The 132,339-nt window shown below is 60.1% G+C and overlaps 6 protein-coding genes across 13 annotated transcripts; 3 read left to right on the forward strand and 3 right to left on the reverse strand.

Annotated features, from left to right (window-relative positions):
- Nucleotides 1-5,845: 5,845 nt before the first annotated feature.
- Nucleotides 5,846-8,691, reverse strand: ARSI (arylsulfatase family member I). Its single transcript, XM_009931734.2, has 2 exons — nt 8,372-8,691; nt 5,846-7,247 (listed from the first exon to the last, which is right to left on the reverse strand). The coding sequence occupies exons 1-2, from the start codon at nt 8,689-8,691 to the stop codon at nt 5,846-5,848; spliced, it is 1,722 nt and encodes a 573-aa protein (XP_009930036.2).
- Nucleotides 8,692-29,542: 20,851 nt separating this feature from the next.
- On the forward strand, nt 29,543-53,229 carry TCOF1 (treacle ribosome biogenesis factor 1). Of its 4 annotated transcripts, none has more exons than XM_075441691.1 (18): nt 29,543-29,680; nt 30,126-30,181; nt 34,264-34,406; nt 35,134-35,240; nt 35,519-35,867; nt 36,689-36,783; nt 37,270-37,491; nt 38,112-38,381; nt 43,142-43,316; nt 43,484-43,626; nt 45,574-45,747; nt 46,254-46,497; nt 46,727-46,809; nt 47,524-47,752; nt 48,743-49,309; nt 51,514-51,617; nt 52,161-52,197; nt 52,658-53,229. In XM_075441691.1, the coding sequence occupies exons 1-17, from the start codon at nt 29,570-29,572 to the stop codon at nt 52,191-52,193; spliced, it is 3,105 nt and encodes a 1,034-aa protein (XP_075297806.1). In that variant the 5' UTR covers nt 29,543-29,569; the 3' UTR covers nt 52,194-52,197; nt 52,658-53,229. The 4 variants fall into 4 exon arrangements, with proteins under 4 accessions (XP_075297806.1, XP_075297808.1, XP_075297805.1 ...); XM_075441693.1 differs by having other exon boundaries at nt 52,164-52,197; XM_075441690.1 differs by having other exon boundaries at nt 52,161-53,229.
- An 824-nt stretch (nt 53,230-54,053) lies between these two features.
- CD74 (CD74 molecule) lies at nt 54,054-58,688 on the reverse strand. 4 transcript variants are annotated; one of them, XM_075441741.1, is made up of 9 exons: nt 58,573-58,688; nt 57,043-57,218; nt 56,832-56,923; nt 56,673-56,726; nt 56,350-56,445; nt 56,023-56,113; nt 55,427-55,615; nt 54,976-55,059; nt 54,054-54,770 (listed from the first exon to the last, which is right to left on the reverse strand). In XM_075441741.1, the coding sequence occupies exons 1-9, from the start codon at nt 58,641-58,643 to the stop codon at nt 54,760-54,762; spliced, it is 864 nt and encodes a 287-aa protein (XP_075297856.1). In that variant the 5' UTR covers nt 58,644-58,688; the 3' UTR covers nt 54,054-54,759. The 4 variants fall into 4 exon arrangements, with proteins under 4 accessions (XP_075297856.1, XP_075297857.1, XP_075297858.1 ...); XM_075441742.1 differs by having other exon boundaries at nt 54,988-55,059; nt 58,573-58,687; XM_075441743.1 differs by lacking the exon at nt 55,427-55,615 and having other exon boundaries at nt 58,573-58,684.
- Nucleotides 58,689-65,168: 6,480 nt separating this feature from the next.
- RPS14 (ribosomal protein S14) lies at nt 65,169-69,029 on the reverse strand. The gene is made up of 5 exons (XM_075441775.1): nt 68,792-69,029; nt 67,041-67,191; nt 66,572-66,733; nt 66,007-66,083; nt 65,169-65,279 (listed from the first exon to the last, which is right to left on the reverse strand). The coding sequence occupies exons 2-5, from the start codon at nt 67,187-67,189 to the stop codon at nt 65,212-65,214; spliced, it is 456 nt and encodes a 151-aa protein (XP_075297890.1). The 5' UTR covers nt 67,190-67,191; nt 68,792-69,029; the 3' UTR covers nt 65,169-65,211.
- Nucleotides 69,030-85,651: 16,622 nt separating this feature from the next.
- Nucleotides 85,652-96,054, forward strand: NDST1 (N-deacetylase and N-sulfotransferase 1). Of its 2 annotated transcripts, none has more exons than XM_075441662.1 (14): nt 85,652-86,477; nt 87,056-87,559; nt 87,786-87,873; nt 88,083-88,237; nt 89,365-89,550; nt 89,886-90,014; nt 90,191-90,373; nt 90,607-90,703; nt 90,857-90,980; nt 91,580-91,754; nt 91,972-92,142; nt 93,454-93,563; nt 94,416-94,518; nt 94,641-96,054. In XM_075441662.1, the coding sequence occupies exons 1-14, from the start codon at nt 85,968-85,970 to the stop codon at nt 94,758-94,760; spliced, it is 2,655 nt and encodes an 884-aa protein (XP_075297777.1). In that variant the 5' UTR covers nt 85,652-85,967; the 3' UTR covers nt 94,761-96,054. The 2 variants fall into 2 exon arrangements, with proteins under 2 accessions (XP_075297777.1, XP_075297778.1); XM_075441663.1 differs by having other exon boundaries at nt 87,077-87,559.
- Nucleotides 96,055-120,857: 24,803 nt separating this feature from the next.
- Nucleotides 120,858-131,735, forward strand: SYNPO (synaptopodin). Its single transcript, XM_075441624.1, has 4 exons — nt 120,858-120,871; nt 120,966-121,234; nt 127,225-129,140; nt 130,400-131,735. The coding sequence occupies exons 1-4, from the start codon at nt 120,858-120,860 to the stop codon at nt 131,174-131,176; spliced, it is 2,976 nt and encodes a 991-aa protein (XP_075297739.1). The 3' UTR covers nt 131,177-131,735.
- The last annotated feature ends 604 nt before the right edge of the window (nt 131,736-132,339 follow it).

Raw genomic sequence — 132,339 nt, forward strand, 5'->3', positions numbered from 1 at the left:
GACCCCCCAAGCAGAGCTGTCTCCTAAGCTTTTGTCCCATTTCTGGATGATTTTGGAGCAGGAGGAGTCCCCGCTACCCCAGGAGAAGGGGGTCCCACCGCTGGCCAGGAGAGCTTTGCCTTTGGCAGATGCGATGGATTGAGTTCCCCTTCAGGCTGTCATGGAAGGGTTAAAAGGAAAAGAAAAGGCTCTAACCAGACAAAAATAGGGAGAAATCTTCGAGGGGAAAGAGAGAAGGAGGAGCGGAGATAGGGAGAGAAGAAAGGAGGTGGAAGTGGAGGAGGACAGCGAGTGGCGGAGTGAGGAAGAAGAGGGGGAGGAGGAGAAAGGTCTAATGGCTTTTCCATTAATTGCACCGTTTCCCACCTTCATCCCCACCTTTCGTCCCCGCATCCAGCCTCCCCGTCCCACGTGGCCCAGCCGGCGGGGACCCTGCAGCCTTGGTGGCAGGGCAGGGACCCGATTCCCACCCATGGCCATGGGGACAGGGCCATGGTCCCCAAGCGCAGGTGGCCTCCGGACCCACCCTGGCCATGCCACCGCACGGGCAGAGCACGCCGGGCACCCTCACGTGGGGTGAAGCAACGCGGGTGCCATCTGTGCCCTGGGGACACGACGGTCCCCAAAACACCTCCCTGCCCACGCCCATCTCCCCCCCATCCCACTCCCACACAAAAGCGGGGTTCACTCGCCGTCCCCGGGGCCATGCGGGGAGGCGAGGGGCTGCGGCGGGGGCCGGCGCAGCTGGATGCTCCGGGGAGTCCTCACCCCCTCCGGCTTTTTGCTGCCAGCCCCCCGCAGCCCCTCAGAGCCAAAGGGCGCGAGGAAGAGCCCCCCACGCCGGAGACCCATGGCTGCCCGTGGGCGGCTGCGCACCCCCGCCACGCTCCCACCTGCGCTAACGTGACCTGGCCCCCCTTCCCACGCCCACCCCCACGCCCGCACACGTGTTCAGCCCCACACGCGTGACTCTGCGTGCTCCCGTGGCCGGGAGCAGGGAGCTCCCGCTGCGCCCCTGACCTCCACACCCCAAAACCCTCCACGAAGCCCCCCGTGGGGTCCCTGGTTCCATCACGGCTCTCCAGGAAGGGGTTCTCCCTCCCTGCTCTCCTCTCTATTCCATTTTTTTCCCTTTTCCTCGGCACTTCTCCCTCTCCGAGGGTGAGGGGGTGTCGGGTTCTGGGTGCTGATCACACGCTGCTTCGCCGGTGATGTTTTCCCAAGCGGGAACTGCTGCGCGGCTCCGCTCGCCGGGGCCTGGGGACAACCCATGGGGAGCAGGAGCTCCGGGTGGGACCTTCCCCCTCCGAGCTGGGGGTCTCCCATCAGCTCCCAGGGAGGGAGGCAGGCCCAGCGCTCTCCCAGGGGCCTCAGGATCTCCTGTGGATGTCTCTCCTTGGCCGATACCTCTGTTCCCGGCCACCCCAAGCTTTGCTCCTGCAGGGCTTTGGAGAGCCAAGCTGCTCTCCTGCTGCCGTGCTGGGGTCTGGCCGCCTGATGGAGACCTTCATCCCCATCAGCTCCTCTCCATCACCGGGCTGCCTCCCCAGAAATGCCTCCTGCTCTCCCCATGCCTGCTCCAGCTCCCTCTGCAGATATTTAGTTCTTGCATCCCAGCAGGGGACTGCCCCAGGATGGGGGATGCCAAACCCCAAACGCCTCTGGACGAGCAGCTCGGGGAGGACCAGTGTGTCCCCGGGGGGCTGTGGCAGGTGCCCCCTCCTCCCAGGGGACAGGGTTTGCATGGGCCTCAGGGAGCTTGCAGCAGTGCCTTGCGTGCAGAACCAGTGGGGCTGCAGATTCCATATTGCAGAGATCCCAAAATTACTGGGACAGTTTCACACGCAAGCTGGGGTCTGGGGGATGCTCAGTTGCTGTCCTCTGGGAAGCTGAATTTGGGGTTATTTTTAGATGAAAATTATAAATACCATGGTAAGGAGAGCTGATTTACATTTAGGGTTGTGTTTGCAAACGTGCCCTGTCCCTGCGGGCCCCAGCCCTCCCTCCTGCCGCCACACGAAACTGCTTTCAGCTGGGATGGGGTGTCCCCAGGGCCACCCCCTCCCCAACACCAGGGTGCATGGTCAGGGACCCTCCTGCAGACATGGCCTCGGATACTTGGGGACCCCCAGCAGGCGCCATGCGGCTCCCTGGGGCCATCGCACGCTGGCTCTGGGTGGGGAGAAACCTCTGCAGAACCACACGTCCTCAGAGCCCTGGGAGGAGAAAGGACATGACTGCCTGGTGGGACATACAGTCCCTGGTCCAGAGCACCCTCTCCCCAGCATGAGGTGCCCAGGGTGTCCTGCCTCTCTCCCTCCATGGCAGCTTGCTGAGATGTCCATCCCCTTTCCTGCCACTGGGCTTCTCCCTTCCTTCTCCCAGGTGGAAGATGCCTGTGGAGCTGGAGAGGCTGCCAGGTACCCCCAGTCTGGCCTGGCCCATCCCATCCCCTTCCCCAGCCCCACTCTCATCTTCATTCTATCCCTGCCCCCATCTCCACTCCATCCCAACCCATCCCACCCACATCCTCATCCCCATCCCCATCCCCATCCCCACCCTCATCCTATCCTCCTCCCCATCCTCATCCCAACTCCATCATCCCCATCCCATCCCCATCCCAGCTGGCAGGGTGAAGGCAGCCGGTCCATCCCAACAGCGGAGGGGCAGACACTTCCCCTCCACCCCATCCCGCTCTCGCCTCCTCCCAGCCCAGAGCCCCAGCATCCCCCTGCCCCGGCCCCTTCTGCAGGGCCCCATCCTGCACCCAGCTCCTGCCCGGGGTCTGGAGCAGCCTCGGGCTTGCACGGCTCGCGCAGGGCGGTTGGGAAGGAGGGGAGTGCTCAGCCTGCCTGCGCAAACACATCTCCCGGGTGCAGCATCAGGGCCGGGCAGGAGCTCCACCGCCTGAGCATCTCACCGGCTGTATTACCCCCCTGGCAGCTGGAGCCCACAAGCAATCCCAAGGGGCTTGAACTGTCTGAAAACACAGGATTTGGGCACGTTGCTGTATTTTTCCCCACAGAGAGCAGCGGTGGGATGGGCAGCCTGTGCAGCGGCCACTGCCTGCCCCTTCCCAGTCCAGCATTCAGACACAGCCGAACTGGGAACACGGTGGAGGACAACTGCTGTCCTCAGGCTGGAGGCTCTGTGCTCTCCAAGCACCCAGAGATGTTCCTGCCTACTTCTCCTCTTTCTTGTGGGGGACCAAGATTTTCCTGCAACTGTTTCTTTTGTAGAAATTCCAAATGCGAATTTTTTGATCAATAAAAAGAAGAACACAGACCCAATGCTACGGCTAGGCTGACTGCACGAACCCAGCATCAGCCCAGCAGATCAGAAACTGGAAATGAAGCAAGACCAGATGCACCTTTCCATGGGGATATTAGTAAAACTGACAGGAGAAAAATCAAACATGTTTTCATGGAAATTTCCATTTTTGAAGAAAAAAAAAAATAAAAGAAGGACTAAACTTGGATGCATTTATATAAATATGGAAATGAAAGCTGTTTGCTGAGCCTTGTCACCGCCCCACGGCCAGCCCCGCTCTCCTGCTCCCTCCAGCTCCAGTTCCCCCTTTGCCATGGCTCATGCCCGAGCCCCCCGCAGCCGTCACCCCCTGCCCTCCTCCGGCTCTGGCTCAGCCTGCAGCAGCCTCCTCTTCTCCACCGAAGCATTGCTTTATATTCAGCAACCGGTTGGCTCTGCCGAACGGCAGCCGGTGCCGCAGCCCGCTGCCGACGGGCACACCGGCGGTACGCGTCCCGGGGACCAGACTGGCCAGCTGAGGTAGTTGGAAGATGCCAGCCTTGGGCTCGCCTTGGCTGGGGTGATGCTGCAGGGACTGGTCCCCACGGAGCAACGTGCTCAGGGAGCCAGGGACTGAGACGGGGCCGAGTGCTCCCCTGAAAGCTGCCTGTGATGCCACTGCTGGGGACGTGCCCGTAGGGACGGGACGGCGCGGTGACGGGTGTGCGCAGAGCAGCTGGGACCGGCACACACACTGCCACGTTCTGGCTTTGCAAACTCCTTCTCTACAAGAGGCCTCCTCTATTCTGCCTCGCTGTCAGCTGGTTCTTTTTTTCTTTGTTTCTATAGAAAATCCCAATTCCCCCAAATAATCCAGCTAAGAGTAAGAAAAAAAAAAAGAAATACAAACGTGTCATTGCATTCTCTTCCCGTCCCCGTCCCTCTCTCACACACAGGGCTTGAAAGCACACTGAAAGGTATTCAGCGTGCACGCTGCCAATTGTCGCATCTTTCAATGACAGATTTTAAATGAATGTTATTTTGCAAAGGAGAGAGAGGGGGGAAAAAAAAGAAGAAAAAAATAAAAAAGCCCACACTGCTTATCCAAGAGCTGACAAGTCCTAACTGGCCTCATTTTCCAGAGACAAAAATAACTATTTTCAAAATTCACAGCAGGGCCTTCGCCTACACGCGCTGCACCAAGAGAAACCTGTGGGGAGAAATGTAAAACACATTGTGTAAATGGAAATGCACCATGCATCCAGAATGCTTTTAAAGCTATTTACCCTCTTTCATCCCCGCCAGCTCTCCGGCGAGCACACGCACGCATGCTCGCACCCCGCCGAAGGCGCGGGGCACGGCGCTTTGCTGGCTGCCCAGCCCCGGGCGATGGCACGGGCTGGCTCCCCATGGCAGGCGGACAACGGGGAGGTGTTTTCCCCCCCAACACGTGCGCTGCTGGGAGAGCGGTGCCCGACTGCAGCGAGGGGATGCGGTGTGGCACTGGCAGGCGGGAATTGTCCCCGTCCCTCCCCACGGCTTCGAAGTCCTGCGGCTACAGAGCAGCGCATCAGCCTCTGTGGACACCTTCTTGAGATCTTCCTTCTGCCCCAGGTTCAGCAGCGGGGATGTGAGGACGGGGACAGCCCCAGCACTGGGAAAGGGCAGTTGAGGTGGCTGGCTGGTCAGATACAGGTGCTGACAGCCATGCACATGGCGGGTCTGGCCTTGCAGAACTGCAGATGAAAGGGTCTGGTGGGGGGCTGACCCATGTGAAGTCCATCAGAGCTTGGGGTAAACCTGCCTCCCCAATGCGGGGTCATGGAGAACCATCTGCCCTCTGAGTGCATCCAACCACGTCTCCATGGGCCATAGTTCCTCACCAGGGCTGCTCCTGGCCCCCCAAGCCACTGGAGAGGAGAAGCTGTGGCCCCACGTGAGGTCACCGTAGCAGCAAGGCTGAGTCCAGCCACAGTTGTGTCAGGTCTGACATCCATGGTCAGGGATCCATCCTTCCACAAAGAAGTATAATATGGAAATGTTGGAGTCTTGGGTTTGGCCTTGATTTTGGGGCAGGCCCTCAAGTTCGCAGAGCAAAAGCCAACAAGGAGCTGCCTGGCTGCACGCAGGAAGTCAGGAGCACGTATATGCAGGGAAATGACAAGGGACAACCTGCTGGCAGAGCCGCCGAGGCTGGCCAGCCCCTCTGCATTGCCACCCCAGCGTCCAGCACTTCCTCCTGCCATTGCAATGGCCAACACTCCAAGGTTGTGATTGCCTGCAGACTACTTCAGAAAAGGGTCTCTCCCTTTGGAAGGGGCTGTGCATGGGCCAGCCCAGCTCAGCGGACTCATACAACACCACCGAGCAGCACGGCTGAGCCCACATCACCCTTCATCGCCCAATGGGACCACCTCCCTGCAGCCACCAGTCCAGCCAGAGAGGAGAGGTGTTTTGGGGTGAATCCTGGAGAAAGGGAAAGCAAGAAGGTGCTGACCACCTCCCTGTCCATCCCTGTCCCTCGCTCCCACACTGTGACACTGCTATCCAGAGCTCCACCCTGGCCATGCTGGGTCGATGCTGGAGGAGTCTCCCATCAGATGCGGTTGGACATGAGCCTGGTGTTCAGCTTGCGGAAGAAGGAACGTAGCTTGCAGATCTTGCACTTCTTCTTCTTGTTCCTACTCTTCAGAGGCTCCCTGCTGCCTTCCCACTCCTCCACATCATCCTCACTGGCCCAAGGTCCCCAGGCGCCACCGTTGAAGTCTGGGTGAGCCCGGGGGTTCTCCGCGGGGTACCGCACTGGTATGGCTGTCTGGTTGTAGTGCACCAACCTCATCAGGAGGGTCCTGACCACATCTGGGCGCTGGTCCGAGAGGTCGTAGCGCTCATAGGGGTCAGCAGTGATGTTGAAGAGCCACACGGACTTCCTCAGGCCATCAGTGAGACGCTCCAGGTTCCACCAGCTCCCCGGGAAGTTGGTCAGGGTCTGTGGGGGGATCCAGTCGCTGTACCCTGGGTCACCAGTGAGGAGCTTCCACTCCCCAACCCGGATGGAGGCTTGCACAGCCGTGTTCCAGATGCCGAAGCCATCCTCCAAGGAGCCGTGCTTGGCGTGGTTGTACAGGGGGTCAATGTTGTGCAGGATTTCAGTTCGTGGCGACTCCTTGCCCTCACTGATGGCAGGCCAGACATTGTAGCCATCCAAGCCTGGGACGTTGCTCAGGTTGCCCCTGGCCAGGCTGACCAGAGTCGGGTACCAGTCTGTGATGTGAACCAATGCCCAGCTGGTCCGGCGCTTGCGCTTGATCAGGGGACTGTGGACAAAACCAATGCCACGGACACCCCCTTCCCAGTACGTCCCTTTGCGGCCCCGTAGTGGCCAGTTGCTTCCCCCGGAGAAGGTCTGCCCGCCGTTGTCAGTGGAGAACACGATCACGCTGTTGTCGTAATAGCCGTACTTCTTGAGGGCCCAGGTGATGTTCTTCACCGCCTCATCCATGCACGTCACCATGGCAGCATACTTGCGGCGAGCGACGTTGCCCATGGAGCGGTAGCGGTAGATGTACTCCTTGGGCGACTGCAGAGGCGTGTGGACCGCCTGGAAGGCCACGTAGATGAATATGGGCTCCTTGGGGCTGTGGGATGCCAGGATTTTGCTGACTCGCTGGGCATAGAGGAAGGTGGAGTACTTCCCGCTCTGGTCCCAAGCCACGTCCTCCCCTTCGTGCAGGTCATAGCCACAGACGCCTGGCCCGTCACAGTTGTCGTAGGTGTAGTAATCCACGTTGCCCGTCAGGGAGCCCAGGAAGGTGTCAAAGCCCCGACGGGTGGGCAGACACTCCTTCTTGTAGAAGCCAAGGTGCCACTTGCCCACCATGTGTGTAGAATAGCCGGCTTCCTGCAGCTTCTGGGGCAGGGTGACCTGGTCAAGGGGCAGGCAGTTGGGCTGCCGAGGGCGGATGATGGAGTGCTGCAGCCCCGTATGGATCTGATACCTGTCAGGGAAAAGCCATGAGGAATCAGTGGCAATGGGAGCAGCCCTGGGTGGCATTTTATGTACCAGAGACCCCAAATGCATGCAGCTGTCCGAGCCACCCAGCCCAATCCCATGAAGCAAGCTCCATGCCAGAGACAGGGAGCTCCTCATCCATCCAAAAGTACCAAAAGCAGACGCAAAAAAAGAGAGAGGGGGCTCAGCAGACATCTCATCAGCACGCTGGGCTGCTCTCCCAGGATGCCACCAGCAGTTGTCCCCACTGCTGCCAGCCCAGGGGAAATGGCTGGACTCTGCCAGGGCTGGGCAGCACAAGCAAGAGTTGCGTAGCCGTCCCTGCAGGTTTGCAGTGCCCACACACCCCTGTCCTCCCCTGCTTTTCACATCCCGGAGATGCCTGGGATCCCTCTAGAGCCATCAGGAGAGAAGAGAGGTCTTTTCCTGGACCCCGGTAGGCTCAACCACCCCAGGAAGTAGGTGACCACATCCATAGGCACCTCTTTGGGGCCCACTCCTCAGTAGGAGACGATCTGATGAAATCTGCCTCCTACAGTGAGTGCTGACCTCCCAGCCCTGCTCCAGGGAAAGCTCCATCTGTCCCAGGTGGCAGAAGGGCCCAGCATCAGGGGGGATCTGGCTGTGCCACCATGGAAGAGGGTGATGGACCAGCATCCAGCCTGCCCTGGCCAATGCAGCACTGAATGCGCAAGAAAGAAAAGCACGTAGATGCAGGGCAGAACGATCCTTCGACCCCACAGCCCAGCAGCAAATCCCCAAGGGCCGGTGTGAGAGCAGCACAGGACTGCGTGGGGACACAGCTCCTTGCCCAGCACCAAAGGACCTCATGGCCAGAGACCACCCTCTCCCAAAGTGACGTCTGTTACCCAATGGCATCTGCATTTTTGGCCTTGCCACGTGCTGCTACTTACTGCTTGCGAAAAATCTACCATTTACCCAGGAAGCCTTATAGAGAAAGCCAGCAAGTTGCATTTCTCTTGGAGGTTCTCCATCCTCTGCCAATACCCTGGGGCATCTGTCCAGCAGTGGGTGGGGGTTGAGCGCCACAGAGCTAAGGAAGGGACAGAAGTGGGGACAGGAGTGCGGTGGGAGGAGGCGCTGGCTTACCTGCCGGTTATCAGCTGGCTCCGGGACGGGGTGCAGATGGGTTGGATGTAGTAGTTCTCCAGTTTAACGCCCTCAGCTGCCAGCCTGTCCAGAGTTGGCGTCTGGATATCCGAGCCGTGATACCCGATGTCATGGTAGCCCTGGTCGTCAGTCAGAATGAAGATGATGTGAGGTGGCCTGGCGAAGGCGGGAGGCAGCGATTTCTCTATGGGGTCCATGGCCACATCGGCCACCAAGCTGGGCTTCATCCAGTCCCAGGATAAATAGCCAAAGCTGAGCAGGCTGACGAGCGAGAAGCCCGTGAGGGCATAGACAGCCATCCCGAAACACGCCGTGCTGCCTGTGAAGGGAGCTACTGTCCCGGCATCATCTCAGGGACACGCAGGCAGGAGGTCTCCCCCTCCTCTGGGACAGTCCCCCAACCTAAGGGATGGTCTCTGAAACCCCTGTGGCCGGTGTTGCAGCAGCAGCTCTCATGAAGGCACGTTCAGGAGCACACAAAGGGCTTAATCCGCCGGGGCTGGGTTGCCTTCAGTCAAAAGAAAATAACCCTCGCGCCGCTCCAATCAAACACATCTGCACGGCAGGACGGGCTCCTCGCAGTGATTAACGGCAGCCCCAGCGCCGCTCACCAAGCGTCCCGAGCGCCAGAAACACTCCCGGGCTTCTTGGTGTTTTCTTGCCGGTGTTATTTCTTTCTAAAGAACCCCGTAAAAAACTTGCTGGAGAAAGTATCTGGCTTCTCCTCCTCCCCAGCCCCGCGCCTGCCCAGCTATCCAGAGGCTCACACGGGATACGACGATCCTTTCCTTTAAACTCCTGCGGAAGAGGGTGCTAAACTTCCAAGCTCAGGGGTGCCGAGCTCTCCTCTTCACTCTCCGGGGAAGAGCCGCCCTCTCCTTTTCCCACCCTCCGCTCCGAAGCAGAGTCCCAACATCTGCCCGGGACGTGGGCTAAGCCGCCAGGTTTATGGGGAGCCGCAGGCTCGGCCCCTCCCAGCTCAGCAGCTCCAGGAAAAAGCTGGGAAGCCCCGGAACGTGCAGGGTCCTAAGCGTGGCGTTCCCAGAGCCGCCGACACTTCCCTCCCTGCTTGCCCCGAGACGTGCGACGCGTGGGCCAGGGCCCTGGTGGGATGCTCAGCTGGAGCCCCCACAGCATCCAGCCGGGGAGGGCACTGGGGAGGGCTGGGTTCCCGGGAGGGATCGCTAGGGCCAGCTGCCCGCATTGCCAGGATCACCATCCGAATAAATCCTGGGCAAGGGGAAGCTGCAAAATCTTGTTGGGACCCTCCCAGTGTTGAGTAAAACCACCCCTGGGCACGCAGAGCTCTGCGGAGTGGGGTGGGTGCTGCTGTGCCCATTTTTCAGGTGGGGAAGCTGAGGCAGGGAGGGGCCATTCGTACTGGCCATGGCCACAGCCAGGCAGGGGCAAGGTTTGGTGTGCACGAGAGACCTCTGCCAGTGCGGGGGTACTGGTCTCTGCTGGGGATACTGGGACAAGGGGGGAGGTCGGTGCCTTGATGTTTCAGGGGAGCTTTCGGGCGAGGCGAGCGATGCTGCTGTGTAACTCCTTTCGCAGAGGCAGCACGAATCAGGCATCAGGAAGCCATCACGCCTGGCACGCCTTTCACCCCCTCTGCTTTCCCCAGGGCAGGACTTGGCCCAGGAGGGGGGATTTCGGTAGCACAAACCCACCCATGTTCACCCTCCCCTGGCAGAGCCAGGAGCTGAGCCCTGTGGCTCTTTGCACTGTACCGATGGGAACCTGAGGGGTCCCAGCACACAGGGCACCCCGACACAGCCCCCCACCCGCCTTTAGGACTGCAGGGCTGCAGTGGTGGGGGCTCACTGGGGGCTTTGGGAGGGCTCTGCTGGTGCTTAGGCAAGGGCTGGCTCAGAGGAGCAGCTGAGCCAGATGGCTCCCGGTCCCCTGCCATGGGGTCCCCCCGGTCCCCAACCCCAGGCTTCCGTCTGCCAGGTCCCCTCCGTGTCCCCTCTTCTGGATCCCCTCCTCTGATCCCCTCCCTGGGCTCCCCCCACACTCTTTGCCCCATGCACTGCCCTTCCCCTGGTGCCTGCAGACCCCACGCCCCACATCTCCCCACTGCCCCACGCCAACCAGCCCCATGGGACCCCAGGCACCACCGAGCAGTGGGCAGGAGGGAGCACAAGGCTTCCTGCCCCCAGGGACAAGGGTGACTCCCAGGAAAGGCAAAGGGAGGGTGGGCTTCTCCCTCCTGGCTTTCGACACAAGCAGAAGGGACAGGGTTGGGGACAGGGACAGGCACAGGCTGAGAGCTCATTTCAGATGGAGCTTGGGGGGTTTGCAGGAGTTCAGGGATGGGTGCAGGGGCACAGGAGCAGGAGGCAGGGATGGATAGCTACTTTCTGTGCTTTTCCCTGCTGGCAGAAACCCCTGCTCGGTCGAAGGAGCGTGGCAGGGCTGGCTCGGTCCTTTAGCGAGATTTGATTAATCCCAAGGGGTTCATCACTCATTTCTTCTGCCCGCTCTTCTCCCTTCCCCTTGCTCCTTCCCACCGCTCGCCTGCCTCCTGCACTTCTCCCTCTTCTCTCCTTGCCCTTCTCCCTCTTCTCTCTTAACATCTTTAGTTTTGAACAATTCCCCCCTCTTGGAAAAATCTGGACATGACTTGAAGGGGAACAGAGGTGGGGGGTGGCTCAGGGCCCCCAACTCCTGGGTCCTGTGTGCTCCTCCACTGTTCCCGATGGGCCCCTGTAGTGCCCTCTGTGCCCCCCTTGGGCTACCTCGGGCTGTGGGACCCCCTGAGCACCCGATCTACGGCCCCATACACATGGCTCCATACCCACCTCGACACATGGCTCCATACACACCTCGGATCAGAGGCAGAGTTATCGCCAGGGATAAGAATTACAGTTTTTTCCAAATAATAAATAAATAACAGTCAGTTTGGGTGAGTATTACAGATTAGAGAGGAAATTGGAGATGTTGGGGCTGAAATTTGGCAAAGAAGTGTGTTTAAGGTGGCACAGACCACTGATAAACTGTATCTTGTTTGGGGCCGGAGAGCCAAGTAGGGAGGGAGATGGGCAGCAGAAGGGATGCGCCGGCTGCAGCAGCGGGGCTGGAGCCCACCTCCGAGGAGCAAGAGTGGTGCTGAGCACTTCTCTGGTGCGTGGATTTTCTGCTGCAGCGGCTTCTGCATCCCTGTGGTGGGTCGCATCCTGCTCACACCTTCAGACGAGGAAGCACAGACTGGGAGAGTCGCCCTGAATTTCAGCTGCTGTGGACGGCTGGAGCTCAGAGGGTTGAAAGCAGGGAAGGAGGCAGCAGCAGGGACATGAGCACACGCTGGCACAGGGAGGGGACCTTCCGTGCCCGGCCAGGGCAGCCAGCTTAGGGAAATCAGCGGCGGATGCGAGCTGGCCCCTGGTCTGGGGAGGAAACAGCAGGGTTAACTCAGCTCAGTGAGCTTTTCCAGGAGCCGAAGGGTGAATAAACAGTGAATTTGTTGGCAGCAACCCTGCTCTGGAGGTTCGGGGACAGCCGGCTGGTCCCAGCAGTACACGGACACCTCCCGGGGAAGGGGGATGCGCAGCCCGGGTTCTCCTCCAAGAAATGATAAAAAGGTGGAAAGCAGCGAGGGGTACGGGGAAGCTGCTCTAGACCCCAGGAGAAATGGGGTGCAACGGGACCCTCAAACCAGCCCCACTGAAGTCATCTGACGGGGAGCCAGGAGGTGGGAGCAGCTGGGAAGGAGGAGGAGGGAGAGGAAGAAATGACAGCTCTGGAGTTTCAGGGTCAGGAAGATTTCAGCCGGCTGGGAGGCTGCTCTGGGGGTGATTAATGCATCACAAGGTCTAGGGATGGAAAAAGTACTCAGGGCCTGCAGCCACCCGCCTGACCGCTCTTAATTCAAGGCAGTCACTCGTCCAGCCTCCCTCAAAGATGTCTCAAGAGCCAGGAGCTTCCTTGGAGGGCTCCAGCACGTTGCACAACGGGGAGGTTTCCCCTGGCAGCCGGCCTGGCCATGGATGCTGCACCAGCCGGCGGACCCTGCCTGCTTCGGTCCTGCATCTGCTCAGGCGAGGACAGCCCCTCTCCTCCCCGTCGCGTCTGCTGCTGCAACAAAAGGTGCTGAATCTGCCCCCTGTGACCGGATCCAAGGTGATGGGGAGCCGCATCGGGTAAGCTGGGTGCTGGCAGTGGCTCTGTGGTACCCACCCGCACCCCAACCGAGCTTCCCCATCCCAGAGCATCACCCACCCGCACGCTCCCCAGCACTTCCACGCACCTATGGACCCTTTCCAGCTGGGAGCAAGAGCCCCACGCTGAGCAATCACTCAGCAGCCCAGGTAAAGCCATCAGCCGGAGCCCGATATTCTCCTTTTTGGTGCTTTTTAGCCCAAAGGCACAACCTGCAAGGCAGAAAAGCCTGATGGGTGCGTGGGCCAGGTCCCTCCATGTCCCTGCAGCTGGCACAGCCCGTCACATTTGCACAGCTGTTTCTCTAAACAAACATTTGAATATTACCTCTTTTTTATTGTTGTTATTAATTTTACGTGGCCTGGGGCAAGAATGAAAATAATCACAGCCTTTCCTGCTTTTTTCTCCCCACCGCCCCCCGGCTCCGGCCGCACTTGCGTTTTGGCTCCGAAAGCGCTCGCTGCAAACGGGGTTATGCAAACAGGCTCCACATATTTCTCAGCGACTGCGATCTGCCACGAGGGCCACACAGCAAAGTTTAAAACTAAACCTCCAATCTTTTTTTTTTTTTTCCCCCCCTTTCTCTTTATTTTTTAACCCTTCCTGGGGCCGGAGCCCCTTCAGCCCTCAATACTGCCTTTCTCTCCCCATCAATGGGGCATTATGGCAGGGGAATTATTGAAAGCAGAACTCCCAGGCTTTACAATGGGAGCTCTGTGCAAGGCAAATATTGCACAATCTGTTTGCACACCGCCGGCTCGGTGCCCTTCCCCCTCGGCAGCCCCGCTCCCAGCTCACGCCTCGGCCTCCGGCCCGCTGAAACAGGACCTTAAAAATAAGAAATATGAAAGGTTTTTAATAAGTCCCCTCTCTCCTTCTTCAGAGCAAGATATTTGACTTAACAAGGCATCGGGGAGCCTAGCCCGGCCTCGAAAAAACACAGCGCGTCGCTCTCGCCTCTTAGATGTTTAAGGGTTTCCGCTCTCCCCGGCCAATGTGTGATGCATTTACTTTTTTATTGGCGTGATGAAAGAGCCTAGGCAAGTCTGGAAAAGAAGGGAGCTGTCCCAGGAACGGAGAGAGCTGTTATTTTGTCTAGAAGGGGGGGAAAAAAGGCTGAGAGGAGGGGGCCTCCAGGCAATTCATGGGGAAGGAAGGAGGCTGGAGACATCACCGGTCCCGAGCCTAGCAGAGGACGGGGCTGGAGGAGAGCATCTCTCCATTGACTTTGGGAGTCTCCAAGAGGTCCTGGCTATCACACTCTTGGCCTGGGGATGGATCAGAGTCCTGACCCAGTCTTCTCCCTGCCATGAGTGCCCTTTGCTCCCCTGATGTCCTCCAGGGATATCTCCCGGGACTGCCTCCCCTCCCTGGCGCACAGCGGGCAGGCAGCACTTCTGCCGGGCAGCATCAGGACCTGCCTCGTCCCCATTAGCCCCCAAAACCACACTTCCCCACTCCAGGACCTCATTTTCCCCACCCCGAGCCCAGCACTTCCCTGCCTCCAGCCGCACAGACCCTGTGGGTAGAAGCCGATTTTCTAGCAGCAACCGCCACGGCGAAATCTTGACCAGATTATAGGGAAGCAGCTCGGTTTGGGGGAACTCGGAGGTTTTTGAACACACCATAATTTGCTCTCTGGAAGCTGGAGCCAGAGGAGCAGAAAACAGCAAATCTGCATCGGTTCCTGCTTATGCAACCCTCATCATCATTAAAGGAACGAGGAGCGTTGCAGCAGCAGCCATGACGCAGGATGCCAAAGCCACGGGGGGTAGCGCGCTATGGGGGCAGAGAGGAGAGCATCGGCCGTCCCTCCGACAAGGGCTCGGCAGCACCGGCGGACATTGCTCTTGGAGCCAAACGGCCTTACTTTTTTTCAATACCCTGCCCGTATTTCGTGCCATTTGCGCAGTTGAAAATAATCATCATGAAAACGCACTTAGAAGCTGTAGCACTATATTAGAGCTTTTTCTAATGTAAACCATAGCCTCTAACAACACATGCTGAGCTTGGCCAGGATTCATTCCCGATCAAAACACTGCTGCTCCCCTTCCTCCTCTCCCAGTCACCCAGCACTGGCAAAATATGAAATAAAAGCCCTAAATGTGAGTTGTTATGTCTCTCAGACTACGGAATTTTTCTTCTGTTTTTGGTCACTGATGATACATCTCAATGATTCTGCAAATTCTCCCATGAAACGACTTCTAAGCCTTCCTGCTCACATTTGTTTTCTTCCTTCCCCTTCATTCAGGAGACTTCAGTCCATCGGCTCCACTTCCTTGATATAATATTCCTCCCCTCGCCTTTCCCCACCTCCTGGGGAAACTGCAGCTCGCCGCCTTCTCCTCTCCTCTCTCTAACGACTGGCGTGCTTGCTTTGAAGAGCTGGAGAGGAGCCCGTGGGTTTGGCACCACTCCCTTCTTCCCATGCCTTATGGCAAGCTTTCCACATCGCCTGGGTGCTCTCCCTCCTCGTCCTGCCCCCGCTTCCCAAGCCCAAAATCCAGCCCCACCCCGAGGAGCGAGGCGCTTCCCGCTGCAGCTTCCCGGCAGAGCCCCGGGGCTCGCGTGATGGCTGGCAGTCTGGCTGGAGAGTTCCCGGTTGACGTGAACCAGGGATGTGTTGGGACATGGATCCCTGTGGGATTTGGGGAAGACGTCAAGGGAAGCAAGACACATCTGGCTTCGCAGGCGGGATGGGCTGGAGGCGAGGAACCTGCCCATGTGGAAAGCTAGAGACCACGCCGGGCAGGTGGGCTTGTGCCCAGTCCCACCAGGCTCCCATGGCCCAGGCTGCTGGGGTGGACACTGCTCTGCCCTCCAACACATACACACCTTCCAGAAGGGCTCACCTTTGCTAAAAAAGTATGTATAAAAAAAGAGTCAGTGGTTCCCTGGCCTCCAAGGGCTCGCTTTGAAGCAGAGGAGAAGGTCCCAAGGCGGCGGAAGGAAGGATTTAAGCATTTAGCATAGCTGGTTTCTGGCAGCGCTGCCGTGTGACCCTGACCTTGGCTTCCCCAGCTTATTGATTTTGGACTCCCCCACCTTCACTCCTGACACGATTTATCATGGGATGCACAGAAACTCCTCAACCCTCAAAATATGCAAGATGCTGGCATCACCTCCAGCCTCACCCAGGCTGGGGAAGAAAGAGCAATTCTTCCCAGCACTCAGCTGGCAAAGGTCCCTCCAGCCCGCAGCCACACCGGGCTGCACCCCGGCGCCTTTGGTAGAGCCTCGGGACAGGCGAGGGCTGTTCCCCCCTCGCCACGAGACAAGCCCCCTCGCTGCCCCTGGGCAGGCTGCTCTACGGCTCGGAGCAGCCACGGCAGGCAGGTACCCAGGGACCCGGCACGCTCCTGCGCCCAGGGGAGCACCCCAGCCCCTCCACCTCCCCCGAACACCCCGCCAGGGTCCCGGCTCCCCTCTCAAGCCACAGCACAGCAGGGGACCAGCCACCCGCTCCCCAGGGCTGGGCAACCTCCTGGCTCCTGCCCGCCCTTAGCTGTCACCTCCCCTTCCAGGTGCAACCGCTTCAAAGGCAGCCGGTGGGTTTCGGCTGGCAGGAGATGCGACGGCCGGTGGGCAGAGTGCCTGTCCGGAGCCAAGGCATGGAGAAGGAGGAGGAGGAGGAGGGTGAAGGCCAGCACTCCCTGACTTGGCGCGGGTGCCTGCCCCAGACAAGGAGCCCTTTCTCGCAGGGGAGCTCGCAGCAGGGCAGGGCAGGCTGGCCTGAGCGCCCTGCTTGTTCACAGCAAGGAAAACACACCTGCCCGCGCCAGCCGGGCTCGCACCTGCAACCCGGGAGCTCCCGTTTACCCGGAGCTGTGTCCTCAGCACCCCGGGGGCTGGCGCCGAGGGGATGCTGCTCCCCCAGCACCAAGGGCTGTTTCCCATCCTGGCAGGATAGGAAGGTGGAACATTCAGGACGGGTATTTCAAAGGAGTTTGGATCAAGGCTGGCCACAACGGAGCCGCTGGAGCTGGAAGAGGGCAGGGAGCGTGGCCGGCCAGACGCCTGGTGCCTGCAGATCCCCCTGCCCACGCCGTCTCTGCAGGCACAGCGAGCCCTGGGCACTGGCAGCTCACACTCCTGCCGTCTCAGAAGGCCTCTGTCCTGTCGAGCGCTGGCTGGGGAGCCGCTCAGAACAGGCAAAGAGCCCAATTAGACATTGCATTACTTGATACAAAAGGTATCAATAATCCAGCAGGAGAGATGAGAGCTCTTTCTCGCCGAGGATGCCAAAAGCACAAATTGCCTTCTTGTAAGAGAAAGGCTTAATTTCCATAGAACATGACAGATTAAAGCTTGAGTGGGTGGGTCCACTCTATTATTCATCAGCCTTCGTTACTAACAGGAGAGGGTGTGCTGCCTCCTTTGAAGTTTCTTCGAAGGCCCAGGGTGCCCATAGCCATTTTAGCAGGGGGGAAGGCAGGATATGAGGGGCTGGAGCTTCGAACGCTCAGCCCCTCTGCTCTGGGTTTGTAATGCAGCAGCCTTGTTGCTGCCGTTGCTTCCTGAGATGAGTGAAACCAGAAGGTCCGTGTTTCAGCCCAGAGACCTGTCTGGCTTCTGGACCTAAACCAGCAGAGAAGAGCTCCAGGATGACCGTGCTACTGCATCAGTCATGCCCAGAGCCTACCAGGGCTTCCTCTCCTAGCCGTGCAAGGAGCTCTGCCAGCAGAGAAATCTAGGATTAAACTCTGGAGCTTGGATTCTTCCCTCCCGAATAGGAAACCGAGCAAAATAATAAGGAAAACCAGTTTCTGTCAGCTGAATTTTCTGGGGAGCGAGTTGGAGTATTTCCCTCAAATGGAAAACTCCAGGAGCAATTCTTCATGGGCAGCACATTGCATTTGCAGCTAAACTCTGCAGGGTGATACTGACACAGGGAAATAACTTCGTTTCAAAGCAGAGCGGCCTGGAGCAGCCTCCTCCCAGAGCAACGGGTCCAGGCAAGCTGTATTTACTCCAGCTCAGGCAGCTGCCCACCGGGCACCAGTAAAACCACCAGATCGAGCCAAGAAACGCCGTTACCCAAACAGAGAGCAGCAAACCCAGCGCTGGAGGACCCCGCAAGGAGACGCGGGCACCAAGCGGGAAAAATGTGGGGAAGGGGCCGGAAGGGACTGGAAGCAAAGCCCCGGGTTGGCACTGGGAGCTGGAGCTGAGCCACGGCGTGTGCACCAGGGCTCCTGTCGCACGCGGGAATGGCAGACAAATGCGCTCCGCAGGCACCGGATCTGGAGCGCCGTCCCCGTATTTCAAGCCCACCCATTACCATCGAGGGTTTTCTGCTCTCAGTCACAGGCATAACTAACAGGGTGGTTGTTGGGAGGCTTAAAGTACCTATATCAATACTGCAGAGGGTGATTCATGATTATCCGCAGTAATCCAGAAGCTATACAAAATTGCTAATAATAGGTCTTCAAAACCGACATTTTAGTCAAGATAAAAAATGACTGGAACAAAATCCAATCATGCCTCACTAAAACTATAAATGGAAAGGTATAACCCATATTCAGCTCCCCTAAACACCAAGCTAAACAAAAGCAGGAGATGCAGATCAGCCCCAGGATCCAAGTCAAAGCGGGGCTGGGATCCCACCCCGGGAGAAGTGGATTCTCGAACAGGCTGAAAGCGGCACTGGGTACCGCAGGACCGGCTTAAATGCGGGATGACGGCGGGGATTTGGGAAGGGGGAAGAACACGGATTATGTGCCCTGGCAGCACGTGACGGGCTGTGGGCTGGCAACCGCAGAGCTGCCAGAGCCGAGCCTCCAGCTGCGGGGATGCGGATGCAAGGCCCGGCAGGGTTCACGGTCCTGCCGAACACCATTCATTTAACGCTGCCGCGCAATCCGATGCACAGTTGCTAGGTGACCGGAGCCCGGGGCTGCAAGGATAACGTGAAAATGGCTGCGCAGGTCAGCCCTGGTCCAGCTCAGCTCTTCAGCATCACGTCTCTGGGATGCATCAGGATGCGGCTCCATGTCCAGGGAGATGCACGAGGAATGGGGCAATTACGGAGCTTGTCCCAGGGATGTCCAGAACAGCTGCAGAGCCCAGCTGGGTCTGTGCGGTCCTGCCCTGCAGCCTGGGCTCTCTCCTGGCAGAGAGAGCCCAGAGCCTTCCCCAGCCCCAGGTCCCAAAAGTTTTTCTCCCTAGCAGTTCCCACACTCCTCCTGCCTCCAAATGCCTGCTTACCCTGTTGGGAAATCTCTTCTCACCCCGCCTGACTTGCACTGTTTCATCTGCCTACGGATCGGATAAGCTGATAAAATGTGCGGAACACACCAAACGGAGCCTGTTCCCTCCATCCGCTCCCTGCCGCCGGCTCATCCAAACGAGCGCCGCCGCGTCCAAGGCCTCGAAAATCTCTTTTGCCATTAACACTGCAACAGAGCACGGCGTTTGCATGGCCAAAATCAACATGAAATTTGCAGGGATTTTTGTGGTATTGAGGGCAACTTAACGACTGAAGCCCAAGGCAGATTTACTGTCACAGTTTTCCCCGAGGACTGTAAAATTCAGCATGTTGCAAGCCGGTCGTTAACATTGGCTTTAGGCTTTCACGGTCCTGGCTTGGGAAGCAGCAGCAAATGTTTCTGCGTGTTGCTGTGGGACTGTAGGTAAAGCACGGGATCAGCTGTTCCCCACTGAACCCCACAGCCCCCCTGTTTCTGGCACAACCTGCCCCCCTTCCATCTCCACCGCCCTTCCCGAGGGAGGTGATGTTTCCTCCCTCCTCCCTCAGGGAGGTCTTCAAAGAGAGCCCCAGACAGGCAAGCAAAGATGGGGTTTAACCCCACGGCAGCTCCTGGGAGCCTGAGAGAGAAGGCATCTTTCTTGGGTTTTTTCCTGCCAACTCATGAGGCATTTCACACTGACCACTTTAATGAAACCAGACTGTTCAGTCCAAGCAATTACTCATAAGCAGCATCTAATTACTTCTAGTATTTAAAGAGAAAATAGAAGAATCTCCCTGGAGTATAAACTCAGTGAAGAAGCTGCAGCTGCCAGCAGAGAGCCCGTGTTACCTGGACACGCACCCTCCTTCACATCACGCCACACAGCCGCACCCCAGCACCCCACATCCCTGGCCCACGGGCACCCCAAAGCACCCAGAGGTGTAATCACCCCTTCCCCAGCCAAGCAAAGGCACCTGCCCACCCAGGCCAGGCACACATCTGTTTGCAGAAGCACTCGGAGCACACCTCTGCACCCCCATGCCTCCACGCCGTCTCTGAACGCTCCCATCACCCACGGGCAGCGGGGGTGAAGCACGACGGCACGCGTTACAGGGACCCCTCTCACCAAGCCTGGCAGGGAGCGGGACGAGGAGCCACATTCCCAGTTCCGCTCAAGCATTTTTATCCCCTCCTCCTTCTATCAATAACAGCATAAGAAACAGATGGGAGTGAGGGGATTTGCAAATATACATCCCTCTATACCATATCGGTACATGCACTGCTGCACGCACGCGCTCCTGCAGCAGAGTGAGGGGGGAAATGAAGCCACGCGCCGGAGGAAAACAGCCCGTCCTTCCCAGGGAGGCACGGCCAGCTCCCCGCCCGACAGCCGCCCTCCCCAGCAGATAAGATCAGAGGTTGGCAGAGCCGTCCTCCTGTCTGGTGCGCTGCAGGCTCTTCCCATCCCAGCGACAGATGAAGTTGGAAGGGAGCTGGCTGGAGCTCACAGCCGGAGATGCCGTCAAGCCCACACCCGCTGCCCCGGCCTCCTGGGACAGGGGAGGATGAGACTCTGGCTTGGAAACCTCCCAGAGAACTTTAATCTTCTGTCTTGGACAGTGTCTTGGGCGGCTTGTCCCTCTGTAAGCAGAATTGCAAAGATCGTCTTGCGAGAAGCCCGGTGCTCCCTGCCCACGCTGCGCCGAGGGGGTTGCTGGAGCCTGGGAGGCAGGCGGGGGAGGAGAGTGGCAGCGGGGACCACTGCTTGTCCCCAGGGAAGGCCACAGGGGCTGGAATCTGCGACGGATTCCCCGTGGGGCCAAAAGACAACCGGCAGCCCAAGCGTGCCGGCACGGAGGGGGCTGCAGCCAGTGTGGTGTGACATGCCCGGGGTGACCATCCACCAGTACCCTGGGGACGTCCCAGGCAGCAGGAGCATGGCCGGGGAACAGCAGGAGCATCTTCCCTGCACCCCAGGTGGCATGGATGCTCCTGGAACATCCTTGGCAGTGGCACCAAGCTGCCTCCAGCCCAGTCTTGTCTGAGTTTGGGGGGGCTCCTCCACCAACCTGTGTCCCCAAGCCCCAGCATCTTTGGAGCACCAGGAGGTACGGGACAGGCTGGCCGCGCAGCTCCCCGGTGAGCACAAAGGACAGTAACAGAGCAGCTCTCTGTTTTTCCAATCTTACTCTAAAACATGGGTTTCACATTAGACCACCAACGGGGAGCAAGGGCGAGGTTTCTTTCCCTGCCTGCTACAGTGATTTTGGGGAGTTCCCCCCTCTTTTGGCAAGCGGAATGGTTTGCTGATGCCAGCAATGATGTTAACCAAAGCCAGGCAGAACAAAAAAGTCCCCAGCTCCCCAGCAGCAGGATCATTTCCATCCTGTGCTCTCTCCCATCTAGGACTTCAGCAAGGGCTTTCCAAGAGCTTCTGGTCACCCAACCGGGCTTAGTCTCCAAGGGGGACTGCTATCCTCTGCTAGCCAGGGACACCTCTGGGTTTGTCCAGGGCCACCACAGCACAGGATGGGACTTTGTCACCCTCTTGTGGCTTACAAGGGCTGGCAGGCTTGCTGTGGCTTAGAGGTGGCCACATCCAGGACCCCCGCCCTGGGGAAGGCAAGGGGGTGTCTTCAGCCTGCTCCTTGCCCCAGCATCTCCACTTTGACCTTTTTCTCCCCGGAGCTGTGGGCAGGCTGTTCCCCGCCGGAGGGTCAGCTCTCCCAGCTCTCCTACCCTACAAATCACGCACATCGAGAGCCATTTCTTGCCCATCTGGTTCAACCCCGGCCAGGGAAGAGCTTCCCTCCATTGGGAGGCCCCTGCTAGCCCCACGCTCCCAGCAAGCCATGGAAAGCATCTGCGAGTCATTCAAATTGGGTTGCTTTACGGCACTGCTTCCTTCCCAGTTTGGGTGGCTGGAAATCTCCTACCCGATTCCCAACTCACCCAAATCTCAGCTAGGAAATCAGGCCACACCAGCCTCTAAGACAGAGGGAGATTCATTCAGCTTTATCTGAAAGCCATTTCAAGTATGTCCAGATTCCTAATGAAACTTGGATAAAACCCCAAGGATTAATAACAGCGCAGGGCTTTTTTGGATACTGGGTTTTCTTCTGTTTCCAAGAGAAATATATATATGGGCTTTGGTGGAATCTCTGCGTACATTTTTTGGCAGAAAAGCCAAAATAAATCCCTTCACTGCAATAACCCTTGAGCAAGATAAGGCAAGAATCTGTTGTCAATTCCCCTGTATTGTTGTCGTACGCAAATAAATGGCCATCTCTGGCCGTGCTGTTCCCATGGCAAGGCAGCGAGGACAGGGACTAACACGGCTGCAGGAGTCCATCTCTGCTGTCTGTGTCAGTGCAGGTCCAAGCCTGCTCCTCTTCCATGTTAATCCCACACAAGCACGTGTGTACGTGTTGTTCCTGCATGAAACTTGAGCTTTTCTAGTACATTAAAGTCACATCAACCTGGAGAACGTGGCTGAAGCCAGTGTGGGGCTGTGTCCCACCCGAGCAGAGCAGGAGTGCTCCACAGCCCACCCGGGAAGCCCAGGAGGTGACAGGTTTGGGTACCAGGAGCACAACCCTTCCATCCTGCCTGGTCTCTTGTCTGGCAGGGAGCAGGCAGAGTGGTCAGGTAATGGCTCAAGGGTGCTTCACCAAGTGTCCACTCAAGGAAAGACCTCCTTCTGCTGGGAGGAGTGGGGCATCACCCACTGCTCTGATTGAGGTGGCTCCCACCCCACGCACGTGTTGTGTCACCTTACAGCAAAATCCCCCGTTATGAGAGGGAAAGCCACCTCGAAACGGGCCCGGAGGGTGAGGTCACTGCAGGCGCAGGCAGGCATCTGCGTGCGCGGATGAACTACCTGCCCCGCTGCGGCTGCCTGTCCCGGGCTCTCAGAGGATGAGGATGCTGTAAGCAGGACCATCGCCCCGGCCTCGTCTGCTCACGCCGCGAGTATCAGGAAGGGCTGGCATCACCATGGCACGAGGCGAGGCTCGTGCTGGATGTGCTCACACGAGTTTCCCCTGCTTTCAGCCCAAGCCCTGCCAAACCAGGGTAGACCCTTGAGGGGTCTCGTGTCCCTCGTGGGGTCTACTCTAAACCTGCAGCCACTTGGTCAAGGGGTGCAGGTCATGGGGAAGCCGTGCTTTTCACAACCCTCGTCCTTCCAAGGCAAAGCACCTAAGGAACGGGCCCTCCGTGACTGCCCAGAGCAGTAATGCGTCTGGCATCTGTCCACTCCCCTCCCTTAACCACTGTGGCTTTTTCCATCTTCATAAGCAGGGAAAGCAATCACCGTAACGAACGTCTCCAAAGCTCTCACCACGGCACTCAGGATGTGCTAAACGAAATAAACACACATCAAGAGCCCATTAATGGCGCTCTCCTCATGCCCAGCAGCCATGGTCAGGCACGAGGGGACCAGGAAGGGACATTAATGTACAAAGCAGAAAACTGTGGAAAGAGAGGGCTGAATTCCTACGGTTTTTTTTCCTTTTCTTCCCCTGTTTTCAGACCACTGTTATCTCCACTGCCAGCACACGGCTGTGCCCATGGCAGGATGGTGCTGGCAGGGGAGGACAGTGGGACACGCTGCTGCACAGTGATGTCCTCCTCTGGGCGACCCATTCTGCCCAGCCTTCCTGCCCTGGCAAGGCTTCCTCTCTTTCCCAGCCCCCCAGACACCACGCACAGGGTGACTGCAGAGCAAACCAGCAGGCTGCAGGTGGGGGTTATGGTCAGGGACCGTGGGGCAGAGACCGCCGGGCTGGGGGGCAAACGCTTCTGGTTTGCATGGGAGCATGAGCTGTCCTAGGGCAAAGTTATAGGATACAACCACGCCAGCAGGGCAGCTCACTGCTGAAAAACAAGGGGTTGTTCCTCCTCTGCCAGGCTCATATTGGGCCACTTAACCAGCAGCAAGAGCTTTGGTCTGGACAGAATTGAGCTGGGAAAGCTCAGGATGCTGGGAAGGTGCAAGGCACAGTCCTGTGGAGCACGACCCCGGTGCTGTGGAGCAGCCCCTGCCTTTTCCCGCTCCCTCCTTCCCCTCCTTTTCCTGCCGCACGCCTTTTGACTGAAGTTCAAGCAGCAAAGGGCACCCGACGCGGGAAAAATAATACCCTGGACCTCTGGCATCAGGAAGGCAAACACAGCCCCCTTCCCCTCTCCTCCCAGGTAGAGCTGCTGAAATCTGGACAAACACAGCGGAGCTGTTGCGGCTGTTGGTGTTGGCTGCGCTGCGCTGCGAGGCTGCCAGGCCTTTTAACGGGGATACACTTAGAAATGAGAGCAAGAGCCCGGGGGAAAGCAGGGCTGGGATGGGGCTTGATTAATAATAACAGCCCTTCTGCTCATTGCATCAACATATATTAGATCTACTACCAAAAAATGAGAAATGAAATGGCTTAATGCTACCAGCTCTTCAGTGCCAGCACTGAATAACTGCCACGCCAGTAGACACACAGGCAGTTAGACGTAGCCAGAGATACGTTTCCACTCTAGATGGTTAAAATTAAGCATATTGCAACCAAATTTTAATGTCATGTCTTCTGCTCGTTGGAGTTCTCAAATCTGTTCTTTCAGCTACTGAAATTAAAAGACTGCTTTATATGCTGCAGGCTTAGAGGTGACTTCTTCCCACAATTAATTAGTTTGAAACTAACAGGGCTGGGTCGCTATGAGCTTTTTTTCACTTCTGAGCTGCTCCTTCTCATCTGGCAGCAGGCTGCCAGTGACTGAGTCAATATTATTTCATTCCTGCCTGATAGCTTACATGAAATGATCCGATCACCCCAAGCAAAGCCCCAGCAGCAAGTGGCCACATCACAGAAAATCCCTTAGCCTTGGCTCCATGGATCCATCCTGGCCGTGGAGCCGTGGGGCCGAGGACGAGGCAGGCGTGGAGACACAGCCCGGCTCTCCAGAGGGGCCACGGGCTAAGCAGCAGGCGGCAGGGAGGGCTGTGCTGCGCCGGGTCGAGTTCTCTCGATTCTGTTCTTGCACCTTGTGCGGAAATGCTATAAACGTAACATGGGAATTGAGCGTAATTTATAACCCCCATGTCCCCGCAGGCAGTATGGACCAGATGTTTCAGAGTTAGCTGCTGGTTTCGCCACTGCTAAAGCACTGCGGGCTTGGGTTTGCCTTCACAAATGTGGCTGATTAATTAATTAATGTGACTTGAACCCCCAGGTCTTGGAGGACACCTGCCACCAGGCTGGCGTGGGCACCTAAACGGCCCTAAGCGTATTTACAAAATCGCAGCAGAAAGCTGCCCAAGCGAGAGAGCCACAGCGGGGCCGTGTACACAAAACAATGCCATGATTCATCTGAGATTGCCATAACCCATCGCGCTTCATCAGGACGCTGTGGCATTTAAAATGGCATTTCCTCCCATCTGCTGTGCATTAGCAGACAAAGAAAAAGGAGGAGGGGGGAGAGAACAGCAAAACAAAGGGGGGAGAAAAAAACGGGATTCCTGAGTCAGACTGTTCCCAAAGCAGCTCCTCGTCCTCGCCAAGCCCGAGCTCACCCCAGCGGGCAGAGGGCAGTGACCCTGGCCACGGACAGTTTTGTCCCCAGCGCTGCCCGGGGCCTGGCTGCAGCCCAGGACACGCTCCCAGCCGTGGGGTGAGAGATGCTGGTACCAGCGGTGACTCAAAGCCCCGCAGAGCAGCACCTGGCAGAGGACTGCCAAACCAGGGGCGCGAGCAAACAAATCCCCCCAGGCTAACCACTGCTGGGGCTTTACTTTTCCTTGGCCATTTCTTCTTCTTCTCCATCTCTTCTTTGATTTTCCACTGCCCCTTGCCTGTTTCATCTTCCCTGGGAAATGAGAACCCCTTCCGCCACCCCTACCTCTCCCTTCACTGCTCCCCCCTCCTCTCTCTGCCTGTATTCCCACCTCCTCTCCTCAATGTCCCTTAACACTTTACCATCCTCCTCCTTTCGTCTCCATCTACCTCTTGCACCCCCCTGCCCTGACCCATCCTCACTTCCTCCAATCTCTCCTCTGCTCAGCCCACGTGGCACCCCAGGGTACTTTCCAGGAGGGAGAGAACTTGAAGCCCTCTTGGCAAGGCACTCAGAGCAGGGAAATTCAGCTCAGCTACTGAATTGGGCCATGAAAATTATCCTCCTAAACATGGCTCACACTTCCAGCCAACGCTGTGACTCATGAGACACATCGGAGTTACCTGCTGGGGTAACAAGGGTCCTGTCCCTGGCCACCCATCCCACCCCTTGGCTGGGGGATCCTGCCCTGGAGCCAAGGCAGAAGGAGCAATGTGCCTGCAGCTCACGCTCTGGCTGGGTATCAGCAGCCATATAACGGGTCAGGCGAGGAGCTGCACCAGCTGAGAAGCAGCCAGAGCGCCTTTTCTGTTGTCCCTGCTCCACCACCATGGTGTCAATACCAGCAGCCAGAGGCAGGAGCTTCTCTGGGCAAACAGCCTGGCATCCTCCCATGTCTAGCCCCCATGGGTGCTGGGTACCACCTTCCCATCCCTACGGATCACAAAGCCCCTTCATTCTGCACCCCCGCAACAGGCATAAGCAACCCCACAGGCACCAAACAGAAAGGTCGGACCACGATGGAGGACGCGTCCCCTGCTGCTATCACACCCCATGTGCCAGAAACTTACGGGTGGACAAACACATTAAAATGCAACTTGCAGAGCAGCAGTGTCCCTGCAAGCCCAAGGGCCCAGCGGACGTGCCTAGAGGCTGTCGGCTCCCACCGGGCACAAGGGGGGAGGGACAGCGCTCTCCAGCCTGCGAGCACGCTCCCTGAACCCGGGTTTGGCTCGGACACAAGCAGTCATTCAGAACGGAATAGGTGTGGACAAGTCTGACCCCAAGCAATAACCAGAGAGCATGTGAAAGTGGCAGCGAGCAAAGCTCTCGGCGTGCAGGGCTGAGGGCAGGGCCGGGGCTGTGCGGTTATTAGCAGACTGAGCTGAGCTGGCGACTCAATTACAGCTGTTTTATCCCCTGTCTGGATTTGAAACAGCTTCCTCCAACCTCTTCGTGACTCAGTGCCTTGGCATGGAGATCGCATACCCGAGAGGTTAGCTTTTGAAATCCACCAGGGACATTTCACCTTCCTAAAATAAAGAGTGGGCAAAATATTTTCAACCTCCCTCCAAAAAATGCACGCGCAAAAAAAGATCCCTCCTCAGTGAGCGTGTGTTGTTGGGTCTCAGCTGGCTTTGGGCTGGGGTAGATTTTCCTATTTATAATCGTGCAGCTGTTTGCCGACTGAATAGCTCTATTTATTATTTGGCATGTTTACTAACCGCCTCAAATACCTTCTCTACCTGTAATTGTGGTGTAGCATACATATTATTTTTTTTCAGATTTCTTCATTCAAGTGGATTGTGTTACTCCCAGGCTCCACGCTGTGGTTTGCTCAGAGTATTCGTGGTTTGAGGGCATGAAGCTTTGGACTCAGGTGACCCTGAACTGTAGCGGACCTGCAAAGAGACACTTGGGGAGGAAAAAGGGAGTCAATTTTTCAAGCCATTTGTCCATGGGCACTCAGGGCTTTAACATTCTGCCTTTCTTGAGAGCAGTCTCTCGTGAATGAGTTTCCTCTCCATCTACGCTCATTTATCTTCTTCCCTTCCATGTTTTACTGAAGTTGGTCAAAGGCAAACCCTTTATACTTTCTACTGCATGCGAGTCCTGGGCCTTGGGACACGAGAGAAGGCCTTAACACGCAGCACAGCAGGGGCTTGTTGGACCCTTGGTACCCTGACACCAGGGGAAACTAATGCACCCAGTTTCCCCAGGCACCCCGCACGGCGAGAACGGAGAGCTCTGGAGAAGCTGACCACACACCTCCAACGCAGACCCAGCCCTGCCAGCGTGCCCTGCAGGACTCTGCTGCCCTGTCCTGCCCGTGAGGTGAGCTGACGGCTCTGCCTGCACTGGCCCACCCCCGAGAGTTGTCAGGACCGACTCTGCTGGCATCTTGATGACTTGCTAACCTGCTCACCTGCCATCCTCCCAGCCCTCCTCCTGCCAGTGCTAAATGTCCCATCCACCCTCCATTCACACCAGTCTGAACAGCGCTCTTGCAATTCCCTGCCCCACGCAGGGCCCCTTTAATGGTGCCACATTTGTTTGGAGAGCTTCATTGCCCAGGAGGGACCCTCTGCTGCTTTCTGCCCCAGGCCTGGGCAGCATCTCCTGTCATTACCAGGCTCCTGGTGGGAGTGGAGACACATACGGGCGGAGGACAGTTGTTTTGGTGTTAAGATTTCACAGAATCACAGAATGTTTGGGGTTGGAAGGGACCTCTGTGGGTCACCCAGTCCAACCCCCTTCCAAAGCAGGGTCACCCAGAGCAGACTGCACAGGACCTTGTCCAGGCCGGGCTTGAATATTTCCAGAGAAGGAGACTCCACAGCCTCCCTGGGCAGCCTGTTCCAGGGCTCTGTCACCCTCAGAGTGAAGAAGTTCTTCCTCGTGTTCAGACGGAACTTCCTCTGCTTGAGCAAACTGGAGGTATAAAACCATTCCAGACCAATTCAAAGTAAGTCCAAATCTGTTCATCAGTATTCCTGCAGCAGGCAGTGCCCTTTGTGGACCACGGGGCTGAATCTCCAGCCCACCTCACTTTCAGAGGCTCGTGAAGTCAGCCAGGCTGCCTCTGTCTGCTCAGCCCTGGTCCGCAGCCTCCCCAGGAGACACCCTCCGCTGCTCTCTGGCCCAGGATCACAGAAACACAGAATCCCAGCATGGCAGGGGTTGGAAGGGACCTCTGTGGGTCACCCAGTCCAACCCCCTGCCAAAGCAGGGTCACCCCGAGCAGGCTGCACAGGACCTTGTCCAGTCAGGTCTTGAACATCTCCAGAGAAGAGACTCCACAGCCTCCCTGGGCAGCCTGTTCCAGGGCTCCGGGATGCTTTTCCCTGGCTCTTCCTCTCCGGTTAGGAGAACGGGGTCTCCAAACCAGGCCACCAGGTGATCAGACCTCGTGCCTCGGGTCGTCTCAGAGCAGCGGCAGTTGCGCCGGGACACAGCCACCCCGTCGCAGCGTGAACATGGTGAGCATCAATGACCGTTTGTGCAGGGGGAGGTCAGTCCCGGGGAGGAGCGGCCAGGGCTGCGTTTCATTTACAGGAGCTGTAAAACCACCACCTGGCCAGCGGCTTTACGGCTTCGGACGCTGCTGGTGTCAAAGGCGCTCGGTGCGGGAGCCAGCTGGAGCCGAGCCGGTTTTATATTTAATCTTGCCTATAAATACAAATAAAGGGCCTGTATTCCGAGCGAGCGGCAGGCGCACCACGGACGTTATTAAACTTTCCGAAAATAAACTTCTGCCGAAGCGAAGGGAGCCAGGTTTTTTTTCCTGGAAAGTATCAGCGCGGCGCTGAGGAGGGGTACGGGGACAGCCCCTCTGCCGCAGGGCCCCTCTCCGAGGGCCTCAGCGCCTTCTTCCCTCTCGCCCCCCCCATAACGCCTGAGGAGCTCCTCGGAGCAGCTCAGTGCCCGCCAGCCCCGGGGACCCAGCGCTGCAGGGGCGAGGCCTCCGCCTTCGCAGCTGGAAGATGGAGCTGGAACCGCCACCGCCCCGGCGGTTCGCGGCCTCGCCGGCCCCCTCCCCGCCCCTTCTCCCACCGGGGAGCTGCGATCGGACCCCAGGGCCCGGCCATGGCGGGGGAACCGACCCAGTGCCCCGCCATGATGGCGCACACCCCCCCCCGGCCCGGCACTACGTTTCCCAGAGGGCCGCGCGGCGGAAGCGGATGTGACGTTGCGGCCGCCAGGCACGCGGCGCCCCCGGGGCTGCGCCATGGCGGCAGAGGGCCGCGGGGGGAGGGAACTGCTCGCCCTCATCCACCAGCACTTGCTCCGCGGCGGCTACGCCCGGGCGGCCCGGGAGCTGCAGGCGCAGAGCGGGCAGGTAACGGGGGGGAGGCAGAGGAGGAGGAGTGGGGAGCGGGACCGACCCCGACCCAGGCCCCGACCCCAGCCGAGGCCCCGACCCCTGCCCTGACCCTGGCCCCGGCGTTCCCGGTCCCCATTTGCTCGCTCACGGCCTAGCCCGGCCCCGAGCCTGCCGGGGAGAGGAGCTGAGGCCGGCAGCCCCCCGAGTAAAGCCGCCCGGTGCCGGGGGGGCAGCGGCTCCCTGAACACGGGGCGGAAGGGGGGGGGGGACACGCGGCCGTGGGTGCAGCGGGGCTGGGGGGAGTGGTTACTGGGAGGGTGTGTGCGAGGAGACGCGTTCCCCTTCTCCCGGGGTTCCCGCGGTTTCTCCTGCCCCGGGGCCGCGGCCCGGCGCTCGGCGGGCTGAGGGAGGGGGTGTTTTCCCAGCCGACACCTGACTTGCGCTCCCTCTGCTTCCGCAGAAACTGCTCCCTTCCTTCGCAGCCTCTCTCGAGGACATCTTTACCCACTGGGAAAAGTAAGTCGGAGGAGGAACGGGCTATCGAATAGATTCCAGACTGTGCTAACGACCGGGCTGCATGGCACGTGTGTTCTTTACTTGCTGGAATTTCCCGTTGTCGCAGTGTTTCCGATGATAACTGTGCTCAGCAGGCTTTGCTCCCAGCCTCTGGTTTCAGACCGATCCGTTTCAGATGCTGAAGATGGCTTTTGTTTAAAAATTCCCTGAGATTGGAGAGAAGTTGTTACTCTAGTTCTGAGAAGCTGATGCTGTTCTTGCCTGTTGGGGTTAATACTGGAGTATTGTGGGGGGCTCTGAGTCATGCTTTACTGGCAAAAATCTTTTCCTCTGTTGTATTTCACTTTCTTATTTAAAGCCACGTGGTTTGCGGGAGTGTTGACCCAAGAGCAGAGCATCTGAGCGGATGCTGAAGTGCCAAGGCTCTTACAGGGATTTAAACCCTGGCGCAGATCACGTGTCTTCTGACACAGAGGAAGTCTCTTGGTTTCAGCCTGTCTGTTTAAGCCCTGACATGTTCAGCCCAGTGCCTTCCCGCGCAGTTACTCCACTGAGTACCACACGTGAAGGTCTGCAGCGTGGAGCCTTCCCAGCGTGTGGGGTGCGGTGAGGTTTGCACCCACCCTGCGCACCCCTCGCTTTGGTTTGGTGCTGGGGTGCGGCGCTGCAGAGAGGCCTGCTGGCAGTCACGGTGCTGGGTTATCGGGGAATCGGTGGAGTTGGGCTTCTGTGCCCACACTGAGGAGCGCTGGAGTGAAAGTGCTCTTCAGCGTGGCTGTGCCAGCAGCCTTGGGAAGTGGGCGTTTGCTGCAAAGGTGTCTTCTGCTAGAACACCCCGTGCCTTGGCGCTGCCCCGGCGCTTGCTCTTGTGTCTCCATCATTTTCTTGCTTAAGCAGGAGAAAGACTGGATATAGGTGAGGCTGTAGCAGTGTCGGAACAGGCTTGCAGTTCCTCCCTCTAACAACTTACTGCTCTCTTGGGTATTGATGGTGACCTTTCTCTGTACTAAGTTATCCTGGGTGCTACAGCAAACCCTTCCAGACACGGTCACTTTTAAAGCTTGGGGGGCAACAGGGCACTCGCATCGTGTTTTAATTCCTTTTTCTCACCTGTATGTTGTGATTCCACCCCACAAGTACGCCTTTTATTCCCGGTCCCTGTGAGTTGTGCCTGGTTTGGAGTCACAGTCGAGGTTGTAGTGACCAGTGGTTTTATTTATCCAGAAAATGCCCTGCCTCACTGGAGTGCTCTCCCGTGGGTGAGCTGTGATTCTCATGTCTTGTCACTCCATGGCCTGAAAATGCCTGTGTTCCGACTGCGCTGTGGCTCTTTCCCATCTAACCGAGGCCATCCTTGGTGCTCTCCTTCAGAAACTCTTTCAAAGTGAACTTCGCAGTTGAGATTTCCAGTTACTTAGGAGTGGCCTCCCTCCAGGGCTGCGTTTGGTCTCGGAGGAGGCTGGGAGGGGGCTGAAGCACACCTGGGAGCGGGGGGAAGCCGGACCAGCTCAGCCCCGGGAGCAGCAGGACCCCTGCGGTCCTCGGCAGGGCCGGGGCCCACGGGCACCACTGCTTCCCCCACGCAGTGTCCCCGAGCGCCCGGTCGCTCGCGACCAATTCTCACAGCAGTCCCCGTCGTGCTGTCAGCTGCCGCTGAATCAGGAAGGCGTTGGAGTGTTGTAGCTGCCTGTGTAGCTTTATTTTATTAAAGGGACTATTACAGTAGTTCACGGCACTTTGTAATAGCAAATGTGCCCTTCAGCCTAGCCTTCTTGCGAAAAACTTGCTGTTACAGCTATGCTGCTGAAACACTCTTAATAAGCACAATCTTTACTGGCCAAATCGTTAAACTAACCTTATTTTTAAATTAGATGAACATATGAAATAAGCGAAACTGGCACAAAAGTGAGGGTTCTTCTCGCCTCTGATGACTGTGGGTGTTTCGGGGCTTTTACCAACTTAGAAGTACTGCGTGTGTGAATCACACACAGACATGTGCCCAGCCAGTGGTATCCTCATAGTAAAGCCGGTGCATTTCCTATGTTTCATCTGAAAATTAATGATAACTTTAGCCACATCTATTCTGATGATGCAGGTAGGATTCAGAGCCTGGAAATGTCTTTTTCCAGCTTAATGTTCTGATCCAGTTGAACAGCTTAAGTGCTTAATGCTCATCTGTGGCCTCTTCCTCCCCTTCTTTCAACATATCTTCTGTAGGTCCAGCCACTTCCTTTCTCAAATCTGTCTGCAACCTGACTTTTCTGCCCTTTTGGCCTGTGAGCCCAAGTTCAAATGGATTTTCAGCCTTTAGATTCACTTCTCACGGCCTCATAGAATACTGAGACCTGTTTGGGGATCACTGCCTGGGACTGCATTTGGTGACTGCCTGGCTATAGCTGCCTCCTGAAGAGGGAATTTGTTCTGTAGGATGCCTTTGCTCTGTGGTGAGCACTAGCCTGACCAAATACATAGAATCATAAAGGTTGGAAAAGACCTCTCAGATCGTCAAGTCCGACCGTCACCCCAACACCACCGTGCCCACTAAACCATGTCCTGAAGTGCCACATCTACACATTTTTTGAACACCTCCAGGGATGGGGACTCCAGCACTTCCTTGGGCAGCCTGTTCCCATGCCTGACCACTCTTTCAGTAAAGAAATTTTTCCTAATATCCAATCCGAACCTCCCCTGACACAGCTTGAGGCCATTGCCTCTCGTCCTATCACTAGTTACTTGGGAGAAGAGACCAGCACCCGCCTCACTACAACCTCCCTTCAGGTAGCTGTAGAGAGCTATAAGGTCCCCCCTCAGCTTCCTCTCCTCCAGACTAAAGAGCCCCAGCTCCCTCAGTCACTCCTCATCAGACTTGTTCTCCAGACCCCTCACCAGTCTTGCTGCCCTCCTCTGAACACGCTCCAGCCCCTCAATGTCCTTCTTGTAGTGAGGGGCCCAAAGCTGAACACAGCACTCGAGGTACGGCCTCACCAGTGCCGAGTACAGGGGCACGATCCCCTCCCTGCTCCTGCTGGCCTCACTATTCCTGATCCAAGCCAGGATGCCATTGGCCTTCTTGGCCACCTGGGCACACTGCTGACTCATGTTCAGCCGGCTGTCGACCAGCACTCCCAGGTCCTTTTCCACCAGGCAGCTTTCCAGCCACTCCTCCCCAAGCCTGTAGCGTTGCATGGGGTTGTTGTGACACAAGTGTAGGACCCAGCACTTGGCCTTGTTGAATCTCATACAGTTGGCCTCAGCCCATCGATCCAGTCTGTCCAGATCCTTCTGCAGAGCCTTCCTACCCTCAAGCAGATCGACACTTCCACCCAGCTTGGTGTCACCTGCAAACTTAGTGAGGGAGCACTCAATCTCCTCATCCAGATCATTGGTAAAGATGTTAAACAAGACTGGACCCAAAACTGAGCCCTGGGAAACACCACTCGTGCCCAGCCGCCACCTGGATTTAACTCCTTTCACCACCACTCTCTGGGCTTGGCCATCCAGCCAGTTCTTGATCCAGTGAAGAGTACACCCATCCAAACCACGAGCAGCTGGCTTCTCCAGGAGGGTGCTGTGGGGAACAGTGTCAGAGGTCTTACTAAACTCCAGGTAGATGACATTCCCAGCCCTTCCCTCATCCACTAGGCGGGTCACCTGGTCATCATAGGAGGAGATGAGGTTGGTCAAGCAGGACCTGGCTTTTATGAACCCATGCTGGCTGGGCCTGATCCCCTGGCTGTCCTGCACGTGCCCAGTGAGTGCACTCAAGATGAGCCGCTCAAATACGTTTTTACTTCTCTGCTCAAAGAAGAAAGACTCTGCCTAGAACACAGAACAAACGTCTATGTTCAGTATCTCCTCTGGCTACTGCAAGTGTGTGGTGTTCCCAGGAGTTGCCTGAGGAGGACTGGAGATGGCACTTGCAGGTTTAGAGAAGTATTTTTCCCACCCCCTTAGGAGCTATAGAGGAATGACAGTGCGTGTGCTCTAGGCTGGAGCCTGATCTGAGAGTGGATGACTAATCATATTCCAATTTGTTCAAGATATTTTTTTCCCCTATTTTGATGCAAATTCTCTTCCCTCAGAACTCCCTCGAATTCCAGGAGAAGAAGGGTGAGTGATGAGGAGACAGTCATCCCAGAAAAGATCAGAGTTCCTGATCCCGTGAGCAGCTCTGAGAGCTCAGAGAAAGAAGAGGATGAGAAAGAGAAGGCGAAAGCTGCAAGCGGTAGGAGCCTTTCATCTCCCTGGAGCTGACAGAGTGGGGCTGGAGGCTTGTGTATGAGCAGCCCGACTTTCTTGACTAGAGAAAATGCCTGTAAAGTGGTGGCTATTCCCTTGTGCTCTTGGAAAAATAGGACAACTAATTTAGCACCCCCTTCTCATGTGGCGTTTGAGGAGCACAGATGTCTGCTTAAGCTAGAAAAAACCCTGTTATGATTCACTGGGAAGGGATGGGTGTTGTTGCTTGGATAAAGCCTTGGGAACCTAATGCTGCCCACTGTGGAGCACCTTCTAGTTGGTCCCAGGTCTGTGTTGGGCCAGCAAAGGCAGCCCTGTTTCATGGATGAAGGAAGGACTTGTTAGTTGGTCTGGAAAGCCAGTGCCCTCTGTCTGAGGTGGGGAGAGATCCCTGCTGCAGCTGATGTGGGAGGCATTGGCTTGCGTAGTCTCACAAAAACCCCATGTGTCAATATGTTTTGGCTCGGTCTCATCTGCTGTAGACCAGCCTTTGGAAACACGCAGATCTTGGCAGGTTCCTTGTCTTGGTGGTGGGGAGAAGGATGGGATGGAGAAGCAAAGTACTTGCCTGTCTCAAGGACAGCGGTGGTGGTGTTGGGGCAGGTATTGAGATGGGGCCCTGCCCTGCCTGCTGGGGCCTTTCTGCAAACCAGAGGCCATCTTGATGTGAGAGGCGCGCTCACACGATTTCTCTGTGGCTCTGTCCTGTGCAGCAGCCAGCCTTTCCCTGGCCACGAACTCGGGAGCAAATGTAGAAAGCAGTGAAGATGATGACTCCTCATCAGAAGAGGAGACACCAGCTGGGAAAGGTGCAGTTGTGGTAAGGCAGTTCTTCTCTTGGCTTTGAATGCTGATGGTACTCTGCGGCCAGGACTATCGCAGACTTGTTTGCATGCGTAGAGTTGTGGGCTGGGGTGGAATTCATATTTAAATAACCATCCTGTGCTGGTGTAAGCCTGCTTGTAGATACCTGTCCCCCAGGTGCTTCCCTAAAGAGCTCTATGGCTTGCCCAGCTGCCACAGTGCTCTTTAAAGTGTGTTCTGTCCAGATTAGGCCCTCATCTGTCTATGGGCTTCTGATTTATTTTGTTTCCTTAGGTGACACCAGCTGTGGTGAGTGGCAAAGCTGCCAATTCCCTGCATTCTCCTAACAAACCCACTGCCGCAGCCGGCAAAGCGGCGGTGCTCTCTGCTGCGAACAGAACTGTCATCTCGGATAAGCAGCAGCCCAGTGCGCCAGCTGCATCTGCAGCTCCGGCCAAGGCTGGGCAGAAACTGCCCGCTCCTGGGAAGCCTGGACATGCCGCAACAGCCGCGGCCAAAGTAGGTCAAAGCAAAGCACCAGTGACGACCGAAGCGCCGGAAAGCTCCAGCAGCAGCAGCTCCTCATCAGAGAGCGAGGAGGAAAAAGAGACGCTGACTGTGAAGGCCCCAGCCACCAAAGTTGGTGAGGAGCCTGTGGGGTGTGGTAAACGCATGTGTGCTCCAGCTTTGCTGCGAGTCGGGTCTGAGCCGTGCCTTCAGTGTGTTGCTTCCAGCTCCCTTGCTGGGAACCTCAGAGCGACGCGTGTTCCTTGGGGAGGCTGCGAGAATACTGCAAAGCAGCCAGCTCCGGAGCTCTGTGGGATGAATCCAGCATGCTTGCTCCCATTTCAGGCGGCAGATTCTGTGCTAAGATGTCTGTCTGGCAGCACCCAGCGCTACAGGGCTGGAGATGACAGCGTGGCGTATCTGGAGGAGATGCAGTACTAATACTGCGGATGCTTTCAGCTTTTTGGAAAGGCACTGTAGTATCTTCTCTTTATTCCCAATTACAAAGTGATTGATTTTGAGTTTTGAAGTTTTTAGGGATATCTTTTACTGCTTTGAAGTGTGTGTGTTGGGGGTGATGGTGGTGAGGAATAGATTGTAGAAGCTCTGAAAATGGTCCCTTTCTTGGTTCTTTTCCAGAAGAGGTCCAGCCAGGCTGGGTGCCCCTGCAGGGAGCTGTGTGTGGCTGGGCAGCTCCACGTGGGGTCAGGGTGGCCGGGAAGGGTTTCCCACCTCTGCCTGCACTCGGGAGAGTGGTGTTTGTGGGCTGATGTTTCTCTAGAGAAGCTGTTCCCGGCAGGCCCCTGATGCTTTCAGCAGGGCTAGACCTTCCCTGCAAATCCCCTTAGCCCTCTCTGCGGCTTGTTTTGTTTTCCTGACTTCAAAAGCCACATTAGCATCACGCTCTGAGAGCTCAGAGCAGGCAGCAGCTGTGACATCTTCTTGCTTGTGTTTCAGAGCTGAAGCAGGCAACTGGGGCCGTTGAGAGCAGCAGTGAGGAATCGAGTGATGAGACATCCTCCGAGGAGGAGCCTGCAGCTCCAGCGGTCCAGGTGACCTCTCCAACCCAGGGTCCATGTCTCTGGGAGATCACTTGCCTTCGCTTGAAGGAGAGAGGAAATGCTGCAATGCTGTATTCTGACAACACTCCCTTCCTGGGTGTGCGGGATCCCCAAACCCAAGGCCAGAGAAACACGCTGTGTGGCTGAGAGCCCCCCTGACCTGTGCCAGCATCAACCATTCCATCCCAGTTCCTCCCAATGCCTGAATTCAAGGGAGATCCTTTGATCTGTAAGAGGTGATTGGTGTGCACCTCCATGGACACGACAAATGCAGAAGGAATGCAGGCTGATCAGGCAGTCTGTGGAGGAAGCTGTTTGCTTCAGATACTCCACAGCCCATGGGTCTGAGCAAGACTGTCCTGGTTAAAGTTAGTAAGGTGGCCTTTAAAACAGATTCCATGCAGTTACAGCTCTCGACTAGTTTCTTGTGAGATGTTACCTGATTCTCCTGTTCTCTTTTGTTTCCACTGTTCCCAGGCAAAACCAGCTGTGAAAACAGCGCAGGTTAATGCAGCACCTGTGAAAAGTGCACCTGCTGCTCCAGTGTCCCTCAAGAAGAATGCAGTGAGGCAAACGGCACCGGCACCAAACCAGACCAAACCCGCATCCACAACGGTTCCTGGGGCTGCAAAGCCCGATGACACATCAGAAAGCAGCGACTCGTCAGACAGCGATGAGGAACCTGCACCAGTAACCCAAGTGCGTCTGTTCAAGACTCTGTTTCTCCTTGCACACCTCTCCAGGGCTAGGAGTTGCAGTGAAAAGAAAATTTTGTAAATGCATGTAGTCTATAGCAAAGTGATGTCGGGGGTGGGAGAAACAAGGCATGGGGTGTTTAAAGGCACCTCAGTGTCTTTGCTCTGAGCTTTAATCAACCCATTGTGCCTCTCTTAAAAAAAATCCGTCAGTACTTTTAAATAAAAAAAACCTCAGCAATTCTCTTCCCACCTGAAGAGGCAAATTGTCATGGTTGAATTTGCCTCTCAGCTATAAATTGCAATAAATAGTGTCTAATTTGCTGAACTGTAGTGCAGCTTAGCTTCCCTGCTGTGGAGAGTGCAAAGTGCTGCAGTGTAGCTCACTGGACTGGCAGTATCAGCAGGCTGAGGAGAAAGCCAGACCAGATGTTCTTCGTCTTGGGAGACTATCCCCACGCAGCTAGATGAAAGGATGCCTTGTGTCCCACCAGTTGCTAATCTTCCCTCAGCATGTGCCTTTCCCAGGGGGCTCTGAAATCTCTTCCCTTGGTTACAGTCTGAGCAAATGAATAACGCTGCTGTGGGATTTGCCTTGTTTCACGCTGCTCTTGTCTTGTCCAGACAAAGCCACCTCCAAAATCTTACCAGGCCATCCCATCCCCAGTGAAACCTACACCAGCAGCATCACTCTCCGGCAAAGCAGCTCCAGAAAAAACACTTCCGCTGTCCCAAGGCAAGCCAGCACCAAAACCAGCAGTGCCAAAGCAGGCCAAAACCACACTGGGAAGGACTGCTGCTCTCACGAAGCCTGCTGAAAGTACGAAGACCGTGGAGAGCTCTGACTCCTCAAGCGGTGAAGAGGAGGATGTCCCTGTGCCTGTCAGCCAGAAGGTAGGTGACACCGCATTCTGCTCACTGCCGAGGGGTGGGCTATGCAAGACGATTGTTTAGCCCTTGAATGCTACTGCTCATCTCCTTGGAACACTGGTAGCATGTGGTACGTTGCATCTCAGTCCCTCAGAGAGGAAGATCTTTCTGCTTGGAAACAAGTACAGCCTAACTCTTCTCACCCAGCCATGCCCGAGGAGGGTGGGGGTAACCTATTTGATACCAGGCTGTTTCACACCGCTTCTGCCTTGCCTCTCTGCAGTGGGCCTTGTGCGTGGGGTCACAGGTAGCTTGGCCTTGACTCTCCTGTGAGGATTTGTTTAGACCTCTCTTGAGAGAAGGACAATGAACTTGGACTGGACTCATGTGGCTGAACTTGTAGGGAGGCAAATCCCTTCCTGAGAGCACCGTTAGGCGCATAGCATGGAGTCCTGCATTGCCTCTGAGCTGTGGGGCCCTTTGGAAAGTGCCCTGAAAGCAACATTTTGGAGATGGCAGCTATTATCTGCAAGGGAGGAAGGGAACCCGGGGGCAGAGCCTCACGAGTCCTTGCAGGGAGGCTCTTTGTCAACACGTCCTTTCACCGTTGACAGGCAGGAGCCGGAGAGGCTCTGCATTTTTGTCTTTATAGCCTTGGTCTGCTGAGGTGGGTGGAGGGGGACGCATCTCTAACAGTTGGCTCTGTGCTGCTCTCTTCCTGCGTGATTACGTGTGAAGATTCAGCTCTGGGTGGCAGGAGCAGCTATTCTGACAGCTGTGCCATGGGGTCCCGCTGTAAAACTCTGAAGACTTGTCTGTTCTAGCAGGGTTGTAGGTGAAGGAATTGTTGGGATAGGTTTGTTTCCCCCAGTGTGGATCTGAAGCTGGCAGCAGCAGGTAGCCATCTTGCCGATGCCTCTTTAACCTCTTCGGCATCTTCCCTGTTGCAAACTGGCGATTACCCCTCAACAGCCACAGTCAGCAAGGAAGAGCTTGTCATCGAGGCAGCTCTATTTTTGCCAAACAGGCTGTTTCTTCCCATGTTAGTAGCCTACAGGCAGAGACCACGAGTGAAGCCTGAAGATAAACCATTAGGCTTAGCTGTGTCCACAGTCCTGTCCTCCCAGTCAAACTCTTCTTAGCTCATCCACACCATCTGCTACTTGGGCATATGCTAACCACTGACTTACTGTATCCTGCAACTTCCTCTGGCTTCTGTGCAAGATCCAAACAGATACAGAGCGTTGGAAGCTGCTTCATCTTTCCCTGTGGGGGTGGATTAGCACAATTAAAATGAACATCATGCCTAAATTGAACCGCTTAATTGGTATGTTTACCCCTGAAGATTCAGGAATATTTAGTCAAAGAAGTTGACTAGGTGTTTGCGTATGTGGGGGGGGAAAGATGGTGATGGGGGACAGTATGGGTTGACCTTAAAGATGCCATGAGCAGCTTTTCTTTTGGAACTGCGAATTCTGCTTTGCTTCCTCTTTCCTCGACGTTTTGGGCCAAAGGTGGCACTTAAGCCCTGTATGGACAGGCTGCAGCTTCTGCTTGCCAGGACTGGGCAAGATGCACATGGATGCGTGTGCTGGGAATCTGTGTCTTCCTCGAGCATCCCAGGAAAACCTGGGCAGGCTGCCCTGGTAGGAGTTGTGTGTGCAAGTTTTTATCTTGGACCACAGGCCCAGTGGGGAGAGGCCAAATTTCCTGAGAGATGGAGGGTCTCTTTCCCTCCCTGAACCCTGTCCCCCCTCCCTTGCAGGTGGCAGTCCTACCTTTGCTATGTTGTGACACAACTGAGATGCTGGTCCCAGCACTGGTGTGCTGGTCCCAGTACTGGCACGCTGGTGGCGCTTCTGCCGTGCACAGGCAGCAGCGGAGCGCGATGGTTACAGCGTGCTCAGCGCACGTGGCTCCGTGTTGTTTCCCCCTCGTGTCCTGCAGCGCTGCGTGATGCAAATGGGCCCAGCAGAGTGGCAGATGGGCTGTGCGGGAGCTGAGTCACCACACTCTGAGCCGCACTGAGCCGCAGGCAGCTCCTGCGTTGGGGGCTGGAGGGGGAGGAGGAAAAATGATTTCCTCTTGAATTATTTTCCTCTTCTCTCAGTTACTTCAGTACCTCTGACTCTTTAAGTTGTCAGAATCTCTCTGCCTATGTTGCACTGCTCGCTGGCAGTCACTCGGCCACGCTGCTGGCCTGATCCCACCTGGGCCATGCCATAGGTCGTGGCGGCTGTCAGCTGTCTGGCAGTGACCGAGATGAGGTGGATGGAGGGACCTTGGACTCCTCCCGGGAGCATTGTAGGAGTCCTGAGGCTGTGTGAAGCTTGTGGTGGTTTCTCTGTGGATGCTGTTCCGTTCTGGGATGCATTAGGAGGAGCATGGCCAGCAGGTCAAGGGAGGTTCTCCTTCCCCTCTACACTGCCCTAGGGAGGCCCCATCTGGAGCACTGTGTCCAGTTCTGGGCTCCCCACTTCAAGAAAGATGAGGAGCTCCTGGAGAGAGTCCAGCGGAGGGCTACGAGGATGATGAGGGGACTGGAGCATCTCTCCTATGAGGAAAGGCTGAGGGAGCTGGGCTTGTTCAGCCTGGAGAAGAGAAGGCTGAGAGGGGACCTAATAAATACTTGCAAATATCTGCAGGGTGGGTGTCAGAAGGAAGAGGCCAGACTCTTTTCAGTGGTGCCCAGCGACAGGACAAGGGGCAATGGGCACAAACTGAAGCAGACAAAGTTCCAGCTGAACATGAGGAAGAACTTCTTCCCTCTGAGGGTGACGGAGCCCTGGCCCAGGCTGCCCAGAGGGGTTGTGGAGTCTCCTTCTCTGGAGATATTCAAGACCCGCCTGGACAAGGTCCTGTGCAGCCTGCTCTGGGTGACCCTGCTTTGGCAGGGGTGTTGGACTAGATGACCCACAGAGGCCCCTTCCAACCCCGAACATTCTGTGATTCTGTGATTCTTTCTGTGTCAGGGTGCCTCTGCATGGCAGATCTTTCCCAATCTCTTGCTAAGTTAGAAAATGAAGCAGCCCTTGTGCAGCGCATCTGAGTAGGGGAAGAAGGCAGTCCCATTGCTATGAAGGTCTTAAAAGTGAGCCAGTGGGGTCTGGTCTTGGCAGACTCTTCCCTTGCACAGCAGTGCTTGGGACGAGAGGGAGCAGAGCTAGCGCGTTCAAGTAGAGCGTGTGAATTCTTGTGTCTTCCTCAAGTAGTTCTCTCCCTTCAGCGCGGCAAATCTGGCCTCTCTTCTGGAGACAGTGACTCACTGGTATCAAAACAAAACAGGCAAGTGAGGTTTGCAGTCCCCCTGACAAGCGCTTGTGGAGGTTTGTGTTTCTCTAAGCAGAGTCAAAATGTGCTTGGCTTGTTCGGAGAGCTGTTCTGAAATGGGATAAACATGCAGATGCTGTTGTCTGTTTAGAGTTTGGCTCGGAGATGACAAACACTGCCCAAGTGGCAGCCCTCGGTGGGGCTCTGCCAGGAAGCCCGATAAGATCCGTCCTCCAAGGAGGCTGCTAGGCTGATGCTCTCGGCTGCTGGCGATGAGCATCCCTCGGGAGAGCTGGCACTGCTGCAGGCCTCCTGGTCCTCTCCTGCGGGCAAAGAGGGTATCGCTGTGTTAGCAGCATGGCAGGGCTGGGAGGAGGGGTGGCAGGGGCTGTGCAGCCGGGCAGGAGTCTCTCTCACCTCCTTGAGGGAGGCCTGGAGACGGAGCGCTGAAGCAGGCTGCCATCACGTGCGGGCTGGATGGGGTCTGCCCGCCCTGGCAAGCGTGACGTGCTCTTTGGCGGAGCAGCCCGGAGATGAGCGATGAGTGGAGTAAACTGAGTGGGCGCAGAGCGCTGCGAGCCTGGAGGATATCTGCAGGTGGTGAATTTGCCAGATCTCTGGGCAAGTGCTCCCTCTGCCGCCGCTAGCCTTCAGCAGCGTGCAGGAGGGGCGTCTGCAGCCCCTGGCCCAAGCTGGGAATGGGGCTGGGAAGAGCTCCCCTCACCTGGCCGCTGTGTATCTGGTGCTAACTGTGTAGTGCGGACACACTGGTTGCTTGGGGCCGTGGCTTGTGGCCTGTCCTGGGACATCAGAGTGTTGACAAGTGCTGTAGAAAGGCACAGCCCAAGTGAGCTGTGAGGTTTTTTTTGTTATCTGCAGATTTCTAAATTCTTAGACCTGTTGACAGATCAGTTTCCAAGGTGCTCAATCATATCTTGGGTCCCAGTCTGTCTCTGCCTGCCCTCTGTGATCCCAAATGCTTGTTTCAGCCCTGTGTCTGCGCCAAGCTCTCCAACAGCTCCAGGATGTAGCTGCTCTTGGTGCTGTCTCTGAATCTTGCAAGTGTTTGGGCACAAGGCTTCCCACCTCCTGCTGATTGCCCGAGCTGGGGGGAGGTCGTGCTTAAATGAGAGACTTCCTTGGAGTGGGGGTCTCGGGGTTGCAGTGCTGCTCCTTTCCTCAGGCTCCTGTCCAACCAGCGTAGCGGCCTCAGTAAGGAATTACTGTTTGGAGGTTATGAGCATGGTTAGTCCTGCGTGCTCGTGTGGTAAAATAACACTCAGGCTTCCTGTCAACAGCATATTGCTGAATGCAGTGGTGTGTCTCTTCAGCAGCTCAGTCCAGGCAGTAACTGAAACCCCTTCCAACCTTGACACGCCAGGGCTGGAGTGAGTGTTAGTTACAGCTGTGTAAGGGTGAAACAAAACCCAATTTGAGCTGAAACTGCACTGAAACTCCTAAACAACACCTGTACTAATACCACGCTTCTGGGCCTGTGTTTCTCTTTTGTGAAGAGACTAACAGAACAGCCTGGGCCTGTTCCCAACCTGAGCCATGCTCCTAAAGCTTGGTTGCCTGAAAAAGCAGTGGGAAGCACCTTGAAAAGCCAGGTCTCAGAAAGCGGGAGCAGTGACTCATCTGACAGTGAAGAGGAGTCCCCTGTGGCACAGACGCAGCCTCTACAACCTGGTAAGTCTCCTGGTAGTGGCCAGGATCCCTCACCTGCATCGCTGTGGGATTCCTTCTCTCCCCTGTGCATGGAACGGCCCAGCCTGTTGTGATCACTCCTGTTCTGAAGAGCCATGGAGAACAGCTCTTTTCTCATGGTGGCAATCTCTTTAACGCTTTTCCTGCAGTGAAAACCAGTGCTGTGCCCCAGCCAACAATCGTAAAGAAGGCACCCGCTCCGGCCCCAGCGCCAGCCCCTCCACCTGTGGACAGCAGCGATGATTCCAGCGAGGAGTCGGATTCAGAGGAAGAAATAGTCCCCCCTTCGCAGGTAAGGAGCTGCTGACCTGCTGGGGGTGGATGCTGTTAGTCCTGCATGCTCAGGAGGTCTCGGGACGCACGAGGTGGTGGTGGGTGATGAGCAGTGCAGAGAGCGGCCCTCCCGTTGGCTGGATCAGGTTTTCTTGGCAGCATCCCTGGGTCTCGCTGACCCCAGCTCTGGGTGCATGTCTCGGCTGCAGCAAGCTTGCAGTGTGTGAGAGCAGTGGAGGGTGTGAATGTTTTGGCAGGAACACGAGTAGACACACGAGCCCAGACCTCCTCTGGGACTCTGTCCCCTTTGCACTACTCCAGGGAGCAGGCTGGAAAAGCAACCAAATCCTTGCAGGCAGAGTCTTGCCATGAGCTGGGTTGCTCCAAGGCAACACACTCCCTGTTTCCTCCCAAACCCCTGGATGTGGGGTGCGCCTGGAGCTCTCTGGACTCCCCCTCCACCGGCCTTGGACTCCCTTTCCACCAGCCTGGGGAGGCTGGGAAGGATCTGCCCTGCAGGGTAGCATGGTGGTCCTGCTGCCTTTCAGCTGGGAGGAGCCAGCCCCCTGCCTTGGTGAAGGGAGGTGACCCCATATCTGTGCCGAGGGCACTGCTGAGTGTCGTGGAGCCCATCCCAGCTCTCTCACCGGAGTCTCTTCATGTCACGACTCTTCGTGTCTCCACGCCAGTCCCACAGGGCCATGGCTGAGCTGCCTCGCTGTGAAGCTCTCTTGGGTGTCTCTGCACCTCTGCTGCACTTTGAGCCCGAGAAAGAAACCATGTGAAGAAGCCTTGACTGAGGAACGTGGCTGCTGTTCCTGCGTGGTGGTGGCCTGGCTGGTGCTCTGAGCCCAGGGCTTAGTGACCAAGCGCGCTTTTTGTCCTGCACATACGCATCCTCAGTCTGGCCAGTGCCCTTGCTGGGAGAGGGGGATTGTGTGGACTCCAGGAAACCCTTGCCCATGCTGGTCTGACGCTGTGGCCGGTGGAACGGCTGTCTCCTCCCGGCTGGTGGGCAGGCAGCCAGCCCGAGCAGTCCTCGATTAAAGTGTGTTTATAGCACCAAGATTGTATAAAATAACGCAGTTGCTGTAACTCGAGCTTTGTGCAAGACGGCTGAGAGCTCACGTCGGACTGGCGGCTCTCTGCGTGGTGCAGCGCTGCCTTCCTTCCCGAAGGCCAGATGTTGGGCGAGGGAAATGTCAGCCCATAAAGGCCCAGCTTGTCAGAGATCTGGAGAGGGAGGGCTGCTCACGTAGCCTCCTGTGGAACACAAACCAGGAGCGTGAGTGCTCCTTCCTCGTTCCTGCTCCCTCCTCTGCTGGCATTTGTGTCTTGGACCTGATGTCAGTGTCTGATTTCCATGCCTCTGGCTCTTCTATTTTTAACCCCTCTTACGTTTAGTTTGATGGGAGGTTTTAAATGTGAGGCAACAAAATTGCTCGTTGTTAATTTGCTCCCTCATCTGTGGCTTGCTTGCGGAGCTGAAGGCGGGTTTGCTCTGTGGTTGGTGTCTTTGCTTGATCTCTGTTGCCAGTTAACTCTCGGCGTGTGATTTCTAGAGTGTAGGAGGCATCCTGGAAGTCAAAGTGCCCACTTTGCAAAGCAGGGTTTGCAACTGCAGTGTTGCTGGTGCTGCGGTGGATAGAGAACTGACAGTCTGCAAGCACATCACATCTTGCCAGCTTGCCTTCAGGATGGGTGCCTTTGGGGCACTGAGCTAATGCTTCAGGCACTGCTGGGGTGCTGGCCCTCACTTCTCTGCTCCTGGCTGTGCCAGAGGCCCTGCTCAGAGACTCACAGCAGACAGAGCTGGCCTGTAAAGAGGAAGAAAAACAGAAAGAGCCTTGGTGCTGTGCTGAAAATGATGGAAAGGCTCAGGAGTTAGTGGTAGATTGGTGTATGCTTCTGTCTCTTTTCCCTCCAAGTTGTGCTCTGTCCTGATTTTCTTTCTCATCTGTCTCAGAGTCTGTCCCAGCCGAACATCGAAGCAACCAAGGTTTTGAGCACAGTGGCTGCCAAGGCTAATGCCACGCTGCCTTCGGGGAAGGGGGTAAAAGCACCTGCTGCCCCTCCAGTGAGCAGAGCGTCTGAATGCTCGAGCAGCGATTCCTCAGAGGACGACATACCAGCAGGAGAGGTAACGACAGAGGAGACTAAAGTGGGGAGCTTCACTGGGGAGAGTGGGCAGATGGGTGTGCTGGCATCTGAGGCTGGTGCCGTGTCCCCAGCTGAGGGAGTGTGTTCGTGGATGGGGGGAAAGGGGGGCTGCTGTATTTGCAGTGCTTCTGCCGCACTGTTATTGCACCACAAAGTGAGGCCGATGAGCAGAGGGCAGCCCTGGTACCTCTGCTGTTCCTGCCTCCCAGCTGGCTGGCAGGGTTCATCCTTATGTGACAGCAGCGCGCTGTACAGGCAGGAGTTGTCTGCTTGGCCACAGCTGCCTGCTTCATCTTGGGCCAGGGGAGATGGGGGTCTTTGTGCCCTGCGTGGGAGGTTCTGGGGCTTTCCTTGATGCAAACTGGAGCAATATGGCTGAAGAAGGGCCGAGGTGGTCCAAGCGCATCTGCTCTGGGCTGGTTCTTGTGTTCATGGGCATGAGGAGTTATTCCTCCTTCCAGATGCATTTTGCCCTCCTCTCCCTAGGCTCGTCCTTGCCTAAACCAAACGGTTCCTGTGGGAAAAGCTCCTCCAGCCAGTGCTGCTGCCCTGCAGGCTGCGTCGCTCCTGAGCAGTGCCACTGCCAAGCCGAGGAAGCCAGGCCTGCAGCCAGCGCAGGACGCCCGGCCGAGCCACGCTGCGCCGCCCACCCAGGCAGAGGAGACCTCGGACAGCAGCAGTTCCTCAGACAGCGACGAGGAGGAGACAGCCAAGCAGCCCCCCAAACCTGGTCAGTCCTCCCAGGGAGATGCTTTCGGTGCTGCTGGCCACGTCAGGGAGGGCATGGGGGTTTGTTACCCTGTCAGAGGTCTGTCACCTTCACATGAGAGAGGGGTTCCTCCTCTCCAGCTTGGCAGAGCGCTCCCCTTGCTTTGGAGGCACTAACTGTACTGGGTAGGTGAGCTCAGCCCTGGGCAGCAGTGGTGGCTTTAATGGGATGAACTTTGCTCCTCCATCAGGCTCGCTGCAGAAACCAAGAGGGACCGAGCCGGCCCACAGCTCCTCCTCGGAGTCCAGCGAGGAGGAGGAGGCAGCGTCGCAGGTATGTTCCCCGAGCAGCCTGGGCTCCTCTCGGCTCTTGCACCTGGCTCATAAGTAGGACAGGGAGAGGACTGATTTCTCGGCCATAGAAAATGGGGAGCTGAGTGGGTTTGCAGGCACAGAAGTGGGGGCTCTGCAGTGCAGTGCTGCGAGCAGCGCCTTTTAGGGGGGGGCAGACGGAGGCTTTTGAACCTGGAGCGCTTCCCCAGGCAGCCAGGCCTTGGGTCCAAGGCTCATGGTGCCTTCCCCAGGGCAAGGGATGCGAGGTGGTGCCTTGCAAGGGTTAAACCAGGAGAACTGGTGCACAGGGCCAATAGCAGTAGGATTTTTTTCCCCCACTTCTATTTGTAACTTAACCTGTGTCCAAGCCATTAAATTCCCTTTGTAAGTAAGGTGCAGGGCGTGCAGCACATCTGCAGTGCATTAGCTGTGCGTGGATGCGTGCTAATGGCCGGGAGCCTCCCCCAAGCCTGCTTTACTGGGCAAGAACAAAGAGGAGACCCTCTTGCTGTCAGCTCAGCCAGCGTCCCTCAGTGCTGGCCCCTCTCCTGCCAGCCCTGGCCTCTCTGCAGGGCGGGCTGAGTGGTGCGGGATCACTCCGCGGGTGGCCAAAGGTGGGGCCTTCGCTTGGAGCAGGGGGCAGTAGCAGCAGACACAGATCTGTGTGCGGGAGGCTGCCCGGCTGTGACTCCTCAGTGTGTCTCTGCTGCTTCAGTCCCTCCTCACAGGCTATCCGGGCCTCACCAGGACCCTAGAAGCACCCCAGGCACCAAAGACGGTTCCGCCCCAGCCTGTAGGCAAAGCGGGGCAAGGGAAAGCAGCCGTGACTGCTGCAAACTCCCTCGCCAAGGCCCCTGTGAAAGCAGCGCCAGCCAACAGCTCCAGCAGCTCCAGCAGCGACTCCGACACAGACGCTGACCAGGCGGCTGCGAACCACAAAGCAGGTGGGTCTGCTCTGGCCAGGTCGGGATCTGCTTGGCCCGGGAGCAGAGCGGTGCTGGCACGGGAGGGTGACGCTGGGACGGGGCCCTGTTCCCAGCTTCTCCACCGCGGAGCCCGGTAGCGTGGAGTGCTGCTGCCGTCTGCTGGCTTCCCATGCCCACGACAGGGCCTTCTCCTGCGCCGGCTGGCTTGCGAGGCTCTGTGCCTTTGCCTCTTCCAAACTCTGCTTTACTGCAGTAATTAGTGCAATTAATGGGAGGAGGTAGGGCTCTCCTTGAAGCCTGTGCACACTGCGGTGGTGATGGCTGCCATGGAAGGTTTAAACGCTGGCTGAACAACATCTGCTCTACAGTGCTGGTGTTCATGCCTCCCGTTGGTCTTTCTGGGCTCCGTAGCATGTCTGGAGGGCAGAGGAGGGGAAGCTAGTGGGAAGACCTATGGAGAAACAAGATGTCCTGCTCTTTCCCTATCGCCCTGGTTTGCTGACAAATTGTAAAACTCGGAGCTGGAAGCTGCTTCTGCTGTGATGTGAGCCTGGCACCTTCACATGAGCTCTGGAGGCTCGGATGAGTCTGTTGGCCTCTTGGGCACATCCTGAAGTTGTGCAAAGGGCTGTTGAGGAGGTCAGAACTATAGGGAGGTTCAAGAAGGCCCAGGTGCTGGGGAATAGGCCACTGGTGATGGCTAAACATGGTGGTGTGGGTGGAGGGTAAGGGCTGCTCTATCTGCGCTTGTCTGGCACTGCACTTCCCTCCAGTCAAACAGCCAAAGCTGTTGAGACTGTGTCACCTGCTTCCCTCGCCAGATACTTGATCTCAGGCTGAGGCATCTTTCTCTGGCTCTGCTCTAGCTGGGATGGCCAGCAGGTTTTTTCCTCTGCGGGGAGAACTGGATGGTCCTCTTCAAATGCATATTTCCATCCTCCAGTAACTGTGGTCTGTGTAATGAATGCTCCTTGAGTTGAATTCTCTCTCTTGTCGCTGTTTCTGCAGAAAACAAACCCCCTCCAGGGCAGGAAGCCGCAGGAGCCTCCAACAGAGAGAAGGCGGCAGGAAAAACGGAGCCAGGTCATGCCAGCCTCAAACCTTTCCCACTCAAGAAAGCCCCGGCCATGAAAGACAACGATGTTAGGGCAAAAGGGGCACAAGTGACCCCAGCGTCACAGGCACTGTTCTCCATCCCCCAGTCAGAGGAGTCAAGCTCGGGGAGCGAAACCGAGGTCACCACTGCTGCCAAAGTTCCGGCAGTGCAAACACTGGAAGGGCTGGAAGTGAAAAAGAAGAAGAAAAAGGAGAAAAAAGAAAAGAAGGAAAAGAAGAAACCTTCCTCCACGGCAGACAAGGCTGTGAAAACATCGAAGAGCAAAGACAAAGAGAACAAGAAGCAGAAAACGGCTCAGAAGCGGAAACTGCCAGGAGAGGATGGGGCTGTTGGGCAGCCCAAGGAGAAGAAGCGGAAAGGGCACGGCAATGAAGAAGTACCCAAGAAGAAAAAGAAGAAAGCAGCTGGTGACCTGGAGAAGCTGCCAGGCAGCAAGGAAAAGAAAAAATCAGCTAAAAGTAAGCATCCCTCACTTGGGGCTGCATTTGCAGTAGGTTCTTGCAGCTGATGCACCTTCAGCCTCTGGTGCAGGGCCTTGTAAGTAGCACCCACTTTCCCGTTAGCTTCCTGCTTGGCTCCATCCCTCTTGGCCCACCTAAAGCCAATGCCAGATTTTTAACACCCCGCTCCAGTGTTTTTCTGCAGCCTCGGCACCAGGTCGTGTCGCAGACAGCAGGCTGGGCTCTCCTGCCCCTCTGTCCTGCGTCCGGCACAGTGGGAGCTCTGTTAATACTTGTGCTGATCCTTGCTGCTTGCAGAGCAAGCTGATGTCCCCATGCATCTTCTGTGGCATGACCTGTCCCTTCAGGGCTTTCTCCATTCACAGAATCCCAGCATGGCAGGGGTTGGAAGGGACGTCTGTGGGTCATCCAGTCCAACCCCCCTCTCAAAGCAGGGTCATCCAGAGCAGGCTGCACAGGACCTTGTCCAGGTGGGTCTTGGAATATCTCCAGAGAAGGAGACTCCACAACCTCCCTGGGCAGCCTGTTCCAGGGCTCCATCACCCTCAGAGGGAAGAAGTTCTTCCTCATGTTCAGCTGGAACCTCCTCTGCTTCAGTTTGTGCCCATTGCTCCTTGTCCTGTTGCTGGGCACCACTGGAAAGAGTCTGGCCCCGTCCGCCTGACACCCACCCTGCAGATATTTATAGGCATTTATAAGGTCCCCTCTCAGCCTTCTGTTCTTCAGGCTGAACAAGCCCAGCTCCCTCAGCCTTTCCTCATAGGAGAGATGCTCCAGTCCCCTCATCATCCCCGTAGCCCTTCGCTGGACTCTCTCCAGTAGCTCCTCATCCTTCTTGAAGTGGGGAGCCCAGAACTGGACACAGTGCTCCAGATGGGGCCTCCCTAGGGCAGTGTAGAGGGGGAGGAGAACCTCTCTCGACCTGCTGGCTTCCCTTTGTCCTGGCTGATGGCAGCTGTCTGTCCAAGGGTTGGCAGAGGGTTGGAGTGATTCTGCACCGAACCTTCTGAGGCCTCTTTGCCCCTCTCGCGTGGCCTGCCCACCTGCGCTGGGCTTGGGAGAGTCCTAGATGCAAGGCACGAGGCCTGCGTAGTGCCTGCTGCGCTCTGCGTGCTGCCCTGGTCTGTGTCTGCGGCGCGGAACAGCTCTGCTAACCCGGCTGGCTGCCCTGGCTCCTCCGTGGCAAACGCCACGCACCAGCGGAGAGCGAAGGCGAAGTGTGGCTGGGGGTGGCAGGCAGAAGGTCCCCGACGTGCTGTGGGCACGGCAGAGGACGCCCCGCGTTCCCGTGTGCGGGGCTTTGTGTCGGTCAGAGCTGCCTGAGCGCGGCCCCTCGCTGCTGATCAGCCTTGAAATGCGCGCTCCCGTCTGCCGCGTCCGCCGCTCCCCGCGAGGCAGCAGTGCCCCTCCCAGCCCTGCCTGCGACACGGCCAGCGGCTCAGCGGCTCGTGGCGGGGGTTCGACCCAGGGCTGTTACTGCCGCTTTCAAACCCCTGGGGAAAGAGGAGCATGGCACCAGCCTTACGCTCGCTGCTCCCAGTTAAGGGTGTTTCCTGCCCCTCTCTTCTGCACGCCTCTCTCTAATGCTCTGTTGGCTGCCCTAACACAAAGGCAATTTTTGATTTTCCTTTGAAAATCGGAGCTGGTTCTGTGCTGGATTTTACAGGTTTTTTTTTTTAAAGAATCGGCATTGGTGGGCCAGATCTGCCGGGGTTTGTGTTCCGCAGATGCAGCCCTGCATGGAGGAGACAGGCCTGTCCGTCAGCCCTCGCGTGGGCTGTTGCAGAGCGGTGAGCGGGAGCCCCTTGGAGCAGTTGTGCTGAGCTGAACCTTGTGTCCGTCCGGTGTTGGTAGCTCCCCTTGCTCCAGTTTCTGGCAGGTGCCCAGCTACTCCGGCGCTGAAGCGGCTCCTCGCAGTGGGTGGGCAGCGGGAGGTGGGAAGGGTGTCCCATGTAATTCTGCCCACGTGTGGATGGTGGGATCAAACCAGTCTGGCTCAGAGGTGCTGGGGAAGCTGCCCCGGGCACAGCTGCCCGGTGGCAGGGCTCTGCCCTCACCCACAGTTATGGCTCTGGAAGGCTTGCTCAGGTTCGGAGATGATCGAAAACTTCCTGGAGATGCTCCCACCACTCTTTGTGAACCTTCCCTCAGGCTGGCAGTGCCAGAGTCCCTCTTAGTTGACTTTTCTTTCCCTTTCCCAGAAAAAAAGACTGGAAAAGAAAAGAAGAAGAGCAAAAAGGTGTCTTCGGAAGGGGAGCCGACAGCAGATGGCTCTGCTGAGGTTCACAAGAAGAAGAAGAAGAAGGTACGTGCAAGACCCTGGGACGGGGTGCCGTGGGGAGAGCTGTTGTGAGCCGCGACGCTCGTCCCGGCAGCGTGCCAGGCTGGAGAGGAGCGGAGCCGTGTCCTGGCCTCGCTGGCAGTACGGAGGAGGCCGCAGTTAAGTGTGGCAAATAGTCTGGGATCACCCTCACCTCTGGTGGTTTGGGGTTGGGGTGGCTGGAAGAAGGGTTTGTCCTGCATCACTCCCCCGGGACAGATCCCTTTCCCTGGAAGGGTCAAACCCAGGGGCCCTTGTGGTGGCAGAGAACCTGTCCAAGGAGTAAGTGCTGCTTCAGCTGTCCGTCTGGTGGCTTTCAGCAGAAACCGGAGCTCCTGAGGGCTTGGCAGGCTGCTGCATCCCATCCCGAGGGCCGGGAGGGGGGCAGAGGGAGCTGCAGGATGCTCCTTGTAATGGAGATGTCCCTGTCGAGACGCAGCCAAGAAGCCTTCAGTGGCTTGTGGCTCTGCTGGGTCCTTGTTTGCGGTGCAGATGAAGCTGATCCATGTTTCACCCTTTTCTTTTTAGAAGAAGAAAACAGCTGAGCGTGAAGGATTGTGAGAAGGTACATGGCCTGTGGGGACTATCAGTTGGTACCTCCGAACGGCGGTAGCCTTGGCCAAATGCAGTATCCCGGGCCAGTCGCGGGAAGGCAGTGTGCCCTCCGAACGCCCGCTGGGTCAGCCTGGCCGCAGCTCGGAGGGCCAGGGAGCGGAGCCGTGCAGGAGAGTCGCGTGGCAGTCTGCTGCCTTCTCTGGACGCGTTTGACCTCAACTCTCTAGCTGCTGAGAACTGGATGCCCAGCCTGGACGTTGCTGTCCTCTGTCACCAGCAGAGATAAGCGGCCTCCGGCAGCGTCCGTCTGTCCCTGCTGACCACAGCGAGCTTGGAAAAGTAAACGTGGAGTAGATGGTGGTGGTGTAGCCAGCTGGAAGTGGACCGGATGACTCCACGCTTGCTCTGCTCAGCTGTAAGGCTGTTACCCTCCTCCCCACCCCTAACTCTTTTAACTCCTCTCCCCAAAGGTACCGCGTCCCTGTGATTAAGGATTTATGGGTGAAGAACAAACAGAAGAGAGGAAAAGGAAGCTCATCAGGAGAATTCCAGTTTTGTTTTTTTTTATAATAATTTATAACTTCTTTTAACTGTGACTTTTAGAGCAGAGCGGTGTAACTTTCTGTCTCCTGCCCTGCTGGGGCCCAGAAACGTGTTTCCTGCCCCTCCTGACAACTCGCCTGTTGCACAAGAACTGAACGGAAGGAGGCGGCTTGACCAGAGCCGAGCCAGCCTGCATGGACTGCTTTCCTCCTCGTTGTCACCCAGCCATCTCTTTCTCTTTCTCATCACAGAGCTATATTTTTAAGAGAAACTTTTACCTTTTCTTCTTTCCTTCCCCCTTCTGTGATTTTGTGGTGTCAGTCCTTTTGCTACTACGGAAGAGAGCCCTTGGGTTCACTTTTTATTCTGACACTGACGGCCGTGGTTACCGTGTCCCTGGAGTTGCACTGAGCAGCTGTGTCCAGCAGCTGTTCTCCGCCAAGGCAGCGCAATTTTTTTGTGGGGGGTTTTTTTATGGAATATAAAATAAAAAGAGAACAGTGAGATTTTGCTTCAGCTGCTGTCAAGGGAGGAAGGGAGGCGAGAAGCCCTTCGGATCGGAGAGCAAACCCCAGCCAGGGAGGCCAGGCGGGCGCTGGGGCTGAGCCGCCGCGGGAGGATGGTGCAGGTAGGAGGGGAGGGCAGAGCCCGGCTTCCACCCGGGTTTGGAGGCACCGCTTCAGCCCCTGGGGAAAAACTGCCTTCTGCCCGCTGCCTCAGGAAGAGCAGACGCTGTTGCTCCTCTGCTTTGAACCACGTGTTCTTCTGGCCTTGGTGTGTGTTTTATTCGTGACTGAAATGCTGTGTAGGGGCAGGTGCTGAGCAGGTTTGTGCATCGCCCTGTGCGGCCCCGGCCTGCGGCCTCGCTGGCCGCTGCCACCCCGCGCCGTGCGCTGGGCTTGTGCCGGCTTTCCTCGCTTCGCTGCAGCCCTGGCGCTCAGCAGGTCAGGAAGAAGGGACGGATCCCTCGAGCTCCTGCCTCGCACGCTGCGCGGCTGCTGTGCCGCGAGGGCAGAGCTCCATCGGCGCCGGTGCAGCCCGGGTGCGGGGCAGGGAGGGGTGGCTGCGGTGCGGGGGGCTGCTCTCCTCTCCCCCCACGCTGCGACTCGCTTAGAGGTGATTTCAGCCTCCCGGGACCCAGGGGTGCGGGGGAGATGGAGCAAGTGATGGGCTGGGAACGGGGCAAGGAACACCCGTGAGCCTGGGTGGGGGCACAGATGTCCGAGTGTCTTGGCAGAGATTTTTCTTTTTCCCTTTTTTCTTTAGATTCATTGATTTTTAACACAGGACAGCTGCGAACTGTTTGCAAGTTGCTTACAAGGCTTTCTTATTCAAAAGTTTATTGGAAATAATTAGCTTGTGAGGTCATTTATAAAGGAACTATCGAATATATTGAGAAAAATTAGAAGCCCCTCTGACCTCAGGGTCAGCTCCTCTGCCCGCTGTTACCCACTGCTGCGGCTGTTCTCCAGCCCGGAGGCAGAAGCTGAAGGTGAGCATCTCTCTCTACAGAACTGAGCGCTCCACGAAAAAAAACCCCTCTACTCCAGTAATCTAACAGGGCTGCAGCCTGCGGGGGTCAGTTAAGAAGCTGCTGGAGGTTGTTTTGCTGCCTTTAATGTTCGTGCGGTGTGAGGAAGCATTAGTGGCTCATTCTGCAGCAGGGGTGAGCTCTGCGCCTGCCGCTGCCCGGGTGCTGCGGGATGGGGGACAGCGTTTCTGGGCCTGGGGGACAGCGTTTCTGGGCCTGGGGGACAGCGTTTCTGGGCCTGACGTCGTTGAAATCGCTTTTCCAGCCTGCTTCACCCACCGGCCGAGGGAACGCGTCGTCTCCCGCACTGATGCTGGGGCAGCCGCAGCAGGGCAGGGTGGCAGGCGCTGCCTCGAGGGGCCGGAGCACGCAGGGGTGCCTGCTGTGAATTGTCTCAGGAAAACAGCGTAAAAGCAGAAATGAAATAGAGGGGGGGGGGGGAAAAACCACGGGAGCTGGGATGCTGAAGAAGGGACAGGCATCCGCTGGAGTCCTCTTCTACTTGGCCACTGCGGGGAAAGGAGAAGAGGGAGTCGGTAAGATGGCTCCAGCCCTCCCAAGGCCCAGGCTGCTTTTGCCGTGTCTCCATTGCCACCCCCCACCTCCCCAGCAGTGCTTGGGGGCTGCCGGGGCTCCCGGGGCTGGACCTGTGCCTCCTCCAGCCCCAAGGGCTTCCCCACCACCCCCAGCCCCACCACCGCGCTCAGCCCTCGCCTTTCTCCGCACCCAACTTCAGCATGTCCACCCCGGAGAAGATCTCCTCCGGCTCCGCGGTGGTGGCAGCGGCGGCGGCGGCATCTGCAGAGGGAGGGCAGGAGGTGGGTGCTGGAGCCCTGGGGCTGCCCCATCGCCCACAGCCCTCTGAGAGCAGCAGGGGGGGAGCCTGTGCCCACCCAATGAGCCACGGGCTTGGGGGCAAGGGGCTTGTGGAGAACCTCGCCTGCCTCCCTCCGCTGCCACTGCAGCTGGCCACGGCGGGCCGTGCTCTTTAGGGTCCCCTCCAGCCTTCACATGCTGGGTCCGAAGAGGGGGGGGGATGCTCTCTACAGCTTGGGCACCCTCCTCTCCCTGGCAGCTCTCCTCCTCCCTAATGGCGGGCAGAACGGGGCACGGCCTCCATGCACGCTGCTGGTTCCTCTCCTCCTGCCCCTCCCTGGCGACCTACCCGGGCAGTCCAGCTTTTCCCGAGTGGCAGTGCCCTCAATCCTGGTGCCATTTTTGTAGCAGCACCAGCAGTAGCCCGTGGCGGCATGGCACTGCTTGGGCAGGTAATCGCCGTTCTCATCGCACTGCGGGCGGAAGCGACCCGGCCGGACACCCCCAGAACTGGCCTCCGCCTGGCACTTAGTTTGCACTAGGGCAATAAAAACAGAGGGGAGACAGCGTGAGCCCCCGGGCCCTGCTGCCGCCCCGCAGCCCCGGCGGGAGCTCTTTATCCAGGAGCACTTCAGCTGAACTGCAAAGGCAAAGGAGCTCCACCCCGGTGACCTCTCTAAAGCTCTTGGGCTGGCCAAGGAGAGGATTTGGTGTGGTGCTCCGGCTTTGCAGGCATCTGCTCATCCCAACTGCCCTGCGCAGTGGCTCTGCGATGTCCTAAAGGTCCCCAGCCAGAGGCTCCCCAGGGAGAGAAGAGGTCCCTGACCGGTCGGGACAGAGGTCGGTTGCCTTTGGGAAGCCCCGCGCCAGCTCCTCCCAGGAGGTGGCTTCTCCCGAAGGGCCAGTCCCGACCCTCCCCAGCTCAGCAGCCCCCATCCCCAGTACCTTTCACCGCCGGGATCGCCTTGCGCTCCTTCGGCTTGGGGTTCTTGGCCATTTCAAACAGCAGCCACTTGTGCATCCAGGATTCAAAGGACTGCAACAAGAGGAACCAGCTCATTAAGCGGCGTGGGGGGTGCACCATCGCCGAGCCAAGCCGCCAGCTCCAGCTTGGGCCAAGGAAGGTCGTGAGCACCACCTCCTTCCTCGGGGTGGGAGTAACCCAAGCCGGGCTCAAGCAGGACTTTGTTCTTCCAGGTGAGGACACCCCAGTCCCTCCTCAAAGCGGGGTGCTCCTGGAGGGGGAAGAGTAGGATGGCAGAAAGCACTGACCTTCCAGTCTGCGTCACTCATGGTCTTCTTCAGGCTCTTCAGGTTGTCCATCATGTTGTCCTTCAGGTCTGGGAAGATCTTCCTGGGGTCTCCTTGCTGCAGCGCAACCACAACAGTGAGGGAGGGCAAAGAAAAAGGAGGTGGCAGAGTAAAGCTCTGCTTCTATCAGCCAGATGGACATTGCAGAAGGTCAGGAGCGCCCACCAGCTCTGAGCGCCCCAAGAGACCCAGCCAAGGGACAGTGAGCTGGAAGCGGAGGGTCCCACGGCCTCCCGCAGCGCAGGGGACAGCTACGGGGTCGGTGTGGGAGCAGGGGACCTTACCAGCAGCAGGTGCTTCACTTGGTCCTCAGTTTTGTTGCTAGCAGGGGCCATGTCCTCGAGAGAAAAGGCAAAGGGGCAGCGTGAGTGCGGGGCTGGCAGCAAGCGCCGAGGGCGGCAGGCAGCAGCCAGTGCCACGCAGCGACAGTGGGCATCTCTTACCAGGCTGCCCACGGAGGGGGCAAGAGGCAGGACCCTCATGGCCAGGGGTGTGTTCACCATGGCCATCTTCATCTTGTTCACCGGCTTGGCACCTGCCGAGGAACGAGCGGTGTGAGGGGCGCCGGGCTGGGTGGTCTCGGGGGGGGATGGGGGCCGTGTCATCTCCCCAGCCACCCACCACCACCACACTGGTGCCCGCGGGGCTACTGACTGGCGGGCAGCTTCCTCTGCAGTGCCTCCAGCTGCAGGGTCTGGGAGGTCTTGGTCAGCTTGCTGATCTGCCCGCTCTGCTGGTAGACGAAGTAGATGGTGACGGCCTGGCCGGCGATCAGCAGGGCCACCAGGATGGAGAGCGTGGAGAGGGCGGCTTTGCGGCCCAGCGCGGACCTGCGGCGCGTGGAGAGGGAGCTCAGCCACCGGCAGCGGGAGATGTCCTGCACCCTGCTGTCACCGCCCCCCCAAAAACCCCTCCTGCAGCCCACGTCACCCCCCCCACCCCCCTTCTCCTGGGGGTTTGCAGCCAGACGAATGCAAATTCCCCCGTCGCGGCGTGCAGAAGTGAAATCTCGGCGTGAAGGTCGCTCCTCTGCGCGGGGGGAACCGAAACCCACTGCGGGGGGGGGGGGGTACCCAGGAGCGTGTGGGCACACGGGGGGCTGCAGGCAGGGCACTGCCGGGGGATTTTGGGGCATGGCATCGCTCTGGGCATCGCCTTTTGTGGGACGATGAAGGCACCTGAAGCCTCGCTGGTCCCAGGTGGGGCAGAGGACGTATCTCACGGGATACCGCACTACATTTAATTTTTAAAATTTTGTGCAAAAAGCGAAGGTGTGGGTGCCCCGAGGGCGGGGGCAGCGCGCGGGCAGGCGGCTGTCGCATCGCTGCCATCGCTCTCGGGTGCCGACGGAAGGCGAAGCCAAGCACCACGCAGCCGCCCGCCGTGCTGCCGAGCCTCCCCGGGCCCATCGCGCCCGGTGGGGTGAACGGGGCGATGGCGGGGTGCGGCGGCACCCCCAGGAGCTGCCAGCGGCCTCCGCTGCCCGGCCAGGCCGGGGCACCCATGGGTGCTGCCCGGCTGCTAGCGCTGCCGCAGGCAATGTCCGCAGCCGGACTCGCTGCCCGGTTGTCTGCCTGGTGACTGATGACGTCAGAGAGCCCAGAGTTCTGATTGGCTTGGAGTGTTTGGGGTTCCCCCAAAAAGGTTGGGAGATGGGGGCTGGTTGGGACATGACGGGTGGCCCCACGAAGCTGGCTGGGCTCTGGGTCCAAGCCGTGTCCCCTCCTGCCCCATGGCCATCCTCTGCCCCATAGCCACATCACCGGCCTGCCTGCCCCATAGACGAGCTGTGTGTCTGCCCCACAGCCACGCCGTGCCCTTGTCTGCCCCACAGCCACGCCGTCTGTCCGCCCCACAGCCGCTCTGTGCCCTCGTCTGCCCCACAGCCATCCCTTGAGCCTGTCCGCCCCACAGCCACGCCGTGTGTCCACCCCACAGCCACACCATGCCCTCGTCTGCCCCACAGCCGCTCTGTGCCCTCGTCTGCCCCACAGCCACACCTGAACCCGTCTGCCCCACAGCCATGCCCCCATCCGCCCCAGAGACACGCCGTGACCCCCTCGGCCCCACAGCCCCCCACGCCCCTGCCTGCCCCACAGCCACCGGGTGACCCCCGCTCTGCCCCCTCGGCCCACGTCCCCCTGCCCCACGCCCCGCGGGTGCCCGTGTCCCCGGCGGTGGCACCTCTGGGCGTCCCCGAGGCCGAGCACCCCGCTGCCGCGGTCGGAGATGAGGTCGCGCTGCTCCTCGGCCATGGCTGCGCTGTCGGCACCCCGATGGGCAATGGGCGCCCCGAGTCCCGGCACTGGAAATACCCCCGGGCCCCCACCCTGCCCCGCCGCCCCCGGGGGGGCCCAAAAAATAAAAAACCCATTGGCTGCCGGCACCTGCATCACCTGTTGCCAGGGAGACCTCTGCTCGGCAGGTCTCCGGTCCAGAAATGATGCTGGGACCAGTTGCGAGCACCATGGCCACTTCGGGGGCATCGCATCCCACCGCGCCGCCGCGGGCAGGTCACGACAACCGGCCAGGGGACAGCCGGCGCCGCGGGCCTGGGGGCTGCGGGACCCCCGGGGGGGCCGGGAGCTGGGATGCGGGGTACGGGCTGGGGGAAGCAGGATGGGGACGGTGGGAGGCCATGGGGGAGGAAGGAGGTGGGATGCAGAGGTGGGATGCAGAGGTGGGATGCAGAGGTGGGATGCCCTGGGGAGGGGTCCCCACCCCAAAGGCTCAGCAGGACCCTCGGTGGGGGCATGCCGTGGGGGTACCCCCCCTCCTCACCCACCTTCGCTGCACTTCAGGCCAAACCCCCCCTCGAGGGTCACTTCGGACCCCCCCGGGTGGGGGTGCTTGGGCAGCACCTCTCGGGCGAGGGGTGATGACTGCAGGACCACCAAGCGTTTTCAAGCCCCCCTCCCTCTCGCGGCACCCCCTCGCCCTGCCTGCAGCGGCTTCGGGGGGGCTGAACCCCCAAACTCGAGAGAGGAGAAGCAGCCCCTCGAGGCGGGTGACCCCCAAAGCACCAGTGGGAGTGGGGCGGCGGGGGTCCCCAGCCCACCCCCCAGCCCCCCTAGTGCTCCGTGGGCGAAAGCAGCCACCCACCCCCCCAACGCTGATTTTGGGTGATGTTAGACGAGGGCACAGGGCAGCACGGGGTGACACGGCCCCGACGCCAGCACTGCGGGGCTCGGCCTCGCCGGCCACGCCGTGCCCAGCACCAGGACCCAGCGTGACCGCGGCCAAGGTTCAGCCAAAAGCGAAACTCCGAGCGTGAAATTAAAAGCAATCCACGCCGGCGTCACCGGTCACCGGGCAAACCTCCCCGCGCACGGCCGTGTCAGGCCGGGGCGAGCACGGGCGGGTTCCTTCAGCGTCTCCATCCCTCCTCCCGGGTCAGTCCCGGAGCCTTCCCAACGGCGGGGACGGCACGGCCAGCCCCCGGCAGCGCGGGGTTACGGAAGGATCTAGAAGCGTTGCCCAGGAGCGGGACTGGGGCTCCCAGCAGATGCTGTGTCTGGAGGAGGAGGCGTTGGTGGGACGACGCTCCGGCTTCCCAGGAGGGAATCGCAGCCCCTGCTCGGAGACCGGGCCCGTCCCCAGGCTCACACCCAGACAGGAAAGACCCCGGGGCACCCAGGGGTGCGGGACCCCCTGTCCGAGGGTGTCCACAGCCTCACCCAGGGCACCCAGGGGTGCAGGACCCCCTGCCCGAGGGTCTCCATCCGCTCGCCCCAGGCCACCCACGTCCCCAGCTCCTGTCCCCACCCGCCTTCCTCCCCGGGGGCTATTTTGAAGACAAATAACTTCTCTGCTGCTTTTCAGGTGATGCTGCATTTAGAAACCATCTGAGGAGTTTCGAAAAAAACAAAGGGGGGAAAAAAAAAAAGACAAAAAAAGTAAAAATGCACATAAAACCCTTCCACGGATTTTTCGGCTCTCCCCTCGCTCCCAGCCCGTGGCGGGCACTGGGGGGCCTGGGGGGACGCGGGTTTTGCTCGCGGCCCCAGCCCTTGCTCGGCTCCTCGCATTCCGTGACCGGGCTCAGCCCTGAGGGGAACCAAGGAAACTCTGAACAGGAACTCACAGAGCTGGGCCCGATGCCGCAAACCACAACGGCAGGCGATGAGCTGGGGGGTGGGGGACAGCCCCACTCCCCCTCGGGCAGGCTCTGCCCCGAGCCCCCCGAGCCCCCCACCCAGCTCTGAGCACAGACATTCCCATCAGCTTCTTCAGTGCTTTTTTCCCCCCTCCCACTGCACCTTTTTGCACAGGGCCATGGCACCCAAAGTGTTCTAAGTCTGTAAATTGGTTTTTCTGGGAAGATGCAGCCCTTCTGGCAGAGCAGCGTTCAGCCTGCCGAATCCCCCTGCCCTCCCGTGGCCTGGGGCTGGCACCCGGACCCAGCGCAGCTCATCGTCACCCCACGGCTTCCTATCTGCACAGGTTTTGTGCTGCCCATCAAAAACTTGGCAAGAGCCGTTACAGGAGGCCGGGGAACCCGCTGCCTTTTGGGGGGAAAAGCAGCCATTTGGAGCGGGGAGCAGTCTCAGGGCTCGGCTCAGACCTGGCCACTCGCCGGGGGCCTCGACCCCAGATGGCAGAGCAATTAATTCAGGCGGGGATGCAGAAATAACCCCACGGGCACTCACATGAAGCCGTTCGTTACCAGCCCTCGCAGCCCGCAGCCCCCGCGCAGGCCGACGCTTGGCGAGCGAGCCCCCCCGTCCCACTGCCCGCCAGACGGTACCCCCGGCAGCACAGGATCCACCGCGGGCAGCGGCCGAGCCGCAGGGCTGACCAGCGAATGCAGCCCCTTCTCCGGGGGCTCTGTGGGCTCGGGATGCACTGCAGCCCCCCAGCAGCCCCACGCCTCGGCGGGACGGGCGTCCCTGCCAGGGAGACACTGGGCAGGGGGCAGGAACCGGCAGGAGCCACGAAACCCGTCCACACCGCTCAGCCGGGAGAGCCTTCCGCGCCAGCCAGCCCCGGGACGCGTGCCGGGCAGCCGGCTCTGCGCAGGCAGCCGCCTGGCTCTCCGGTTTCTCTTCCTCATTCGCCATTTCTCTCCTGGGGGGTTTCACACGGGAAGTTGTTTCAAAGACGTCAGGTCAGCTAAGAAATAAAAGCAATTTTTGCCATTTATTGAGCAGCGAGCCCAGGGAACACCCTGCCCAGGGCGAGGGCAGCGAGTGGCACGGGCTGGGCTCGCAGCAGCTTGTCCCAGACGGCAGAGCTCCTGCTGCCAAAGACTGAGGGCTGATAAAGCAAACCCACCTTTCTGCAGCAGGCAGAGCTCCCGCCGCCTGTGCAAGCCCCAGAAAACCTCCCCGAGCAGGGCTGTAGGTCCGCGTTCCTCCTGCCTCGGGTCGGACACGCAGGTCCCCGCGGGTGCTTCAGCAACCGGCTCTCCAGAGCCGAGCGAGGCCAAGGCCACCGTGAAGCTCACCATCTCCGGGTGCCGGCCAGGTCCTGCCGCCCGAGCCTGGCTGAGGAACCTGCCCGCCGGACGGAAAGCCGCGTCCCTTCCCGTGCCTGAGGTGCTCTGCCATGGCGGGCAGCAGCAGGGAGATGGAACTGAGCAGAAAACCACAATAAAACCCACCCAAAGAGACGAGCGGGGGCTGTTAAGTTTCTACCACTGCAAAGCTCCCACCTTGGATTTTACGTTCCTGTAGAGCTTTCCCCAAATACGTGCCCTGTGAAGCAGCCACCTCGATGTCATCTGGGACAGAGTAACACCTACCAGAACAGCAACAGGTTTCACTCTATGTAAGAGTAGATATAAAAAACCATACTGCCCAGCCCTGTGCAGTAACACACACCTCTGCCTGCCGCTCCCCTGCACACCTCTGCCCTGTCCCCCCCCAGTTCAGCTCCATCTCGGCCAAGCCACTGCTGGTTTCGTGCTTTCAGCACCTTCTCCATGCAGAGTTCAAAGAACACTTCCAGTACAGGAAAACAGTGATTTGAAGTGCAAATAGCGCACTTTTTGGACAGTAAGGGGAGTTTATTCCTAAAGTTTTCCATGGCCATATATAAAACTACAAATAAAACACTATGGCCGAGCCAAGGGAGAAGCTGGCTTGGGAATGCCTGTCCAGGCAGAGATTTTTTCCACAGAAAGGGGAAGTCGTGTATTAAGCAACAGCTTGCAGAAAACCCAGCAGCAGTCAGCTCGCTCACAAGCCCAGCTTTCTTTCCCATAGCAGGGACACCTCCAAGAGATCGTGACTCACTTGGAAACCAGAAGCATCCAAGCCGTTTTCACTACACAGACCGAGACGCACTATGGCTGCAGAGCAGGCAGCCTCCTTCCCTCCGCTGTGAAACTCACCCCCTTTCACCGTGCAAGAGCCAGCGCTCGACAGCTGAAGACCAAGCCTGACAGGAGCAACATGACCTGGATCCCACCCAGGCTGAGCAACTTCACCAGAACAGAGACTGCTTTGAGAGCTGAGCACCTCCAACACGGCCAGCCAAAGCCTCCTCTCCCGCGAGGGGAGGGAGGTGCGGGCGGAGCGGGCAGGGGAAGGAATCCCCCGTGAAGCGTTTTCGTAGAACGGTTTGGGTTGGCAGGGACCTTGAAAGGCCATCCAGCCCAACCCCTTGCCATGAGCAGGGACACCTCCCACCAGACCAGGTTGCTCAGAGCTCCATCCAACCCAGCCTTGAATGTTTCCAGGGATGGGGCATCTCCCGCCTCTCTGGGCAACCCGTGCCAGGGCCTCACCACCCTCACAGCGAACAATTTCTTCTTTTAGATCTATCTAATCTGAATCTGCCCTTTTTCAGTTTGAAGCCACCACCCCTTGTCCTATCACCCCACACCCTTGCCAAAAGCCCCTCTCCAGCTCTCTTGCAGGCCCCTTCAGGTTACTGGAAGGCCCCCATCAGGTCTCCCCGCAGCCAGGCTGCCCAGCCCCAGCTCTCCCAGCCTTTCCTCCCAGCAGAGGGGTTCCAGCCCTCGCATCATCGCCGGGGCCTCCTCTGGCCCCACTCCAGCAGCTCCAGGTCTTTCCTGTGCTGAGGGCTGCAGAGCTGGACGCAGGACTCCTGGGGGGTCTCACCAGAGCAGAGCAGAGGGGCAGAATGCCCTCCCTCGCCCTGTGCCCACGCTGCTGGGGATGCAGCCCAGGGCACGGCTGGCCCGCGAGCACACACTGCCATGCCAGCTCACGTCCAGCTTTTCATCTACCAGTACCCCCAAGTCCTTCCCAGCAGGGCTGCTCTCCACCTCTTCATCCCCCAGCCTGTACCAGTAGTAGGGGTTGCCCCGACCCAGGTGCAGGACCTTGCACTTGGCCTTGTTGAACCTCACGAGGCTCACACAGGCCCACTTCTCAGGCTTGTCCAGGTTCCTCCAGATGACATCCCATCCCTCAGGCATGTTGACCACACCACCCAGTTGGGTGTCATCTGCAAACTTGCTGAGGGTGCACTCCATCTCGCTATGTCATTGATGGAGATATTAAACCGCACTGGTTCCAGTACGGACCGCTGAGGGACACCACTTGTCACCGGTGTCCATCTGGACATTGAGCCAGTGACCAATACCCTCTGGATGTGACCATGCACCCAACAGTCCACCCATCAAATCCGTATCCTCCAACCTAGAGAGGAGGGTGTTGTGGGGGACCGTGTCAAAGGCCCTACAGAAGCCCAGACAGATGACATCATAGCTCTTCCCTTGTCCACAGATGCAGCCACTCCATCACAGAAGACCCCGAGGTTGGTCAGGCAGGACTTGCCCTTGATGAAGCTGCGCTAGCTGGTTTTATGATGCAAAGGTAGAGGAAAGAGCCCACGTGAGAGCAGCGAAGTTCTCAAGCCTTGGGATCTGGAGACACACTTTGCCCAAGAGCCCAGGACAGCACAACACGGCCTTCCAGCTTCATTTTATAGGTCACGCACCATCATTTGTGAGAGTATTTGTATCTGCCTTACACTGCGCTAAAAACCCCAAGTTTTTCATCAGTCCTGACACATAACCACTACTTTAACCTGACCACAAGTATTCCTGGACACGTATTTTACAAGGAGCAGATGAGCGCTCACACTCATTGCCAGGAGTCCCACTGAACAGCACGTGACTGCCACAGCGGTGGCGAAGCAGGACGAGCTGTAGCTCCCTCCACAACATCAATGCCACCGACCGCCCACCGCACCGCTGATCACAGGGCAGACCCACGCCGAAACAGGAACTACGCGGAGGGCCGACGTCAAATTCGTTCCTGTGAAAGGGTGACAGTTCGGCAGCGCTCCCCGGAGCAGCAGAAACCACAGCGATTTTAACCATCACCTGGACATCACAAGCATAAAGGAACCCGCCCATCTCAACCTGTACTTCTCCAGTACGGCGAGCCAACGAACCCTCTCTTGGTCCAAAACCCTGCTGCACCCGGGGAAATGACAGAGACGGGAGCAATCTCAAAGCCCTGAGAGCCAGGAACAGAACATTGGCAAAGGTGCACGTGGGCGTTTATTCCAGGTGACGGCAGCGCACTCCGGGGAGGGCAACCATCACCGCAGGAAGCAGGGCGTGACTAAGAAGTGAGGAGTCATCTTTCTTAAATACCTCTGGAAGTATAAATATATAAACAGAGCAGGTGAGGGAGCTGCACGTCCAGTGCTTTCGGGAGCTTTCCCAGCACATGTTCCGAAGCACCTCTGCTGCAGCAGTCCTCACCACCCGAACCAGGAGCCCAGGGTTCGCAGATGTCGTTAAACTGGAGCCACTCAACTTCTGAGCACACCTCAGCAAGGAAACACACAGCCAAGAAGAGGTTTAAAAGAGAGCTTTAATATCGAAAGGTGCAGCATTGTTTACAGACGACGTCCACGGCGACCGCCCTTTCTGCGAGTGCTGTCCGAGGGGATGGGGGTGACATCCTCTGCGGGGACAAGAAAACCCCAACCACCGTGTGACCTGCCAGAGGTACTCCAGGAAACCACATGGGCCCACGCACAGGCGGAGCAGAGGTATCTGTGACCTCGCCGAGGGCACGGCACCCAGGGATTTCAGTGCTTTGGGAGGAAAAATCCCCATCTCCCATCCCACCGAAACCAAGCAGCCCCAGCCTTTCCAAAGAAGCAGAGGGTGCTTGATGTAGCTTTCCGAGCAGCCAACACCGCTGCTTCTTGTGACTCCCCCCCACAGCTTGGGACTCTCCCTCTGGCAGCTGGAGGAATCCAGTTTTTTCTGAGTCACAGCCTTCACCCGACACCAGCCCGGTATTTCCAGGTGGCTGCACGGCCCTGGCACAGCCGCTGTTCCCTCAGAGGGGCACCAGCACCCTGCTGCAGCTGATCCTCATCACGCAGACAGACGCTCGGTCTCTGCTGTCTGCTCATGCCACCTCCTGGCGAACCGTCCATTTAACAACCTGCTTAAATTAAATCACACCTCCAGCAGCATCTGACAGAGGCCAAGGAGAACGCCCCGAAGTCAAACCGTTACACCAAGCGGCATATACGCCTGCAAAGCGCCTTTTGCTAAATAATCCCTCAAAGCTGTTGTGGGGATATTTTGTCTGTCTGGGTTTTTCTGTTTTTAAGCAGCAAGGCTCTGCGCTGACACACCAGGACATGTGCCTAGCTACCGCCTTCTGCATCACTCACCAATGCGGCCGATCTTCATCCCAGATCGGGCCAGAGCTCTCAGGGCTGACTGGGCACCAGGTCCAGGAGTCTTGGTCCTGGAAGAGTGAGTCAGAACCAACAATCCCTTAAACGATTCGTAAGTTTAACAGAGTTCACAAACAACTGACGATGTTAAACTGACAGCTTCCCCAACCCAAAACGTCCAGAAATCACAGCTCACCCTCCTGCTGTCCCCAGACCATTCATCAGCCACCACCAGACACACACACTTCACTGTCACTGCAAGGTGACACATCTCCAGCGCCTCCCCTTCCACTACGGGGTAAGTCAGAGCACACCCCGACCCCACCAACGGAAGACGGCCATTCAGAACTGACTGCAGATGCTCAGCGAGAGGTGACCACGTCTGTCAGTCACCGTACAGTGCGACTGACACCCTTCGGGTCGAGTTTAAAGTCAAATTCCCAGGGTCCATCTACCTTCCCAACGAAGGCAGTGCAAAGAAGGGATGTGGTGCAGTCAGGGACGGTTCTGAGACCGGACAGGTCCTCCGGGAACACTGGGCCCAGCCCCTCCGACGTACCTATTGCCACCGGTAGCACGCAGCTTGATGTGCAGGGCAGTGATGCCCAGCTCCTTGCACCGCTGGGCGACATCCTGGGCCGCCAGCATAGCCGCATAGGGAGAGGACTCGTCTCTGTCCGCCTTCACCTTCATGCCACCAGTCACACGGCAGATGGTTTCCCTACAAAAGGGAAAGATTATGTTCTGAAGAAAAGCCCTTCCTCTTTCCTCCCCACACACCAGCTTCTGGGTACAGACAGAACCTGTTATTTTGAATGTTACTGATCAACAAGCTGCCACCCAGTACCTTGAACAGAAGACTCATCACAGCACACCAAGCCATCTGGTCTGAGCTCACGTACACACACCATCTTATCTGGCGGCTCAAGCTCAGGGACTCTGCGGGAGCCTCCAGCCCAATCCAACTTCTGTTTTCAGAACTGAAGGAGCCAGGTACTGCGGGGAGGTGACCGGCGCTCAGTACTCACTTGCCAGAGAGATCAGTCACGTGGACGAAAGTGTCATTGAAGGAAGCAAAGATATGGCAGACGCCAAACACGTTTTCTCCTTCAGCAACCTGAGGTCCCAAGCTGATGACCTGTTCTTCCTTCTTCTCCTTGCCCTTACGAGGTGCCATTTCTGAACAACAACAAGAGAGACATGTGAGCGGTGGTGGATTTCTCAGCATTCTCTTACAGGATTTTATGAAATTTCCTGCTGCCGCAACCTTTTACCGAGCAATATAAATGAGTTACCACTGGCAAAACACAGGCAGTAACTTCAGGGTGCAGACGGACTTCTCATACCACCCCAGACTCCCCGCTTCGCTGTCTGCTGGCAGACAGGTCACCACACCCCAACTGTTCCATAGCGTCTCTCCTGCTGCACTTCACAGCAGGAGCTACCTAAGCTGTGCTTCAGGGCAGCTGATGTCCCCAAGCACCACCGCAGCAGAGAACGAGGGAGCCCTTTTCCTTGATAACTGGCAATGCTCAGAGCTTCCTCTTGCTCATTTATATGACTTTACAGAAAGAAAACACCTCACCAGTTACTGAAGACCCGGGTACTGTCACAAAGCTCTGCCCCTGCAGACCTTTCAAGTACTAGCTTGGTTCTTCCACGTTATTGGTCTCCTAGCCCCATACAATCATAGAATGCTTTGGGCTGGAAGGGACCTTTAAAGGTCATCTGGTCCAACCCCCCTGCAGTGAGCAGGTACATCTACCACTATGCCAGGCTGCTCGGAGCCCCGTCCAACCTGACCCTGAATGTTTCCAGGGCTGGGGCATCGCCCACCTCTCTGGGCAACCTGTGCCAGTGTTTCACCAACCCCATTGTAAAAAACTTCTTCCTTATATCTAGTCTAAATCTGCTCTCTTTAACTTTTACCTTTATCCCTTGTTCTATCGCTACAGGCCCTGCTAAAAAGTTTCTCTCCATCTTTCTTCTAAGCCCCCCTTAAGCACTGAAAGGCTGCAATAAGGTCTCCCTGGAACCCTCTCTTCCCCAGGCTCCATCCTTGGGACTAGCCCAGGTCAGGCCCCTGAAGCCCACACGCAGCTACGGAAGGCGGCAGACGCGGCACCTGGCACCGCTCGGTCAGGTGGCTGCGGATCCCGAGCGGCCGGTTCCCCGTTGTCGCCCGCTCCAACTGGCGCCTTGCAGCAGAGAAAAGGCCTCACGGCTTCATTCAGGCAACCAGCCCCAGCACGACCTCCTTCCACCCACAGCCCGCCGGTTCCCCCTCCGGGGAGCAGCACCGAGCACCGACTGCACCCCGACAGCCCGGCCCCTTCCCCGCACAGCCAGCCAAAGGCTCCGCGGCCGCTGCCGTCCCCAGCTGGGGCCCGTAACGCCCAGCGACACCCACACGACAGACCGAGCAACACCGGCCCGCCGGCGCTGCACCGCCGCTGTTCACCTCCAAACGCCGAGCCCGCTGCTCTTCACCGCTCACCCGACACCGCGCCGGCCGCTCGGGGCCCAGCGAGCGGGACGAGGCTCGCCCCGCCGCCCGCCCAGCCCAGCCGGGAGCGCCGGGCCTGCCCCGGCCGCCCGGCTACGCCAGTCCCCGGGTCCCCCGCGGCCTAGCGCCGCGCTCCGCCCGCCGCGCCTCCCCGGCGCCGGGAGCGCTGCCCCGCCGAGCCCCGGGCCCCAGGGCGCGGGCGGTGGGCGGGGAGGCAGCAGCGAGGCGCGGGCGGGCGGATGGCGGCGGATTTCGCCGCAGCCCCGCACTCACCTTCGCGTCTGCTCCGGCGGCCGCCACCGGAAAGGAAGCTGCAGGGTCGGGGGGCGGAGGTCACCGCCGCTCACCCGGAAGTGATGGCAGAGGCGGCTGAGGGCCGCGGGGGAAGCGGCGGGTTCCCGCTGGCGGGAGCAGGACTCCGCCCCGCTCCCGCTCCCGCTCCTCACCCCGCCGCGCCGCCCGCCGCCGTGAAACCGTGAACTGCGAGGGCGAGCCGGGTCTTCTGCGTCCCTTCCCAAGATGGCGGCGTCCTCCTGCCCGAGGCCCCTCCCCAAGATGGCGGCAGTCGCTTCCGGAGGGCCCCGCCTCAAGATGGCGGCGGGCGGAGAAAGGCGGCTGGGTGTTTGTGCCCGTGACAGAGACGTGCCTGGAGAGCTTTGGAAACGGGGGCCTGAAGCGGTTTAAAAACACAACTGGAGGGAAATCGGCGCGATGGCAGCTCGCAGCCCGCGGGGCTGGCGCTGAGCCGGGGCACAGGCCGCTCCCCTCGCCCCGCGGCCGGGCGGCTGAGCATGGCGAGGCGTTGCGGGGGTCCGGGCAGCTCCGTGTCCCTGCCGAGCTCAGGCAGGAGCCCCGACTGCAAGGAGGCGTTTGGGAATTGACCCGTAAGGGGATGTGCATGACGGTTTGAATATGTGAAAGTCTGGCGTATTTTCTCTTACGGAGCGATTTTAATGCGTGTAGCTCTCTGCTGGGAGACACGGCTGCCGTGGGCGATGGTGCAGGGACCAACTCCCGCAGCAGTCAGCAGGGGAGACTTGTTCCACCTCTACAGCAAACACAGTGTGAATTTGCCAAGTGTCACGTTAAGGTGGTCCAGCAGGCAAATATTTTCTGGTTCCGACTGATTTAAAAGGGGCAGAGATGGGAAATATCAAAGACCTTTGTAAAACTGGCAGATTGAACCCGACTTCACAGCGCTTGCAGGGCCTGATCGTGCCCGGCTTCCAGGTGCCTGCCCGTGGCGCGGGGCTGCCTCCGGCTCAGCCCTCCGGGAAGCGGAGAGCTCGGAGCCACACGGGGCTGGGTCACGGCTGGCAGACTGGGTGCCCACCCATGGGTGCCTGGGTGGGGAAGGGCGTTCAGATTTCCACTCTGGAGCTGTGTTCAGGGCTGGTCTGACCAGAGGAGAAGCAAGTGGCTGCAGATGTACGAGGGAGGCTCCTTATAACGGCCCCAGTAGCGGGACTGCGCAGTCCAAAGGCCTGAAAACCCATCCTCGGGGAGGGCCCGGCGCCTCTGCTCAACTGACAGCATTGGCCCGTGGGAAACTTCTGTCCCCCCTCTCACACCCATCAGCTCCACAGCTCTGGGGTGCTGCGTGTTTTTAGGGGAGCATCCACATGCCCAGCAAGGCTGATGTCTCTTGGGGTACCTTTTCCCTTCTCTGGCCAAGCATGCCATGTCCATCCAGGGTGCAAACCCCTCAGCTGCCACCAGGGAGAAGAGGTTTGGTCCAGGAGTCTCACGGGTGCCGCTGTAAGGCCTTGGCCACCCTCGCGTGCTCATCTCCTCTCCAGCAGTTGGCTGATGCATCAGAGATCTTCCTGTTTAAATATTGAAGGACAGGCTTTTAAAACACACGTCGACGGGACCGCTGTAATTCCAGCCGGCGGCTCCAGTGACGCTGGCCGTGGCCTGATACGAAGGACGCGGGGAAGGCAGGGACTGGCAGCAGGTCAGCCCTGCAGAGGTCAGCCGGCAGCAGGCTACGTGTGCCGTGGTGCCTGCGGGCGACCGCTCCGAGAAGGATCAGTGGGGAGGGAGGGTTTCTTCCCATGGAGCCACGCGTGCAGGGCAGGCTGTGACGATCTTCCCGAGGCTCGCACCAGCCTGCAGATGTTCCCCTGGAACAGGTGCCAGCCAGAAGCAAGGAAGCGGGCAAGCCTCCACTTATAGGGAAACAGGCTGAAATAACCAGATGAGCTTCTAAAAGAGGAAAAAAAAAAACAACCCAGAGGTTCAGAATCCAGCGCTGCCCTCAGCCCCAAAGCCTGCTGCGAGGCAGGCTGCTCCCAGCCTCTCCAGGCTCCGTGCGGGATGCAGCTTTCTCCACTCCCTGGGAAGAATTCTTTCCTTTCGCTTTGCCTTGCACCAGTCCCGGCATGTCTGCAAGGGGCCTGCCTGCCCTGCAAAATGTTCCTGAGGCTCGAATGCCAGCTCCAGCCAGGCTGTCCCAGCTGCCAAGGACAGCGCTGAGGACCTTCCCCGGCTGGGATGAGCGAGAGGGAGGCACCCGGCAGAGCTGCAAGGATTGCGTCCTCCAGCCTGGCCAGCAAGGATGCTCAGGCCACAGTGGGGCCAGTGCCAAACACGCTGTGTATTTGCTATGAGAAATCCCCCAGATTTAGTTGCTTAATGGGTAATTAACATTCCAGCTGTGCCTTGGTGAGAGCCTCTCCAACCCCTGGGAAACCCACAGACACCGTGACGCTGCAGGCGGATTTCGTAACCCGGCCGGTGACTAAACAAAAACGGAGCCCGAGAGCCAAGGCAGATGGAAACGCTGCTCTCGACCTTTTCTCCTGCCCGGGCTTTGACCCTGCTGGAAACTGGTCCTGGCTGAGAGGGGTCGGTGGGAAGCGACTGGCCTGACGTGCGATGGCCCCGGCTCCGGGCTTCCCGCAAGCAGGAATTTTTGGCACTCAGATGTCACCGTTTCCGTGGCTGCGTCTCGTTCCCACGAGCCACTGGTCCGGTGGCCTTACTGGTGGCCTTGAAACAGAGACTGAAGCTGGACGAGGTCAAAACTCTCCCCAGAGGCCGAGCCCTTGCCATCTGCCTGGTGCGGAGCAGGGTCTGTGGTCGGGGCTCTCACCGGCCAGGTGGGCAACAGCTCCCGGCCCCTCAGACTGGCATCTTTGCTCTAATCGCCCCAGCAAAGAGAAACTCAGGGTCCTGAATGCAGCCGTTCACAGGTAAAAATATAAAATAACCCAAGCTTTTTCATTCGCTTTTAAGGCCGTTTTTAGTTTCACAAAGACAGTTTGTGCATGCACACGTGTAAAATGATGTGTCAGAAACAGGCGTAAGAAGATTAAAAAAGAAATCTCGAACGCTGAAGTTAAAGCACTTAAGGAATTGGCAGAGACTTCAAGAGCCGGCTTCTGGTCCTAATGAAGTCGGTGGAAGTGTTGCCATGGACTTCAAGGGGACCACAATTTGGCTGTAACTCAGTAGGGAGCCGAAGGTGTTGATTAATAAATTGGAGACAATGCGGAGGAAAGCCGCTGAGCTTCTTTCTGACAGATGTGCTGAAGAAGAGCCTGGAAGTTAGAGCGTGTAGGAAAGGAACTGGTTTCCTTTGTGTTTGCAAACAGAAAATAGGGGGGGGGAAAGCTAGCTGATACTCATGTAAAATGGTAGAGCTGGTGTTAATAAATACCAGTGCTTTTCTGAGCAGCTGCCTGTTTCCAGCGAGTAGGTCATTCGTTTTAAAAAAAAAAAAGTACTAGCAAATGCCAGACCGAGCATTCAACAAATTCCTTTTTCTCAGAAGTAATTATTCAGTGGAAAACTTTACCGCTGGAGATTGCGGATTCTGCAGATTGTCCTTGGAGTTTGGTGCGTGCCTTCGATTACTCATTGCTGGCTTTTCGCGCGATGATTTGTGCATGAATCTCCTCGCTAAAGCTCTGCCGGAGGTTAGCGCGGCCTCGGAAAGCAGCTCCCGGTGCAGATGCGTTTTCAGGCTGAGTTTGGAAATCACGTAAGGCTGAAAAAACCCACCAACTTTAATACCCTTTACAGCAGTTCGTAGCTGAAAAACTTCCTGTTTGTCCCTTTTTGTTTTCTGAGCTTTGAAGTAACTTTGGCTTAGGCAAGATACTCAGAGATGTTCAGAGAAAAGGCTTGTGAGGGAAATGTTTAAGGATAAGAAGTCTTCGACTTCAATCAGTGCTTTGGAGTGCATTAGAAAATTTGCAGCCATCATTGTCTGCAATTCTTTGTGTCTCCTTCCCCACGATTTCCTTTCTTCTTTTCTTTTTGTTTGTTTATCTGCCTGCTCCATTTGATTGAAATTGCTTCCTCGCCTCCTGTTCAGTCAGAAGCTCTCGCAGAGCACGCTGCCAAAACCCAACCCAACAGACCTTCCGCCGCGTCTCGTCCCCGCGGGATGGACATGGAACCTGTCCTCACGGGCTGGACACGGAACCTGTCCCCACAGGCTGGACATGGAACCTGTCCCCATGGGCTGGACACGGAACCCGGCAGGGTCTTCTCCATGCACCGCGTCCCCTCTCACGCAGCGGCGAGCCGGGCCGGTTGGCGTGGACCGGAGCGTGTCTGCGCACGCCGGCAGAGCCCGGCAGCCTCCGTGGGGAGGGCAGGGGCAGGAGCGGAGCGGCTGAGCTTCTCTGAGGAATGAAGGGAATTCGCAGGTCCCAGGACAGGCAGCCCCGGCTTGAGCGTGGCGTCAGGGCGGAGAAGCTGAGATGATGCGATGAGACGGTGCTCTGAGGCGACGCGGCCGGGGAGGAGGGCAGGGACGAGCTCAGGCTTAACCGGCTTTGAAAACCCGACCCGAAGGGTGCGCCTGTACCGGGGAGAAGGGGAAAGGGGCTCTGCGGGGTGACACCGGCGTGGCACCCCGGTCCCACCAAGGGCGATACCCGGGCCTCGCAGCTCGGGGCCTGGCGGGAGCGGCGCTGGGCGGCCCGCGGTGTGGTCCCCCCGGGCCCGGCTCTCACCTCCAGGCCGAGGACGGCCGGAGCGGGGGAAGGGCAGCCCCGCCGGTGCCTGCAGCCGCGGCGGCCGGGCCGGGAGCCCAGCGCGGCCCCGGGGCCTGGCGGGGGCCGGCCGGGGCGGGGCCGGGGCGGCGGGCGGGACGCGCCGGGCGGGGCCGGGCCCAGCGGGGCCGAGCGGAGCGGAGCGGGCGGCAGCGGCCTGGCGGAGCGGCGCGGCGCGGCCCGGCCCGGGGGCAGCCAGGTACGGCCCGGCGGGGCGGGGGGCGGCGGCGCGGACAAAGGCGGGCGGCAGCGCGGGCCGGGCCTTGCAGCGCGGGGGGAGCCGGGCCCCGCCGCTCGCCTCAGCCCCCGCGGCTCTCCCCTTCCCCCGGCAGGTTGCCCGCTGCCCTCGGGGGACCGGCGGAGCGAGGGCAGGCCTCCGTGTGCCCCCCCGGTGCCGGGCCGCTGGCTGCCCCCGGAGCGGCTTGGAGGGGGGGGGGGGGGCGAGGCCTCCCGCGGCCCCGCTCCGCAGCAGAGCGAGCCATGCTCCTGAAAAATAATCCTAAAGCTTCGAGGGGGCTGGGGACGGCGCGGCCGAGAGCCGGTGGGACCGGTGCGGCTTGTCCGGGCTGGCTGGGGTCCCCGCGCATCGCCCCGTCGCTCCCTCTGGAAGGGGTCCGAGCGTTGACCCCGCCATTGGGGAACTCCCGGGCCTTTCGTTCATAGCTGCATTTATTTTATCCCCCCCCCCAAATCTTTTGGGTTTTTTCTCGCCCCCGCGGCCGTCGGCTGCCGGTGGGCGCAGCCCGTGATGCTGGGCTCGGCCGCTCTTTGCTGTCGCCTGGAAGGCTCCGCGGTCGCGTCCCGACGCCGCTGCTCTCCCTTGGCGGGATCCCGGGCGGCTGCAGCACGCCGCGGGGCTGCTCTGCTCGCCGGGCTGGGGAGCCGGCGCCTTGCGATGCCGCTTTGTCACCGGCAGCCTGGAAACAGCAGCTCTTCCTGCAGCAAAGCAGCATCTTTGTTACTTTAATCTCGAGAGTGCTTTTTACCGGGGCTGGGCTGGCGCAGAAGGGGAGGCGAGCGGCCCCGCGCCTGCTCCTCTCAGCTGCGCCCGGGGACCACGGCCGAGGAAGTCGTCCTTTTCCAAATAAAACAACCAGGGTGAATTCAATAGGAAATAAGTTCCTTGCTTCAGAGTGAACTTGCCGTGGGTGGAGAAGAAGGAAATTAAACAATAGAAGAAACGTGCGGGGTTTTATATGGCAGGAAAAAAAAAAACACCCCGACCTCGCTGGCCTCTGGCGAGATGGCCGAGCATCTTCCCTTCGCCCGTGTCGGTGCTCCTTTTCGGCAAGGACAGCGATGGTCGCGTTTCCCGACACCCCTCTGTGTCTGGGGCATTGGTGTGGGGAAGCCAGGACCCCCCGCGTTGCTGTCCTGCCGGTCCCCAAGCCACCCTGCAGGGCCACCAGCACGTGCCGTGCCACCCTGCCGGCTGCAGCTCCCAAATTCCTCCCGTCCCGCCCGGAGCTGCCGGCGCGGATGCTGGCCGGAAAGCTCACGCACACGAAGCCTTTCCCTCTTCCTTGGGGAAGCTGGTGGGTCTGGTCTGGTTGTGTGTGAGTGAGCACAGCCAGACGCGCTCTGTATTACAGGTTGGGTTGGGGTTCTCCCTCTTTTCTTTCTGTGCGGCGCTGTCAGTACTCCGGAACAGGTCATATTTAGTGCGCTGGTGGGATAATTTAAACAGAAGAAGAAAGACGCCTCACAAGTCAAAAACTAGGCTGGAACAAAGAGGGAACGATTAATTTTTTTTTCAGTAGCGTGTCACGGTGAAATATCGCACGGCCGAGCGCGTCCCTGCTGCCAAGTGTCACCGGCACCGCCTGCGGGCTCTGGCTTTGTGACCAGGCTCGGCTTTGGGGGCATCTCTGGGTGCCGGGGCTGGGGACGGAGCGCCGTGGGCCCACCGAGCGTCCTGGCTTCTGGAGATGGAGCTGCTCTCTTGCCTCTTCATCCTCTGGGGCAGGGTCACGGAGGGCTTTGCTTGAAAGAAGTTTTGTGGAATTTTACCTCCTAGAGGTGTTTCATTGAGTTGTTTTTTTATTTTTAGCTGTTGAGGTAGAGCCTGCTAGAATGAGGTTAGGACTTAAGGCAGAGAGAGAAGCAAGATATTAAGCTCTTGTATCTCGCGATTGCTTTGTAGCTGAGGAGGGCTGGGGTTCCCAATCCATCTCACCGATCTTTCCAGCCCTGCTCTTGAAGGCGCTTGAGGACCTCAGGAATGCCCTTGGCTTCCTTGTGTGTTTTTGGCCGCGGTAGTGGCATTGCTCTGGGCATTTCTACAGTGTGCCACTGTCACATGTGGACCGGTGGCTTTGGAGCCTGAGACGGGGGAAGGAGGACCTGGCTGGAGGGAAAGCGTGATGCTGTTTTCTTGGAGACCACCTCACAGACCCTGGGGGGCTGTCAGGACTCGGTCCCCAAGTGCCCGTGGGAGATGGAACCCCCCCTCTGCGCCTGTCCCCGGGTGCGGAGGAGCAGGACAGCCCTCGCACGGGGACCCCTGGCAGGGCTCGGTGAGTCACGCAGCGCGGACGCGGGGAGAGGGCGGCCTGCAGCTTATGATTCATGTTGTTTTGCTGCAAAAGCCACTGCCTGCAATGGCAGAGCTTGCAGAAGAAGAATCAATATCGAGCTGCAAATCCTGCAAGTGACTGCTGGCTGGGTGGCGAGGGGGCCGGGGTTGGGGGGGCCTCGGTCGCTGTGTCCTCCCCAAAAGCAGGGCCTTGCTGCAGCCCTCTGCCTGGGGAAGGGGCCAAGATCCTTACAAATATCTGCAGGGTGGGTGTCAGGAGGATGGGGCCAGACTCTTTTCAGTGGTGCCCAGCAACAGGACAAGGGGCAACGGGCTCAAACTGAAGCAGAGGAAGTTCCGTCTGAACACGAGGAAGAACTTCTTTCCTCTGAGGGTGACGGAGCCCTGGCCCAGGCTGCCCAGGGAGGTGGTGGAGTCTCCTTCTCTGGAGATATTCAAGACCCGCCTGGACACGGTCCTGTGCAACCTGCTGTAGGTGACCCTGCTTCGGCACGAGGGTTGGACTAGATGACCCACAGAGGTCCCTTCCAACCCCTACCATTCTGGAATTCTGTGATCCTCAGTGCTACCTTCAGGTGGTCTGAGCCTTCCTGGAGGGATTTAGGAAGGTCAAGATATTCCTGAACGTGGGGTATCCTGGGAGGAGCTGCCCTGGTACTTAAGAGGGGGGCATGCCCAGAGTTCAGTCCTGCTGCTGGTCTGGTCCAAAGCCTTGGAGATGCAGGTTGTCTTGGAGAGAACGAGACTCTCTCCCAGAGGCTCTGCCCTGTTGTTGGCAGGGTACCCGAAACGTCTTGGAGATCTCGTCACTGATGTGAAGTGGGGAAGAAGAAGAAGAAGAAGGAGATTTTGTCTCTCTCAGCTTGGGCATGTTGAGGGTTGGATGTACAGCAAGGGGTGTCCCTCTCGGCTCCCTCTGCCGTGCGGGGAGATGTGTGTGTCGCCCGACAGCTCTGCGTATGGTCCGGAAGGATGACGGCCCCTGGGGTGTCCCTGCTCCTCAGGGCAGCATGCTGCTCTCTTGGCCCTGCCTCCCGTGCCTTGGCCTCGGCAAAACCCAGATACCTTCCAGCTTCTTGTCAGCATCTAGCTGAGTATCCCCCTTCCTTCCTGACCACCTTCTGCTTCTTCACAGCCTTATACAGCCCTGCAAGCCCAGGGCTTGGAGCCTGAAGGGTCCTGCACCTGGGGAGGAACAACCCAAAGCACCAGTACAGGCTTGGGGCGGACCTGCTGGAGAGCAGCTCTGCGGAGAGGGACCCAGGTGTCCTGGTGGATGACAGGTTAACCATGAGCCAGCAGCGTGCCCTGGCTGCCAAGAAGGCCAGGGGTCTCCTGGGGTGCATTAAGAAGAGTGTGGCCAGCAGGTCAAGGGAGGTTCTCCTCTCCCTCTGCTCTGCCCTAGTGAGGCCCCATCAGGAGCACTGTGTCCAGTTCTGGGCTCCCCAGTTCAAGAAAGATGAGTAGCTACTGGAGAGACTCCAGCGGAGGGCTACGAGGGTGATGACGGGACTGGAGCATCTCTCCTACGAGGAAAGGCTGAGGGAGCTGAGCTTGTTCAGCCTGGAGAAGAGAAGGCTGAGAGGGGACCTTAGAAATATCTGCAGGGTGGGTGTCAGGAGGACGGGGCCAGACTCTTTCCAGTGGTGCCCAGTGACAGGACAAGGGGCAACGGGCACAAACTGAAGCAGAGGAAGTTCCAGCTGAACACGAGGAAGAACTTCTTCACTCTGAGGGTGACGGAGCACTGGCACCGGCTGCCCAGGGAGGTTGTGGAGTCTCCTTCTCTGGAGATATTCAAGACCCGCCTGGACAAGGTCCTGTGCAGCCTGCTCTGGGTGACCCTGCTTCGGCAGAAGGGTTGGACTGGGTGACCCACAGAGGTCCCTTCCAACCCCTGCCATGCTGGGATTCTGTGTGATTCTGTGAAACGTGGGCTTTACTGGTGGTGTCTCAGAGGGTGAAAACAAAATGGATCTTGTGTCTCCTGTACCCTGCGCCCGTTCCTGCTCTCTGCATCTCTCCGGGGTTGGAGAGCATTGCAGCCTCTCGTGCTTTTGAAGGGTGGCAAAGTTTGCGTGCGGAGGTAATGTCTTTTATTAGCCTAACTAATACCTTTAGGAAAAAACAGATGTGCTCTTGGGCCCGGGGAGTGCCCGTGTGCCCAAAACGCGGCGGTTTTTCCAACTGTGTCCGTTGGTCTAATAAAAGATCTGACCTCCGCCTGGCCTGGCCGTGACCTTGGAGCGTGCCAGCCCCGGGAGCGTCCCTCCTGTGCGTCAGTGTGTGCTGCCTGGCCCTTCCGCAGAGGATCTGCCGGCCTGGGAGCCGTCGCCGGAGCAGCCCACAGTCACGGCAGGCGCTTACCTGACTTCTAATTCAATACCAGCTGCGAGCATCCAGGCCCACGGGTGCTTCGGGCTGGAAGTCCCTGGCAGGCTGCAGGGGTTGGCTACGGCTCGGTGAAGCGTCGGGGCGTCAGGCGGGATGGATGCGGTCTGGCAGGAGCATCCTCAGGAGCTCCTGGGAGAAGGGAGCGGCTTGTCCGGTGCTCCATCCTTGCAGGGATTTCTCCTGGATTTCTCCGGGGGGTTGGTTGCTCTCCGTGAGCTGGTTCACGCTATGGTTTTATGGTTTTATGGTAGGAGTCCCCGTGTGAGCTGCTGGCGAGAGCGCAGGCTGCCACTCCAGCCAAATATAAAAATTCACATGAGATTATTTTCTCCCCATCCTTTTTGTTTTTAAAAATACTTGGGATTCAGGCCTTGCTTATCCAGAAAGGCTCTCGGGTGCTTGGAGAGCCACAGGAACCAACACGGCACATTTCAAAGCAGGAAAACCCGATTCATTGAGTGGATTTTCCCCCTCCTGTGAACCCACTTAAAATTCATGGAGAGTTTTGTCAGTAAGAACCTGTTTCAATTAACAGACAAAAGAAACTCTGCTCGTTAAGCGCCTCTTTCAATTAAGGTTTGGGAGAATTCCCCCAGCTCTGCGTCCTCCGGAGCGAGGATTCAAGGGCAAAAAACAGCGGTGAGGAGGAGCAACCTGCGAAGGGCTCCGGCTTTTATGGGGGGAGGCAGTGGCACAACCCCATCCGTAACCTGGCCACGGGGCGTTCGGTCGGGATGGCATTGGGGAGCGTCAGTGCTGGGGGGGTCAGCCCCCCAGCCCAGCATCCCTGGGGTGTAGGGAAGCTAATGACTGCTGCTAATTGCTGGCCTCGTTTATGGAGGAGGCTGATTTCATGTGGTTGTTGGGAGACGGAGGGGAGCATGGGGAGGTGCTCTTCCAGATCGGGGTGCTGGGGACCAGGCGGGTGGCAGCCGCCGATGCCCAAGGGTCAGAAATGGGGTGATCTCCTCGGGGGGGTTCCCCTGTACAGCCTCGCTGGTGTGGGGCTGGGGAAGGGGCTGGGAGACGGCAGTTAGCAGGGGTGGGACCTGGGGAGGGGGATAAGACGTGGGGTTTGCTAGAACTGGTCTTAAAAGCCCCGCCGGCCAGGCTTGCCAGCTGCTCTGCCGTGGAAGAAGTTTTAGTCATGGGCTTTCAGAAACCTCACCCAGTTCTTTGGGGTTTGGGGTGTTTTCTTCATTTGTTCAGGCTTTTTCTCCCCTAAAAATTCAGCAAATGTTTGCAGTGATTCGCCGCACACCGAACCTTGCCTTTCCATCCCTCCGCAGGGAAAGAAACATTTTCACAATTGTTTTTTTGAAGAAAGCCCAAGGAAAGCGTTACTTTTATCTTTTTCAGTAAAACTGAAGTGCGAACGGGGCCTTCTGGCTGAAAAACGTCTCTTCCAGAGCGAGGTGCTTTGGCCCAAAATGTCTTTTTTTATGGTGAAAATCTTTGACTGCTTTCGCTGGGCGAATCACACCTCTTGGTTTCTTCCCCACAGGAGCGGGCAGGCGGTGGGCACGCAGAGCCGGAGTTTGATTTCCGGAGGGTGAACTTGGTTCGGCAGCAGCAATTCAGGTGGATGCTCCGACTGCTCGTTTCTGGCCGGGCTTTGTAAATCAGATCTAAAAGTGCTGAGAAAAAGGGAGGATTTTCCTGCTGAGATCCCCCTGGGGTGCAAATGCTCCAGCCCTTGGATAAATTTGGGGTAATTTTTCCTGATATCTGCTTGTGTTTGCTCGTGTCCAGCCTGTGCACGGCAGGGAGAAGCCGAGCTGGGTGTGTGTGAGGTGGGAGCAGCGTCGGTGGCTGCCTGTCCCTGCCTGTCCCTGCCTGTCCCAGGGGCAGCTGCCGGGGCTGCCGTTGTCCTTCTCTAATTTTGCACCTTTTGGGCACCGGGGAAACACCGGTGTCCTTAGGAAAGCGGCGCTGGGGCTGTCCCCTGCCAGCGGCAGGGTGGTTTCCTCCCTGGCGTGTTGTAACTACTGTTTGCAAAGCGCTTAAGCAGCCCGTGTAATCTACCACTAAGACGCTCCTTATCTGGCATTATAAAACCGGGCGGCCGCAGCGAAAGCGGGCAGCCGGGACGAGCTCATTCCTGCTCGTTTCTGGCCTTCTGCTTGCTTTCCCCTCTCTGTCTGCTCCGCATCCCTCTCCCCTGCCTGGGCTCCCTGGGCTTGCAGCCTGGCAGGAGGCAGCTGGATGTCCATAAAGCTCATCCCACCCTCCATGTCTCTCTGCGCCCATCCTAAAGGCTCGCCCGGGCTCTGAGTGAGTGGGGATCGCCAGGAAAATCCCCAGTTTGGCAGGAGGTGAAGCCTTTATGTCGCATTGCGGCTTCGTCACCCCCAGAGCAGGGCTTCGGCCCGTGCTGGGGGAGCACCTCGGAGGTGGGATGCGCGGGGAGCTGTGACCTGCTGCCTCCCGTGCTTCGGTCCCGGTGTGCATGGTCACACCACCGCCCACCGAAGCACAGCAGTTCATCTCCTCCTGGTTCTGCCTTCTCTCGGCCGGTGGATCTGGCCCTGGCTGGGCGGGGAGGTGGTGGGGACAGGGACAGGGATGGACAGTGCTCCTTTGCACCTTGTGATGGCTCTGCTCCCACACCAGTACTCACAACTCTGTGCAGGTATTTCCAGTCGCAGTCTGGGTCGCTGCCATTCAGAATTGATAAAGGCAGTGGTGCGGGGGCAGGTGTTTAAAGGCAGGTTTTTCACGCCGGTTACTTTTTCAAAGCAAGCTCCCCCGTCTTCAGCTCACGGTTGTCTCTTGAATAATATGGTGGCATTAATCTCCTCTCTAAGGATGTGCTTAGCTCAGTGGTTTTAGATCTGCAGCCCTCCAAATATTACCAGCGGAGTGAAGGGGATTCTCTCTAGAGGGAACTTAAACCTATTAATAATAATTTGGCTGCTTTTTGTGCATCTTTTACAGGTAGTCTGCGATTCCCGGGGCTGCGGGGCACCGGGTAGTGACCGCTGAGGACACTGGCGAGGATGCTTGAGGTGTGGGAGAGACAGCAGGCACAGTGGGCTGGGTACTGTGACCCCACTGGGGACCTGGGTCCCAGCCTGGCTGAATCTGGACCTTCCAGTAGCCTTTTGCCTTCCAGTGTCTGACTGGGAGAGGAGGCAGAAGCGTCGGTGGGGCCGAGTGGTGGTCGGATGCGAGAAGGGAAGCGCTGGAGCGAGCAGAAGCGATTGCAAATTGCTGAGCTGGGCGATGCAGTTAAGCATCCTGCCTCTAAATCCTCCTCCATCCAGGCTTAACCCCCAGGGCTGGCTTGCGTGGGGCGGTGGAGCTGGCGTGGGGCGGTCACCCAGCCGTGCCGGCGCGGTGCGGCAGTGGGGAGTGGGGAGCAGGGCTGCCCGCCCGAGGGGTGCAGGCAGGAGAGGAGCGGGGTGACCCAGCTGGCTGTGGTGTTGAGGATGTGGCCCCATTGCTGCGGGTTGAACATCTGGGGGTCTGTGAGCTACCAGAGTTGGGGGTCGGAGTCTTTGTGGGGAGCAGGTCTCGGGGTCTGTCTGCCAGGAAGGTCGATGCTTGCTCCCTCCCCTGCAGCCCCTGACAGAGTGGTGCAAGGGAGATGTGGGAGCGATCTCCTGCCACGTCACACCCATGGTTTTCAGCTCATCTCCCATCCCTGGGCTATGGGGTTGGGACAATTGATTTATTGGACAGCCGGGACTTGTCAGCTGCCTGATCCTCACTGCTTGCACCTGCGGCCGGACCTGTTGCACCCCCGGATAAATCAAACCCTGCTGTGGGTGTCGGCTGGGACCGCCGACCCTTCCCGCTCCCCCGGATCTGCTTACACTTCCTTGCTTGCATTTAATCCTCCCATTGCGTCCCTGCAAAATCCCACTGGAGGTTAAAGGAAGAGCACTGCAAGCTGCTGACGGGGATGGCTTCATCCCCCATTGTCCCCTCCAGTTTTCCTCGGGCTTTCTGGGGTGCGGTGGTTCCCCAGGGAGCGTTTGTGGCCAATAATCCTGGCCAGGGGAAACCACAGCCCCCAGACCGCAGCAGGGGAGAGGATTTAGAAAAGCTTTTCAACCATTTTCCCCTTCCTCCTGCAGCTGTCTTAGATGTGAACTGCTGATAGAAAGGGTTTCCCGGCCACCGGTTGCGCTCCCTGCCTGCCCCGAGGTCGGATGCGGCCCCGTGGGTGCTCCTGGCTCCCGGCCGCGCCGGGGAAGCCGCTCGGATGCTGATTGTGTTTGTCAGGGCGGTTGGATTAAGAGCACTGTGGCTAAGCCTCCTCGCCGAGGCTCCTCTCCAGCAAAGCCTGGGCAAGGGCTTTGCTCAGAAACCCACCAGAAAAGAGCGTTTTCTGGGGCTCTTTCTGCTGTGGCCCTTGGTGTGTGGCTGCGGCTGAGCGTGTGTCTGTGCTACGCCGGCGCTGTACGGTGTTTCTGAGGTCTGCGTGTGGGAACCAGGCTGACATTTGCAGCTGGTGCCTTTTAAATAACCACCGTGGTTTTAAAAGGCACCGGAGCAGCTTCTAAAAATCAGGTTAAAAGGAAGTTTGACTCCAGCTGTCACCGTGCCAGCTCTTGCGGGGTTTCTTTCTATTTTACCATCACGTTTCCCTTTTAGTCTTAGAAAAGCGGATGGTCTCGAGATCTTGTTTTGTGTTCTTGGACCAAAACGTGCTTTATTCTCCAGAGTGGAGCTGTCGGCTCTCCCACCGCTGCTGGGGATGTGCAGGGGTTTGCAGCCAGCACCCACTTGGGCGGGGAAGGCCCTGAGCAGGAGCACCCCCAGCTCCCAGCATCGCCCCAAACCCCCCAGCATCCTCCCCGCGGAGGGTTTGCTCCAGCAGCGAACCGGCAGAGCAGGATTCCTGCCTGCTTTCTGCCTCAGCAGCGGGTTTGTGGGGTGGGACGCTGCCTGCCCCGGTCCCGGCTCACACCTGGCTGCTCTGGGGGTCCGGCGCTGGCCCCCTGCCCGGGCTGGCGTTGCCTTTGTGCTTTGACGTGGCAGCCTCCCTCCCCGGGCAGTCAGCCGGCGTCTGCCTGGAGATGCTGTCTCCAAAGCCTGCTCATTAAGTACTGTAATTAAAAACTGTTTGAAGAGGACAGACTAAGGAAGCCCCCTTGGAAACGGCAGGTGATGTGGGTGCAGGGCTCCGTTCCCGTCTGCTCTGTCTCGTGGAGGGTGCTGTGAGGATGGACGCACAGTCCTGCCCGTCAGCCGCTGCTCCGGCGCTGGCATCGAACCCTCTGGCTGTCACTTGCCTGCCCATCACCGTGGGAATGCGGCTGCCAGCGCCCACCTCTCCTAAAAGATGAGAGAAACGGGTAGGGAATGGGACAGCACGGCTGGGATGCTTGATAATGGGGTCCCAGCTCCCCGCATCCCTAGGGGCAGTACCCGGGCTGGGGAGCCTCCCTCTGCATAGGCGCGTTCCTAAAAGCGACGTCGCTGTGTGCTTCTCTGTTTGGACCTGGAGAAGAGCCCAGCCCCCAAATCCTGGTGTCGTGGTTTAACCTGGGGGCCGGCAGCTCGGCACCAGGCAGCCGCTCGCTCACCCCTCCCCTTCCCCGCAGCGGGATGGGGAGGAGAAGCGGACAACAGGGAAAACTCATGGGCTGAGATACAGTTTAATGAGGCAACAAAGTAAATACTAATAGTAATACTACTACTATTGGTGATTATAATAATGAATATGCAAGACAAAGTATATACAATAGAATTTTATCACCACCCAATGACCGATTTGCAGCCAGCCCCCAAGTAGCAATCACGGAACCCAGAAATTGCGGATTTTGCGAAACTGCTGAAAAAGACCGAGACTCTGGGAAGAATTTGAACTCCTGGAAACATGAGAAGAAAGATTCCTGCCCCCCACCAGCCCCCATTCAGAAGCTGAGCGGGGCATCCCTGGTACAGAGTGTTTCCACTGGCCAGCTTGGCTGTCTGTCTGGCCGTGCTCCCTCCCAGCTCCTTCCCACCTGCTCAGGAGCTGAATATAAGAGGCTGGGAAAAAGTCCTGGATTTCATAGCAACAGCTGAAAACATCAGTGTTATCAACATTCCGCTTCTACTCATTCCAAAACACAGCAGCTACTGAGAGGGAGATTTAACTCTATCCCAGCTGAAACCAGGACCGCTGGCTGGGGTGTTCTGGGGTGCCGAAGGTCCGGCCCTGCTGGAGGGAAGGAGGGAGTGAGTTGGGGCAGGGCACACCCGAGGGTCCAGGGAACACCCTCGCTTGGTCCTGCCTGGAGATCATCCCCGTGGGCAGAGATAAATTACAGATCCATAAAACCAGGTGCTCCGCCGTGCCCGGCGCAGCCGGTGGGTGGTGGAGACAGGGCTGGAGGCCGGCTGCCGGCGGCGTCCGCAGGGCCCGGGTGAAGCAGCGGCGTGCAGGCAGCGTTGGGAAGCTCTCTGCAGGAAGGGCAGGGATGACAGGATTACCCTGCCAAGCCCCAGCCCGTAATCCCCGGCACCGTTCAGCCGGCCGCGTTTAATCCCGTTACGTGCCCGGCTGGTGTCTGTAGGGTGGGTGCTCGTCCGTGGTGCCCGTGGGAGCAGGGACCTGCCCTTGTCCGTGGGTTTGGGGATGGTGCTGCAAGCCACGGTGCCACAGCTTTTATTTTTTCCCTTAAACACACTGGCCACATCAGTGTCCCCTGCCAGGGTGGCTTCACCACCCAGCAAGTGGTGCCTGTCCTAATTTTTCTTTCTTTTCTTTGTTAAAATGGGCCTTTCACAGGGAAGGGAAGAATATTCCCAAGGTCCCTTTGGCTCTGTCGTGGGCGCTCCTGTGTGCCCGTCTTGGTGACCTTGGTTGGCGGCTCCTGGTGCTGCCCGCGTCCCTCCCTGCCAGCCGGGCTGGGTGACAGGGGGCTCGGACCCCCCGCACCCCGTTCTCCTCGCCGCAGCCTGGCTCCCGCTGGGCAGGCAGGAGGAGCGGGATTGCTGGGTCTGACGGGGGCTGGTGGGGGGCCAGGGACTGTCCCCATAGCAGGGGTCCTGTCCCAGTGCCGCCGGGAGCCTGCGGTGGTCTCACGGCAAGCCCTGGCACGCCTGGCACGCCGAGGGATCTGCCAGGGCCACACTGGGTGAGTGGAAGCGTTGGCGTTGGTGCCGGCACCGTCCGACTCCGCTCACCCCTCCTCTCCCTCGCAGGGCGCCGTGTGGAGCCGGGGCACCGGGGAGCCGCCATGCCCGCCGCGCCGAGGCCGCCCGCCGCGCCCCGCTGACACCGTGGGGCTGCGGCTGCCGCCGCTGCCGCCGCCGCGGGGCTTTCAGCTCGGCGAGGGGACTCTCGGTGCCTCTGCCATGGTGACATGAAGTGGACAGCGAGGGACGCCAGACTGCTGGAGGGGAGAGAGCCTGCACAGGCCACCTGCTAGTATTTTAATTTATTAGCAGTACTGAGTTTTATCTTCCCAGTTTTTTTCTGTTGGTTGGTCGCTTTTTCCCCTCCCTGGGGCTCGCACGGGGAGGGGACGGGCAGGGGAGAGGGGCCCCACCTCGCCCCGCGAATGCAAGGATGACTGTGCTGGCCAGGGCCCGGCGGGGTGTCCGGCAGCTCTCTCCGCAGGTGGTGTTGCTCCTGCTCTTCGTCTTCTGCCTGCTCAGTGTTTTCGCCTCTGCGTATTATTTATATGGGTGGAAAAGGGGCTTGGAGCCCTCCGGGGACGTGGCGGGGCCGGACTGCGATGAGCCCAAGGTCGCCCCTTCCCGCTTGCTGCCGCTGAAGACCATCAAGGTGGCCGACTCCTCCCGCACGGACCCCTTGGTGCTGGTCTTCGTGGAGAGCCTCTACTCGCAGCTGGGCCAGGAGATCGTGGCCATCCTGGAGTCGAGTCGCTTCAAATACAGGACGGAGATCGCCCCGGGGAAGGGGGACATGCCCACGCTGACTGACAAGGACCGGGGACGCTTTGCCCTCATCATCTATGAGAACATCCTCAAGTACGTCAACCTGGATGCCTGGAACCGGGAGCTGCTGGACAAGTACTGCGTGGAGTACGGCGTGGGCATCATTGGCTTCTTCAAGGTGAGAGGGTGTGGGGGGCAAACCGAGACCCTGTGGCCAGGCCAGGTGTGAGCAGGGGGCTCCGGGGTCACACTGCGCTGCAGGGACTCTGCCCTCCCCTTGCTTTCTGCAAGCAGCCGGAGTTGGTGTGGGGCCAGCCCGCAGCCTGGCGTGGGCTGCAGGCTTCTCACAGAAGGCATCATCTTAGCCCACTCCCCGTGGAAGGGCTGTGCGGCTCCTGGGTGTTTTGGGGTAAGAACACACCTCTGGGATCAGTCCGGTGGCTTTTAGCATCCCGTTTCCCAGCAGTGACCCTTGCTGGGGTTCACCAAAAGCAGGAGCAGGTGTTTTGCTCGGCAGCCCCCTGCTCTTCTCCTGCCCGGGGCTTGCAGCCCTGGGGGCCTTTGCACGTGGAACGTGAGCAGGATTGGGTGTGCAAGGGGGATGAGGGTGCCCCATGCTCAGGAGTGGAAGCGGGGGGACCCAACACCTGGATCTCCGGGGATGGTGAGCCACCTAACCCCTCACCATGGCCGTTGGTGCCCCTGGTGAGCCCCTGTCTTTCAACGCCTCCATCCCCAATGTCCTGTCTCCTCCAGCTCCCGTCTCTCCCCATGCAGGCCAACGAGAACAGCCTGCTGAGCGCCCAGCTGAAGGGCTTCCCCCTCTTCCTCCACTCCAACCTGGCGCTGAAGGACTGCAGCATCAACCCCAAGTCGCCGCTGCTGTACATCACGCGCCCCAGCGAGGTGGAGAAGGGCGTGCTCCCCGGGGAGGACTGGACCGTCTTCCAGTCCAACCACTCCACCTACGAGCCGGTCCTTCTGGCCAAGACCAAGTCGGCTGAGTCCATCCCACACATGAGCGTGGACGCGGCGCTGCACACCACCGTGATGCAGGACCTGGGCCTCCACGATGGCATCCAGAGGGTGCTTTTTGGCAACAACCTCAACTTCTGGCTGCACAAGCTGGTCTTCGTGGACTCCGTCTCCTTCCTGACGGGCAAGAGGCTCTCCCTGCCCCTTGACCGCTACATTCTGGTGGACATTGATGACATCTTTGTGGGCAAGGAGGGCACGCGCATGAAAGTGGAAGATGTCAAGGTGGGGCTACGATGTCCTGGCTGGGTGGGCAGGGGATGCCTGGGGCTGGGTGCTTTGGCCTCCTCTGGGATGCTCCAGGGATGAGCTTTCCTGCCCCGAGAGCATCCCCTGGCCCCCTGCGAGCCCCTCTGCGAGGCTCTCGGGGACATGGGTCCTCATCCTGGCGTGGCAGCTGTCCCTGTGGCCACGTGCTGAGGACATCTTGCTTTCTCTCCCCCTCTCCCAGGCACTATTTGACACGCAGAACGAGCTGCGCACCCACATCCCGAACTTCACCTTCAACCTGGGATACTCAGGGAAATTCTTCCACACGGGTGAGGAGGGCAAGGGCATCGCTTTGCCTTTCGGTGCCACGCGGCTAGTGTTGGGGCACAAGGCGTTAGGGCTGCAGGAGGGTCCTCGGGCATCCCACCCCACTGCCCCCCATCGCTCGTTCGCTGAGAGGGGCTCCCCATCCCTCTGCCCCGGCTGCTTGGACGTGGCTTTGCGTGCCTGGCGGTGACGGCGAGCATCGTGCCTGCAGGTACTGATGCCGAGGACGAAGGCGATGACCTGCTGCTGTCCTATGTGAGGGAGTTCTGGTGGTTCCCCCACATGTGGAGCCACATGCAGCCTCACCTCTTCCACAACCAGTCGGTTCTGGCCGAGCAGATGACATTAAACAAGAAATTCGCTGTCGTGAGTAAGATGCCGCTGGTGGGGGTGCTCATGGGGGGTGGAGGACAGGAGAAGGGGGTCGAAGAGGCTTCCTGGGGGACCTAGGTGACGGTCTGTGCGTGCTGGAGCAAAGGAATCTGTGGACATTAAGTCATGTCCCCCACGTCGCAGCTGGGTGGGTAAATCCATTTATACGCCAGTGCCTGGAGCAAAAGGATTTACCTGCACCAGGTAACTTGCTGCTGTGGCAGCGAGCTGCCCGGTGCCTGATGGACGGGAGACATCGTCTGTGCGTTGCAGCCTGGCCCGGCACCGTGGGGGATGGTGCGGAGGTCCGATCCGGGGGGGTGCAGGTCGGGTGCTCAGCCCAGCGCGGTTTGATGCTGTGCTGGGCAGTAGTGCGGGATCCTGGAGCGGTGGCCGTGTGCTGGGAGACTCCGGCTGGTGGAAACTCCCTCTGCAGGCCAAGCTGTCGGGGACTTGTTTGGTTGATAAAGGCAGGCTCTGACCTTCAGCTCGGTAAGGCGTTGTCCATCCTCTTGGACTGTCCTTTGCCCTGGGTAAAGCCAGCGCTGAGACCAGACCGTGCTGTGATTGACTGGTTTGCTCACAGCTGCCTTGAATCCAAACCCAGTGAAGCCAGACCCAGCAACAATAACTCGGTCCTATGGCCTGAGAGGGACTTTCAGACTAGCTTGAATTCATTGTCTGATAATTAGAAGTGCTTAATTAGAGAGAGACTGGACCATCCCTGCTTGGTAGGAGCAGTTGTCCAGCTCAGAATTTCTAGGCTGTTTTATATCTACTGATATAAATCAACAGTCCTGTATAGATGTATCTCCTCGTTCTCCACAGAAGAGCTTTGCTGTTGTTCTGTCAGTGACAGCAGAAATGGCGGGGGTGAGGATGGTCCACGTGAAGCAGAGGAGCGAGTGTGCACCCAGCATGCCTGCCACAGGGCTCCCTTTTGTGGAGACAGCCCTGGTTAGGAGAGGATAGGCAGGCACAGCCCTGCCCTAGTTGCTCTCCAGAGGCACGAGCTGACTGTTGTAGCTGGGAATGGGCAGTCCCTTGGGGTGAGACTGGTTTGGGATGTTGTAGTTTTGGGGTCTCCATGGTCACCCGACTCCCTGCTCTCTTCTCTGCAGGAGCATGGCATCCCCACTGACATGGGGTACGCCGTGGCCCCCCACCACTCGGGCGTGTACCCTGTCCATGTGCAGTTGTACGAAGCTTGGAAGCAGGTTTGGTCAATCAAAGTGACGAGCACGGAGGAGTACCCCCACCTGAAACCCGCTCGCTATCGCCGTGGCTTCATCCACAGTGGCATCATGGTAGGTGGCCAGGCTTTGTCTCTGGTGCTTCTCTTCCCTTGCCTCCCCCACCTAACCCAGAGCCTTGGCGAATGGTTTCTGGGCAGCTCGAACGCTCAATTTGAGGGGGCTGTGCCCTCTGCTCATCCTGCATGGGGGAAGCTCATGTGAGGACAGTTTCTGGCTTCTCCATCTGTCCATCTTCATCACTTGCGGGCATCAGGATTCAAGTCAAAGGTGGTGAGGGGCAGTGGAGCCAGTCCTGACCTCTGAGGGGTTGAGAACAACCTTTGCATTTGGGAGGAGGAAGGGGACCCAGCCCTGGGTGCTCCGTCCACGTCTTTGTCCTGCCCCAGGTACTCCCCCGGCAAACCTGCGGCCTCTTCACGCACACCATCTTCTACAACGAGTACCCCGGTGGTTCCAGTGAACTGGACAAAATCATCAACGGGGGTGAACTGTTCCTGACTGTGCTCCTCAACCCCGTGAGTACTGCTGTCTGGCTGCGCGGGGACAGACGGACAGGCGTCTCTTGCAGAGCTGTCCCCCAGCGCTGCAGTGGGAGATGTCCCCAATGTCTTCAGCCAGGGTGGGAGCCGTTTGCGTGGGATGGCTGCTGGGTGAGGCTCTGCTAACCCCTGCGCTGTCCTTTCCGCTTCAGATCAGCATCTTCATGACCCATCTGTCCAATTACGGCAACGACCGCCTGGGCTTGTACACCTTCAAGCACCTGGTCCGCTTCCTCAACTCCTGGACCAACTTGAAGCTGCAGACGTTGCCGCCCGTGCAGCTGGCACAGAAATACTTCCAGATCTTCTCCGAGGAGAAAGACCCGCTGTGGCAGGTACCCCTGTGCCTCGAATGGGGGGAACAGGAGGTGTTCCACCTTTCTGTGGTTTTGTGGGCAGTGCCAGGGAGGAGTTTGCCCCGTAGAGCTGGAAATAACCCCAGTCTTTTGCCCTGCCCACTGAGCAACATGGCCTCCCCGTGCGTCTGCTGGGGCTGGAGGGGGCTGAGCAGTGGTGCGTGGTCCCGTCCAGGCTGCCCTGGCTCCAATCCTCCCCCCTTGCATTTCAGGATCCCTGTGAAGACAAACGGCACAAAGACATCTGGTCCAAAGAAAAGACCTGTGACCGATTCCCAAAGCTTCTCATCATCGGGCCTCAGAAAACAGGTGCTCCCTTCACCCTCGGTGCCGTGAGCGTGCTGGGAGGCTGGCCGGGTCCCCCGCCCACCCCCCGAGGGCCTCTCCCAGCCCTCCTGCCCTGAAGCAGAGCTCAGAGGGAGGTTTGGCCCAAGTCAGCTCTTGCTTTCTGTCTGCCTGAAGGAACGACCGCCCTTTATCTCTTCTTGGGGATGCACCCGGACCTGAGCAGCAACTACCCCAGCTCAGAGACCTTTGAGGAGATACAGTTCTTCAATGGACACAACTATCACAAGGGCATTGACTGGTAGGTCTCTCCATCGCAGGGGCTGAGCTGGGAGCACCGGTTCCTTTGGGAACCAGAGCAGTGCTGCTGTGGGGTTTCCCATCAGCCTCACAGCCCCCGGGTTCTTGGCAGAGGGCATCTGGGTGCTGCAAGGTGGGATGAATCCTGCATGGGCTGTGCCCTTTGCAAGGGTGTGCTCATGCCAGCACCAGCTCTGTGGGACAGTCAGAGTTCGCCTTACTGCGGAGGTCTGCGGTGCAGCCAACACTGGCGGTGGTTGCTGCTGCACTGCCTTCAGACCACCACACCACCATGGTTTATCCCCAAGATGTTGTCCTGAAGGCAAAGGCCACTTGCTGGGCCTCAGAAGTGCCCTCAGCAGAAGCTGTGTGCATGCGTGTGCATCTGCTACCCCCTGTTTTTGGGGTCTGCCTGGGGAATCTGGTGAGGCTTGGACCTCCAAAATGGCTGGAGGGGGTTGTGGAGCCCCAGGCAGCGTGTCAGACCCAGGGGGACCCTGCAGGGTTAGTGCATGGTACAGAGTGTCTGAGGTGTCACCTGCAAGGGGAGTGCTGGGGACATCTCGTGGTGCCCATCTGGCTGCCTCATGCCTCCCCCAGGTACATGGAGTTCTTCCCCATCCCCTCCAACACCACCTCCGACTTCTACTTCGAGAAAAGTGCCAACTATTTTGACTCAGAAGTGGCTCCCCGGCGAGCTGCGGCCCTGCTCTCCAAGGCCAAAGTCATCACCATCCTCATCAACCCTGCAGATCGAGCCTACTCCTGGTATCAGGTGAGCCGCCCGCCTCGGGCAGCCCCTTGGGGAGGTGGGCCTGGGGCTTCCCTCCGTTGGCTTGGTTTGGGAGATGGGGTGGCTGCGGGTGCTGCACTCTTTGGTTGAACAAGACGTGCGAGGACACAGCGGGGTGGCCTGGGAACCACGGTGCTTCGTGGGCAGCCCAGGATTTGGCTTGCCTTAGGAACAAACCTACCTTGCTCATGCCTGACAGCACCAGCGAGCTCACGATGACCTGGTCGCCCTGAAATACACCTTCCACGAGGTGATCACGGCAGGACCCGAGGCTGCTCCGAAGCTCCGGACCCTGCAGAACCGCTGCCTGGTGCCGGGCTGGTATGCCACCCACATCGAGCGCTGGCTCAACAGCTACCATGCCAATCAGGTAGGGATGGAAGCACCCAGCTCCTACAGTGGCAGCACCCCAGGGAGTCCCCTCTCCCAAGCAAGGATGGACAGAATCACAGAATCACAGCATGGCAGGGTTTGGAAGGGGCCTCTGTGGGTCACCCAGTCCAACCCCCCTGCAGAAGCAGAGTCTCCCCAAGCAGGCTGCACAGGACCTTGTCCAGGTGGGTCTTGAATATCTCCAGAGAAGGAGACTCCACCACCTTCCCTGGGCAGCCTGTGCCAGTGCTCCATCACCCTCAGAGGGAAGAAGTTCTTCCTTGTGTTCAGCTGGAGCTTCCTGTGCTTCAGTTTGTGCCCGTTGCCCCTTGTCCTGTTGCTGGGCACCACTGGAAAGAGTCTGGCCCCGTCCTCCTGACACCTACCCTTGAGATATTTTTAAACATTTATTAGGTCCCCTTGCAGCCTTCTCCAGGCTGAACAAGCCCAGCTCCCTCAGCCTCTCCTCGTAGGAGAGATGCTACGGGGAAGAGAGCTTGGTTCTCAAGTCAGCTGTGAGGGTGCTCCCGTGGGAGGTGCTTTTCTTATACCTTAAAATCCATGGGGGGAAGAGTAAAAGTACTTGGGGAAGGGGCAGAGGGGGGTATTGTGCAAGAAGGAAACCCTTACAGTGTGAGGTTGGTGATGGATGATGCACAAAGCTGTGCTTGTGCTGGTCCTGGACAGGTGGGTCCTTCTGCTAGTCCTCTGGAAAGCAGGCGTGAAAGGGGGCCGTGGGGTGGAGGGCTGTGGGTGGCTCTGCCGTGCACCCACTGCTCACCCGCCGCTCTCGGCCACAGCCCCCCGTGGGGCTGCGCTGTCTGGTGTCACCACGGCATCGAAGCAGGACAAAAATAGCGGGCAAAACTGCCCGTGGTTCGAGCTGCCTGCGGGGAAACTGGGGGCTGGCTGCCAGCCCTGCTGTGACCCGCGCGGTGAAGCGCTGCCGGCAGTGTCCGGGCTCAGTCCCGGAACGATTTTTCCAGCGTCATTTAACCTTAGAAAGTCTGTTTGTTGTCTGCTTCTGGCACAATTGCTGTAACGCAGTCCTGGAGGGCTGGGTGGCCCTGAGCCGAAGCTCTGATGTCGTCCTGCGTGGATCCTGGCCGTGGCTTTTATAGGCATTTAATTTTCCGGCAGCCAGTGTAAGGGAACACTGGGGCACGTCAGCGTTCAAAAGGGGACCCTGCGCGGGCTGGTGGCAGGTTTGGCTCCAAGATGACGAAAGGTGCGGTGAAGGCATCGCTGCGCCCAGCAGAGCAGAGCTGGGAGCCAGCGGCACCTCGCTGCCCGGCCTTGCTCCTTGCAGATCCTGGTCCTGGACGGCAAGCTGCTCCGAACGGAACCCGCCAAAGTGATGGAGACGGTCCAGAAATTCCTCGGTGTGACCAACTTCATCGATTATCACAAGACTCTGGCGTGAGTCCTTCCCCGAGCTTCTCCTCCCTCCAACCTGCTGTTGGTCCTGGTGCTGCAGGTTGTCCCTGGGGACACGCAGCTCTGTCCCGGGGCAGCCCCCGGCCCTGGGGCTCACCGCAGAGCTGCGACTGGCTTTGATGAGACCAGGGTTTCGCCTGAGGCTGGAACAGCAGCTCCTCAGTAACTGCAACCAGAAACGACGTTCAGCAAGCACCCTGCTTTGCTGTGCTTACCCTGGCACTGCGGCGGGGACGGTGGTGTCACCCTGGGCAGCGCAGGAGCGGCTCCGAGCTCCTGGAGCAGAGTTCAGGGCTGCATTCGTGCCACTCGTCGAGCTCCGGCACCATGGCTCCTCGTGCGTTCGCCGCAGAGAGCGGCTCTCGCTGCTTGCCGGGTGGCACCTCTGTGGGTGGCACCTTGCGCTGAGCCTTCCAGGCGTGAAAACCCAGCATAGGAAGCAGGAGACTCCAGAGCCCCTAGGAAAATGAGAATTTACCTCTGTGCGGCTCTTGCCTGTATACGTGGCTGCTCTGAGTCTGCACCCAGCTGTCGTGGGGCTCTTGAGGGCACCCGGGGCTGAAGCTGCCGCAGAAAATAATAATTAAACCCACGTAGACGCCCGTGCTCCTTCAGCAGGGTGATGCGGTGATGAATGAACCTTGGCAAGCCGCTTACTGGGCAGCCTGTCGTACAGGAGGTCGGTAACGAGATGTCAGCTGGGATGCGGATTAAAGAGAGGGGGAGAAGTGTCCCCGTGCGGGGCCGGGCAGCGGCGGGGCTGGGCGGGCGCCGTGCTGGCCTGCGGCAGGCGTGGAGGAGCGAGAGGGCTGAGGCAGAGCTCTCGCTTCGCAGGTTTGATCCGAAGAAGGGATTCTGGTGCCAGCTTCTGGATGGAGGGAAGACGAAATGCTTGGGAAAGAGCAAAGGGAGGAAGTACCCCGAGATGGATTCGGATGTGAGTATGCAGAGAGCCTCCCGGCAGGGTCTGGAGCAGGGCTGGGGGGGCCGTGCCGGGGCGGTGGGCTCGGGGCTTGTCCCCCTGACCCTCCTCTCTGTTCTGTTCTCGTCCCGTTGCAGTCGCGCGCCTTCCTGCGGGACTATTACAGGGACCATAACATAGAACTCTCCAAGCTCCTGTACAAGATGGGGCAGACGCTGCCCACCTGGCTGCGAGAGGAGCTGCAGAGCACCAGGTAGCTGCCGCCTGCCACCTGCCCAGCAATACCCGAGCGGGGCCAGCCCCGCACCCACCGGGACCCTCAGCAATACCGGGCTGTCGCCTTGGAGGGGACCCCCGGGGTGGACGGCTGCGCCGGAGGCTGCCCGAGCGGCGGCTCCACTCTGCGGACCCCGCGCTGCCACCTCTCCGCCTACCTGTTTCGTTTTATTTGGCCTTTTTATCTCCTGGGCCTGTCGGTGAGGTCCCTTCCCGCCCCGCTCTGACATGGGGAAGTGGCACAAATTCCTCCTTTCTCTGCCCAAAATGGGCCCCGGCTCCCCTGGGTGCGAGGGCAGCGTTGGAGCCATCCCTGACCTCCTGCTCCGAGGGCAGAGGAGCTGCTCTGGGCACGCTGGAGGTGACTTTGCTGAGCTGGAGCAGAGGAGCGGAGCTGGTGGAGACCCAGAGGGACCCAGACCCACCCCTGCCATCAGCCCCGCGGCAGGGAACGGGAGAGTTTGCTGGATTCCTCCGACACCTGCTTGGAAAAGCTGCAAGCAAGGCAGATTGTTCTTCCAAAGACTCGGGCACCATTTCTTTTGTCATCTCCGTTTGTTTTCAAGCTCCTCAACCTCTTCTCCTTCGTGGGCAGCGTGATGGGACTGCGACCAAGCAGGGCAAGGGGCTGGTGTGCTGGCCCCGGTGTGCTGGCCCCGGTGTGCTGGCCCCGGCACGCTCCCCGGCACGATCCCATCACCCCAAGCCCACCCTGCGATCTTGTACACGCGTGGTGTTTCCTGTGGTAAAGCCGAGTGCCGCCCAGTGTCCCCCGGCACGGAGGAGAGCCGGCCCTCGGGGACAGGGCAGACGCTGGGACAGCAGCAATCGGAAGGATGCTGAGAACTTCAAACCTCTTGAATATTAAAAGTATTTTAATAACATTGGGGTGGGGGTGGGGGGGAGGGCTCGTTTGGTTCCCGTTTTGCAGGGTGTTGTTTTTCTTTGGTGCCAGAATTTGTACCTAAACCCCGAGGGTTTTACGTGGTCTCTTTGGTTGTGACACGTGCCGTGGACGAGGGTCAGCGGGGAAACGGGGGACGGTTTCCCAGCAGGAGACGTGTCTTTATCCTGGCGGTGCCGTACGGAGCTGCAGCCCCGGCTCTGCCTCTCCCGTGCCCCGTCCTGTGCCCTGGGTTTTGCTGCCGGGACTGAGCCGTGGCGGGTTTACCGGGATAACGGCCCCAATTTCCTGGCGGGGAGATTTCCCCGCCCGGGTGCCGGTGTGAGGTCCGGTTGAACCCACTGCTAATAAACCGGGGGGCTCTGGTTTTACTCCTGCTCGTTGCCCATTTCTCCCCTCCGTGGTGCAACCCAGCCCTCAGCCCGGGGGGGGGTCCCTTCCGCCTCAGGGGGCCTTTGGGCCCATTTTTGGGGGGATTTGGGGAGGAAAGGGGGGTGCGTGTGGGAGCAGCCCTCCGTGCACGAGGTGGCAGCAGCCGTCCGGTCCTGGATGCGGCCACGCTGCACAGCACCCGCGGCCTCGCCTTCCCGGGATGGGGCCCATCGCCGGCCGGGACCACATCCAGCACCGGCTGTTCGCAATGGGGCAGGGGTTTGGGGGGCCGGGGGGGTCCCCGCTTGCCTTCTCTCCCCCTGCCCAAGGGTGGGGAGAGCCTGCCCGCCCGTCTGCCGCCTCTCCACCGCCTTCCGCAGCCCGGCCCCTGCGAAGCGCTGGAGGAAACGAAGACTGAGCCTAATTAATCCCAGCCGGGTTTGTTTGGACCTGTCGGAGTGACAAACGATGTGCGGTGCCGCGGGAGGAGCGGGGGCTGCAGAGGGAGAGCCGTGGGCTGCCTGCCTGCACCCCGGGAGCTGCCTGCACCCCGGGAGCTGCCTGCACAAGGAGGCTGTTGATTTTTGGCCAGGCACCCCACGCCCGTTACCCACAGCGCCCTTCCCGCTGTCCCCAAGCCCGGCAGAGAGTGGTGGGGCTGTGGCCGGGGCTGGCCCCGAGCCCCCGTCGTCCCCATCCAGCCCCGGGTGACGTGCAACCCCCCTGGCTCGGCCCTGGGCTGACCCAGCTGGGGCCAGCTGCTTAGCCCCGAGTTAATTTGTTGGTAATTAACAGGACCGGGAGGACAGCTCAGCCCTATGCGGTGGCACTGGGGTGCCTGGGAGGATGAGGAGGGCTCTGTCCTTCCATGGCCGCAGAAGAGCCGTGGGGGAGGAAGGCTCCATCCCCGTCACTCTTGGCCTGCCTTGGCACTGGTCACGTTTTCTGCCAAAAATGTGCAAACTCTGCAAAATCGGTGCTGGTCTGGGCACGGGACAGGGCCCCGGGGGGAGCGGGAGCCCCGCCAGCGTCCCTGCTCGGGGCTGGAACCCCGCTGTGCCCCGGGCTGCTCCCCCTGCCCAGCCGAGGGTTGCGGCTGTCCCTGCTGCGGGCTCGTCCTGCAAACGCACTGGAGACCCCAAGGCAGCCCCTGGCTGGCCTTGAGCCCCTGGGGGGCTGGGGGCTGCGCGGGGCGGTGGGTGGGAGGCAGCAGCCTCCCGGGGGTCCCAAGGCTGCTCTGGGCCCTCCGCAGCCCCAGCCTGCAGATGGGAGGGGGGAGCAGGCCCGCGGTGGTGGCCATGGCCAGGGCTGGCTCTCCTGGGCACGATGAGCCATGGCGGGGTCTGGTCCAGCCCCGGGGGGCTGCTCTCTGCACCCCGATTCATGCTGCAGCCGCGTCGTGACACGTCCCGTATCCGCGCCCTGACACATCGCGTGCCCGTGCCCCGACACGTTCCGGGTCCTGCCCGGCTGCTCGGGGCTGTGCCGCTGAATCCCGCTGCGGGCGGCTGCAGGAGAGGCGGGAGCCCGCCAGCGCCCGGGTTTGCGCGGGGCCGGGCAACGCTGGGCGTGCTGCAGCCTGCCAGGCGGGCAGGGACGGGTGCGGGCAGGGAGGGGTGCGGGCAGGGATATGGGCAGGGAGGGGTATGGGCAGGGAGGGATGCGGGCAGGCAGGGATGCAGGCAGGGAGGGGTATGGGCAGGCAGGGGTATGGGCAGGGATGCTGGCAAGGAGGGAAGTGGGCAGGCAGGGATATGGGCAGGGAGGGATGCAGGCAGGGAGGGATGCAGGCAGGGAGGGATGCGGGCAGGGAGGGATGCGGACAGGCAGGGATGCAGGCAGGCAGGGATGCAGGCAGGGAGGGATGCGGGCAGGGAGGGATGCAGGCAGGCAGGGATGCAGGCAGGGATGCTGGCAGGGAGGGATGCAGGCAGGGAGGGATGCAGGCAGGGAGGGATGCGGGCAGGGAGGGATGCAGGCAGGCAGGGATGCAGGCAGGCAGGGATGCAGGCAGGGATGCAGGCAGGGAGGGATGCAGGCAGGGAGGGATGCAGGCAGGGAGGGATGCTGGCAGGGAGGGATGCGGGCAGGCAGGGATGCAGGCAGGGAGGGATGCAGGCAGGGAGGGATTCAGGCAGGGAGGGATGCTGGCAGGGAGGGATGCTGGCAGGGATGCAGGCAGGCAGGGATGCAGGCAGGGATGCAGGCAGGGAGGGATGCGGGCAGGCAGGGATGCAGGCAGGGAGGGATGCAGGCAGGGAGGGATGCGGGCAGGCAGGGATGCAGGCAGGGAGGGATGCTGGCAGGGAGGGATGCTGGCAGGGAGGGATTCAGGCAGGGATATGGGCAGGGAGGGATGCTGGCAGGGAGGGATGCTGGCAGCAATGTGCAGGGCTCACCTGGCTCAGCACAGGGTTGGGGGTGCTGGCCATGGGCAATGGGGTAACTGGTTATGGGGATGTGCCGGTGAAAGCTGTCGCTTGTGGTCCCCCTCCCTGTCCCCAGCACAGCTGCACAGGGCAGGGGCCGGACCCTCCGCGCAGGTGCCTCCTGGAGCAGTGGGGTGGCTGTGGTCCCGCTGCCCCACGCAGCCAGTGCGGGACCCCCCGTCACCCCACAGCCACCTGAACCAGCATCGACACCAAGCCCCCGACCCCACGGGCTCCCACTGAGGTCCGGGCTGCCGCGCTGGTGGCCGTGCCGCCTGGGTCTCACCAGGACAGGGATTTTGGCAGGAGGGCTGGAGGCGCAGCGCTGCGCTCCCACAGCTCCGGCAGATGGGGTGGGGGGCAGGCGCTGCGGGAAGAAGGAAAAGCCGAGAGATTCCCGAGTTCCTGCCAGGATCACTCGTGGGGTTTACGAGCCTGGCAGGGCAGATGATTTACAGACCCCGGGGCATGTGGGACGCAAAACCCCCCCGGGGGGGACATCGCGCCTTCCATCGTCTGATGAGCAGAGTGGGTGGTGGGACAAAGGAACAAACCTCTTGGATGACTTGGAAGTCAGCTCCTGTGCTGGCTTCCCAAAGCAGGCAGAGGTGGGGGTGCGCGCGGTGGCTTTTGGGTGGGATGGGTTCCTCCTCCAAGCGCTCCATGCTGTGTCCAGCCTTTACAGCCTGCCGAAGCTTGAGATTTAAATCAAGTTTTACAATGAGACTTCACAGAAATCAGAATAATTTCACCCAAAAAATGCCTATACCATGTTTTTTTGTTGGAGAAATCTCGCTGCGACCCTCCCCCCCAAGCTAACGACCTCCTATTTCTGCTCCTCCAAAGTGGAACATGAAAGGGGCCGAGTCCGGCAAGCACGAACCTGTCCAAGCCCTCAGCTCTGAAAACCTAGCGAGGGAGTTGGGAAGGGCCATGGAAACAGCTCTCTCGCAGTGAGAAACAAGGGTGGGTTTGCATCCTATAAATAACGGAGATCGCCGACCGCGGAGGAGCCCCTTGCTCCCCCGAGAAAGGCATCCTCAGACCAGATGGCTGGAGGTTAGAACCAGATGACGCAAATATTTCACGCCGCGGTAGGATTGCGAAAGCGGCGATGGGCTTTGCCATCTTCCACAGCCCTTTCCTCCAGGCTGGGGACCTCCTCCCCGGGGAGGGGGGGTAGTGTCCTGGAGATGGGACGTGGGTGCGACACGCCAGGACCTGCGTGGACGGGGAGGTGGCAGAGGTGCTGCTGGTGGGGCTCTGGCTGCAGCCAGGCTCCTGCTAGGATGGTGGGACCCTCAGGGAAGGACAGATTTGGGGCAGCCGAAAGCCTCCCGAGACCCCGCGCGGTGCCACCCAGCAGCGCTGTGTGCCGGGAGGGGACAGCGGCCGTGCCAGCCCTGCCAGATGGCCGTGTCCCTTTGCATGACCCCTGCAGCTGCTGGGACGTGACCTTGGCTCTGCAGCCCTTACTGCATCCTTGTCATGGGACCTGTGACCGGAGCGGGGGGGCGATGCCTAGGCAGGGCAGGGACAGTGCAAGTCAACAAGTCCTTGAACAAGAGCCATGCAAAACATTTCTTCTAATGCCTTTCGTGATTTAGAAGTGACGTATTTACACTTTGCGATAAAATAAGGCTAAATTCAGGTGTCTGAACTATGTCAATGTATTTTTATTAGAAGTTCACCTACCCTTGGATTGCAAAGCTGACAGAAGTCTTTTCGCAGAATTTGAACATTTTCCTGTAAAGATTTATAGGTCTCGTTCTGAAGATACAAATGTATAGAATGTCTTCTATACGTTAGAAGACATTTATGTATAAGATATTTACGACGCCTAAGACTTTAAATACGAATCACAGAGTCACAGAATCGCCCATTTAAATGTCACGGCCTAAATCAGAAAACGCTGGAGACGTAAAATAGACTTGAAATGTCAAAGGGCAGATGACAAAAGGATGTTTTCTTCCGTCTGGGAAAACTGTCTTATAGCCAGTGTCCATTAATCCCGGCTTTCCGGTGGCTGTAGTTAACCCAGTTCTGCGAGTGGTGTTTGTTTTCAAGAGGAGACGCGGTGACGGGCAGCTCAGGGCTGGAACCCCCCAGGGCTCTGCTGGGAGCCAGACCCCACCAGCCCCACGAAGCTCCGGGGCTGATGCGCCCCTCAGCATCCCCCTCATCCCAGCCCCGCGTCCCCCCTCGCTCCCCACCTGCCGGGCCCCCCGCCGTCCTGCATCCCACCGCCCTCCCGCAAGGCCCCTTTGTCCCTTCCCGAGCCGTTTATTATCAAAACCAGGTGTCGGAGCAGCTCTGAGCAGGGTGGGATGAACTGGGGGGCAGCTCCAGCTCCCCAAGGAACGGGACTCCCCGGGGACCCGGTGCTCGGTGGCTTTCTGGCAGCCGAAGGCGGCGGGGTCAGCGCCGAAGGGGTGTCCCGATGCCTTCTGGCTCCTAATGCCAGCTGGCAAAGTGAGCACCAGGAGGGTTCTGGGCGAGTGGAAACAGATCGGGGTGGATAAGGTGGTTCTGGTTTAATAATGCAGGGGACAGCTGGGAGGCAGGCGGGGAGAGGCCGGGTCCGGAGGCTCAGGGCGGCTTTAGGATGAGAAAGGGCAGCGAGGTGATGCTGAGCCCTGGAGAAAAGCAAAGACGGACGTGAAATGAGGCTCCAGGCACTGAGGGTGTGCAAAGGGTGACAAGATGAGGAAGGCTCTAGCTGCCCTGGCAGCTCTTCTTTCAGCAAACCCAGCTTCTAGCTGTGTAAATGCAGACAGAACTTCTCTGGGCTCAGGGATCAACAAAAATCGTGGCGGTACCAGCACTGCCGAGGGGCTGGCACTGCCGTGGAGGTGTAACTCCACCCACATAATGTAGAAGTTTCAACCATTTTAATACTTTTCCTCCTCTTTTTAAGCCCTGTGGGGACTCGGTGCTGTTTGTTACTGGTGCAGAGCTTGCTTTCAGGATGCTCCTCACCGTGGGCTGCTCGCCGCTCCCCTGCCCATTAACCCAGGCAGGGATGCTGCCTTCCCCAGCGACCTCAGCGCTGCCCAGAGCGTCCCCAGCGAGTCCCTGTCCTTGTCCCTCCCCTGGACAATGTCTGCGGCTCCTTTGCAGGGCACCGGTGGAGCAAAAGAGAGAGGAGAAACTCGGGAGCCAGGGCTGCTAGAGGGGCTTTCCAGCTCTAGGCACGGAGGAGGGAAATGCTGAAGGGTTTCCCGCTGCCGCACATCTGGATTGAGTTTCACCGCTGGTCCCTCCCCACACACCACGGGGCCCACTGCTGCCGAGCTGCTGGCTCTTGGAGAGCCGGGACGTGAGTCCCAGCACCGGGGCAGGCGTCGGGGATGTCCCACCTCAACCCCCAGCCCTTCCTCCGTAGCCGGGCACGAGCAGCCCAGCCCTGCTGACCACCCAGGCGTGCTGGGCTTGCCGCAGCCACCCCCGGGACCCTCCGGCTCCCCCTCCTTCCCCACCACCTCCATCCACGCACCCTCACGCCGTCCCCAGGGCCACGGGGAAGATGCTCCCACTGCCCGTCAGGGCTCGTGGTGGGACTGGCGAGCCGAGCAGGAGGACCACGCTGCCGGCAGCCATGAGAGCGGGCTGGCTCCCTGCCCCGCTCCAGATGTTGTGCCGGGGAGAGGCCCGGGCATCCATCTTGCCAAAACTTTCCCCAAACCACCGGCTTCCCCCTCAACCCTAGGAAAAACGAGGGTGAGAGCAGAGCCGCTCCTGCCTGCAGCCCGCTCACTCGTGGGCACAGCCCCGGCACCTCCTGCCCCTGCCACCGTCCCGCTCCGGGCTGGCGGGGGCCGGGGGGGGGGGGCAGCAGCTGCCCCCTTCTTTTGGCAGCGCTGGGAGAGCAGTTGCTCGGCTCCTCCTTGTCGTGGATTCGCAGCCGTCAGCCTGGCTGCTGTGCCGGAGCGCGTGGTGCCATCACCGCCAGAGCTGAGACCTGGGGCTCCTGCAGCAGGGGTCCCCGGGGGTGGGGGTCCCGGCTGCGCACCCCCATGCAGGTCAGCAGGCTGTCCTCGGGGACCGCTGCAGTGCTGGCACGGGGTCCCGTCGGCCAGGGTGGGCTGGGAGGGAGCTCCACTGCAGTCCATGGGCGCACAGAGGTCTTCATGGGGTGGGTGCATCTGGGAGGGGGTGAGGAGCGGTGCTGCGAGCTGGACCCCCCTGCTCCAGGCGGCCGCCGGGGTCTCTTCCCCGGGCCACACACATCCACGTGGATATTTATACAGGGTGGGAGCAGAGCATCCCGCCCCATGCAGCCATGTGCCTCCCCATGCACACCCCCACAAAAGCCATGCAGACCCAACATGAATCAAACGCCTCAGAATGAGCCAGAATAAATATTTTATGGTAAATTACCAAGGCTAATAATTATAAAAATCTGTACTTATGACCCAGAGCCAGGGAAAGATTTCCAAGCAGCTGGTGACCACATGGGTGATGGCCCCCCTGGTCCCCGGCCGGGCTAATGGACCCTTCCCGCTTGTGGGGAGCAGCTGGGGGGCAGGACTTGGGGGTCTGGGGGTGGGTGTCCTCCCCTGGCTCCGGTGCTGGGGTTGCTGGGGGGTCTGTGAAGTCCCATGGAAGGGCTAGAGAGGATTTCCCGCAAAGGTGATTGCTGCTGGGGTTTGGGGAGGGGATGGCATGGGAGGGGGCTGGGGGGCTCAGCTTCCCACCCGCACAGCCCTGCTCTGGGAGCCCTTGAGGTTATCTTGTTGCTGAGGGACTCGGGGAAGACAGCATTGCGACGAGGGGAGAGGCTGAGGGAGGATGAAGGAGAGAGGAGGAGGAGGGACAGCCCTGGCAGGCTATGGGGTGGGCTGGCTTTACCCATTTGACAGCTCGGAGGTGATTTTTGGGGTGCAGCCCCCCGTCCTCAGCCAGCAGGAACCAGATCTGCCCTCGGCAGGGCTGCTGGGATGGGATGGTCACCTGGTGGGATGTCCCAGACCTGGCCATGTGCTCGGGGCTGGACGAGGCCCATGCTGGGCGAGCATCTCCATCCCCGCCTTGATGGGGACCGCAGCCCAGGGAGGGGACCGGCAGAGGGTGGGGGAGGCTTTCGCCATCTCTTTTCCTCCTTTCTCCTCCTTTGGGATGGAGTGTGGGCAAGCACCACCCCCCTTCTCATCTCGCAGCCCCTTCCCTCTCCCTGCAGGCCCCGGTGTGACCGTCCCCATCACGGCTCTCCGCAGCCCCTCTCCTCGCCCTGGCCACTGCCTTGGCCCCGTCTCCCTCCAGAGCAGTTGGGAAGAGCGAAGATTAGCGCAGCCCAACCCCGCTCATCGCTCCCCCCTTCCCCCAGCCTTTTTCCCTTCCTCCCTGCCCTGACTCAGAGTAAAAAATCGGCTGGATTTCAGGTCAGCGCCCGGCTCTCCCTCGCTCGGCTCCTCCGGGCCGATGACTCAGGCAATCGCGGCATCCGCGGTCCCGGCCCCGCTTGGCTCGGCTCCCGCCCGGCGCTGGCCTTCAGCGAGCTTACCCTCTGCACCCGATGGGGCTCGATGGCGGCAGCGAGCAGGGTCACAGAATCACAGAATGTTCAGGGTTGGAAGGGACCTCTGTGGGTCATCTAGTCCAACCCCCAAGGACCCCTCGCTTGGCCCCAGCCTGGGGGGCTTGGAAGTGTATGGAGAACCAGGGCTGTTGCTGGAAGCGGGTGGATGTTACCGGCCCTGGATCTCCAGATGTGGGTGCAAGCATCCCACCCGCACCCCGCTGGTGCTGAGTACCCTCGGGGAGAGCACCCACCCCCTCGCTGCCCAGGGGTCTGCGAGGGGCTGGGGACACCCTGTCTCACCCGAGAGCTTCAGTCTGCTCCGGGAGGGATATGAGTCTGAGCCCCCCGGGACCGTTACCCCCCGTCCCCCCGGGGGGGGAAGAGCTCAGCCCTTCCTCCGCGTTACCGAGACGCGAGCGGGCAGCAGCAGCCCTTGGCTGAGCGCGGACCTTGGCTCCCAGCGATCAACAGGAAAAGGGAGATGGATTTCTCGGCAAACTGGGCTTTCCATAAACAGTCTGAGGGGCCGACCCGCGACGGCGGGAGCAGCGCAGAGCCAGGGCTGGGCTTTACAGCTGTTTATCGCATTTTTCTGCTCTCATTTCCTCCCCGGCTCTGCGGCTTGGGGTTCCTCTTCTCCCGCGTGCGAATCGGCGCCGAGCTGAGCGCGGTTAGATGGGATGCTGCCATTCCCAACCTGATGCACCCAGGATGTTCCTGCCGGAGCGGTATCTGGGCAGGCAGCATCCCACGGATCCTGTGCCCTTCTCAGCCTGGGTGCACAGTGACAGAGTCATGTGTCCCCCCCCCCAGTCCTTCCCAAACCTTAAATCCAGCTCCCGCTGGGCTCCCGGAGCTTTGGAGCACACAGCCCAGCCCTGCGGTGTCGGGGCTCTCTGCCCCGGGCCAGCCGTTCACCAGCCAGACCTCACCGGCACAAAAGCCTCCAATTTCTCGGCAATCAGGACTTAAGAAAATACAAGCTGACCCCGAGAGGTGGGAGAGGACTGGGGGGGGGGCAGCGCTGGGCTCTCCGCCTGCTTCTCATTAGCAGCAGCTTGCTCAGCGTCGTCCCCGCTCCCCGTCCCACCCTGGCGAGCTCGGCGGCTCCGGTATTTCCCCGCGATGGTTTGCCCGTCTTGAACAACCATGAGACGAGAGATTTAGTTCTAGAGCATCCCTCCGTCCGTCTGTCTGTCCCTCCCGGCAGGGCAGAGCTTGTCCGTGCCCGTGCACCCTGTGTGACCCATACCGGCGTCCCCGGGCACGGATCCTGATGCGAGAGGCAGCGCTGGGGGCTGCCCCCGTCCCGGTCCCCATCCCCGTGGGACAGCGGGGACTGTGTTTTCGGGTGGTGGAGGTCGGGGTGGGGCGGTGGGGTCAGCCGGCGGCGTGGGCCCCGTTTGCCGAGCCGAACAAAGGGGCTTTCTTTCGGCACGGGTTCGGGGGGAGCGCGGCACGTCTGGAAGCGAAGCCGCCTGCGTCAGAGACAGACGGCGGCAGGACGGGGGGTTCTTCCAGAGGGCAGGGACGGCGGCGGCGGGGCTGCGCCGGAGCCCCCGGGGTGATGACGCCGGGAGCTCTGCAGGGGCGAGACCCCCAGCCCGTTTGCCCACACCCGGCAGCAGGAGGATGCTTGGGCACTGTCCTCACCCCACGCTGCCAGTCCACCCCACAAGCCAAGCAACCCCTAACTTCGCAAAATACGTACTTTTTTTTTTGGCTCTGAAAGGCACAAAAATGCCCCATGGAAAGGCAAGAGTGGGAGCAAAGGCAGATCACAGAATCACAGAATGTTCGGGGTTGGAAGGGACCTCTGTGGGTCACCCAATCCAACCCCCTGCTGAAGCAGGGTCACCCAGAGCAGGCTGCACAGGACCGCGTCCAGGTGGGGTTTGAATATCTCCAGAGAAGGAGACTCCACAACCTCCCTGGGCAGCCTGTACCAGGGCTCCGTCACCCTCAGAGTGAAGAAGTTCTTCCTCGTGTTCAGCTGGAACTTCCTCTGCTTCAGTTTGTGCCCGTTGGCCCTTGTCCTGTCGCTGGGCACCACTGGAAAGAGTCTGGCCCCGTCCTCCTGACACCCACCCTGCAGATATTTATAAGGTCCCCTCTCAGACTTCTCTTCTCCAGGCTGAACAAGCCCAGCTCCCTCAGCCTTTCCTCTTAGGAGAGATGCTCCAGTCCCCTCATCATCCTCGTAGACCAGATGTTCAAGCAAAGGGTGAGAGACCTGGCACAGCACCAATTTCAGCAGGTCGGTGTCGATGGCAAGTGCCAGCTCCCAGCTCCTCCCCGCCGCACCGCTTACAGCCAAAACCTGCCCGCAAACGCAGGCGGTGCGACCCACCGACACACAGGCAGCTCTGTGCAGCCGTCCGTGCGTGTTCTGGCACCGAAAAGCACATCCTATTTCCACGTGATGGATGTGCAAGAAAACGCGTTTGCCTGCGGAGAGGGGATGTGGCTGGCGGGATGGGGTCGGGAGCAGGGCTGGCAGGGGAGCCGGGATGCTGGGGTATGGGGAAGCGCTGCCTGGAAACGGGCTCGGCTGGACCGGGGCTGTCTCTGGGAGGAAAGCTGGTGTGTGGGTGTGCTGGCGCGTGAGGACGGCGGGCCAGGGAGTGAGTTGAAACAGAAGGGTTTGATTTTTTCATTTGAAATGGCTTTTCTAATCTCTTGGAATACAAAATGAAATGTTACCAAAGCGGGGGGGGAAAAAGTAAAAAAAATCAGCACTAACCATTCCTTCCCACCCTGAAAAATCCCCTTTGCAGTCACATTTTTTGCTTGCTTGTTTGTTTTCCAGCCTGGGCATGAAGCTGTGCCTCAGAGGCTCACATGTCCCTGCGCTGTGGCTGCCAGGCAGGATGGCCTTCGGGGAGCCGCGCTGCGGGGATGCTCCCAGCCGGGGACGAGCCAGCGTGTGGGACGATGGCAGTGCATCGGCCGGTGTTTGCCGGAGGGAAGAAACCTCACGGATGTAGCTCAGTGCCCAAATGTTACAGGAGTGCAACCAAACAGTGCCTGGTCACGCAGTGAGGGATGCCCGCGCCCGGGGACCGCGAGCGGGTGCCCCCAGCCCTGCATCCCAGTCCTCAGCGGGGGAAAGGGGACCGGTCGCAGGGGATGCTCCAAGGGTGATTCGTGCCTGTCCTGGCATGACAGCATGGTTGTGCGGTGGGCAGCTCCGGCAGGATTTGCTTTTGCAGCTGTAAATCAAAAGAGCAGCTTGTCCATGGGCCAGGTCTCCCAGGGAAGGATGCTTCCAGCCGCGCGGGGCTTTCGGGGCTCCAGCCCGGCCTCTCCACGGGTACGGGTGCAGGCGAGGGCTGTGGGTGCCGGAGGTGCTAAGCCACGCGTGGGTCCCTGGCACAGCCCCTGCCCCTGCCTGCCCTGCCTGTCCCTGGGCAGCAGCCAAGAAGGATTTGGATCCGTATCCCTATTCCCACCAGGAGGCTAATTTACCCCCTGGATTCCCACTTTTTATTCTTTCTGGCAGTATTTGGATTAGTTTGTCCCTGATGAGGTGCTGGAGCCTGCAGAACAGCGTGGCTGGAGCCGTCCCAGCTATAGCCGGTGCTATCCCACCCTGGCCACTGTCGCCACCGTGCAGCCCTCCCATCCCCTCTCATGGTGCAAGAGGCACCCAGGGGTGCAGATGCTGACAACCAACCCCGGGAGGGTGCTGGGCCAGCCTGATCCAGGCATTGCCCCATCTCCACAGCTTCCCAGCTCCCTGCCAGTCCTGGGAGCGCCCCGAGCCCCAGACCCCACTGATTAGAGACGTTTAACATTCCTCCCAATGCCAAAGGCATATTTTATCAGTGGGGTTTTTTTCCTGCAGACTATTTTCTTTTCATGAAAACATTAAATGGCCTGAGAGATAAGGAGCGAATTTATAGCAGTTCACACCGAAGCAGCCAAGACACTGGCAAGGAAAAAATGCCTTCCCTCCTGCTACCCGCCTTCCCTCGCATGCTCCCCACCCCTGCCGCTTCCTCTCATTCTCTCCAAATTCTCCTGATTCCCACAACAAGCTCGGCCGCCCAGTCCCGGCTCTTCCTGCCCCACTGCAGAGCTCGCCATGAGGTCGCCCACCGAGCCAGAGCCCGTGGCACGAGGAGGTGCCGGCAGAGTCCCGCTCGCCATCGCCCCGGGGATGCTCGGGAGGACTGCCCACATGCAGCCCCATGCCTAGCAGATATACGGCCTGGACCCATCCTCATGCCAGGGCTTCTGGATCCAGGCTGTGAAAATACATTAAAAATGAATTAAAATGTGAAATTTTAATTTTTTTATAAAAATAATTAATTTTATTAAAATAATTAATTTAATTTAATGCGTGTGAAAAATGCATTAAATGTGAAAATGCATTAAATGTGAAATTGCATTAAAAATGAGCCGGTCTAAAACCAGGTTGATGTTAACTGTGGGTCTGGGTGAGCCCTGCGAGCCCTCCCCTTTCCTCCCCCAATAAAGCATCCCTTGTTCCTTCCCTGCTGCTGGGAGCTGCTCAGCCAACCCGCCCCGGGGCTCACAGAGCTGTAATGTTTAACTTACCAAAATCTGCAATAAATTTTCCTAGCGGCCCCCAATCAGCTGGCCCCCGTCCGCCAGCGCTGCAGGTTTACGAGCTCTGAAGAGCTATAAAGGCCTTTTACTGGCTGCGTTTTTTATTTCAAATTAGAGTGTGACTGGATAAACACCGGACAAAGTACCGATTTACCGGGCACCCTGCATAGCATGGGGCTGGGGACCTGGGGACGGGCTGAGCTGTGGCCCTGTGGCATGGAGAACGCGTCCCCTCACCCCAGCTGAGCTGGGCTGATGCCTTCCTTCCCAGCCACCTAAAACCACGGGGGCTGGGGAAGGTGAACCCTCTCTGGGAGCCACCATGGGTGCCGGGGCCATGGGCTCCACCGAAGGGCCCCAGTGTTGAAGAGTCCACCCAGTTTGGGCAAGACAGAGCACATCGCTGGTCCCCTCTGTCTCAAACCCTGCTTGGAGCTTTGCCACCAGCTGATGTCCTCTCCCGCCCAGAAGATCGGAGCCAACATCTCTTCTACTGGAACAAGGGAGGGATGCCATGCTGGGGACCCTGGATGCCCCTGTCCTGTGTTGAGGTGGCCAGTGGGATCTGCAGGGAGCAGATCTGCAGCCACCCTCTGTGCTAGGGACCTGGAGGTGTTCCTTCCCCTCGTGCAAAAGCTGTGTTGCCCCATTTTACAGGCACCGTGCTCTGTCCCCAGGCGCCACGGAGGGAGATGGAAGGGGGAAACGGCTAAACAGCATGAGACTACCCAGCAAATATATTTTCCAGCCCCCACTGCCAGCACCTTGCCTGCTCGCTGCTCCCGGAGATGCCCTCATGTCCTCGGGGTGCGGGCAGGGAGGGGACACGCTGCCAGCCCTCCCCAGCCCCTCGCTGCCACTGTTAGTCACAGCTCCGTGGGTCCATGGGGCTCTGCCATGTCCTTGGGATGGGAGGGCTGGTTGGGGTCTCAGCTGCTGGGTAGGTTCCCCTCCCTTCAGGGCAGGGACATGCAGCAGGTCCCAAAACCAGGGACATCCCTTTCCTGGCCTCCAGTTTGGGGTGGGGGGTGATGCCTGCTCTTTTGGAGGGACAAAGTCAGGCAGAGGGGTGATCCTGGTGAAACCAAGCAGTTTTCCAGGCTGCAATTAAGGGGTTCCCCCCCCCTCCAAGGGAGAGATGCCAGGGCAGAGGGGCCACTTGCTGCCACCTCCAGCCCCCCGGGACAGACACCCTGCCCCGGCGCCGAGCGCGAGGCCGTGCTCCCAGCCGCTGCGAGCGCTTGAAGCATATAGGTGGTTAATGCCTTCAGCATGTATGAAATATCCCATATGCTGGGAAACAAAAGGGGCTCTGTGCTATTAAAGTTTCATTTCCCCACTCCCCTCCTCCCGCCCCTCTCCCCCCTGCTCACCCTGCCCTGCGCGGAGCGGCTGGAGGAGAGCAGGCGAGGAGACCCGGGCGCTGCTGCTCCCCAGCTCCCGCCCGGGACCCCGGGGTCTGGGCAAGGCGGGGCAGCGTGGACTTGACCCCCAGGCTTGCCTGGAGCACATGGAGAGCAGAGAGCTTTGCTTCCCTGCTGGAGAAAAGGGAAGGAGAAAGAGGTGAGCATGGCGAGTACGAGCATCCCCTGGGTTCCCCGCAGCAACCCTGGGCTCCATGGCCGTCCCAGTGGGATGCTGGTGCCGTGGGGCAGGACACGTTCCTCTGGCACGGTCATCGGCAAACTGCAGGACAGAGGGCCCTCCCGGCAGAGCAGAGCATGGAGATGGACTTCCCCGAGACCCCCGGGATGTTTTCCCCATGACGGGGGCTCTCCTGGCTCCTTGGTCCTTCCCAGGATGGGACACATCCCTGCCAGCATCCAGCCTGCCCTTGGCTGGAGTGGGCTGGGGATTTGGTGGGAGGGGGGAGCAGCCCTTTTCCCCAGGACCCCCCCGAGCTGCTGGGGAGAGGATGAGCTGCCGTGGGGCTGCGCTGGAGGGCAGAGACGAGGCGGGGGAAGAAGAGGGAGAGCAGCACTGGGCAGGGGGCTTGGGGACAGCAGAGCCAGCCCAGCGAGGCAGCCCTGACCCTGCGGGGACCCAGGCACCGCATCGGTGTCCGCTCGCGGGGACAGCCCTTCCTCACGGCCGGACCCCCGGGGGTCCGCAGAGCGGGGCTCCAGCAGCTCTGGGCGCTGCCGGTGCTGGTCCCTCGGGCTCCCGAAAGGGTTAAGAGAGGAGGGGAGAAGCGGAGAAAGAAAACAGAGGGTTGGGAGAGAGCGCTCGGTCAGGGGCTGTTTGCACTGGCTTGGATGTGTCCTCAGCGTGTTTATCCCTACTGCACAAGAGCTTTTGCCAGCAGGAGAGCCAGACTGCCGAGCACGCTGCGCACACACACGCACGCACAGATGCACACGCTGCTTCTGCCGCTCACGCGTGCACAGCCCCGTCCGACAACGCTTCCCAGTCGCACCCTTCCTCCTCCACCTCCTGCCCGTTTCCCCCCCTGTTACGAATCTCACGGGGAGCCTTCCGAGCAGCCATGGCCCCCCCAGCCTCAGGGACCCCCAGAGCCCAGCCAAGCGGCAGGGCTGCTCTCCTGCCTCGGCTGCTCCCACCCTGCATGTCCTGGCTGGGCTCGCAGCCTTGGGCGAGCCGGGTGGGAGCAAACCTCGTGTCCCAGGGCCACCAGCCTGCTGGGACCAAGGCCTGGGAATGGGCATGTGCTGGGGTTTGGCTGCTTTCCTGGGCTGGAAAGAAAACAGCCCCCTCCCCGGGATGCTCTTTGTTTCGCATGAACCTACCCAAGTGCTGCCCGTGGGGCTCAGCAGGGACAGATCTGTTCTCGGGTGCTCTCAGTCCCTGTCTTCTCACTGTGCTGCTAAAAAGTCCTTTATCCTGGTTCTGGTGGTCCTCCTTCTCTCCTCTTGGGTCCCGTCCTGCCTCTCTGGGGTCGGAGCTGGGGACTGAGGGACTGGCCAGGGCTGCAAGCTCAGGAGCTGGCAGGGAGCTGCTCCCCCTCTCCTAGCAGCGGGTTCCCGTTCCCCATCCGCCTCCTCCAGGCTTTAGGGCTTCAGGGTTGCCTGGTGGAAGGGGATCACAGCAGGGAGGATGGGGCTGTGGGGCTCCCCAAACCTCGGCCAAGCTGCCAGCTCTGCCACTGACCTTGTATCTACAAGGGCAGGGCAGGTACCGTGATCCCGGCAGCCCCGGGTCACGGCCCCTTGTTTGTCTGCTCGGGGGGATCTGGGGGCCCCGGCAATGGCAAACACGACTATGGAATCAGCGGCTCCTGCTGTGCCGGTCCCTGGGATGGCCCGGGAAGCTCGGCAGCCCCTGGACCCCGGGGGGCTGAGATGCTCCCGCTGTCAGTCATCCCAGCTCGGGCGGCCTCGAGTGCGCAGAGGTTGCTTAAACCGGCTTTGCGAGCCCCTGTGGGCTTTTCTGCTTAGTTAATGGGTCGTGGTTTATGTCTGCTGAGGCTGAGCTCCCTGGGGCCGACGTGGCTGTGGGATGAGCCCCAACCCCGCTGCGGGAGGCTGCCCTGCTCTCCCCACTCACGCAAATTTTTGGCACAACCAACACCAGAAACCCCAACAACTGAGGGTGACCCCATCCCCACCGTGCTCGCCTCCAGGAGTGGGATTTTGTTTAATTAGTGAACATTCGTCACCACCCCACAGCAAATGTGAGGCGGTATCGCTTGGGAAAGGCGTGAAGGCGCAGTCGTGCCAGCCCTCCCTCCGGCATCCGCTGCTGGAGCTCCGCGGGGAGATTTGGGTGTGGGACCTGCTGTGCCGGCCAGCCGGTGGCTGCACAGCCGGGGCCGGTCCTGTCTGATGGATAACGAAGACGAGCTGCCCGGGGCAGGCAGGGATGTGAGGAGCAGCGGGGCTGGGAGCTGTGGGTACCCGGCTTGCCAAGCCGGCTCACCCTGGCACGGCTGGGGTCTGCTTTGCAGCCGTGGCGGTGCCAGATGTGGGGAGAGCTGTGCTGGGCTGCCAGCCACACTGCTGGACCTGAACCCTGAACCGGGGGCTGGAAGGAGCCCATCACTCAGTCCTGAGTGGGTTTATAGGAGCAGGGATGGCCTTCCAGCTGCCACCAGCCCAGAGCTTGGTCTTCAAGGTCATCTCCTCTCCCAGACCTCCCTGGTTTTACATTTCATATGAGCTTTGAAAGGGCTGAGCTGCATTTTCACCCCTGGCTTTCCGCAGCGATCTGTCGGGGCTCCAGCTGACCGCCGTGTGTCCCCGAGCAGTGGTGGCCAGGGGTCCCTGGGGATGGGCACCCACCTCGGTGGCACCTTGGGCTGGCACTGGGCTGCAGCCAGTGGGACCTGGGGACTACAGCGCTCAGCAAGCCTGGTGATTTCTCCCCAAAACTGCACTGAGAAGGGCTTGGGGTAGCTCTAACAGCTGGGTTGGGGCTGTGCTTCCCCCTGGGGACCCAGCAGCTGAAGCTGAAGTCGGGGTTCAAGATAAGCAAAGGGCAGGACAGGCGGGACCTGCCCCGTGCAGGGCTGTGCCGTGGAGCTGGGCCACGGGCGGCTCCTGGGATGGTCTGGATGGGACCCCCAGGTAAGTCGACCCGGTTAGGGATGATGTGGGGGAGCAGACTGACTGCTGGAGCCAGCCAGGAGGGCTGAGCAGGGTCAGCATCACTCAGGTGGAGCACACGGGTGGATGTTCAATGGCTGTAAATCCCCATGGAGCATCGGGGTTTGCTGAAGCCCACCCCAGCCTAGGGCTGGGAGATGGTGTGAACAGCGGGAGGAAGGGAGCAGGTTTGCTGAGTGCCGTAACCCAACAAAAAGCACCCCTGGGAGCCAGGGCAGTGGAGCGGGTGCAAACACCCACCGGGACTTGATATGGGATGTTTATGTTGGAGTACAAAATGCATTTCTCCCCAGGTCCAGCTCAGCCTGCACCGTGCTGCCTTCAAAGGGACAAGCATTCCTCTCTAAACCCCCTGCCCTTCTCCCCAGCCTTCTCTCAGCCTCCTCGGTGCCTGGGAGCAGAGAGGTGACCTGCCCAGGGCGACTCCTCTGCTCCCTGAGCAGTGGAGGGACAAGCCCAGGGCCCGCGTGAGCAATTGTGCAGCAGTGCAAAGGGGTGCAGAGGGGTGCAGTGGGGTGCAAAGCAATGTAGGGTGGTGCAAAGGGGTGCAGAGCAGTGCAAAGGGGTGCAGAGCAGTGCAAAGGGGTGCAGAGCAGCTCCCCCAGCCACCTCCAGCCCTTGCTTCCAGCGTGGGGCGGAGGAGCGAGGGGACACGGTCCAGCTGGCCGGGATGCCGCTGTCCTCCTCTTCCCTTGCTCTGCTCACTACTCAATCAGGACAACTCCTCGGGTGCCCCGCAGCCCCCGTGCTGTCCCCAGGCATTTCTCCTGCTGCTGCTCCCCACCAGCGGCGGGCAGGGGACGAGGGCACAGCAGGCTGGGGCGCTGGGGACCACGGAGGTTGCACGGGGACAGGCGCTCAGGAATGTTGTTTTTCCCATCCCGGTTTCCGTCAAGGTAGTAAATCAGCGCTGCAGAAGGCTTTTGTTTTCCCCAGCACGCTGCTGGCTGCCGTGCCTGCCAGCCCCTGCCTCGCCGGCAGGAGCCAGGATGCGGCCATCCTTGCCCACGCTCCCAGGGCTCGCTCCGGGGACAGGGTCCAGCGAGGCTGGGGACCTGTCATGCCAAGGGAGGTGACCTGGCATCTCCTGTCTCATCCTGGCAGGGATTTCCAGGGAAGCAATCACATCCCAGTTCCCTTTGAGCCCCTTCCCTGGGTGCTGGACCCCGGCAGAGAGCCCTTGGACCCTGCCGAGAAGGTTTTTCTCCATCCATCCCACGCAGCCCGGCCACGTCCCTCCCGTTGCCATCCCCTCGCTGCTGGGACCAGTCCTGGTCTCCCACGGAAGGATGTCGGTGTGGCACGGGGTGACACTGAGCCGGGCGCGGCCCTGCAAGGCGTTGGGGTTTAGCGGTGGGGTCCTCGTGCAGCCCACGGCTCGGCTGGGTACCCTGGGAGGCAGGGGGGATGTTGGATTGCGGCAGATGGGCGAGTGTCCCAGCACGGGGTGACCCAGGCGCAGCTCCAAATGCCACCGGGTGTCAGCTACACCGTGAAGACATCTCCTGTATCAGCTGTGGAGGCAGCGCTCCCTTAAAGGAACACGGGGTCCCCCAGGGATGTGTGGGTGCCCTTTGGGGACGCGGCCGACCCAGGGTCCCTGCCCCGTGCGGTACCACGGGGTGAAGGTGCCCGGCTCCCCCGAGGGGCCGTTCAGCTGCTGGCACGGGAAAGGTGTGAAGATCCCCAGATGCAGACATGGCGGCTGGGCTATTTTGGAAACGGGACGGAGCTGATCTTGTGACCGGAGCTGGGGATGGCAAGTCTGGACAGCAGGGTCCTGCCTGAGTGACAGCGACCCGCTGCCCGACCTTGGGAAACCCGAGAGCCCGCGCTGTGCCGGGGACAGCTTTCGCACCCCTTCCTGCCCCCCTGTCCCGGCTCCTTTAATGAGGATGAAAACCAAGCGTTGGGCAGCGATGTGGCCGGGGACAACACGGGAACCTGGGGACAGAGCTCAGGCTCGGCTGCACATCTGGTCCCTGCCCTATGGCTCCCCCATGGCTGGTCCCCAAGGCTGTCCTGGAGTTGCACCCCATGTTTTTTACGGCTGTGCCACCTCCTGCCCCTGTGCTGTGGCTGAGACAGGACCACCAAGGTCCCCCAGGTCCCCTGGCTGGGGAGCCTTGGCAGACAGAGACGAAGGCTTTCTGCAGGCCCCGTCTCCCTCGGGCTCGGCAGCCTGAATGCCAGCAACGCCTGCCAAAAATATTTGTGTGGGAGGTGGAAAGTTAACTTTAGTTTTCCTTTTTTCAATGGCGGGGGGGTGGCAGGGTGTGAGAAAGGCAGGCGGGGGGGCTGTGCATCACCCGCCAGCGAGTGGGCAGGGAAAGATAGCTGAGCAAAAGGTCTCCTCGCTGCCAGATTTCAGCACTTTCTGAATTGAAGGAGTTGTTATTTCTTTCGTTCTTCCCTCCCCCGGCACCATTTTGCAGCTCCTCGTAGGGACTCGCTGCCGCCGGGGAGCGTGAGGTGCTTCCTCGGGGGGGCACAGCCAGGCAGCACCACGCTGGGGCTCACCTCGAGCATCCCTTGCTGCCCAGTTGGGTGCTGCACCTCTGAAATGGTCCCCAAAATGACCCTCGCACCCCTTTACAGCCTGACGTGTGGCCGGGGCTCTGCGCAGGCGCTCGGTTGTTATCTCAGCCTGGCTTTGTGGATGTGGCTGGCGATGCTGCTCCTCTTCGCCGGCACAGTGATGCACCCGGGGCATACATACCCATCCTACCCGGCCGGCCTGCGGGCAGACAGCATCACCCCCGCAGCGTTTGCTAGCGATGCACGTTACCCGTGAATATTCCCTTCCCGCGCTGCTTGCAGAGCCCGCGTCTCCGTGCCGTGTCCCGGGGGGAAGGCGGCTCCGTTCCCCCGCCGCCGCGGTGCCGGGCTCAGTCTGGCCCCCGACGAGGCAGCAGAAGTGCGAACCGGGATTTCGGCGGCGTGGGCGACCCCGTCCCCGCAGCACGTCCTCGAGGAACGCCGTCGCTCGGGTCTCGCCAAGGAGGGGTTCGGCCGGGGAACGCCGGGATCGTGGGCGCCCGTCCCCGGGATGTGCCCGTCTGCAGAAAGCGCTCCCGAAATGGGAGGGGGCGGCTTTGGAAGATGGTTTTCAAGGCGGTACGGGCTCGCCCAGCAAATTGGCAAGGCAGCTCCGGTGTGGGATGGGCGGGAGTCGTGGTGCCTGGGAAACCTTCTCCCTACGGATGGGGCGAGGGGGTGGGAGCGGGGAGACGGCAGAGCCGCTCCGAGAGGATCTCTGCTGACCCGCGCTGCGCTGGGGCTATTTTTGGCCACTTTCTCTCTGTCCTCCTTTGAGAGGAGCCAGCACCCTTCAGCTCCCACAGCTTGCCATCTTTCTAAGGAAAGATGTGGGTGGCTTCCCACAACTACAGGAGCCCCGAATTACGTGAAGAGCAGGGTGAGATTCCTTTTTCAGAGAGAAACATTGAAATTCGCCCCCCCCAGGATCTCTTTTCAAATCCGTGTCGTATCATTGCAGCCCAGCGAGGCGGGAGGAAGGATTTCAGAAAGGGCAGAAGATTTCCTCTGGGCGTTCTCAAAAAAATGCAGCCTTGTGCTTGGGAAATGCCCGAGTGCCTGTTCAGCAGCAAAGCCTTCACTGGCTGTTTTCAAATCTGCCTTCTTTTCCAAAATAACCTCGCTAAGGACAGGAGAAGTTTTGCAGACAAGCTGAGCCGGCCCCAGATGAAGCTGCAGGGTGTATTTCTGCCTGAGCTCAACCCGCAGCGCTGACTTTTCTTCTTTCACTGAATAACCTTCCAGTAACTCAGGGAGGGTTTTGGATGGAGCTGAAACCTCTCTTCCTCCTGGCTGTTAGGAAATCCATCCCGGTCCGTGTGCCCTCGGGTCTCCCAGCAGCAGCGGTGCCCGGTGGGTGCTGCCCTGGGACCCAGCCTCGCAGCCAGCGGGGCTGGGCGATGCTGCGCCGAGCGGCTGCGGAGGACTCACGGCGCAGGAATTTCCCCCGTACGCTGTGACCCGTCTCCTGTCCCGGGAGCGATGACATGCCCCTCTCCCAGCCGAGACCTCGCCCTCGGCTGTGTCGGTGCATGCGTTCGTCACTCAGCGGGATTTACGCTCGGCACAAGGCAAGCGGGGTCTGTCTGCGCTTGTCCCGGCGCCGCGTGAGTCACGCAATGGTTAAACACAGCTTTGTTAGCCGGGTGCCGGGAATTTCACTTCCCAGTGGGATGTTTCCAAATGAGCTTTTAGGGAGCCTTTGCAGCTCAGGGGGGTCTTCCTCACAGGGAGTGGGGCTGGGGCTGGGGCCGTTCCGCTGGCTGCGGCCAGAGGGAATCAGTGCGTGCACAAGCATCCTCAACGCAACCCCTTCCCCTCGCACAGGTCCTTGGACACTGCTCCTCTGCCCGTCCGGAGAAGAGAAATTCCTGCGAAACCCTCCTTGGTGACGCGTCTCCCCGGGGCAGCTCCCTGCGGCTGGGTCTCCGCAAGCTGCCCGCTCCCGTGGCGTCGTGCCTGGCCCTCCGGTCTGCAAGAGCAGTGAAGCTGGGCTCGTGCCCCGCACGTGGCCATCTTCCCCCTCGGACGCTGTCCCACTCCAAGGGCCGCTGCCGGGCAGGAGCCAGCCCCCTGGCCATGCGGAGCGGGTTTGGAAGGCTGCGGAGAGCCAGCCAAGCACAGCGGTGAAGATGCTGAAGGCAACGCTCCGCCAGCCCTGCCTGCGAAGCCAGCCCGGCCGCCCCGTGCCCGGCGAGGCTGTGCCAAGCCCGTGTGACACCGAGGGGGACACGCGGGGGGACACCGGCTGTCAGCAGCAGAGGGGGAGCGCAGGGGGACTGAGGTGCCGTCAGCTCCGGGATGCTCCTGCCACCAAGACAGGCAAGCAGGAGGGCTGGACGGGGCTAGCCGGAGGGAAGGCGAGCAGGAGCTGCCGGCGGGAGCCCGGGGGGCTCTCTGGGGATGTGCTGGGTCCCTGGTTGGATGGCAGCAATGTGGCCTCGGTGCCTGAGCCAACAGCCCCCCCAAAATGCCCTGGCTCTGCCCCGGAGCTGCCCCCCGCAGCAGCCAGCCCCACTGCTGACCCCAGCCAGGAGTGGAAAGTGGTGAAGATCCAACGGGTCCTTATCAACCCCACCAGCGAGCTGAGGAAAACGGGTAAGAGAAACCCCCTCGGGCCACCACCCTGCAGCCCAAAAGCCTCTGCTGTGATCCCACTGCCGGGGCTGCCGCTGCCTGGCACAGCAGTGGGAACGCCCGGCCCTTCCCATGGCAGGACCTCTGCTGGGTTAGAGGTCCCAGGCTCCCGGCCGAGCCGCTGGGACTTTTTTAGCTTGAGATGATCTCTCTGGCTTTAAAAATAAGGAGGAATCTGTGGCTTTCTCAGGAGGGGGTTGGGAAGGCAGCAGGCGGGTTTTTGCAGTCTCCAAGAGTTCGAATGAACCCTGAGTGAGGCACGAGCGGGGTGGCTTCCCGGCCCTCACCCTGGCCTTGGGGCTTGGCAGGACCCTGCCAAAAAGGGGTGATCAGGGAAGCTCCTGGGGCACTGCCTGGGACAGAGACATCTCCCCCCGGTCGGTCGGGGCAGGGATGGCCAAGCATTCTTTACATGGCTTGGGGCCACCTCTCTTTCAGCCCCTGGTTTAAAAATTAAGCGCTTTATTTCAGGCTGGTTGGTTCCTACAGGGCTCTCTGCCATCGCCTGGCTGCGCAGCCCCGTTTCACAGCCGCTCCCCTCTGTGGCTGTCCCTTCAGCCACGGTGACACATGCACAGGCACATATCTGGGGTTACTGCAGACCTCCCCAGCTAGGGCAGATGCTCCCGCGGGATCAGACCCATCCTCTTACAGGCACCAGACCCTCTTTTAAACTCCACTTCCGCCCTTCTTTCTATTTCGCTCCTGCCCAGCTGTTATCTCAGCTGCCACGCGGCGCCGGGGCAGGTGTGTCACTGTCCCCATGGGATGGCATTGCCGGATGCTGCTGCTCTGCTCGGAGCCTGGTTTTCCCAAAGCAGTCCCCAAAATGGGGTGGGACGGGACCAGCCGGGGATGCTCGATGTGAACCTGGTATCCGGAATCCATCCCCTGCTTTTTTGGGGTGTCAGACGTCCTCAAAACCAGCGGCTCCCTGGCTGGGACAAGGGCCGGGCAGCTCAGCCAAGCCCTTTGGCTCACCGTGGCCCCAGCAGCTCCGTGGCCGGGCGGGCGTCGTGTTTCAGGGCTCAGCAGGCGAAGCCGACGGACCCAAATAGTCAGATCTGCGGTGGGGAAAGGTCAGGCCTGACTCTGTCCAGGCTCAGCATTTTCCTAACCCCGAGCCGCCATCCAGCGCTTCTGCTGCCAGCCTGGAATTTTAAAGTAACTCGACAGGTTTGCTGGAAAGAGTCTGTCTGTCCCGTTTCCTCCCCTTCCAAGTGAGATCACCACCAGCCGCTGCCTGCGGGACCCGTCAGACTTTCCAGAGCCGCCGGGCAGGATGTTGCTGAGGGTCCCGAGCGAAAAAAAACCCTGCAGGGTTGCGAAGGGGAGGTTTGGTTCAGAGCGGGGATGGTGGCAGAGCAGGGAGGGAAGGGCAGGTCACGGCGCGGGTGGCATCGGGGCTGCCTCTGCAGTGGGGCGTTTGCAGGAGCATCCCCGGGAGCTGCCGGGGTTTCCCTCCTCTTCTCCTTAGCTGGTACAGAACCCCCACCCCATGAAGCTCCTGCAAGAGAAAGGGGTGCATCCATCCGCACCCAAAATCGTGCTGGGGTTCTCCAGAGAGCTGGGAGGCAAGAGGGTGCACCCCGAGCCGTGCAGACCCACCCAGCAGGTCCTGGGTGCCCCGTCGGTCCCCCTCCAGCAGCCCAAGGCCAGGCTGGCGGCTCCCAACTATCCGGCGCGGCGGCCCGGGCTGGTTGGCACCTCTCGGGGCAGGCTGGGGAGCGCAGCAGAGGCTGGGAGATGCAGGAGGCAGGACTGGTTTCGCTGTCTGGTGTGCAAATAAACGGAAGGTTTCGCTCCCCGGGGGCTGCCGAGCCAGCGCCAGTCTCCCTCAAAAACCAGAAAAGCACAAAAAAAAAAAGCAAAGAGGGGCAGGAAGAAAGGAAATTAGAAAGGCAAAAAGTCCGGCCAAGAGCTCATCCTGCGGTGTGGACAGGGGCGGGAAGGGGGTGAGGCTGGTCCCACCGTGCCCAGGAGCTTGGCAGCGGCGAGGGGTCTGCAGCCTGGCGCTGTGGTCCCCTCGTCACTGGGAGCAGACCACCCCTGGCAGAGGGTTTTCGGGGTCTTCCCGGGGCGGTGACACCAGTGCTGGATTTTTGCCCCGCTCTGAGTTCCCCAGCTCTTTAGGGATGGGGGAAACTGGCAGCAAGGCGAGGCCCTGCTTCACCGCTGGCATCCGAAACGTCATGGGGTGCTGCAGGTCCCCAGCAGTGCTGGGGGGGGGGGGAAGGGGGTGAGGGCTGGGGTAAGGGGGTGCTCAGGGCTGGGTAAGGGGATGCCCAGGGCTGGGTGAGGGGATGCCCGGGCTGGGTAAGGGGATGCCCAGGGCTGGGTGAGGGGATGCCCAGGGCTGGGTGAGGGGGTGCCCGGGGCTGGGTGAGGGGATGCCCAGGGCTGGGTAAGGGGGATACCCCGGGCTGGGTGAGGGGGTGCCCCGGGCTGGGTAAGGGGTTGCCCCTGGCTGGGTAAGGGGGTGCCCCAGGGCTGGGTAAGGGGATGCCAGGGCTGGGTGAGGAGGATGCCCCAGGCTGGGGATGCCCGGGTCTGGGTGAGGGGGATGTCCCAGGCTAGGGATGCCCCGGCTGGGTGAGGGAATGCCCGGGCTGGGTGAGCGGATGCCCCGGCTGCTCCCACGCCGGCAGCGGGCTCAGGGCAGAGCCAGCCGGGAGGCGAAGCGGCGGGGCAGGGCGGCCGGGGGAGCCGGTGCCGTCGGGGAGGGGGACCCCATCCCGCCTGGGCTGCCGGTCGGTCGGGGCGGGCAGGGGCAGGGCCGGAGGGACCCACCACCCCCCCCGCCCCCCCGGTCCCGCTCCGAGGGCGGAGCTGCCGCAACTTTCCTGCCCGCCGCCTCCTCCCCGGTGCAGTCGGGCTGCGAGGGGCGGCGGCACCGGCACCGGCACCGGCACCGCGGGTAGGGCTGGGGCTGGGGCTGGGGCTGGGGCTGGGGCTAGGGCTGGGGGGGAGGGCTGCCCGCGGGCGGGGCTGGGGGGTGCGGGGGGGTGCTGGGATCCGGGGGTGCCGGGAGCTGGCGGTGCGCTGGGGGTCCGGGGGTGCGGGGGGGTCGGGGGGTGCTCGCCCAGCATCCCCAGTCGGGTGCTGGTGGTGGGCGCGGGTCTGGCGAGTGGGGCTGCAGACAGCCCGGGGGGAGCGGGGGGCTGAGGGGGGTTTCTCTCTCTAAATCAGCTGGGTGGGTGTCTGTTCCCCCTGCCCACGCCCGGGAGTCCTGTGCCGGGGGTGGGAGGCACAGCGGGGGGACGTGGGGGGACGTGGGGGTCCCCCTGGGCTCGGCAGGGTCTTCCCGGGCAGTGTGCCCTGTCCCCCGTGACGGGGACGTGATCTCCCCTGGCCGTGCCACCCGCGCTGGAGACGCCAGGTCTGGCCCTCCGGCTTTGGCAGCCGGCGGGATGGATCCCTTACGGTTGTGCAAGCGACAGGCGAAGGCCCCGTTTCGCCCCGCTCCGTCCATCCGACGGGGACGAGCCGAGCCAGGTGACCTTCTCTCCCCAGGCCAGCGCCTGGGGCTCGTGGCACCAGCCCGATGGAGCTGTCACCGTGTCCCCGGAACCCCGGGATGGGTCATGGCCAGCCCCAGGGGCTGGGACTCACCTGCCAGCTGGGATGGGGACCCCGCGGTACCCTGCCATGGGACGGACTGGCGCTGCTGCGTGACGGGTGGGTGGATGGCAGGGCAGCCTGGAGGACGTCTGCCCGGCTCCAGCCTCCTTTTGCAAAGCGAAAAGCTGAATTTTGGCCGGCTGGGGGAAGGTGCTGCCTCTGCTTTTGCAGTAGCAGCAGCCTCTTCTTCCCCAGTGTGGATGCACGCAGGGCTGGGGCTGCTCGCTGCATCCCCTCAGCTTGGCGTGCCCCGGGGCAGTGGGGCTGGGGCAGGGGCAGCCAGGCCCTATTAAAGACCAAAACCCCCCCAGCCCCTTCTCCTCACCCCCCGGGGTGGCAGATGGGTGCCCCAGGGCTTGGTACTTGGGGACTGCGGGGTGATTTTCAGCAGGATTTGGGTGCTGGGCAAGGCGGGGGCACGGCTGCGAGCCGGGAGGAGCACGGGGAGCCAAACAGCTCCAAATCCGGCAAAGCCCTCGTGAGCAGAGCGCAGGGAAAACTTGCAAGCGCATCGAATTTTCTCGCTGTGCCAGATTTTGTCACTGGCAAAGGCGCCGGCGAGGAGAGGCCCAGCGCGGTCTGTCCCGCCAGGCAGGCGAGGTTGCTCCCTCCACGGCACCCACCGACGGAGCCGGGGCTGCTCGGGGCTGCGGGGGCCGGCGCGGGTAAAAACTTCATGGAGGTTTTGTGTCTGTGGTAGGAGGGTTGGAAGCTGGGAAGGAGGCAGAAAATAGTCATATTTTAACCCATATGTTCGAATGGTATCTGTTCCTAGCTAGCTCGACTGCCTGTCTGTGCTACCCTCCTTGTTTTCCTGGCAGCAGATTATTTGGGATAACTCTGGGAGCTGGAGGGAAGCTCGGACTGAAATGTGTGCGAGTTGGTGTGCGCTGCAAAAAACCCTGCACAGCTGTAGTTAGGGCAAAAGGCCAGCTGGCTTCTCTGCCAGAAAACCTGCTTACATTTCCTCGGTGTCCGAAGCCCTCGATGTCTGGGTGAAAACACTGGATTCCCCCTCCCCAGCACCGCCCGGCTGTAGATGTACGTTGGGGTTCGGGGCAGGGAGGTGGCACCGTGGCGGTGTGTGTCCCTCTGCAGAGATGGCGTTCGTCTCGGTTGAATTCTGGGGTTTGCTGGGGGGATGTTGCCAGCAAGAGGCACCGTTTGGGTTGACCCACAGCAGCCCGAGAAATATTTGGGAAGGGGGAAAAGCACCTGCTGGTTATGGATGGTGGCTGCTGCACTGTGCAAAGGTGGATGTGGGGTTTCTGGTCTGTGCTCTGCCTGGCCCTGGACAGCCCTGGGGCCGGCGGGTGGCCCGGTGGGACACCCTGAGCATCCTCCTGCGAGCTGGCCAAGGTGGGCTGCAGTGTTGGAACGCCCGAGCATCCAGACCAGGAGCAGGCTAGGGATAGAGCCCAAACTGGAGCTTTTGGAGTCACCTGCCAGCCTTGAGTCCAAGATTTCGTATGGCCTGCTGCATCCCGCCAGCCCCAAGGGGACTCTGGTACCTCTTGGCTTGTACAAGGTCTTCTCACCACCACTCTCAATACTCACAGCCACCCACACCTGCAAGGTGACAGCTTCCAAGTCATTGGTTTTCTTCTTGTGACATCCCAGCCACCTCAAGACCAGCGACATCCACTGAATCTGTTGACTCAGAGAGCCCTGGGGTGTCTTCCCTCCCTGCAATTTGGGGCCACATCGCTGTCTCATTCCAGCTCTTGGAGTCCATGTCAGGGCAGAGCAAAGCAGGGTCTGATACATCCCTCACCATCATTCGGATGGTGACTCCAGCCGTTGCTGGCTGGACTTCAGGCGCTCTGCAGTAGCGCTGTGCAGGGGGTCCCAGCCTTTGCACGGAAAGCTGAGCTGGAAGGAATTTTTTTTTCCCCATCTGGCCAGGAGAGGAGAGCACCAAAAACGCCTTTCAACACCCTCGTCATCCTTGCTCTGGAGGGGAGAGTGCAGTATGTGCTGCGGGAAGGATGGGTGACTGACAGCTCGGTGAGAAGCTGTTAAGCCCTGCACTTGGGGGACGTTGGTGGAAGTCACCTCTGGAACAACGGGAAACCAACGGAGCGAGTGCCTGTGTGAATATGTAGGTAGAGATCTGCAGGCTCCTCTGGCCGGAGCCGAAGTGCTTTGCACCGAAACAGCTCGTGGTGGCCGGCTGCTCCCGTGTGCCGGGAGCTCAGCAGCCCTGGGGGCACGGGGAGCATCTCCTTCCCGGCACCCCTGGACCGCAGCGCTGGGGGCTGTCAGGGAACCGCCCCAACGTGGGGACGCGGCAGCGGAGCGGGCTGCCGGGGCTGGATTCCTTGTTCTTGGAAGAAGATGGGTCATTTGGAGGAGGGAGACGTTTCCTTCCCGAAGGCAGCGTGGAGGCTGGTGTGTGGCGTGGGAAGGGAGGAAGGAGGGGAGGAAGAGCACGAGCAGAGCCAGCCACCCTTTGGATTTTGGACTGGACTCCCGTTCACGGGCGGAAGCCGGTTCCCAGTGCCCCGTAACCCCGGGTGCCCTCGGCCACGCATCGTTTTGCTTTCACCTCCTCCCCGCGCTGCTCGGGCTGCCTTCGGCCCCACTCCCCTCCTCCTCCTCCCCAGCACGTGGATGTTTCTAGCACACTGAGCTCCCTCCCGTCTGCCGGGGCTGGGGGAAGCGTGTGGGCAGAGCCCACCCGAGGCTCCCCGGCCGGCAGGGATGGTGGGGAAGGGTGAAGGGATGTTCCCAGCGGTGGGGAGGGGAGCGAGGGGGGTGGCAGCTGCCCCGGGTGACCGGGTCCCTCCGGCCACCGTGGCAGATGGCTGAAGGCTCTTGTGCCAGGTTGAATAACCTCGTCCCACGGCTCAGGCTGGGAGGAGAGAGGGGAAGGAGGTGGTCCCTGCCCTTCGGCTGGGGATGAGGTGGCACCCCCGGTCGAGCGATGATGAGCCGTGTTTGCAACGGTGCCTGCAGAGCTGGGTTGCAGGGCTGAGGGGTCCGTCTGTCCGTCCGTCCGTCTGCTGGGCTGTGCAAGCAGGGCGGTGTACGGGGCTGTTCGCTGCAATTTCCTCTGGCCTGCCGGAGGTGTCAGTGCTCTCCATCCACGTGATGAAAATTGGGTGTGAAGAGCAATTTATTACCTCCACCCTCCCCACTGGTATCCTGAGGGATTTGCTCCCAGCAGGCTCACGTGGAGCAGCCCAGGAACGGTGGGTACCGGGTGGGCAGGGGCAGAGGGGCTGCTGGAAGGGGATGGGGGGCCACGAGGTGATGCCAGGAGCAGATGCCAAGCGGGGGGATTTCAGGTGGGGGGCTCCCACCCAGCAGCACCCCATGACCCAGAGGGATGCCTGTGCCCAGGGCAGCAAAGGATGGGGATACCCGGGGGGCAAAATCCTGGGGGGCAAACCAGGCGCCGGTCCCGGCTACGCGGGAGCGTATCCGGCAGCCAGTCCAAGCAGGAACGGGCTGGCCAAGAGCTGAGTCATCCCTCCAGCGCCGAGGAGATCCTCCAAGGCCCCTCGGTTGCTGTTAAAAGGCAGTAGCAAGAGCGAGAGGCTGCGAAATGGCTCCGCCGAGAGCTCAGCTTCTTAGGCGGCCTCGGCCTCCGAGGAAGCGGCGATGCTCGTCTCGGAGCATGAATTTTGCAGACATCTGGAGCCTGTGGCTTGTTTCTCAACGGCTCCTTGGCCGTGTTTCTGCTCCACTTCGGAGATAAAGGCGGCGAGGGTGACCCTGCGGAGCGGGAGCTGCGGTGCTGGCCGCCCTCCAGCCAGCCCGGCCGGAGGAAACCGCGGCCCCGCTCTGTGCCGCCGCCAAAGCAAATAGAAACGGGGCGTGAAACAATGCCGGGCGCGAACCGGGGGAGAGGTTGGCCGCCGGCGTCGCCGCTGCGGACGGGCTCCTCGTCTCCGGGAGGGAGTTTCCACTGGCATCTCTGCCTCCTCTCCCCCGTGCCCAGCCAAAAGCCCTCCCATCGGGCAGCCCGAAGGCTTCGTCCGCCCTCCTCCTCCCGCTCTCCAGCGGTGCTGGGGACAGGGCGGAGACTTGCTGGGTGCTGAGGTAGGTGGGAGGGATGAAGGGTGAGGAAGAGGAGATGCCCAGCTTGCAGCAGCCCTCCTGCTTCACTGTGGGCTCGCTGGAAGGATTTGGCTTAGTCATTCATCCCTTCCCGCGCTGGTAGGCTGAGCCACTGCTGAAAATATCCTGGAAGACTCCCAAGCGGCACAGAAGGCAAGAAAATGAGAAACACATGAAGGGAAGAAGGGAAGGGATGGATCCCACCTCCCTGCTGGGGCTGGAGTGGGGGCACCCTGTCAGTCCCGGCAGCGGCTTTGGGGAGGGGGCTGCGCCCTTGGTGGGGGCTGGGGTGATGCTGGTGCTCCCCACCGGTCTCTGACCCTGAGCCGCGGCCTCGGCGGGGCCGGGGACGTTGCCCTTCCCATGGGCGCTTCAGGGCGAGCTCGTAGGAAATTGCTCACCCCGAGAAAATGCGTTCCCGGCAGCTCCACATCCTTTTGGCCTCTGGGAAGGGCTGGTGCCCTGACCTTTTGGCCAGCGCATGAGAAGCCCAGCAGCACTCCGACCGCTCGCTGCGGGGCTTTCGCCGGGCTTTCAGCACTTTGCTTTTAGCTCTTGCGTAGGCTCCCAAGGAGTGAGGCCAGTGCCTCGCTGCGGGCTGTGTCTGTGTCCGACGGGTCGGGATCTGCACAGCTTCTGCCGGCTGCTGCCATCTCGTGTTGCTCCATAAAGGAGTCCCCAGACGGGGCTGGCCACCGGCCTTGCCATGAGGTTATGGCGGGCGCTGGGTTCGCTCTCCTGCCTGCTCGGGGCTCAGCGTGCCGGGATTTTGGGGCGAGGGACCCGGGGACACACACCAGCCCCTTCCCAGCCCTCTGCCTCTTCGAGACCGGGGCCAAAACCATGTGAGCTGCAACGTGAGACCTGCCGAAGCCCTTGGAGACATTCCTTTCCCATACGGTCACCGCGGCGGGAGGGGAGGAGAGGTCCCGAGTGGCCCTGGGTGTCCCCTGGGCTTTGCCATCTGTCCCCCCAGGCATGCAGAGCTGCAGCTCAGCGTCTCGGCGGGGGCCACGCTGGGTCCCCATCACCCCCGGACTATGGTATCCCCCCACCGCGTACCCCAGCCCCGGAGCATCCCTCCTGGCTTCCGCCAGCTGCCGGGGAAGGGGCTGGGATGGTGAAGGGTACCTGGAGGCAGGGCTGCTGGTCCTGGACGGGGAGGGCTGGGATGCCATGTCCCCGCTGAGCCCCCCTAACCCCGCTCTCCCCTCTGCCCAGGTCTCTCCCGCAGCGCCAGCCTCTCTGAGAAGGAGCTGAAGGAGGCGAAGGCGCGGAGCCGGAGGATTGCGGCACAGCTCACCACGGCACCCGGCCCCAGCTCCAAGGGCGTCCTGCTCTTCAACCGCCGCAGGCAGCGCGTCGACGGGCTCGGCGGGGCCGGGCATGATGGGGGGCTGCCACTGAGCCCTGTGCCCCGGCCAGCAGCCATGGAAGAGGGCGAGGGGCAGGGGACGAAGACGGAGCCTGGTCAGCCCAGCACCCTGGGAGAGGAGCTGCGGGCGAACGCTTCTCCATGCCAGGACCCGCCTGCCGAAGCCCAGCAGGTCCCGCTTAGCATCTACCTGAAGGAGAACATGGCGTCGGCCACCACCAACGGCGTGCAGGAGCGGGTGGCCGGTAGTGGGATGGAGAGCGGGGCGGGGGGGCTGGGGGATGCAGAAGCCCCTGCGGGGCCAAGCATGGAAGCTCTCACCCCGCTGCAGAGCCCTGAGGAGGGGAAGAACAGCGAGGTGCCCAGCAAGGTGCCCGGCGAGGTGCCCGGCGAGGTGCCCAGCGCGCCGGCGGGGACGGCGACGGGGACAGCATCCCCGGCCGGGCAGCAGCAGAACGAGGTGCGGGGCCGGCAGTACTGCGAGGTCCATCTCACCCTGGCCAAGCCCAAGCCCGTGAAGAACCGGACGGCCAGACCCTTCGGCACCCAGGCATCCCCCGCCAGCAGCCAGCCCGCGGAGGGACCCCCCGCCACCGAGCTGCCCCCGCCGCCCACCTACGCGGAGACGCTGAGCAGCCCCCCGCCGCTCACCCGCGTCCGCTCGCCCCCCGCCTACTCGGCCCTGTACCCCCCCCGGGAGCAGAAGGTGCTGCCAGGTCCCCCCCTGGGCTGCGGGGTGAGCGGACCGAACCCCCTGCCCAAAACGGGGATCCTGGAGGAGTCGGCTGCCCGGAGAGCTGGCAAGAAGTCCATGTTCACCTTCGTGGAGAAGCCAAAGCTGGGCCCCAACCCCGACCTGCTGGACCTGGTCCAGAGCGTGGACAGCAGGAAGAAGCAGAAGGAGCAGGGGGAGCCCGGTGCCGAGGACGAGCCCTTCGCCCTCGGGGCTGAAGCCGCCAACTTTGTCCCCAACAGCAGGGCCAGGGGCGGGCAGCACCTCCCGCCGGCCGATGATGCTCCGGCGTGGTCCTCCTGCCTCAAGTCCCCCACCATCCAGCCCAAGCCGAAGCCGCAGCCCAGCCACAACCTCAGCGAAGCCAGGGGGAAGGGGGCCGAGCTCTTTGCCCGCCGACAGTCCAGGATGGAGAAGTTCGTCATCGAGGCTCCCTCCCAGCCCGAGCTGCTGCGGTCCCCGTCGCCCACCATGTCCCTGCCTCCCTCCTGGAAGTACGACGCCAACGCTTGCCTGTCGCCCATGGTCTCCAGACACCCTTCCAAGAGTCCTTCCAGGCCCTCCAAAACTCCCCCAGCATCTTTGTATGGTGGCAACCTGATGGAGAATGAGGTCTCCCAGAAGGAGCTGGAGATCTCCAAGCACCAGCCTTACCAGCTCCAGTCTTCGCTCTTCATCCTCTCCCCATCCAAGGGCCCAGCGAGGTCCATGCCCCGGGAGATGCCTCCACCCAGACCCTCTCTTCCCGATGCCTATCCCTACACCCAGCAAACCTCCTGCTCGACCTCTCCGTTGCCTCCTTCCCCCATTTGGCATCCCCCCACCGTGCCCAGCGCTGGCCAGACCACCTCCAGCCCCTTCCCCGGCACCGGCGGGGCTCTGCCCCTGACTCACGGCAGCCGTGCCGGTCCCGGAGCCCCAGCCGAGGTGCTGCTGGCCTCCCCCTGCCGCCTGCCGCCCCGAGCGAAGGGGGGCTTCCAGGCACCCCGGCCCTCCTACTCCACCAGGAACGCCGGCATCGAGCCGCAGGTGTGGAAACCTTCTTTTTACTACAAGTAGCAGTGGTGGAGAGAAAGACACGGAAGGGTTTTAGGCTTCCCTCCACCGGCCAAGTCCTCCCTGACTGCTCACGGGTGTGCCAAAAGCCAAACCAACCGCAAAAAAGGGGGAAAAAAAGGAAAGGAAATAGAAAAAAGAAGTGACTGGGAGGCTGCAGTTCCAGGATGGAGGCGAGCCCTCGGTGTGGTGGGAGCTGAGGGGTCCCAGGGAGGCGGCAGGAGTCGGGGACATAGAGCCCGCGGGATCCCAAAGAGCCGTCAGGAGCACGCCCGTCCCGCGGGATCACCGGCACTTTCTCTCTTCTCTCACCTGGAAACTGTATGGAGCATCGCATCTCTGGCTCCGTCCTTTCCTCGCCTCCTGCCTTTCCAGCTCCGTAGCCGGCAGCTCTGCCTGCTCACCCACAGCCCCTCTGTCCTGCCGGCTCCTATCGGCCTCCTACCAAAGCCAGCCGGAGGGGACACGCCGCCTTTCCGCCTCACTGTGCCTGCTCCTGTCTCTTTTGCTGCTCCTTCAGGATCTGTCCTCGTTTTCTTCCGCGCCGCGGGGGACCGGCAGAGCCCCCCCGTGCCGGGGACACTGCGGGGTCCCGGTCCCTTCCCGCGCTCGGTGCCGGAGCTGGGGCCGGGCAGCGCTGCTCGGCACGGCCGGGAGCGAGGGATGCGCAAGGGCAGGGCCGGCTGGGCGACGCTCAGCCCCGTGCTCACGGTCCAGCCGTGCCTCGACTCGTCCCTCGCTCCGGCCGCTCCCCCTGCGGTAACGAGTTGCCTTTCAACTGTGCTTTTATTTCTCCTTTTTCACCTTTTTTTCCCCCCCTCCTCTTTCTGAATACACTCTCTGCACTGTCAGACCTGGCTCTTCTCTTTTCTGCCGGCGCGGGAGCCGCTTCTGGGTGATGGACCCCCGGGGCGGCGCAGGGGGGTCTCCGTCCAGCACCCGGAGGGAGGCTTTGGGAAGCTGCAGGTAGTGAGAGGTCCTGGGTCGTATTTTGGGCAAGGACGATAAATTGCAGGCTCAGCCTGCCCCAGCCGCCTTGGCTGGCGAAGTGGTGCAGAGGCAAATGCATTTTTGGGGAGCCCTTGCAGGGGGTGCAATGCACGAGGCTGCACCCCCAGTTCCTGCGGGGCTGACCCAGCACAAAGCTTGCCCCGGCACCAGTCCTGCCCCTGTCCCTCTGCTCTGTCCCCTTCGTCCCCCTGCGCACTAACCGGCTCTCTGTCCCCCTCCAGGATCAGCGGCCGTCCCTCCCCGCCTCGCCCACCTGGACCCCCCGGCCGGCGCGGCGACCGGGCAGCCTGGACGGCTGGGCCAGCCCGGCCTCGGTGCCCGAGCTGGATGAGGGACCCCCCGTGTCCCCTCCGTGGAGCGAGAGGTCCCCGTCCCCGCTGCGGCAGGACGCCGACCCCCGGGCCAGCCGGCAGATGCAAGCGCGGCTCGCCAGGAACATCATCAACGCTGCCCGGAGGAAAAGCTCCTCTCCCAAAGCTGCGGGGCCGGAGGGCTCCTGGCCCTTCGCCCCCGTCCCCGCCGGCCCCCCCAGCCTGCCCCAGTCCCCTCGGCCGCTGCGGCTGGAGGGCTCCAGAGCCCTGGCCCTGCAGGCTGCCAGCAGCGCGCCGGGGAGCCTGGGCAGCCCCTCGCCCACCCACAAAAGCCCCATGCCATTGCCCCGGGCGGACGGCACCCAGTTTTGTGCCTCCCCCGGGATGTCCCGAGCCGCCTGGGCAGAAGGTCGCCGGCTCCTGCTGCCACCCGGCGTGTCCTGCCCTGTCCCTGGGCTGTCCCCCAGCCCCAAGAGCCCCCTGCCATCCCCCGCGGTGGGCAGGCGGTCCCCGGCCAAGCGCTGCACCTCCCGGTCCCCGACAGACTCGGACGTCTCCCTCGACTCCGAAGACTCCGGGGCCAAGAGCCCGGGCATCCACAGCTTCAACCTCTGCCCCCGAGGCTGGACCGGCAGCCTGCGGCTGAAGCCGGGGGGGCTGCCCTCGGGGGCCCCCTGCACCTCCTAGACGAGCCAACCCTGTCCCCAGCCCTGCCAGCCCGGGCGATGCCACCCGCTGACACCCTGCCGGGAACACCCCAACCCTGGGGACTGCAGTCCCCAAAAATCGGTGTCCCCGCTGCTCGGCGGAGCTACGGCTGCCGCTCGGCGTGCCGGCGGGGTCAGGTGCCTCCGCCATGCCGTGGCCCCCGCTCTATTTTTACCCCCCTAACCTTTCGGGGCAGGACTGCCTGGTCAGCAGGCAGCGCGGGCAGCGGGGGGGAGCCGGCCCCCGCCATGGCCCCCTCGCTCCGCAGCCCCACACCCCGGAGCAGGGATGGGGACGGGCTCGGTGGTCCCCTGCAAGCCCCCCCGTCCCCAGACTGGGTGTCGCAGACCCCGGCACCCCACAGCTCTGCGTCCCTGGGGCGGTGCCCACCGGGGCACAGCACACCCAGCTCGGGTGGGCAGTGCCGAGTGGGTGCTGTAGCCAGGGACCCTCCTTTCCCAGCCTCCACATCTGGCTGGTTTCAGCTGAAATCAAATTTTTGGGAGGAAAAGTTAATTTTTTATTCTGGCCCCTCAGTTCCTCATTGCTTTTTTTTTTTTTTTTTTTTTTTTTTTTTTTTTTTTTTTTTACTTTTGACCCCTTCTCAAAGAAATTCCCCCCCCGGTGAGCAAAAAGAGAGCCAAAGATATTTATTGCCACGGCAAGGGGATCATCTACAAGTGCCCTCCCGCGGCGCCCAGGCCCCATCTGTCCCCGGTCACTGTCCCCGTCCCCAGGCTCACCCCATCCCTGTCCCCACGCCTGCGGGACGGAGGGACACAGGGGGACCGGCGGGCACTGTGGCAGCCCGGGGGGGAGGTGGGGGGCTGGGGGGGATGAAGGAGGCCGTGCAGGTTGCAGAGGGTTTGAAGGAGGTGTGGGTGCAGGAGGTGATGCTGAGGGTGTCTTGGGGACGAGCGGGTGTCCCCATGGGGAGCCCTGCAAGGGGCTGGGGGTGATGCAGAGGCCCCCCGAGGGCAGCGGTGTCGGAGGGAGGCTCGGGGAGGGGGAAGTGATGGGGAGAGGAGGGCGTCAGGGTGGACACAGTTGTGAGGGAGAGCCTGGGGACAGCAGTGGGTGCCCAGGAGGGCGATGGCTCCCCAAAGCACCCAGGGGTGAGCAGGAGCCGGTCGGGGTGCCAG

Source organism: Opisthocomus hoazin, chromosome 22, assembly GCF_030867145.1.
Source record: "Opisthocomus hoazin isolate bOpiHoa1 chromosome 22, bOpiHoa1.hap1, whole genome shotgun sequence".
Lineage (NCBI taxonomy): Eukaryota > Metazoa > Chordata > Aves > Opisthocomiformes > Opisthocomidae > Opisthocomus > Opisthocomus hoazin.

Excerpts from the sequence above, each read along its gene's own strand:
- ARSI (XM_009931734.2), bottom strand. The coding sequence starts at position 8,691 with ATGGCTGTCTATGCCCTCACGGGCTTCTCGCTCGTCAGCCTGCTCAGC. Across the intron at positions 7,248-8,371 it reads AGCCAGCTGATAACCGGCAG|GTATCAGATCCATACGGGGC; the intron begins GTAAGCCAGCGC and ends TTTCCCTGACAG.
- TCOF1 (XM_075441690.1), top strand. The coding sequence starts at position 29,570 with ATGGCGGCAGAGGGCCGCGGGGGGAGGGAACTGCTCGCCCTCATCCAC. Across the intron at positions 35,868-36,688 it reads GGCCCCAGCCACCAAAGTTG|AGCTGAAGCAGGCAACTGGG; the intron begins GTGAGGAGCCTG and ends CTTGTGTTTCAG. Across the intron at positions 36,784-37,269 it reads CTGCAGCTCCAGCGGTCCAG|GCAAAACCAGCTGTGAAAAC; the intron begins GTGACCTCTCCA and ends CACTGTTCCCAG.
- CD74 (XM_075441741.1), bottom strand. The coding sequence starts at position 58,643 with ATGGCCGAGGAGCAGCGCGACCTCATCTCCGACCGCGGCAGCGGGGTG. Across the intron at positions 56,727-56,831 it reads CCCCCTCCGTGGGCAGCCTG|GACATGGCCCCTGCTAGCAA; the intron begins GTAAGAGATGCC and ends TTTTCTCTCGAG. Across the intron at positions 55,060-55,426 it reads GGAAAAGCTGGACTGCCCGG|ATGCCGCCGCCGCCGCTGCC; the intron begins GTAGGTCGCCAG and ends CTCCCTCTGCAG.
- RPS14 (XM_075441775.1), bottom strand. The coding sequence starts at position 67,189 with ATGGCACCTCGTAAGGGCAAGGAGAAGAAGGAAGAACAGGTCATCAGC. Across the intron at positions 66,084-66,571 it reads CGTGCTACCGGTGGCAATAG|GACCAAGACTCCTGGACCTG; the intron begins GTACGTCGGAGG and ends TCACTCTTCCAG. Across the intron at positions 65,280-66,006 it reads GATGAAGATCGGCCGCATTG|AGGATGTCACCCCCATCCCC; the intron begins GTGAGTGATGCA and ends TTGTCCCCGCAG.
- NDST1 (XM_075441662.1), top strand. The coding sequence starts at position 85,968 with ATGACTGTGCTGGCCAGGGCCCGGCGGGGTGTCCGGCAGCTCTCTCCG. Across the intron at positions 87,874-88,082 it reads AGGGAAATTCTTCCACACGG|GTACTGATGCCGAGGACGAA; the intron begins GTGAGGAGGGCA and ends TCGTGCCTGCAG. Across the intron at positions 94,519-94,640 it reads ACCCCGAGATGGATTCGGAT|TCGCGCGCCTTCCTGCGGGA; the intron begins GTGAGTATGCAG and ends GTCCCGTTGCAG.
- SYNPO (XM_075441624.1), top strand. Across the intron at positions 121,235-127,224 it reads CACCGGCACCGGCACCGCGG|GTCTCTCCCGCAGCGCCAGC; the intron begins GTAGGGCTGGGG and ends CCCTCTGCCCAG. Across the intron at positions 129,141-130,399 it reads ACGCCGGCATCGAGCCGCAG|GATCAGCGGCCGTCCCTCCC; the intron begins GTGTGGAAACCT and ends GTCCCCCTCCAG.